Below are 110,584 nucleotides of genomic sequence, written 5' to 3'. Positions count from 1 at the left end.
GGTTACACTGGGGAGTGGGACAAGGGCTGAGGGACAGTTGAATGGGTCCAGTTGGGTGTATGTTCACTTGATCTTTCACTGACCCTTGAAAGGCACTAACACAGTACTCTTTGACTGCATGTACAGAACTGAATTTTTCCATGTAGCTTAATTTTGCTGAGAAAAATATATCACTATATATACTGGTTTTTGTTTGTTTGTTTGTTTGTTTTCATTTTAAATCAGAATGTATCATGTAATGCTGTGAATGAACTTTTCTCATTTCTCATTGGAGGTCTTATTTGAATCCTATCATTTATATATACGATATATATATATATGTACAAATAAATATATACATACATATACTGACATATATATATATATATATATATATATATATATATATATATATATATATATATATATATATATATAAAATTATATTTGGTATTCTTGGAGGAAGTGTTAGAGAAATAGTTTTAAATGTTTTAGCTTTGTAGCAATTCTAGATACTGGAAACATTTTTGAATTTTATTCCTCCTATATGACTGTGAAAACATTAGTGCCTGTGAACTAAGAAAAGACAAGAACCAAGTCTAATATCCTCATCTTTCTATACATTCATCCATCCATTCATCCATCCAACCATATCTTACATTGATCCCTTGGTATTTGTGAGCATTTTTGTTTTATTTAATACTGCTTTAATATGCTTTTGTAATACTGCCTGAAGTAACTATTTCCTATTATTTTCTTTCATGACAATCCATCCAAACTCTCATCCATCGATCCAGCCATCCATCTGTGGGTATTTGAAATATTCTTTTACATTTACAATTAAAATTTTATTTTAGTTCTAATACTAGTACATTTACTACATTTACATGTATTTCACTTTTTCAATTCATGGTTTATCACACTGCTTATACCTGTCAGTTCTCTCACTTAGCAAAAAACAGAGACCAGTAGCTACTGTGTTCTTGCTCCTGTTGACTGATTATTAAAGGTGATGATCAATTTGATTCTAATCAAAATGTAATGTATTAATGAATTAACAGTGTGATTGAAGGAGTGCAAGTGAGGACCATGAAGCAAGAGTCTGGGCTGTACTTTACTCAGTGTACTGTTGCTGTACTGAACAGTTGCATGATAGTAATGTATGTAACATAGTAAAATGAACAAGCAGTAATTATTCCTATTGCTCACAATGGGAAATGCCCTTCCCAAGTCCCCTATATGATTTAGGACCCACTGCAACGCACAGTTTTAAGGTCTTTTTCTGCTCCCAATTATCCTGATCTCATTTAGGAAAAGCTTGATAATTATCATGTGAGTTAGACCAGATGTGTTAGGTGTGGAAAAAACTTGAAACCCCTCAGAACAGTGGTTTTCTAGGACTGGAGTTGAGAACCACTAGGTCATGCATTTAAAACATTGCTATTAGATTTATGTATGTGAGTATTATGGCCCTGATTTACTATGATCCAAAATAACTTTAATAATTTGCCTGTACATGGGAATAAATCATGCATGCAAATAGTGGACAGGTTGCAGGTGATTTACAAAGAATAACTGAGTGAATTAATCACATGCAAAAAAGTGAGAGGAAGCAATATATAAATTAGATTTTTGTGTGTGCTAAATATCCCCGGTAGCCATAGCTAGTTCGGATCTCAGAGAGTAAAGTGAAACTTGAAACTTTACTATGATGCTGACAAAAACTGAAAAACTGTTCAAAATACAATATGAATAATTTAGATAAACTTTCCCATTATTCAGACTAAATGGTATATGGTAAATGGTGTAATTCTGTCTTCAAACAACAGGCTTCTGCAAATTTAATAAGTGGTCTCTGGACATAATAATTTGTGCATGCTACTGCTATTTCCAAAGTGACTTTCAGGCTTAGTAAATCACATTGTGGGTGCAAAATGAACTGAATTGCATTGCCACCACCCTGTATTTTGCACATTTAAGTAGAAACACCTCAAATTGCACATTCAGTAAGCAAAAATGCAAAATGGACAACACATGCTATTTTCCTCATGTGAAAGGTAGGGGTGGTGGGAATTATCTAGATACCTTCTTGTGCACATATGCTGAGACCTTCCAACAAAGTCCTGAAGTGACATATGACACAGTTTTCGCAATAAATACTGCTATCATACAGCCATCTATCCCTTTCTTCTTCTCACCTCATACACATCAGACCGCATATACACCATATGGAGCTATCTACATAACTACTTAATTATAGTCGGAGCTGCATATATCCTATTTTCAAAGATGGAGATAAACTCCTATCATCTCTTCTGCAGTGGTGAGTACATTTTTTCTTACATTCTAGCTCCCTTTGTGGAGAATGCTAAATCACCTCCAGTGCTGATTTGGTTTACCTCTTTAGCATTGCTAGTCTTGTTAGTTTCACTCACTGTTGTCCACTCAATGTTGTTTGCGAGTTAGCTATTACTACTCTGTGTTGTCGCTTAGTAGTGCCTTCAGAACCTTGGCACCAACTCCTCCAAGCATTCACATCACCCTCCATCCAGCAACCAAATGGGACCTTTGCATACATGCCACAGTTTAAGAGGGGCTCCCTTGCTATACTGGGTACATTCCCTGAGACTACAATGTTGGCATACTGGGCCTGGAGTTGGATTCCCTCTGTTCTCCCCTCATCTTTTTGATTGGTGAGTCCGGATTGGGATTGTATAGTGACATGCAATTCGTGGCACTGACTGCACTTTCTCACACAACATCAGTCGTTATGGAATTCACTAGCCACAGTGCAAGGATTTTATTGAGAGCTTCACTAGAAACTTAAGTTCTTAATCCCGTGCCCATTGTTTGGTGACATGCAATTTAGCTAGTATGAACATGAGCAGGTCAGCCTTGGCGACATGCCTACCATTAATTCACCAGTATTGCATCACTGGAGATTTCACCAGATAAAGCTCTATTCCCAGATGTGCTAAGCCTGAGCACTAAATTCAGATGCATATCCTGGTGAGAACTTAGAATTTTGCTTCAGAAGTGTGTTAGATGATTTATTGCTAGAATTGAGTAAAATATTCCAATCTGTAGATGTTGATCTCTCTGCAAGGGAGCAGTTAATTTTTCCCAGACATGCTTAAATCAATCCTGTAAATTCTGCTCTGTGTGCCAAGGATGTTCTTTGTTCCTGCTGTCATAGGCCATGGAAAAGTTTTAGATACACAAAACCATCATGGCTAAATGAATCAGCCTCGCATCACCTTTAGGTCATAACAAGGTCCATTCCATGTTCCAGTGGCAACAAAATCCATATCAGCATCACATGAGCCCATGGATGAACATGGAAAGTTATGCCCTTAGGCTCCTAGCAACCTCCCGAGTACTCCCCCTTTCACCCCATGAGACTGGCCCTAGGCAGCACTCATATGCCACTAAATAGCCTAGCAGAGCTAATGAAGAGCTAGTGGTGCAGCCATGTACAGTCACTGAGACCTAACAAGTTTGCTCCATACACAGAGGCACTATCAGAAAAGTAGACTCCATATTTACAATAATGTGTTCTATTCAGTATACTTTCTCAATCATAAGAAGGATGATTTTTGGATGACTTTCCATCCAAAGGGGAAATCTTAAAACCCCTCCCCTTCTATACAGTCCCCTCCAAAACTATGGGAATGGCAAGGCCAATTCATTTGTTTGTGCTATACAACAAAGACATTTGGGTTTGAGCTCAAACAATAGACATGAGGAATAAAACATAGAACCATTTGTATCAGACCTCCCGATTTTTAGATGAGCAAAAGTATAGAACAGATAAGTCTAGAAGTAAATTAAAGTAAATAGTACTTAATATTTGGTTGCATATCCCCTGCTTCCCATAACTGCACAAAGCCTAGAATTCACTGGCATCACCAAATTGTTGGTTTCTTCTTTTCTGATGCTTTTCCAGGCTTTTACTGCAGCCTATTTCACTTGTTGTTTGTTTTGGAGGGTTTCTCCCTTCAGTCTCCTCTTCAGGAGGTGAAATGCTGCTGAATTGGGTTAAGGTCTGGTGATTGACTTGGCCAGTCTAAAACCTTCCAGTTGTTCCTCGTGATAAAGTCCCTTGTTGTGTTGGCAGTGTGTTTTGGATCATTGTCTTGCTCCATGATGAAGTTCCTCCTGATTAATTTGGATGTATTTCTCTGTAAATTGGCCGACAAAATGTTCCTGTTAACTTCTGAATTAATTCTGCTGCTACCATCATGAGTTACAACATCAATACAGATTAGTGAGCCTGTTCCAGATGCAACAATGCAAGCCCAAGCCATTACACTACCTACACCATGTTTCACAGATGAGCTTGTTTATTTTGCATCATGAGCAGATACTTTCTTTCTCCGCATTTTGGCCTTTCCACAACTTTTGTGGCTCATCTCTGTATTTCTTTGCAAACTCCAATCTGGATTTCTGATTCTTACTGCTGATGAGCATTTGCATCTTGTGGTATGGCTTTTATATTTCTGCTGTCTAAGTCTTCTTCAAATGGTGGATTGTGATACCTTCACCCCTGCCCTGTGGAGGTTGTTGTTGATGTCACAGGCTGTTATTTTCCCCCCATTTTTTCTTCATATCTCTCACCACGTTTCTGTCATCAGCTGTTGTTTTCCTTGGCCGACCCGTCTGTTGCTCAGTACACCAGTGGATTCTTTCTTTCTCAGGACATTCCAAATTGTTGTTTTGGCTATGCTATGCCCAATGTTTGTGCAATGCGGATTGATTTCCCTCTTTTCCCACCTTCAAAATAGCTTGCTTTTCTCCCATAGACAGCTCTCTGATCTCCATGTTGGCTTATCCTTTTTAACAACAAATGCAGTCTACACATGTGAAACTACAGACTAAAACCAAGAGTAGATGTTCAGAGCTATTTATTGTTTAAGCAATCAACCTAACAGTTGTCAAAACACCTGTCAGTCACATGTTCCAATATTTTTGCTTGCCTACAAATTAGGTGGTCTGATACAAAATTTGCTATGATTGATGTTGTTTAACACATCTACATATAAACACCAGGAAATAAAAGCTGAAATTTTAAACACTCTTCTCATATTCATCCTTTGATCTCAAACCCAAATTTCTTCAGCAAAAAGAAATGAATTGGCCTTGCTGTTCCAATAATTTCAGAGGGGACTGTACTGCCGTGTTATTCATGCCATGCAACCATATGACTGGTTCACATTGGTGGTTTGAGCAGTGCCTATTTCCATATTCCTGAACATAGATGCTTTTTGAACATCATTGAGACTGCTAACTACTCTGTGTACCCCAACATGTGGTGAACATTATTGCACTTGCCATTGCACTAGGATTGCAGACAGCTGCTGATGCAGTATTTCCCCTGGGTTTGCTGGAATGATTACTGATTATTATCTAGGGTTCACAGAACCAGAGTAACATGGGTAACTAGTGTTCTACATAAACCCTAGTAGATCAGTTTGCATGTTGTCATCAAGTTTGCACATATTTACACTTACCTTATCTTTAGTAAATAACTACTGATGTGTAGAAAGGTCAATATGTAGAAATGATCATGGTGGTCAATATTTAGCTGGGAATATCATGTGAACCTTGTCAGGATGAGTATGGTGTTGTTTATGTGGGTCTGTGTACACTGATGAAACCAACAAACACTGTATTATTTGTAATACAGAGTCCTGTTTATGGACATATCACAGAACGCCACATATTTGAGTGTGTGTGTGTGTGTGTGTGTGTGTGCACCTCTCTGCTGTGTGTAGCCGAGTTTACTATCATTCACCTCATGCTGAGCTCAGTGATCAGGGCTGAGTTGTCTTGTGTGCAGCATGCTGAGACTCAGCCTCAGTGAGAATGAAGCTCTTGCACAGTTTTTACTTATTTTCAGCTATGACCTTGAGCAAGTTTTGGTGATTTGAATTATTTCATCCATGTAGATTGTGTGTGTATGTGTGTGTGTGTGTGTGTGTGTGTGTGTGTGCATATGTGCATGAATTTTCATGAGTGAGTAGTCAGTATGCCACTTTGGCAGTGGCAGTATGCCTGTTGCTGGGGGGCAGATTTTATCTACTTCCTGACACACACACACACACGTATAATTATATATATATATATATATATATATATATATATATATATATATATAGAGAGAGAGAGAGAGAGAGAGAGAGAGAGAGAGAGAGAGATTAGATTTACACATTGATACCACCACCATCTCTCTCTCTCATTCTCTCTCTCTCTTTCTTCTTCATCTCTTTTTCTGATATACTTCACATAGATTACTAAGTACAAATAGATGTCACTGGACTGTTGGCTAAGAATCCCAGCATTAAAGCAAGAACTTCTATGCACACACACTGACATGTGGGTATGATCTCTCTCTCTCTCTCTCTCTCTCTCTCTCTCTCACTGTCTCTCTCTCTGTCTCTCTCTCTGTCTCTCTCGCTCTCGCAACCTAAGTTCAGGCACTCTGAAAGGTCTGACTTGAAAGACAGCATCACTGACATCCAAGTGTCTGGTTGTCTCCTGTAGAACTGAGCTAATCTGATGGCAGTCTTTATGCAGGAAAGCAGGTCAGCCCCTGTTGCAGGCTTTACTTAGCCTACCCTTCTGCACAGTGTGTCACCCAAGCACTCCCATACAGTCACTGAGGTTGGTGCAGATGAGTGTTGTAGTCATAGCTGTGTGTCATCCCTGTGAATGAAGTGAATGGTACACACTTTATTCATTTTTCTCTTTCTTTTGAGTACTACTAATGAATAAGTGATAAGCAGAGCATGAGTAATACTGCACAATTGGCTTCATCTGCCCTCAGAACATGTTGTCTTCCATTTGAATCTACCACTTTGTGCAGTGTCACTATGTTTGCTGTTTCGGCAGAATCTCATATTAATCTGATTGTGTGCTTGTTAATTTGTTAACAGTGATCTTCTTAGCTATGCTTCTTACTAAACCTCTCACTGCATGGGATTGACCTTTGACCAGGAAATCAAAGATATTGTAGTCTAGTCTAATGATACAGGGACTTCAGAGACATTTTCTTCTAGAAATAAAATTAAGCTAAAGAGGCCACAGAATCACACTTACAGTGTCTTACACAGTTCTCATAAATTTATACTAATCGTAGCAATATTGACCAAGTGTAGCAATTAGCCATTGGCATGTCCACTTAAACATGGGTCTTTTTGTGGTTGTTGTTTTTTTTTTTATTTATACAATGTTGTTTCAACAGCATTTGGGTTTATATAGTTTTCTCACTCTTTTAAAATTATTTTTTATGACTGATTTTCTGCGATACTGTTACAAGGTATGTGAGATCCAAATCCTTTGTACTGTACAGTCCAGACTTAATGTGTCATTCAGAGTGTTTAATTATGACAACATGACTAATGGAGGGGTCTGAATGGGTCAAATTGCTTCATAAAGATATTATATTGCAAAAGCACATTGACTACTGTTCTGCTTCTTTATCTGCTGAACTACATGTGTTCACAATGTTCTAATCCTTCATTTAACCTTTAAATGCTCTGAGAACAAAATTAGTAACTGCTTTGAAAGGCAAAATGGACGACCTGCTTTTCATTGCACAACAATCCCATGGCCTCTCACATTCAGAGACTGCAATGATTTATGTTCTGTATTGATCAGTGTTAACACCACAGTGCCAGTGTACAGTGAATAAGGTTTTACTCTTTGCACTTCTCACAAAAGGACCTGTGGGATCCTATTTAAAACAACATACATGAACAGAAAATCAACTCAAATTCAAGATAATGATATTAATGTGACACTGATCAGTTGTGAATTATTTTCTTTTGTTCATGAATAATTAGTTGAATTTGTTCACATATACCTGACAATGAAATTTTACTTACAGCCTCATTAATTATATATATATATATATATATATATATATATATATATATATATATATATATATATATATATAAAGATGCACCCATACTAAATTTCTCAGCCAATACCGATAGCCGATTATTCAGAGTGATATCGGCCGTAACCGATACCGATAGCTCTGCTTTTTATGACTTCTTTTAAATTAATAATAATTAATTCCACAGTTCTGAAAGAAATGCAAATAAAAACTTTATTCTCTCCATTTCAGCAAGTTGTTTCACAGTAACTGGTCTCATAAACAGAAAACACATTACTCGAATTAACATTAACACATGAACTAAATTCTGAAGATTAAAGTAAGATTTCTTAACTTATTGAATGTTATTAATTCATATTAACATTGACTGAATTCTAAAAAAAACCTCCTGTTAGTCTCACATTCACTCACCACAAACAAACACATTTCTACTTCATCACTGACATCAAACTGATAATATATAATATAAACTTTTTTATATATTAACATTAACTGTATATGAAATACACTACTCTACAAATATATTTTTCTGTGCAATATATACTACTTTGTGTCAACTCATCTTCATTTAAATCTTTCAACGGTGTACTGGCCTTTAATTCAGTGCAAGGACAAGCGGGCAGCGCAGGGAAAAAAAAAGAAAATTAGACTCGACGGCAAAACTCCCGCTTCACTACTGCAGCGTTCGGTGTAAAATTTTAACAGTGCAGAGCTTACAGAACTTTCAAACTGCATTTTTTGCGTCATTCCACACAAGAGACATCATCTTTACACACAGCACGAAATTGATATGTTTTCCTGCCTTCTTTTTATTGACAGGATATAATTGGCCCTGCATCTGATTTTTTTATATTATTGCCTGATGGCCAATAGCGGGAAAAATTGCCTTTATCGCTCGATACCGATTATCGGCCGATACATGTGTGCATCTCAAATATATATATATAGCTATGTATAGTTCAGTCAATAACTAATGGTCAGGCTGACAAAACAATATAGTTCAGTGGTAGCAATAATCATCCATCCATCCATCGATTTTCTGTACCACTTATGCTACACAGGGTTGTGGGGAGCCTGGAGCCTATCTCAGAGGACTCTGGGCACAAGGCAGGGGACACGCTGGACGGGGTGCCAACTCATCACAGGGCACAATCACACACACATTCACACACTATGGACAATTTAGAGATGCCAATCAGCCTACTGTACAACGCATGTCTTTGTACTAGGGAGGAAAACTTACTATGTAAGAAATTAGGAATTTTAACTGAACAAATTTGATCATATAAGAAATTTAAATTCTGAATATTTGGAAACGCTGAACAAAAAAATATTAAAGTTTGTTGTTTAAAGTTTAAATATGAACATTTACAGTTTAAAAATGAATGGTTAATCTGTGCACTGAAAGTCTGAACAATCGAAGTGAGGTCTATTGTCAGTGTGCATTTCCCATTAAAAATCCCCTTGAAAGTAGGTTAACAGGATAGTTGACAAAGCATTTCTTTCTTGCTAAGAAATAAAAGAGTGAAAATTGATATTAGGATAGCCAATTTTGTGGGGATTTTTATTTACTTAATTACTTCCTTAATTACTTGATTGCTTACTAGCTTCCATAGTCATTAAGCATCACAATGAAAGCATTTTTGTTGTTGTTTTGATTTGTTATTTTAAAAGATAGCACTTGAGTAGAAGCTGAAATTAGTTGTTATCCAACAGGAAGCAAAAGCTGTGTGTGTGTGTGCTTGCTGGTTAACATCTGAATGCAGAGGAAATATAAATTGCTTACAACCTGATGTCTTGGTGAGTCATGTCGTAAATCTCATTCTTATTATGTTTTTCTTTTTTCTTTCAAGTCAGGACTAAGGCCATAAACCACAATATTTTCCACAAAATATTAACACATTTCATGTCAGTGTTTCTTGCAGTGCTGAAATTGCACAACCGTTGATGTAGTTTATTTTTATGTTTTAAAGCCCTTTTCTCTGCAGATGCCCTGGAAAGAACAGCACCTCTCTGCAGCAAGCTTGGAAAGCTGAATAACATTCTCCAATGTACTAACACTATCCACACCATTCATACATGTCTGTCAAGTCAATTATTATGAAGGAGCAGTATACAGAATGAGCTGTAATACATTATGTATCTTTGTTTTAGTCAGAAATAGGACTACGGCCAGTTTTCAGATTGTGACACAAACTGCCATATGGACATCATTGTACCTGGTTGGTGGAAAGTAAAACATGTTTTAACCCATTCAGGCAGTACACTGATGTTACATTCCAACAGCAGAATGGAAATCAACTTATCCGACATTTTCAATCAGTATAAACAAATTAATTATTTTATCGCTGCAAGTCTGTTATAATATTAGTCAGGGCACTGTTGGGTTTCGGTGTGTAGAGTATCATGACTCTGTGTTTAGCTGCTGGGGAGCAGGGTGGTAGCAAAGGGGAGAAGTGTGAGCCCCCTGCTGGGTAAACAATTCATACCTCTCCACAATAACATTGTTACAGAGATCAAATGGACAGCACAACTATAGCTTTTTTCGAGTTAAATACTGTATACAACCGCCACAACGAAATTATAAAATTTAAACCTAGTAGGCTAGGTAAAAAATAAATGCTTGAAAAACTGCAAATTCTTAAAGCCTCAAGTGTCTACTTTCACATGAGCCATTAACCACTACTGTGGAGTGTGACATCACAAATAAATTCAATGCTGAATGTGCGCCCCCAAAACAGGAGGAAATTAAATTTTTTGGCCTTTGGCAAAATTAATCAGTACAAGTCTGTCACTGTCTTCCAATAACCAGACAGATATGACGAACTGGCATGTATTACTCCCAATCACACCTTTTTCTGGAGTTCATGGTCAGTGTGTTCTATGAGACTTTTTCTACTTGCTTCTGCACAAGACGGAACAAACAAAACCATCACCTTTCTCCTGAATCCAGGGGCACCTTCACACCTGTTAGTCAAATTTGCCAAGTTTGAATTCAAGTGAAATTTCTACTTTTCTTCATTGGCTCTTTGGTTTGGTTTCACATTGCATATGCAGGTGCATCTCAAAAAATTAGAATATCGTGGAAAAGTTCATTTGTTTCCCATAATTTAATTCAAAAGTGGAACTTTCGTATATTCTAGATTCATTACACATAAAGTGAATTATTTCAAGCCTTTTTTGTTTTAATTTTGATGATTACAGCTTACAGCTCATGGAAATCAAAAATCCAGTATCTCAAAATATTTATAATACAAAAATGTTGACCTGAGAAGGGCTCTAATCAGCTAGTTAACTCAAAACACCTGCAAAAGTTTCCTGAGCCTTCAATCTCTCAGTCTGGTTCAGTACACACAACCACAATCATGGGGAAGATGAAAGTAAATTTTGTGAATTTGAATTTGATTTGGAAATCAAGGTCCCAGAGTCTGGAAGAAGAGTGGAGAGGCACAGAATCCAAGTTGTTTGAAGTCCAGTGTGACGTTTCCACAGTCAGTGATGTTTTGGTGTGCCATGTCATCTGCTGGTGTTGGTCCACTGTGTTTTCTCAAGTCGAGAGTCAATGCAGCGTCTACTAGGAGATTTTAGAGCAATTCATGCTTCCACCTGCTGACAAGCTTTATGATGATGCTGATTTCCCTTTCCAGCAGGACTTGGCACCTGCCCACAGTGCCAAAACTACTAGTAACTGGTTTGCTGACAATGGTATTACTGTGTTTCGTTGGCCAGCCAACTTGCCAGACCTGAACCCCATAGAGAATCTATGAGAGACACCAGACCCAACAATACAGACGAGCTGAAGGCCGCTATCAAAGCAACCTGGGCTTCCATAACACCTCAGCAGTGTCACAGGCTGTGTATGATGCAGTAAATCATGCAAAAGGATTAAAGCCCCGACCAAGTATTGAGTGCATAAATTAACATACTTTTTAGAAGGTCGACATTTCTGTATAATAAATTCTTTATTCTAATATTTTGAGATACTGGATTTTTTTTTTTTATTTCCATGAGCCGTAAGCTGTAATCATCAAATTAAAAAATCATCAAATCATCAAATTAAAACCAAAAAATGCTTGAAATATTTCACTTTTGTCACGATTTCCCCTTGAACCAGCGCTGCAACATTGCAGTGTGCACAGAAAACCGAAGCGCATGCACGTGCACGAGCCAGATGTGTGAGCGTTTAGCGAACGCATGATTTTCGGTTTTCTATGACAGTGGCTTTGTTTACTTTGGACACGTGCTGTTGTTATGATTATGTTCTGTCTCCGCCCCGTTTAGTCATTGGTTGTTTTCCGACAGTGTGTCAATATTGTTTTCAGCTGTCCGTGTTTACCCATGATTATGTTGGTCATTTAAACCCCTCGTGTCTCTGTACACTTTGTGCAGTATTGAGTTTACATCATTAACAAGCTCTCGGCTCTCGGCTCTGACCTTGTTTCTCGTTTCCTCGTCCTATTTATTCATGTTTGTAGATCACCTGACCTTTTGCATGTTATTAGACCACACTTTGGATTACTGTTTTGGATTTGTCTGCCCATATCTTCCTTTTAATAAAAACTCTTATCTGCATTTGCATCCGTCCTTAACTCCATTAAGTAAGTTCGTGACAACTTTGTGTAATGAATCTAGAATATGAAAGTTCCACTTTTTAATTAAATTACAGAAAAAAATTAATGTCTCCACGATATTCAAGTTTTTTGAGATGCAACTGTAATGAAATGAACCCAAAAGCAAAAACACTTTGGCTGAGGGGTGTGTAGTCCTTCAATTTATTGGTTAGAAATACTGTGACCAAAAAAGGGGTAAACAATCCTTTGCCAAGTAAGCACAGAAATTACAAAATCACCTGGGCACAGAGAACATGAAGCAGGCAATAAATAAATGATTAGATACTTATATAAATATCCATCCATCCATTTTCCATAACACTTATCCTACACAGGGTCGCATGGAGCCTATACCAGGGAACTTGGGGCACAGGGCGGAGGACACCCTGGAAGGGGTGCCAGCCCATCACACATTCACACACTATGGACAATTTGGAAATGCCAGTCTGCCTACAACACATGTATTTGGAATGGTGAAGGAAACTGGAGTACCCGGAGGAAACCTTTGAAGCATGGTCTCCAGTTCAGTAATATTCTTGCTTTAATTTTTAAACTGGAGAAGTCATAAGTTGCATTTTCAGTTGAATTTTGGGAAACCATTTGAAGCGTTTGTTGTGTTGAGCTATTTCAATTGCTTTTGTTTGATTTGTTAATTGCAAACAGCTGAAAGTCTGTACATTTTGACAATAGACCTGATTTGCAATGGGGGTTGAATAATTTTGATTGCAACTGTATGCACCCTCATAAAATACACAATCTTTCTCCATATTATAATGGCTCCATATTACTTTTATTATTTATAGAAAAAGTAAAGAAGCTACTCAGTGAAATACATATTCTGTTTAAATTGGAATATTTTTATGATAATACACAAACCAGTCATATGCAGTTTCAGGTGCATATTATTGCAGGGTTTGACGGAAAGGTTTATTTAAAGACCCAGTTAGGAAGTGTTGATACAGCAGACTTTACTTTTACTTTTTACTCTGTTTTTCATCAACATTGTAAATGCCTGTTTTTTCCTCACTGCATCACAATATTGTGAACATACAATATTAACTGTTGCACAGAGTTGCTCAGTTACTTGTGTTACATTTACATGATCTCTTTTGAAAAAGCCAGATCCATAATGCTATAACCTGTAATGCTGCTGTTGTTATTGGTATTGATTGTTGTGCTGCTGAATCGCGATTGCTACCAGATATGTTTTTGGGAACATGAGACCAAATTGTCATGTTTAGGCTAATTTCCATGTGCAAACTGACATACAATTAGTGGGCATGCTGTGGGAATAATTGGGTAAAAGACATCATATGCATATTCAAGTTTCCTCCCCAATCCAAAGACATGCGTTGTAGGCTGATTGACATTTCCAAATTGTCCATAGTGTGTGTGTGTGTGTGTGTGTGTGTGTGTGTGTGTGTGTTTCCAGGGTGTCCCCCGCCTTGTCCCCCGAGTCCCCTGGGATAGGCTTCAAGCTCCCCTGCGACCCTGTGTAGCATAAGTGGTATAGAAAATGGCAGGATAGATGAATGGACATCACATGCAGAATAAGGGGATGGAATGATACTTTAAATGAGGAATTTGCATGTGTGAATTTGCAGTTTGGATGTTAAAGAGTAAAGCTGAAACCTGCCACACATATGATACCTGTAACACATTGAAGAAAAAAACCTATATAAATGCAAATACAATACAGTAAATGCAAAATAAAAGATTGCAGGCATGTGTAAGTGTACAGGAGGTAAAAATTTTTTAATGCTATTATATTGCAACAAATTCCCATGTAGCATTGCTATTGGCATTGTACAGCAAATATACTGTATAATATGAGACCAAATTTACTGCAGTAATATTAGATCATTTAAGTTTCCATGAAAACTTCACATTGTTTTGGGATACTCTGACATAAATGAGAATATAACTGAGAATCTGTTCTTAAAACAGTTGTTTTATTTTGCCTTCAAATGGTGTATTCATTTGCACATGTAATTATTGTTCTCAGAGTCACTTTCACAATGTGGCTGCAAAATGAATCTATTTGCATAACCACCATGGTGGATTTATGCACAAAGACCCCCAGATTGCGTATTCATTCAGAGAAACTTTCAGAAAGGACAACAGATCCTATTTCAGACTCCATAGATCCTAAGTAAATCAGAATGCACATTTTTTGCATGGAAGATGTGCTTCTGTACTGTGGCTCATATATATTACTACTGTATGATGTCAGGCAAATGAGTAGAATGTAAAATCTATGTTATGTCAGTGGGAAAGACTATGTTATCAGTGGTGCTGTGGAGATATTTTAAGCCTCATCGTGAGTGTAAGTCTGGGCTGCAGTTTTTCCTTCTCTGGGTTGTGGAGCTTTTTCTCATTAATCAGCACTGAGCCATGTTTATGTCACTGTCCTGCTGCATGGGAGTGGAGAGAGAGAGAAACAGAATGGAGAGGGAAATGCAGACAGAGAGAGAGAGCGAGCAAGAGAGACAGAGAGAGAGAGCAAGACAGACAGAGAGAGAGAGAGGTTACTGCATCACAGCAGGCGCTGAGCCTCTACTTATCTTCTCACTGAAGCCTCAAAGCCTAGATTAACACTGTATGTGTGCGAGGGGGGTGCGGGCAGAGAGAGAAAGAGAAACGATGGGCATGAAGTATCGGACTTACTTGCACACACAGACACACACACACATACACACACAACCTATGCTAAAAGCCTTACCGTTCTCTCTTTCATCACGGACACAGAGTGCTGGAGGTTTCACAAGCACATTGACTAAATCTCCAAAGGGAAAAAAAGAAACACAGAAGAGCAAGAGACACAGGATGCTTTTTTTCTCCCTGTCTTTTCATTCTCTCTAAATTCTATCAGCACCTCTCTCCCTTTTTTCTTTCTTTTTTTTTTTTCTACCCATCAGTGCAGTGGGGTCCAGTAACAAATTGCTAAGATAGTACAGTGACATCCTTTCTGTGATCATTTTTAACACTGGCATTTATTTTAATCAGTCTCACTGGATTTCCCTTTTCTCCCCCTTAAATCAATGAAAATGTGTAGGAGGGAGGAAAAAAAGAGTTTACAAGTGATTGGAGGAGCAGGTGTTCGCCTGACATTTTGCACAGGATCAAAAGCGTTTTGTGTCCCTGCTACAGATATTCATTCATTCATCTACAGTAATTGCTGTATCCTGGTCAGGGTCATGGTGAATCCAGAGCCTATTCCGGGAACACCGGATACAAGGCAGGAATACACCCTGAATGGAGCACCAGTCCATTACAGCTTGCCACAGACAGTGTTAATTTAAAGCTCTTTTGGAATTGCAGCTGGAAATCAGTCCCAGTGGCTGAAACACAAGAATGCACATTGTGATTCAAGTGGACTGAGATACTAATGGGAGAAAGTGATATTTGATTGAGGTATAATTGAGGTGTATGATTGAGGTTGTTTCTGAAATGAAATTGTTCTGTAGTGTCATTTGAGAATGGTACATGTGCAACGTGTTGTTTCCTGGAACAGGAAAAGAAAAATAGGGTAAGATAAATTATAGGTATCAATTGAAAAGTGGAAAAGTTTGTCCCTGTTCATAAAACTAATAGATGAATAAATCAAGGTTTTGGGGACAGATGAAGATGCTCAACACATGTTGCCTACTTAGTACTTTTACACTTTCTCTTCCTCTTAAATCTTCAGAGATGGGGTTATCAGAAATTACACATGACATTTTGCTGCCTCGATTTTGCTGTCCAGGCAAATTTGTTTTCGTCTGGCACTATATAGAGTACAATTTCATGGTGTAAGAAGTAACAGCTGTCTGATTCTTCTTTTTATAACTTCAATCTTTAGTTTGAGTGAAGGTAGTTCTCTGTTGGGTTTTGCTGACTAAATATTTGAGTCTTTTTGGAAGAAGATTAAGGGCCTTGTGTATTTAAATATGCTGATTTTAGGATAGCAGAGGTGAAGCTGAATTTTTTTATTGTAAGTATACATTTACACAAGAATATATTGTAGATTTTTTACTCTTAAGGTGAATAGAAAACAAAACCATAGAACCAATTTATTTCACAATCCACACAAATCAAATTTAATGAACATTTACGAATACTTAAGATTAGGGTGAGGCTGAAAAAATGAAAATGTCTTGTAATGTAATGTAAAGCTAGTAAAAATGGACTTGACTATTCAATTACAAGAAATATACAAAGGTAAGGTTTAGATTAAAGTTAGGGATGGAATTCATACAAATTCATATGGAATTGATTGGGTGTGTTAAATGTAGTATTTGATAAATATTGTTAAATGCATTGAAATGTAAGGTGGTAAGTTATGGAAATTTGCATGGACATGAAATGTGTTTTGTCATTTATTTTTCATTCAAACTCATAAATTTAATTTTACCTACAACTTATCGGGTTAGGGAGGGAGAAGGGGTTAGTGTTTATAGTTTTCGTTATTGCTTCAATTGAATGAAATCAAGTGAAAGTATTTTCTCTCTCTCTTTCTCTCTCCTTAGAATTTCTAATGCTAACAAATTCTAAATTGTAAAAAATTAAATGCCATGTATTATGAATTGTAATAATAAAACATAACAATGATTTACAATATAAGCATAAGACAAATCATTTTGTGCACTCAAAACTAGGTGCATAATCAGCTTAAGATCTTCAGGACTGCTTTCTCCTCGTACTTCTTTTAAACCTCATTTATCTGGATATTTTGAGAGCTGCTTTGTGCTGGAGCTCATTTTACCTGATTGGATAATTGGCCAGTTTCCCTAATTAGGGTGATTAGTTAGCCAGACAGTGGACTCAGCTGGGGTGGCAGAATTTCATCAGGCGTGTTGAACGGAGAAGTGCTTATAAAGATCACCCATGCAGAAATGATATGTTCTGTGTATCTATAGAGTATGCTTGACAAAGAGAGAGCATCACTCGCTTTTGTGGGGTAATTCTGTCCTATTATAGGGGAGACAAGCTGCATTTCACATAAAATTATGAAGGAAATATAATTCCTCCTGAATGACAGTGATAGACTCGGGACAAAATCAATAAAGGCAATAAATACAGACAATATACTATACAACTCACTATACTATAAACTATACAGTAAATAATAATAATAATAATGTGTGTATACATGCTTGTAAATGTTTGCATTCAAGAGCGGAGCATTTTAGCTCAATAGTAGCAGCACAAAATAAATTGTGTTACTGTGTTGGCCAGGATATCTGACCAATGCCAACAATCAAATATGTTAATTCAGCTACTTCTCTAAAATCTGCTACAACAAAGTCATCTAGCAACTTCTGCAATTTTCTTCTGTAATTGCGTCTTCTACTCTCAGTAAAACACATATCGACACTGACACAGAAATTTCACTTAGGGCACTTTTCTTCCCTTTTAAAATTTTAATTATCTATCATGCACTATAAGTGTGAAATTAGCAATAAATGACTGGAGAAATGGTGTGAGGAAAGAGCATAGCTTGGCTTAGGATAGGGTGGTGCCTGGAGCACTGAGGTTCTCCTAATCAAAACTCACTGCATTTAGGCACTTTTTTTTCTGACTAAACTGAGAAGGAGAAATGAGCTATGAAGCTCTCAGATAAGGAGTCTTTGACAATGAGATGGGTCCAGTCAGCAGAATGAGGATATAGCTCAGACAAATGAAAGAGGGAGGCTTTTTCCATGATTATACTGTATGGCAGTATGGATTCTGAATACAGCTTTTTATAATCTGCAAATGACCTGGTACTATATAGCCGGCAATGTACGTTGGAAATAATTTTGCACTCTTTGTCTTCCCACCCCCCACCCCCCGCTATTTTCTTTCTGCATGGTATATGCAGTACTAATGCTTTGTTTGCTTTTATTTTGTCTCATCATGCCCGCTTTTCTTTTAGCAGCCCATCAACAAATCATCCTTTCACTTTCTCTAGCTTTTCCAGGAAGTGTGTCTATAAATGTGTGCGTGTTTTTAGGGTGGCCCAGTGCTTTATAGCAGTAATGTATTTCAGTGGGGCTATAGCTCATGTTTATGAGCACAAGAAGTACATCGCAGCTCAGCCAGAAACACATCCATGAAAAACACCTGCCTAAATTCTCAGCATGACAGAGTCCCGCACATTAAGATGGCCACAAAAATGATAAATGGGGAAAATCTTAAGTCTATTTTAATGGGTTCTTTCTATGAGATTATAGTCTTTATTTTTTTTCCTCAGGAGAGTTGTTATGTTTAGTTATACAGCTTTCTGGCTCTTCAAATATTGTGGCTGTTATGAATAGTTTTCACCCTCAAAAATGACAGATGTCAAAGCCTTTAAGCATAACGTATATTACTGATTTGCATTGTGAAAATGGGTTTGTCCTCCTTTCCCCTTTTCACTCTTCCATCATCCTCTCATTCTGTTGGCATAGAACATTTGTTTTTCTTGGATGCAACACTAATCTTTTTTATAAGCAAACCTAATTCATCTTCATCCTATATCCTGCACTATTCATTTCTCTATTACATAATCTCCATGTTATTTAGAACTGTATACACAACTACACATTATGATAGTGGTCACAACTGGTGATTAATGCATGTGCATGCTTTGTAAACAGAATGGCTGTTCTACAGTCTGATTTATGGTGTAAACAGAAAGTAGGGTAATGCTTTTATTTACTTATTTTTAGTTAGATGACCTGTCATGAAACAGCCTGTCATCTGATTCTCACCATCAGCAGTTGTTGCTAATCTATAGACTATCAGCTATCCGATTGTCATTTGCTTTCACTTTTTGCACAGTCCAATTTATTTCTGTTAATGTTTAATGAATAATCTGTAAACTATACATTTGTCCCTAGTACTATCACAGTGTGTACCTTGTAATAAAAAGACATCTCTTGACATGTTGTTGTGAATCAGTTCACTGCTTCATAACAATCTAAATTGGGGGTTCTCAATTTTTATTTATTTATTTATGTATTTATTGTAGCTGGGGACACAGAATAAATAAAAATAAATTCTATTAACAATTTATTGTAATGAAAGTCTAATTAACATTATCCAACTATTCCAATATTATTTAAATGTGTCCAGTAATATTTTGATTATTTAGAACTTTCAATTTCTGAACTATCCATAGAGAGAACACATGAGGTCCAAGTTGACATTATTTATAGGTCTACTCAGGAGTAGCTTGTGACCATAGATTTTGGTGGGACAAGGCACATTAATAACGACATAGCCTCAAACAAGCTACTTTCTAATGGATTTTTAGAGTAACCCTGTAATAGGCTGTTGAGAATTGACAAAACATGAATGAACTTGAACAAACTAATTGTACATCAATTTTCAAGCAGAAAACAGAAAGATGTACTCTGATCTCTGACATAAAAATCTCTGACATATTGTAACACTGCTACCTTGCTGTTTAATTAGCTTCATTTCTAAAGAAATTTGGCTTGTCGATCTTTCAAATGCGCAAATTTTGTGATCACAACGTTATTGAAATAAAATGGTATAATTTTATAACAACTGGTACAATTATGATGTTTGGTTCATGACATCTGCACTCCAAAGACACATTACCAACCTAGCTAGTTGCATAGCTAGCTGGATAACAGTGTAAATTAAGCTTGCTAGTCATCCTTTCAAATCAGAGAAAGGACAGAAAACTAAGGACTAAAAAGGTAGCAGTGTTCATCTTGATAACTTCAACAATCATTATATCGATATTCACTATCATTTATACAAATATATACACCAATCAGCCATAACATTAAAACTGAAAGGTGAAGTGAATAACATTGATTATCTCTTTACAAGAGCAACTGTGAAGGGGTAGGATATATTTGGCAGCAAGTGAAAAGTCAGTCCTCGAAATTGATGTGTTGGAAGCAGAAAAAATGGGCAAGCGTAAGGATCTGAACAACTTTGACAAGGGACAAATTGTGTTGGCTAGATGACTGGGTTAGAGCATCTCCAATACATCAGTTCTTATGGGGTGTTCCCGGTATGCAGTGGTTAGTACCTACCAAAAGTAAAGAGAAGGAGCACTGGTGAACAAGCGACAGGGTCATGGGCACCCAAGGCTCATTGATGTGCATGGTGAGAGAAGGCTAGCCCATCTGGTCCGATGCTACAGAAGAGCTACTGTAGCACAAATTGCTGAAAAAATTAACGCTGGCTATGATAGAAAGGTGTCAGAACACACAGTGCATCATAGCTTGCTGTGTTTGGGGCTGTGTAGCCACACACAGGTCAGCATGCCCATGCTGACCCCTGTTTACGGCCGAAAGCACCTACAATGGGCACGTGAGCATCAGAACTGGATCATAGAGCAATAGAAGAAGGTAGCCTAGTCTGATGAATCATGTTTTCTTTCATGTGGATGGCCGAATGTGTGTGTGTCACTTAACTGTGGAAGATAAGGCACCAGGATGCACTATGGGAAGAAAGCAAGCCGACAGAGGCAATGTGATGCTCTGGGCAATGTTCTGCTGGGAAACCTTGGGTACTGGCATTCATGTGGATGTTACTTTGACATGTACCACCTACCTAAACATTGTTGCAGACCAAGTACACCCCTTCATGGCAACAATACTAATGGCAGGGGCCTCTTTCAGCAAGATAATGCGCCTTACCACACTGTAAAAATTGTTCAGGGAAGTTCAGAGTGTTAACTTGGCCTCCAGATTCACCAGATCTTAATCCGATCGAGCATCTGTGGGATGTGCTGGGCAAACAAGTCCGAACCATTGAGGCCCCACCTCACAACTTACAGGATTTAAAGGCTCTGCTGCTAATGTCTTGGTGCCAGATACCACGGCACACCTCAGAGGGCTTCTGGAGTCCATGCCTCGACAGGTCAGAGCTGTTGGTGGCACAAGGAGGACCTCCATAATATTAGGCAGGTGGTTTTAATGTTATGTAATGTTAATGATATTTTTAGAGAAATTCAACTGTGTTCGATACAGCCGGTGTGGTGTGATTCTTTTCCCAGTGGGTCACTATTAGTGCTTGTTGCAGTTCGCTTGTTTGACCAGTAGGTGCAATAATAACTCTATGGAGCTAAATGGGGCAGTGTGCATTCTGCCATATAATTGCGCAACATCTAGAAAGCTGAGCAGATCAATGGAACATTGGGTTATTTCTGTCAAACAGCATTTTTAAAAAATCACTGGTCACTCAAAAGAGGCAATCAGTATTTCAACAAAATTAAAAAATTCTGAAGTTGTGAACAAGGACTATACAGATTAACATTTGTTTATTTGTATGGTTGGGCTCTGTCGCACATTTCCCCATGGACGAGCCACAAATAGTGTAGGTCTACTTGTTCCTGAGTTCTGTTCAAGTGACTGGTCAAACACTATACCTGATCATGTATAACACATAAAAATACATTGTGATTTACACAACTGTTACTAAAACTAAAGACTTCCTGACAATGCTTCAGAACTCCTGAGGGTTCCTGTACCCCACTTTCAGAACCACTTCTCTAAAGATAAATATCAAATAAAGTAGACTGTAGTTCTGCTTTTGATCTGATGTATGAGGACAGACATAATACTTGATCTGAAATTATACTGTTCCATGTGCTCCTATGTGGAATTATGGCATAAAACGTACTGACCTCCACACTTGTGATCTCAATGACAATGACTCATACATGACCTCCCCCACACAGGTACAAACGCCTGCCCCTGTACACATCCTTGCCCAATGACACCATTTTGCTCTCTAACAATCTTGCTAATTATAATTGTTAATTAATTTTCTCACAGTGTCCTCATCAGGAGACTAATAACCTACATTTTACATAATTAGACCTTCAACCTTTTACTCCCTCAATCTCTTGCTGCACGATCATACCATCCCTCCCTTTTCTTTTGTTGCTCTCTTTCTCTCTGACTATGTTCCTCTCTCTCTCTCTCTCTCTCTCTCTCTCTCACACACACACACACACACACACACACACACACACACACACACACACACACACCATGTTGCCAATGGGTGTGAGGGTGTTTTTGTTCTGTCCAGACTTGTCGCTTTCCCACTGTCAAAGAGAGCAGCACATTGTCCTGATTTTTCACTGCACTCTTTCCCTTAGCTCCGTTCGTCCTCCCTGAACAGCAGCCATCTTGCTATATTTTCTGAATCCTCCCACAGTGACCTGGATTGAGTCAGCCACCTGTGTGAGGGAGTTAGCTATCGCAGACTGTACCATGCCTGGGTTTCATCTAATTCCAAATATATGGCATTATATGACATGCTCCTTTTCTGGTGTCATCATGCTTGTCAGCCATATTGTTCGCTCCAAACCCACCCGATGAGCTCATTTTTAGGTAAGAACATGGTATGTGCTCAGAGGCTGATATGTGATATGTCAGGTTGTAGATGAGGCTGTCTAATGATCTGTGCTCTGGTCAACAGTTTTGACACACTTTTGACAAGCTGAGATGCTAGCTGACCAAGCTGTCCAATGTGTCTCCCTCTCTGTCCTCTTTCAATCTCCCTCCATCCGTCTCTCTTTCATTCTCTGGAGAGACATAACCCAGATTTTAAAAATGAACTGCTGCCTATCTCTCCTCATCTACTCCCTGCTTCTCTCTCTCTGTCACTTTCTCTCTTTTTACCACACACGCTCTTCCTGTTGGTAAAAACAGAATCAATCTTGGAAAGTGAAAATCGCCTCAGTGTCTCTGCCCCTCTTCGTTCTCTATTGGATAAAGGAATACAGAGTCCTCTACTCCTCCTCCATATTTCTGCGTTCCTGGAAAGCTTCACTCAACCTTCAACTTTCTTTCTCTTCTTTTTCTTTTTTTTCCTTCGGGGGCTTTTCAAAGGGTTTTCCTTATTTTTGGTTTTGGTTTCCTGCATGATCTCAATTCTTCTACTTTTCATGAGTCAGGGTTGACGAAGCTGTGAACCTGACGCCCACCTAGAGGAAGAGGGAGAACAGTGAGTGACCATTTGACCAAATCATTTAGCAAAACAACCACAATCAGGTAATTTCTTTACTTTTATTTGTTCTTTCTGTCTTGTCTTCACCTTTGTTAACTTCTCTTAATGTACTTTTTTAACTCTAAAAATACTTTACCATTGATTTTTTTTTGTTGTTGCAGGTGATTTATTTCTTCAGGTTGTCAAGGTTTCCTCATTTTCTCCTCTCTTCTTTCCCTACTCAATTTATCTGTCTCTTGTCTGAGGTGCTCTTTTGTTTCCCCTCTCATCTTCTGTTGCTAGATTTGATCCTGCATGTGGCTCATCACTCACTAGCTGCACTGTATTGGTCCTACTAAATAAATGGGAGTGAGATCGATCCTTTGTTTGTTGCACTAGAGTCTGACCCTGAATCTGCCTGAATCAGGACAGTAGTCAAATTTAAGGAGTGGTATTCAGAAGAGGAGAAACTGTGGAAAACTTCACGATACCTTATCAAATGCCCCTTATGAATATAATGAGTGGTATGGTGGGAAAAGGAGGAAAAATGAGTGTAAAGCAGGGGGGGGAGATGGGGAAGTGGAGGAGCAGGTGGTGGGCATGGTTGACATGGTGATATGGAGTGTGTGTGTGTGTGTGTGTTGTGTGTGAAGAAGGAGAGGATGAACACTAATCACTATGTGCTTTGGAGTCCCACTGGAAGTCTGTGTGTGTGTGTGTGTGTGTGAGTGTGTGTGTGTGTGTGTGTGTGTTAACCTCGCTTTCATTCTGTCCACTCACAAGCTGTCTCTCTCTCTGTGTCTCTCTTTCTCTTGTGAATTTCCTTCTCTTGACTTCATCAGCATCACAAACTGTGATCTCTACACACACAAACCTTATAAACATTTCCTTTCCCCCTTTCCAATAATTTTTGTTTTCTCCTTCATCCTTCATCTTTTCTTCTATTTCTCTACCATCATCTTCATCTTGTCATTCTTTTACCTTTCTTTGAACCTTCTTTCTCTCCCCCTGTCCCCATCCTTCCTTCAGTGGCATGTCTACACCAGTCTCTCCATCCCCCTCTCTTTCCCCACTGTCCTTGTCCTCTCCTTCTCCCTCCTCTTCTCCTTTGCCCTCTCCCCTCTCTCCACCCCCCAGGCTTCCAGTCTTCCAGAGGAAAGGAGCACTCAAGCACAAGAGGATTGTTGAAGTGAAAGACCATCAGTTCACAGCCCGCTTCTTCAAACAGCCCACCTTCTGCAGCCACTGCACAGACTTCATTTGGTATTTTACATTCACATTTCACCATCCATACTTATGAAATGCCCAAAATGTCTGCCTGCTGGGACCGCTCTAATGCTTTAGCCATTTAAAATAAACCATGCTGTAGATATCTGTATGAATTTTAACCTGACAAATTGCAAAAGTGTGTTATCTTGTACTATCATGGGACAGCAATACCAACTACTAATGCATTCTAAAACCATTCATTTCAAACTATGTAAATTCTACATCTGAGTATCAATTCTAGTCAACATGATATGTTTTCTCTCATTTCCTTCCAGTTACATCATCAATAATTCCCACCCTCTAGTTAGTTTGGTAAAAGTATACTTGGATAATTTGGATAATAAATCAGTTAACTAATATGAAACAAAACAGCTGAATTTTAACAACATGTCCACACTTTCCAGCTTTTTGTGTTTAGCACATTATCTACAGACAATGAAACTCAAGTTGGTCGACAGGGGTAAGAGGAAAGGTGTCCTTTCCACCCAGAGCAGTTACACTCTCTTGGACTCTCTTGGACCTTATTCGAAAGCATTTTGACGAGTCAAACTCCCAATCTCCAGACAATTGGGTGAAACATTAGATAGTTGGGCTACTCAAGAGACCAATCAACTTAATTTCTGCAAAGCCATCTGGATCCAGTATCATTTCAGCATGGAATTGAATTAAGTGAATGTGATTGTTGCTGATCATCACAAATTCTAGGATTCAGATCTAATTAATAGATGTAAAACTATCCTCATCAGGCCTCTGTGGATATTTGAAACAGTAAAATAGATGACTGACCTGCATTTAAAATGCCTTTTCCAGTTTCACTGTGTGTCACATTGAAGTGACTAATAGTGTGAGTGGGTTGAGACCTCATCTCTTGAAACAGCCACATATTTCAGCTAGTCTGGTTCCTGTTTTTGCCAACTTGGGAGTTGGCCAAAGTCGTTTGTCTATCACTGCAATAGCGACCAAGTGCCAAGATTTGCAGGTTTCCTGTTGTGCTGTTAGAATTAGCAGTACCTATCACAGTAATGCTTCAGATTGAAAATTAAAATCTGCCCACCATGGAATTGACAACAAAAGACCACAAGCAACAACAAACATGCCATCTTTACCGTTATGCTTTACCTTTAAATAATGTCACTTCCAGGGTTGAGAGGGTTATTTTAAAAATGTACTCGATTAAAGTTACAAATTAGTTAATGAAAAATTGAATCAATAATGTAATCCAAGTATCATTATATAAAAGTAATGTAATCTGATTATTTTTTGATTATGTCAAGGTCACATATGTAAATAAAGTCAAGAGAAAAGCAATATGAAACAATATGAGAAAAGCAATAACAGCACTTTAAAAAAAAAAAAAAGCTTATTTCAGAGCTAAAAACAAGTCCAATATTTGGATTTGTTTTAATAAAATAAATAAACAAATAAACAAATAAAAGATTACTGTCCCTAATGTGGGTAATATATAAATAAAATTTGTTTAACTCTGCCCACGTTTTACATTTTTTCTTACATTCTTTTGACTGTTCATGGAATAAAATAAAATTTTAGATGCCACCTTCTGCCCCTTCTGCCATCATTCACACATTTGAATGGCCATGTAATATGAAGCAATGACCTTATATGGCCATGGGCATTGTTTTGAGTCAGGACAGCTTCATTTGCTGCTATTGTCAAGCAACTGTTTGATGCCGTACACAATAGTGCTTCGCCTTCATGTGTTCAATGAGAGTAGGCTAATGGCTGAGAGGCAGGAATTTGGCCAATAGTTGCTGCAAGCCTTTTATAATCGACCAATTGGTGTGCAAGAAGGAGGGAATTACAGAGAGGGGTTAAAGCAACGCAAATATGCACACACATGCTGCAGTATTTGACCATAAGCACATCATAATGAAACTAAAGCTGAATCCCGGACATTTTCTCACATTTTTAAATCCTGGCCGGGAAATGTCAGGAAAAAGAGGACGTATGGTCACCCTAACAAAAGCATTTAAGAGAACAATTTGTGTTATTTCTACCAAATTAACTTTGCGCAAAATTTATTTGTGCATGCACCAGGAGGTTTCTCATGTGAGTCACGACTGACAAGAGAGAAACAGACCTATAATCAAGCATTTGTCTATATTGTGTTATGTCAAAAGATTAAAAAACTTTGGTTTTAAATGAAAAAGATTGTAATACTGATAACATTCCCATTTTCTACAAAATGCACCTTTACTCTGATTACTTTGGTTAACTGTAACAGATTACAGTGACCAGTTTTTTGTATCCTGATTACATAACGCATGTGTATACATGTATTCCGTTAGTCCCTGTCATGTAAAGGAATGTAATGGAGGTTGGGACGGATGCAAATGCAGATAAGAGTTTATTCAAAGAGAGGCAGGCAGACATATCCAAAACATGAGACAATAGCATGGTCAAAAACAGGCAATAGGTCAGGCGATCGGCTAACTGGCATAAACAAGGCTAAACAGGAATCGAGAACGAGGGTGAGAGCAAAATCAAAACTATAACACATGAAACGAGGAACAAACGCTTGGTATATGGACAACTCACGTAATACTTCACAACGAACAAAGAGACACGAGGGGTTTGAATATTAAACATAATCGGGGTAAAACACAAAACAGCTGAGACTAATGACACATAAGGAAAACAGCCAATGATGTTATAGGGGTGGAGGCAGGACAGAAATCACAACAAAACACACGTGTCAGAAGTAAACAAAAAATCAGTGTCAATAACAAAACAGAAGCGCACTCACACTTTGAGCTCACGCTTCGGGTTTCAGAGCGCGCTGCTTGCTCCAGCGTTACCACGAGGGGAAATCGTGACAGTCCCCAAGCCTGGGCACTTCAGATTCTTATTTTTTGCTACATACATGAACAAATATATGGGTGCACATGAACACATAGCCCAGTATTTATCTTGACAGTTGACATTTTATCTCAAAACATTTGTTAATCTCTCTTTTACTGGGTGGAGTGAGACTATGCTACATACATACAATACTGCACAACTACTGTATAGCATGCTTATATGCACATCCCTTATGGGGTGGAGTAAAGCTCAAGTCTGCAGGGATGAAATCAATTATGCAGAACTTCTATCTGAGCGAATGCTGAGGTCCAGCCAGTACAGAACTACAGGGAGCTGTATGTCCCTTCAATCACAAGCATGTTCTGCTCTCTCTCTCTCTCTCTCTCTCTCTCTCTCTCTCTCTCTCTCTCTCTCTTATTTGTAGAATAATATATTATTTAATGGGTTTATTTATTCATTTACATTTGAAAAGTATTGTATTGAAATCTCTATCTTATCTTTTTCAGAGTTTTTTTTGCAGTGGCTATTGTGATAAAATCTGGCTTCCTCAATTAATTAAACATAATTGACTGTGGCTCATTGGGTAATGTTAGACGAATAATTTTAATTGAATTGAATACTAAAATTTCCAGGCATGGTTTAATTATGTGAACAAATCAGAGTATGCTCTGACATTTTTTCATCGTGAGAATTCTGTACCAGCTTTTCGGACACAGGGTAGAAAAATGAAGGCGCAAGAGCACAATGCAAGATGGCACTACCTAATTATATATGTTACAGAGTTGCAGTGGCTGAGTATCTAATTTGTTACTTGGTGCAAAATAATTGGCCACAAAATGATAATTAATGTATTGGATTTACAGTTACAGGTTACAGGTTAAACTACCTACAGCACAATAATAATTTAAATCTATATGTGCTAAGTATGATTTATTAAGTCTGCATGAAGAGAATTTTTTTTCTTTTGGCTGCTCCCATTTGGGGACGCCACAGTGGACCACCCATCCGCATATTTTGATTCTGACACAAGTTTTACACCCATCCTGATGTAGCCCTCTCCATTTTTCGGGCTTGGAACCCGGAACTGGTTCGTGCAACCCTTCAGTGGCTGGGGTAGGTTCCTTGACCAGGAATCAAACCCAGGCCACGGCACTGAGAGCACCGCATAGTATGATAATACTAAATAGAGATGTGAGTTGGGCAATCAGGGAGGCAAGGATTATTTTTCAGCCACAACACTGAACTGCAGATAAAGCTGGTTATATTTGGCTATACACAGGCAAAATCTCTAGGCAGTGTAGGTTAAACCTATGCTAGCCACAATTGCATACAGTGGTGACATGTACAGTGTGAAATTAACAATTTACAATGAGGAAGCAGAATATCAGTGAAGTACAATAATTATAATATTATAGAAAAAAATAATCGTCATTTCAGTATTCAATTAAATAATCATAACTATCCTTTTAGCCATTATTGTGCTAAGAATTGAGACAAAGTTCAGTCCAAGCAATCTATTTTTTAAAACATGCACAGACCTCCATGTTCTCCTTAGTGATATAGATATGACTGTTTGTCAGAAGAATATACTGAGAAAGAGCAATTGTGGAAAGTCATTAACTTTTCTATCCATTTTGTCTTTTTTTAAGGGGTATAGGAAAGCAAGGATTCCAATGCCAAGGTAATTCACACATTTGTTTTTGTTTTTTGTTGTTCATTTGTGGCTTTAGTTAGCAGCTCAAATAAGTACTACTAGTAGTTTAATGTCTAATGTAAATGTGTTTTAGTTTGCAGTTTTGTGGTGCACAAACGCTGTCACGAGTTTGTCACTTTTACATGTCCAGGAAGCATCACTGCACCAAAAGCAGAGGTATGAATGTGTGGGGCATCTCCCTCACTCCTATATGTAAATATCTCTATCTATCTATCTATCTGTCTATCTATATATATATATATATATATATATATATATATATATATATATATATATATATATATATATATATATATTTATATATAATGGATAGATACTGTACGTACATGTCGCTCTCCCTGTCTTTCTGTCTCTCTCTTTCTGTCACCCTCTCATACTAGTTACATTAATGTACATCCTTTCCCTCATCTATGCTATTGGTTCTGAAGAGCTAAAGATAAATAAAGTACATCAAATGACATCAGGAAGCACAAGTGGATAACCCCCCCACCCCCAAATACACCCTAAATACACCAACATCTCTCATCCTTTGAAAATATGACAGATATGATGATGTGATGGTGCTGTATTGAAGTGTTGAACATAACAACAGAAAGATTGATGGTAGTAAACATATAGGGAGAGGAAACTAATGAAAGGAACACTTCCCTTTCAAACGGAACTCCACGTTGTGTTAGCTGAATGTTGTGGGAAGCGCCCTCGTGCATGACCGGTATCTGAAGCTTGTGTAACATCATGCCTATTTATAGGCCTGCCAGGATCAGGTGACGTGGCAATTAAGCGCGTCACGTGATATATAAATAACACCTGTGAACCACGCCGTCAGCCTTATTATCTTCAGCGAGACTGCATGTCAGTCGTATGTGTAACGCTCGCAAAAAGACTATTCATTTCCTCTCTATCTTTTCCAAAAAAAAAGGGACAAAAGTATGAGTGCGAGAATTCAGGAAGTGTGTTACGCCTTGCTCCCGTTTAATCATGGGGAGGACGGACACACTTTCTGTGTGAAATGTCTAGGGATGGAGCATGCCACAGCAGCCCTTGAGAGGTCTGACTGTGCACATTGGGAACACCTTACAATTAGGCAGCTCCGCTCGTGACTCGCTCTCTTCTTGGCCGAAGCAAGTTGAGTTTCAGAGCCTCGCGGATTTGGGCCACCCACCCAGCCACCCGTCTCAGGTCCTGGGGATCTTGTATGGATCTGGAAGAGGTGCCGGAGACGAGCGCTGCTCTATCTCTTGCTCTGTCTTCTGGGTCTGGCTCTCCGCTGGATTTTGGAGCTTGCGTCGCGACTCCTCCTTCCACTATGGAAAGCCCCCCCCCCAAAAACCAAACACACACACACACAATAATAATAATAATAATAATAATAATAATAATAATAATTCCTCTCTTACTCCGAGGATCCAGAAGGGTGTGCTAATATAAAGAGCTGCTTGAAGTGATTACTAAGGCTGGATGAGCTTTTTTCTCCCCGGTGAAAATAAAACCCTCACACTGCAGAAAACTCCCCTTCTTTCCAGAAGTGCATGACAAAATATCACACTTCTGGGGGAAACCATGCATAAGCCATATTTATAACCCTGCAATGTTGGATTATTGTGGGGAATGAACGGCATGGCTATTTAGCTATGCTGAAGGTGGAGGAGGTGCTTGTGAGCTACCTCTCTCCATTGATGGCAGGTAATTTAGGGGGGGCCGGCTTTGCCATCCAAGCCATGTAAGGAAGTTGTGGCATTGGTGGGCAAGGCCTATGCAGTAGTGGGTATTGCTTGTGGGTCACTGCAAACAATGGCAGTGTTGCAGTCTTACCAAGCAGACCTGCTGAGTGAGCTCGACATACGGCAGCATTCACCCAGTTTCTTTCCTGTTGTGTCGAGTTCACTAGTGCTAGTGTGAGGGAGGCACAGAAGGTGAGTACGGCAGCTCGCCTCCCCCCGCAGACCGCCATGGGAACCGGGTGGCCACAGTCATGGCCTGCTACTAGGCCTGATCTGAGAATGGTCATAAAAGCCAAGCAAACAAAGGAGGAGCGGTCCTGAGGGGCTGTGGAGGGAGGTATCAGGGGACATGAGGTTGTTAGGGCAGTTAGCCCCCAGTACTGCTGTCCGGCCACCCCTAGCCAAGGCTGTCCCAAGTTTTCAGTGTTCTCTGGTCAGCGAGCTGTCACAGGGCAACGAAAATCTGATGCTTTCCCTCCAATAGAATGTGGAATAGTTAACGTCACTAAAAGACTGTCTGGTAGCATGGAAACTACTTCCAAATAATAATAATAATAATAATAATAATAATAATAAGCTTTATTTTATAAAGCGCCTTTAAAAGCGGCTTCTCAAAGCGCTGTACACAAAATAAGCAGTACACAGAAAAATAAAACATATAAAAGTTAATAAGAACAACAACAACGTTAATAATAGTAATAATTATAAAATAATCATAAAAAGACATCAACAGTCAAATGCAAGTTTAAAAAAGTGTGTCTTGAGTAGAGCTTTAAAAATGCCAAAAGTCTGAGCTTCCCTGAGTTCAGGAGGAAGAGAGTTCCAAAGTGAAGGAGCACAGACAGAAAAAGCCCTGTCACCCATAGATTGTAGGTGGGTTTGTGGAACAGTTAACAAATTGCACTGTGAGGAGCGTGCTCTGCGATTTGGGGTGTAAGGGATTAATAAACCAGATAAGTAATGCAGAGCCAAGCCATGTAGTGCCTTGTATGTCAACATCATGATCTTAAAATTGGCATGGAACCTGACCGGGAGCCAGTGTAAAGACTCCAAAACAGGAGTAATATGTTCACATTTCCTGGTTCCTGTCAGGATCCTGGTGGCAGAGTTTTGAATGTATTGCAATTTGTTGATTGTGGATTGAGAAACTCCGGCTAAAATGGCGTTGCAATAATCCAGCCGAGTGACAACAAATGAGTTTATCAGTTTTTCAGCCACAGAGAAATTTAGCATTGGGCGCAGTCTAGCTATATTTCTGAGGTGAAAAATAAGGATGCCTTCACAGTGTTCTGAACAAAAAAATCAAATGTGAGGCTGGTATCAAAAATTACTCCAAGGTTCCTCATTTTACTTTGGGTCTCTAGAACAGAGCCATCAACAAACAGAGACAGTGGTGCAGCTTTGTGAATTTGATGACGGGAGCCTATAAGCATGACTTCGGTTTTCCCGCTATTCAGGCACAGAAAGTTATTATTCATCCATGTTTTTATCTCAGAAATACAATCAGAAAGAAAACAAACATCAAGGTTTTCACCAGATTTTGAGTGAATATAGATTTGGGTATCGTCAGCATAAAAGTGATAATGGAGGCCGAGCGATTGGAGCAGATGCCCAAGTGGAGATAGATAAATATTGAAGAGTAGAGGGCCTAAAACTGAAAACTGTGGAACACCAGTGAGCACAGAGCTAGTGTCAGACCGATAGCCACCCATAGAAATAAACTGGGAACGGTCAGTAAAATAGGATTTAAACCAGTTTAAAACTCTCCCAGACACACCAAAAACACTTTCAAGGCAGGTAAGTAAACGACCATGATCCACAGTATCGAAAGCAGCTCTAAGATCAAGAAGAATAAGAATGGATGTAGCGCCAGAATCAGAGGCCATCAACAAGTCATTGGTAACTTTGAGCAATGCCGTTTCAGTACTGTGAAATTTACGAAAACCTGACTGAAGGGGTTCAAAGAGGTTATTGATTGTAAGATGCTTACATAGTTGAGAGGCAACAACACGCTGAAGTATTTTTGCCAAAAACGGAAAATTTTTAATTTTCAGGCAAGTGGTTGATTTCATGCTGGATACCTCCCTTGTGAGAGCCTCAGAATTAAGCAGTGAGAAATGAGTGAAAGAAACACCAGTGAACCCAGATGGACGAAGGAGTGAAGTGACAGAGTCAAGTGTGACAGGAATTTCTTTGCAAACCTTATCAATCTTCGAATTAAAAAACAGAAAAGAATTACATATCTGCTGAGAAACAGGCAAAGTGGTAACAGTATTAGCTTGAAGCAATCTGTTTATGGTTTGGAACAAGTGTCTGGGATTATTTTGATTGTTTACAATAGCCTGATAGAAGTAAGAGGATCTTTCAGTCTCCATTAGTGCTTGATAATCACCCAGAAGATCCTTCCATGCTTGATAGTAGACATTCAGTCCAGTAAGACACCATTTGCGCTTCATTTTCTGACAAGCAGCCTTTCTAGAGCGCAGATTGTCATTATACCAGGGAGCAGAGCAAGCGAATGTGACCTTACGTGACCTTAGATGAGCAAAAGAGTCAAGAGTAGCAGCAAGAGCAAAATTTAACTGCAGAACTTTCTCCTCCAGCGATGAGGGATCAAGATCGCTTAAGGTGGAAACAACAGAATTGGAGAAAACTGTCTGATCAATAGACTTCCACTTCCGGAAGGTTACTGTTCGGATGGTAAGCTCACTTGGATGATACAGTTCCAGGTTAAAAAAGACAGCTGAATGATCAGACAGTCCAATGTCAACAGATGAAAACCGCGATACAAACAAGCCGTTTGCAATCACAAGATCCGGCGTATGGCCCTTGTTATGAGTTGGGCCAGTTACAAACTGTGTGAAGCTAAAACAATCAATTAGCGACAGAAATTCCTTAACCGCCACAGAGTCACTCCGGTCCACATGAATGGTAAAGTCTCCCACAACTAGAATTCTGTCAAACTTCATTCTCAACATTGAAAGGAAGTCAGCAAACTCTGACATAAAAGCTGCATGTGTCTTAGCCTTAGGTGGTTTATAGACTGTAGCGATGATGGTAGACATAGGAGCAGAAATACTCAAGACCAGGCATTCAAATGATGAAAACTGGGGAACGGACACAGACCTTATGTTGAACTTCAGGTTGTAAACCACAATAACGCCTCCGCCTCTGCCATATAACCTAGGGAGATCTAATAATCCAAAGCCTGCTGGAGAGATCTGGTTAAACAGGAGTCCATCATTTTCTTTATGCCAGGTTTCAGTTAAAAACAACAAATCCAGCTTTTTATCTGTAAGAAAGTCCGATAAAAGCAGCGCCTTGTTATTCACGGACCGCGCATTGAATAATGCGGCATAGGCCTGGCTCTGAAGTGGAGACGACAGTGGTTTAATCTCCATGCAGGGAACTGATATTAAATTACTGTGATCAACACCAGTATGAAACAGTTTATTGGTCTTACGTTGACAGGTAGGGACAAAGATGTCAGGAGAGGATGAGACAGCAAAACTGCGCCTCAAACCCCGATGGATATATCGTTTAGGACATAGCAATCCAGCGTCTCGACAGATTCTGTAAGAGTCTTTGGCTAGGCAATAAGAGCTCTGTTTTAAATTCAGGAGCTGGCGTATAGTGTACCTTAGGGCCATGGTCATTGAGTGCACACTCACAAGGCCAAGGCATTGAAACTCCATAGCGCACTGCGAGCACAAATTCGCACAATCCTCACATGCAGCCAGACAGAGGCGTTGATTCCGCGTTGCACGCTGCAGGTTATTCCAGGTAGAACACAGAAATAAAAACAACAGTCCAAAATATTTAAAATGGCACCACCACATCACAATCATAATGGCACTAAAAACAATATAACTTAAAAACTCGCAGTTATTTAAAACAATATGACTTAAAATAACAAACGAAAACAAACGACGGTAACAGGAGCGGCAGCAAAACACGCCAGCGTACCCTGTCAACCGGAACCAGAATGAATTGGAAAGCTGACTGAACAAATATGTCTCCATGGGTTCTGTCTACCGTAGAAAAGGGTTATCGGGTCCAGTTCAGAGCTTGACCCCATCCCCCCCCCCGTTCAGAGGTGTGCTCACCACAGTAGTCAGCACAGACCAGAGCCCGACGTTAGAGCAGGAATTATGATCCCTGTTGGACAAAGGGGCCATAGAACATGTACCGAGGGAGGGAGGTTTTTACAGCCGTTGTTTCCTGGTCTGCAAAAAAGAGAGGAGTATGCAGCCAATATTAGATCTGCATCGTCTGAACTGTACTCTTCATAAACATACAGGTTCAAGATCCTGATGCCCAAACTTATTGTTCCACAGATTCAGTTTGAGGACTGGTTTGTGACGATAGATCTAAAAGGTGCATATTTCCACATAGAAATATTGCCCAGTCACAGGAAGTTCCTGAGGTTTGCGTGGAGGAAACACATACCAATATTGGGTTCTTCCCTTCAGGCTAGCTTTATCCCCTTCACAAAGTGCATGGATGTCATTGCCATTGTGACTCCAAGGCATCCATGTACTAAACTACCTGGTTTATTCTAGAACTATCCAGGGAACTGGCGAGTCAACATCAAGATGTTGTTCTTGCCCACATGAAGAGCTTGTGGCTCAGGTTGAACCTCAGAAAAGTATACTTTCTCCAGTGCAGTGGACAACTTTTCTAGGGGTTATAAGGATTCTACTACGATGAGGGTGTTTCTATCCCCAACATGCGTAGGGTCAATCTTGTCAACACTGAGCAAGATAAAGCTGGATCTTGGCATCCCCTCCAGTCTCCAGACTGTTGGATCTTATGGCAGCAGCAGACAATGTCATACCTATTGCAGCGATGCCTACGTGCTCTAAGAATTTGGAAGTGTCCCCGGTTTCTAGCCTTGGGTCACACTCTAGGGGTGTCTCCTTATCGAAAGACGGTAATGACAGACACCTCCCTCACGGGCTGGGGTGCAGTCTTAGACATCTGTCCAGCTCACGGTCTCTGGAGCGGCCCTCATCTGGAGTGGCATATAAATTGCTAGAAATGCGAGCCATATTTCTAGCACTGAAATTTTTTCTTCTTCAATTGAGAGGTCACCATGTGTTGACAGACAGCACAGCGGTGGTCTCATATATTGACCACCAAGGAGGATTATGTTTGCGCCCCCTGTTCAGGCAGACACAACTAATTATTCTCTGGGCAGAAGGAAAGTTTTTGTCAGTGTGTGCAATGTACATTCTGGGCAACTGTGGGGGCAGACATCCTGTTGAGGTAGGGGCTGAGGCCTAGGGATTGGTGGCTCCATCCACAAGTGGTGGAGTCCATATGGCGGAGGTTTGGCCAAGCGGGAGTGGATGTGTTCGCCTCCGAGGAGACAACACACTGCCCGCTGTGGTTCGCTCTCACTCCTCCTATACCATTAGGGCTGGACGCCATGATGCACATGTGGCCGAGATCACATCTATATGCTTCTCCCCGATCGCTCTGCTCCCACAAGTTCTAGAGACACGTTCAAGAGACTTATTGGCCAGCTCGAATATGGTTCTCAGAGACAATATCCCTGCTAGACGGCACTCCTTTGGAGATTCCCATCTGCAGGGATCTACTGTCTCAAACCAGAGGGCTGATTTATCACCCTTGGTTGGAACTATGGAAACTGTGGGTCTGGCCCCTGAGGGGCACCAGCTCATAGATTCTGTTCTCACAACTGAGGTTGTAGAGACCATGTAGAATGCTAGAACGCCATCCACGACAAAATTGTATGTGCTCAAAATCCAACTTTTTGTCTCATGTTGTGAGGAATGTCAGCTAGACCCAGCGAACTGCGCAATAGCTATAGTCCTGGAGTTCTTACAAGTATGTTTCTCAGCAGGGTTGGCTCCTCATACAATCAGGGTCTATGTGGCTTCCTTTTCAGCCAGCCACCCCCCTATTGATAGAGCCTCTGTGGGGCAACGTCCTCTAACTTTCAGGGTTATGCGTGGTGTTAGGCGGCTAAGGCATATCTGCAGACCATGCATACCTTCCTGGAACCTTTCTGTGGTCCTGGAAGGTCTGTCAGTTGCCCCATTTGAGCCCTTAGTGTCAGCCTTTGAGAAGCTTCTGACTCTAAAGGTAGCTCTTCTTCTGGCCCTGACATCTCTCAAGCAAGTAGGAGATCTACAAGCTCTCTGTTGCCCCTTCCTGCCTTGACTTGACCCCTGGATCAGCCAAGGCCTACCTGTATGCTAGGCCAGATTATATTCCTAAAGTGCCTACATCTGCTGCTCAGCCAGTAGTTTTGCAGGCTTCCTGCCCTCCTTCGTTCCTCATACTGGAACAAGAGAAATTGCACCGACTGTGTCCAGTAAGGGCTCTCTGTACTTATGTCCAGCGCTCCGGCCAGTGGTGTAGGTCAGAACAGCTGCTGGTCGGCTTTGGCGGCGACAGTAGAGGTGATGCTGTGTTGAAGCAGCGCATCTCTAATTGGATAGTGGAAGCAATCTCTATCGCTTATGAGGCGCACGGTCTTGCTACGCCTCTAGGCATAAAGGCTCATTTCACTAGGGTGGTCGCCTCCTCGAAGGCTTTGTCCAAAGGGGTATCCTTACAGGATGTGTGTGCTGTGGTGGGGTGTTCTACCCCGTTCACATTCATTCGATTTTACAGCCTGGATATACATTCCTGCCCAGGCTCGAGTGTCCTTCAGTGACCCTCGGGCTTGGGTCTTTTTGAATAGGCCATACCCTCAGTATGACGGAGTGGGTATTCTCATTCCTACAGCGTTCAGCTAACGCAACGTGAAGTTCCTTTTGAAAGGGAACATCTGGGCTACCCATGTAACCCTGTTTCCTGAGAAGGGAACGAGGCATTGCGTAGCTTTGTCATACTGGGGCATGCCTGTGAATTGCGTCTTCGCTTCAGATAATAGAGGCTGACAGCGCGGTTCACAGATGTCGTTTATATATCACGCGACGCGCTTAATTGCCACATCACCTGATCACGGCAGGCCTATAAATAGGCATGATGTTACACAAGCTTGAGATACCGGTCATTCCCACAGTGTTCAGCTAACGCAACATCTCGTTCCCTTCTCAGGGAACAGGGTTACATGCGTAACCCAGACGTTTTCTCTCCCGTGCATGTGTCTGTTTGCTGTATCTGTATGACAAGCATTTCTCTGTTATTTTGAATACTATAGATAAACTAATGATGTGTGTTTGTGTGCCCATTTGTGTGAGTGTGTAGGTGTGAGAAGGCGAGTGTGACAGGACAGTCTGCTTATAGAGCGATTTGACACTGGCTGACACATTAGAAGGAGGAGAGAAGTGTGACTGACATATGATGAAAAAAAAGGGCAGGAACTTTGCAGAGAGTGACAGAGAAGAGAAAGTACTGGACAGACAGATGAAAGGAGCTGAGTATGGGAAATAAAAACAGAGTTGGGAAACAAGAAAGAGAGTTAGAGTGAGAGCGTGGGAGATGAGCAAAAAGAGAGAGGGGGATTGGGAGTAGCAGAGGAGAGCGAGAGACAGAGAGAGAGAGAAAGAGGCATTTTGGAAGATTCAGGTTCTGCAGCTGGGCTGAACTGATTTATTCATCCTCCATTCAGCTGCCTCAAAATAGAGTGAGCTAATTGGCTCACAGTCACTTCAAAATGGAGCCCTTCCTGTGTGTGTGTGTGTGTGTGTGTGTGTGTGTGTGTGTGTGTTTACAGGTGTGTAGAGATGAAATCATCAAATCTTTTCTATTTTTAGAGAAAAGGCCAGTATCAGTGGGATCAGAGTCCTAATTTAAACCCGTCTGTCTCTCTCTCTCTCACTCTCTCTCTCGCTCTCTCTTTCCTCTCTCACACTCTCTCTCCCTGTAGGATTTGAAGAGTAAACACAAGTTTAAGATACACACTTACTCCAGCCCAACCTTCTGTGATCACTGTGGTTCTCTACTCTATGGCCTCATTCACCAGGGCATGAGATGCACCAGTGAGTGTGTGCATGTGTGTGTGCATGTGTGTGGGCGTGTGTGTGCATGTGTGTGCGTGTGTGTGCGTGTGTGTGTGTGTGTGTGCGTGTGTGTGTTTTGAGTGAAGTAATCAAACTAAAAACCCATAAAATCAACAAGAAACACATAATGATAGCAAAAGGTTTTAGTTGTAATGATCAGTGTCCTGTAATGGTTTTCTATTATTCCTTAGTTTTATTACTAGAGCAGATGGCAGAGAAACAAGTGGTTTTTCATTTCAGGAAATGATCACCATAATATGCATTATCTAATAACGTTCTGTTAAAAGTAGGATACCAATACATTTTATAATCAGAAGTTGTATTTGTGCATCAATGATGCACAGTGCATCAACCATGATGATTGATGCACAGTGATATGGTGGAAATGCAGAGAGACAAGATTTTAACAGACATTATCTTTAATAATATGACATCTTAACAAGCATGAAATCAGTTTAATTAACATCTCTCATCGGCCATGTTGCCAGTGTAACTTGCATGACATGTCATCATCAGGGATGTAATCGTAGATGAATCCAAATGAGCATAATATGAATCCAAATGAGCATGTGTCCTCTTTCATGTCTTATATTAATTGAACTGGTTAATAGTGATGGTTACACTATACTTGAGTTTTGACCTGTGAATTACAGAGTTACACCTCAATATTTAATATTAGAACAACCAAAAGGATCTAATTTGCAGGTTTATTCTGTTTTGACAGTGCTGTGTAAGAATAAAAAACAGCTCTGCCCATTAAAGACTGTTTGTGATTTAAACAGAAACATGGGTAAATCATTTTCAAAGTAACAATATGTCCAGACTGATTTGGGTCAAGAAAAATGGCAAGAGCAAGAATATATTTTCTTTCTGACTGTAACAAACTAATGATAGATGATTGACATGGATTCTCCTTTCATATTCTATCCTCATTTTGGGACGGTGTTGGTTTTTTTGCAGAAACTTTGCCTTGCATTGACATTTTCACTTGCATTCAATTCTGTATAGTGTGTCTTCTAAATGTCCTGTGCAGTGGCCATTTAATATGCTTTGGCTTAGTCTCGGTTCCAGACACAAATATGCAAAGACATCTGGAAGCAGCCAGCAGAAATGGAATGAAGTAGCCTCTGATTAGTTTTGGGAAGAACGCCCGGCAGGAAGATATTTGAATGATAGCACTAGGCCTTATGTCCGCCAAATGATTTGGAATTATGTCAGTGTAATATTTTTTTTGGATTGGCTTGTATATTAAGAGTGATCTTGCCACAAAGAGGTGTGGCTTGTTTGTTGATACCGTAATTCCAAGCAATTTAGGATATTGTCTGATCCTGCTTGGCACAGCCAATAAATGCACTGTCCAGCAGGTGCATAGGATTCTTATGAGACAACACAAATAGGTGTTTCCCTTTTTACCAAGCTTGCTGCATGATCAGTAGTTCATATATGTGAAAGGAGAAAATAAAAAGAGAGAGATAGAACCAAGCAAACAATCAAGGCTAAGAATGACTAAAGTAATATTTTTTTCTGTCTGTATGTTTGTGTGAGGCTGTGAGATGAACGTTCATAAGCGATGTGAGAACAGTGTACCCAGTCTATGTGGGCATGACCACACTGAGAAAAGAGGACGGATCCACCTGAGCGTGCGTGGAGAGAAGGAGGATATATATGTCACAGGTGAGAGAAAATTAAGTGCTCATCACTAAGGAAATTATGTGGAAGCATTAAACTGAGTTATCAGAGATTAGATGATACATTATAACCATCGTGGATGACATCCACAACATACATTGCCCTCCAGTAATATTGGCACCCTTAGTAAATATGAGCAAAGAAGGCTGTGAAAAATTGTCTTTATTGTTTAACCTTTTGCTCTTTTGTTAAAAAAAAATTCACAAAATTCTCTGCTCTCATGGATATCAAACAATTGCAAACAAAACGCAGGTTTATTGTCACGTCTCGAGACGTAACGCAGATAGGGACGGATGCAAGTGCAGTAGACAGTTTTATTAAAGAGAGACACAGGCAGATAAATCCAAAATCGTAATCCAATGAATGTAATCCAAAACATGCAAAAGGTCAGGCGATCGGCAAACAGGCATAAACGGGGCAAGGCAGGAATCAAGGTCGCGGTCACGGAAAACAGGGTCGATATACAAAACATGAAACATAAGCTATGAGTACTAACAGGGAGTGGAAAAACCAGCAATGAACTAAACTAACATGGAACAAAACATGGATCTTGACTATGACTATGACTGTGGTTAACTATGGTAAGGAATCTAAACTAATCTAATCTAAGTTTCTTATCTAATTTTCCGCGCCTTGTGCTGGAAGGCGCGTGGTATATATACAAACATAATCAGCGTCTTAATTGCTGACGGCTTCAGACACACATGAAATAACAGCCAATGACAGAACAGGGAGGAGACATAACAGAAACATAACAAAAGCACGTGTCCAAATGTCACGGTTGTCAACAAAGGAAAAGCAGGTGCTCGCACACCTGCTCGTGCACACACGCTCACATGCTCTCCCGCGCGCTGCTTAAAGGGGAAACCGTGACATAACCCCCCCCCCCCCCCCCCCAAGGGCGCTCCTCCGCCATGAAACATCCATCCCTAACGGCGGTTTGCCCCCTGGGCAAAATGTCCCAAGCTGATCCAGGAGACCGCACGGTGTTCTCAGTGCAACAAAAAAGCAGAGCGACGTTCACGGCAAGGCAGGAAAGCAGAGTGACGTCCTCGGCAGAACAGGAAATCGGAGCGAAGTTCTCAGCAGAACAGGAAAGCAGAGCGACGTCCTCGGCGGAACAGGAAATCGGAGCGACGTCCTCGTCGGAGCAGGGAAACAGAGCAACGTACTCAGTAGTGCAGGAAAGCAGAGGAACGTCCTCGGCGGAGCAGGAAAGCAGAGCGACATCCTCGGCAGAGCAGGACAGCAGGATAGCTTCCTCAGCAGGACAGGGCAGCGGGACAGCTTTCTTAGTGGGAATGGAGAGGGGTGCAACGTTCTCCGTAAGGCCCGAGGGAAGCTCAAAGATTTCCGCGAGGCCATAGAGGGGAGCGAGGTTCTCCGCGAGGCCAGGGAGAGGAGCGAGGTTCTCCGTGAGGCCAAAGGGAGGAGTGATGCTCTCCGCGGAGCATGAGGGGGGAACGATGTCCTCCGTGGAGCAGGAAGGGGGAGTGACATATGGCGCGCAGCAGAGAAGAGGAACGACGTCTTCAGCGGAACATGGAGGCACAGCGACGTCCTCAGTGAGGCAGGATGGCAGAGAGACGACCTCAGCCAAGCAGGATGGCAGAGCAGTGACCTCAGCCGAGCAGGAAGACAGAGCAACGTCCACAGTGGAGCAGGAAATTGGAGCGAGTTCCTTAGCCGAGCAGGTAAGCAGAGCAACATCCTCGGTGAAGCAGGATGGCAGAGCGACCTCCTCAGTGGAGCAGGCAAACAGAGCCCAGTACTCAGCAGTGCAGGAAAGCGGAGCGACGTCCTTGGCGGAACAGGAAAGCGGAGCGACGTCCTCGGCGGAACAGGAAAGCGGTGCGACATCCTTGGCGGAACAGGAAAGTGGAGCGATGTCCTCGGCGGAACAGGAGTGCCGAGCGGCGTCCACAGCAGAGCGGGCAGGCTGAACGAGATCCATTACAGAGGAGGGAGGGTGGGAGATGGCCTCAGACGGGGGCCCAGCGGTCGCCACCTTGTCCTCTGGCTGAAACTCGGCGGGTGTGACCACTTCATGGGTTTCAGGTTCGAGCTTGGGTTCTGAGGTTGACCTGTTGACCTTTGGCTGGAGCTCAGTGGGTGCGACCACCTCATGGGTCTCAGGTTCGAGCTTGGGTTCTGAGGTTGACATGTTGACCTCTGGCTGGAGCTCAGTGGGTGAGACCACCTCATGGGTCTCAGGTTCGAGCTCTGAGGTCACCACGTTGTCCGGAACCTGAAGCGGAGCTGCAGATGCTACCCGGTTCACCTAGTCATAATACATGTGGAACGGCAGGTCAGCGTTGTTCGCCACATTGACTCCCTTCAACAGTTTATCCATGTTGTAGCTCTGCCCTGGTTCTCCAAATTCCTTCAAAAATAGTTCATAAACTGCTTACTGTTCTCCAGTCCCTGGGATCCCATGGCTACTAAATGCTGCGCCCAATGGCGAGTTGGGCCAAAAAACCGGGACACCATGAACCTTATCCATTGCCTCTCGCTGGGCTTAGTGTCCATTAAACTTGAAAAATATGTCTGGCAGTCAACCAGAAAATAGTCCGGGTAGCCAAAGAACCCATCAAACCGATCTGGAAGATCCACGAAAGTCTCTTGCGGAAACTGGATCAAATCCAAGGCGGGGATGGTTTGCGTAGCGTGAAGTCTCTCTCGTCCTCGTGCTGCATCCATGATAGGCGGAATATTCTGTCACGTCTTGAGACGTAACGCAGTTAGGGATGGATGCAAGTGCAGTAGACAGTTTTATTAAAGAGAGACACAGGCAGATAAATCCAAAATCGTAATCCAATGAATGTAATCCAAAACATGCAAAAGGTCAGGCGATCGGCAAACAGGCATAAACGGGGCAAGGCAGGAATCAAGGTCGCGGTCACAGAAAACAGGGTCGATATACAAAACATGAAACATAAACTATGACTACTAACTGGGAGCGGAAAAACCAGCAATTAACTAAACTAACATGGAACATAACATGGATCTTGACTATGACTATGACTGTGGTTGTGGTTGTGATTGTGGTTAACTATGGTAAGGAATCTAAACTAATCTAATCTAAGTTTCTTATCTAATATTCCGCGCTGTGTGCTGGAAGGCGCACGGTATATATACAAAGATAATCAGCATCTTAATTGCTGACGGCTGACAGTACTTCAGACACACGTGAAATAACAGCCAATGACAGAACAGGGAGGAGACAACAGAAACATAACAAAAGCACGTGTCCAAATGTCACGGTTGTCAACAAAGGAAAAGCAGGTGCTCGCGCACCTGCTCGTGCACGCGCGCTCACATGCTCTCCCGTGCACTGCTTAAAGGGGAAACTGTGACATATCAAAAAAGATATCTTTGTTAAATATAGGTGTGCAACAATTATTTGCACCCATTTAGTCAATATTTGTGCTTTGCCCTTTGCCAAGATAACAGATAAGAGTCTTCTCCTATAATGCCTGGTGGGGTCGGAGAATACATGGTAAGGGATCTGACACCATTCCTCCATACAGAATCTCTCCAGATCCTTCAAATTTCACGGTCCACACTGGTGTTCAGTGTGGACCGTGTGTGGACTCCTCTTCAGTCCTCAGTGTGGACTCCTCTTCAGTTCACCCCACAGGTTTTCTATGGGTTTCAAGTCAGGGGATTGGGATGGCCATGGCAGGACCTTGATTTTGTGGTCAGTAAACCATTTTTGTGTTGATTTTGATGTATGTTTTGGATCATTGTTCTGCTGGAAGATCCAACCATGGCCCATTTTAAGCTTTCTGGCAGAGGCAGTCAGGTTTTCATTTAATATCTGGTGATATTTGATAGAGTCCATGATGCCATGTATCCTAACAAAATGTCCAGGTCCTCTGGCAGAAAAACAGCCCCAAAACATTAAAAGAGACACCACCATATTTAACTGTGGGCATGAGGTACTTTTCCATGTAGCTACCTATCTGTGTGTGCCAAAACCACCTCTGGTGTTTATTGGTTTATTTTGGTTTCATCTGACCAGAGAACCCGATCCCATTTGAAGTTCCAGTAGTGTCTGGCAAACTGAAGACTTTAGTTTGTTTTTGGATGAGAGTAGAGGCTTTTTTATTGAAACCATTCCAAACAACTTGTGGTGATGTAGGTGACTTCAGATTGTAGTTTTAGAGACTTTCTGACCCCAAGACACAACTAACTTTTGCAATTCTCCAGCTGTGATCTTTGGAGATTTTTTGGCCACTCGAACCATCCTCTTCACAGTGTGTTGAGACAATATAGACACACGTCCAATTCCAGGTTGATTCATAACATTTCCAGTTGACTGGAACTTGTAAATTATTGCCCTGACGGAGGAAATGGGCATTTTCAATGCTTGTGCTATTTTCTTATAGCCACTTCCCATTTTGTGAAGCTCAACAACTTTTTTGCCACACATCACAGCTATATTCCTTGGTCTTACCCATTGTTATGAATGACTAAGGGAATTTTGCCTATGTGTTACCTTATATTTATACCCCCTGTGAAACAGGAAGTCATGGTTGAACAATTTTTTGTTCCTAGTCACCCAGGTGTACAAAAAAAAAATTAAATATCAATGGGATTATGCTTCATATATATTTTTCTCATATGAATCCATAGGAGTGCCAATTATTGTTGCACATCTATATTTAACAAATATTTCTTTTTATAAACCTGTGTTGTGTTTGCAATTGTTTGCAGAGCAGTGTATTTTTGTGAATTTTTTTAACAAAAGATCAAAAGGTTAAACAATAAAGACAATTTTTAACAGCCTTCTTTGCTCATATTTACCACGAGTGCCAATATTAGTGGAGGTCACTTTAGTTAGCAAGTTTAAGGAGTTCAGAGTGTGTTAATTAAATAGGAGTGAAGGGAAGAGTGGAGCAGTAGTTGCAGTTAATCTGCAGTATTTTCTGGACTGCTTGAGGGTCACACCTTTGTGCTAGATTCCAATTCCTCAGGTGAAAGTGTAAAGACAGAAGACATTAGTGGAGTCCATACAAGATAGTAAGAGTTTTCTCCAAACAACAAGTGACTTTTTTTGGTTTGAGTAGCAAAGCAATTGCTAAATTGTGATTTAGCCCCTTTCTGCCTTTGGTCTAGACACATTTATTATAGTTTTGCTTTGCACAGCTATTCATGCTGTTAAGTATTTGGTACTGGTTGATCTTTTTTTACCCGAGGTCTTGTACCACAGTATGCACTTTCATAACACCAAGCCAGAAGTATCAGTCAGCTTGACTCATAGGAACTGTAAACAGGTGAATCATGGCACAATACATTAAGAGTCAGGGGGGTGTAAACTTTTGAACAGGATGAACAGTGTAAATTGTTATTATTTTGTTTAAAGATCTTTTTTTTTTCATTTAGCACATGTCTCCCAGAAGACAAAATACGAACAATTTACACTGATCATCCTGTTCAAAAGTTTACATCCCCCTGGCTCTTAATGTAATGTGTTACCGTCTTGAGCATCAGTGAGTGTTTGCACCTTATGTAATATTTGTGTACGAGTCCCTCAGTTGTCCTCAGTGTGAAAAAATGGATCTCAACATCATATATTTACTGTTGGAAAGGGGTCAAATATGCAGAAGATGCTGGAAAAGCAAAGAATGTTTACATACCCTTGATTCTTAATACTGTGTGTCGTTACCTGGATGATCCATGACTGTGTATGTTTTGTGATAGTTGTTCATGAGTCCCTTGTTTTTCCTGAGCATTTAAACTGCCCACTGTTCTTCAGAAAAATCCTCCAGGTCCTGCACATTCTTTGCTTTTCCAGCATATTTTGCATATTTGACCCCTTTCCATCAGTGACTATATGACGTTCAGATCCTTCATTTCACAATTGAGGGACTCGTACACAACTATTACATAAGGTGCAAACATTCACTGATGCTCCAGAAGGCAACACACTACATTAAGAGCCAGGGAGATGAAAACTTTTGAACAGCGTGGTCTTTGTAAATTGTTATTATTTTGTTATTATTATTATTATTATTATTATTATTTGTTATTATTTCATTCAGTACTATGTAAATACTAAGGTATTTACATTTTCCTAGAAGACAAAATAATACCAATTTACAAAGATCATCCTGTAAATAAAAAAAGCTATTTTTATGATTATTAACTTTTACAGATTTTGCAAAGGGTATATAAACTTATGAGCACAACTGTATGTCTCAGATTCATCTGGCTGCAGCATGAAACACTGGCTGACAGTAAGGTTTATCAGCACTGGTTCAGCTTGCAGAATGTTGTCTCCATTGCTGCTGTTCATCGTACCCTTTTGGGTTGTTTTTTTGTCCTATCTGAAAGGAGGGAGGCTGCAAAGGGGAATTAAGTCATAAATCAACAGTAATAGCCTCAAGGAAGCATGAACCTCTTTTGTCGTGCATGGCTGTGGAAGGTTGCTTCAAACTACGTCTCCTTGGGTTTGAGGGTGCTCCTGCAAAGGAGAGCCAGTTAGGCTGCTGCATATCAGTGTTGTGGCCACATGATGATGTTCATAAGGTGTTAGAAAGTTGAAGGTGCCCTTTTGGAGGATCCTATAGGCCACTAGGGGATGACTCTGGCAAAAAGGGTACATGTCAATAGCTCTTTGTTAGATCTAGGATAGAGGTGTATCATGACCTTCCCTGATACTGTTTGTTTGTCTACTCAGGACCTATTACAGGCTTAGGTACCCAGTAGAGCCAGTGCTGAGCAAATATTCCTGATGGTGTTTTGAATACTAAACATTTGGTTATGTGGGTTTAACTGGGTGTGGTGTGGTGCTGAACTCATCTGCTGGTCTTTTATGCCTTGGTCAACATTCCTGCCTTTGGTAGGCTGAGAGCTCTTGGCCTAAGTTGACATGCCCCCAGTTAGTGGACACGTTGTGTGGAAAAATGAAGGGAGAAAGCAGGCTCAAGTCTTTTGTTTAGTATGTTTATATGATCCCTCTATGGTTTCCCACTTGGCTGACCATTATACACCATTGTTAGACATATTCAATAAGGTCTATGAAACAAAAGCTCAAATAGTGAGAAGCCAGTGGATGCCTCCTGGATAGAAAACATTTTATAGGGTAGCAGCAGATTCCACTAGTCCACAGCTAAGTGGAACCCTCCAAGCATGCGCTTCAATGGATTATTATTTTGCTGTACCAGACTCAAGAGTGATAAACTGAGGTGTCTTACCTGGAGGAGGTACATTTTCATGTGTGCCAGGTGTCTTTTAATGGTGCACAACCAGGAAATCAATCAGTTTTCTTTGACATGATGTATGATAATAACGGAAGATGCCTGGATGAGGAGAGAATGTGTTGTCAGAGGCCTGAGAGATATGGGCGTCCCTTCATTTACTGCCACCATTGTTCAACAGTCCTTTAGCTGGCCAAAAGTTTTCTGCTCATATGTGAATCCATCTTCAGCTTGGACCATCTTAGGCTTTATAGACACAGGTTATATTAAATGAAAGGGCTTAAACTGCATAATGGTAACCTGAAAATGTCATTTTCATATTGAAAATGTAAGAATGAAGGTCAAGGATTACAGTCACAGGTTAGAATAAATGGGAGGTGTTACAGTTACAGGTGTGAGCAAAAGAAGATGATGTAGTTACAGGTGAGATTAGAGGATTTCGGACATTGGCATGAATTAGGGTTAGGGTTAGTCACATGGGTGAGTAAAAATAGAAAAATAGAAAAATGAGAGTAGTGGTTGTTTGTCACAGTTCATCTGTTCACCAGCAGAGAGCAATGTTGACATTCACACAAAGCATTCATTTTTGTGTAGTTCTTTACTAGTATATCATTCATTTTAGCGTTTTAACTAAGTTACCTTATATATACCTTAAAATGTATTCAGATTTCTATGTTTTTAGTTTCTGTTTTACTTTTCACTCTGAAATATTTTTTAATTTCCTTTCCCACAGCAATATTGTGCATGCATTCATTCTTTTATTATTCATTATTATCGGTCAGCACCTAATCTCCCTTCCAGCTGTCCTGCATAGATTAAATAAAGCAGAATATAACTGGTGCTGAAGAAGATTGCTGTAAGTTAAAAGTCTGTGATTGACAGTACAAAAGTCTTACAAAGTCAAATATAAACATCATTCAAATTCTAACCATACTTCATAATTCATACCCCTTACAGTGTTGATGAAGATAGTAGGTTTCTGAGATACTGCTTTTTATTGTCTATTGGTTAACTAATTGAATGTAAACAAATGTCCATCAACTTTAAAAGGGAGTGTTTAGTTCAGCAGTTAAGTGAACTCAAGGAATTGTTTTTTTTCTTCTGAAACTAAGGAGTAATAATTCAAACACACATACGCTTCCATTAGTTTAGTTTAAATTTAAAATTTGCAGTTTTCCAATAATGAAGTAGGTCATATAAGGTGATATATAAAGTAGGCATATAGTAGGTGATATGAAATATTAGCACGCCATACACTGGTCAACAAAATGACACTTAATTTGTGTTCATTGTAATTTGTTTTAATGTCTCCTGTGTTTGTAGTACGTGAAGCACGGAACCTGATTCCCATGGACCCTAATGGCTTGTCTGACCCCTATGTGAAGCTCAAACTTATTCCAGATCCCAAGAGCCACAGTAAACAAAAAACCAAGACTATTCGTTCCACTCTAAACCCTGTATGGAATGAAAGCTTTGTCTTGTGAGTGTGTCCATGTGCATGTTTGTTAAAAAAAAAAATGCATTCGAAACTTTTCCTGATTTGGATTGTATATACATCCAGTATTGATGTATATTCTGGTTACATTTTGTAATTCTGCCTTTTCTCTTTCTTACACTGCATGTTCCCCACTTCTATGTTTACTCTTCTATCTCCTTTTCTCTGTATATTGATCTATCTGTCGCTATAGTTCAGTGAGAGGCAGGCAGTGGGATAGGCGCTTGTCAATAGAGGTATGGGACTGGGATCGCACATCTCGAAACGACTTCATGGGAGCTCTCTCCTTTGGAGTGAGTGAGATATTTCGTCGTCCTGTTAGTGGCTGGTTTAAACTGCTCAACCAGGATGAGGGAGAGTACTACAATATCCCTGTACCCGATCCAGACCTACAGGTACCTGATACACAACTGCAGTCTCTTTCCAGGTTTCATTGACATCCAGTCCACAGGAACCCTCAGATGGTCCACATTTTTGTTTAACCCCAGCTATAAAAACACAAGAGCTTACTAATTAAATACAGTTCATTCCTGGTGATATACACCCTGATTTTTAGACAGGATAAAATTTATAAAGGGTTCCCTGAGGACAGTGGAAACAAGGATGTAGAGAATCATGAAACATTAATGATTTCCTTTATTAAACATGTCCACATGGGGGCAGTAGAGTTCCACTCATGAGCGATAAATGTCCTTGGTTGTTAATTCATAACTCTTTACATAAATGTCTCTTTCTGTTTCTATGTTTGTCGGGTTCTCAACAGGAGCCAGACTCTGCTGTCTCTCCCTCTCTTCTTCCTACTCCGGTTACTGTTCCTACACCTGTGCCTGCTGTCACCCCACCTGTTGTGAGTCCTGCACCCACCAGCTTACCAGTGGGAAAGGGCCGAGTTAGACTACAGGACTTCAACTTCCTTATGGTGCTAGGCAAGGGCAGCTTTGGCAAGGTACCATAGACACAAACAACACAATGTACTCAGTCAAAAGCAAAAGATCTGAGCCTATGCATATACATAATTACATTGCCAGCCATGGGAAAGATTTTAATATAAAATGTATATTTACTTGAAGGAAATGTTTGTCATTTTAGAGCCCTTTGCTCTATGTTTGCTGCAGTGAAAACACTGCACGGTTCAAGCTGGGGACGAAGCTCATTTCAGGCCTAGAAAACTGGATGTATGACAGAAATAAAGAAACTAAGAAGAGCTATTGTTTGAAGTTTCATATTTATTTGTCATGTGCACGAAATCTCAGTGACAACTGTACATTGAAATGCTTGTTTTGCGGCTCAGGTACTTTACAGTTGTACAATACTATATGTGTGTATGTATGCCTAGGTAGTGTGTAAGTAAAGTGCAGATCCTAACTGTAACACTGAAATATGTGCAGTCACCGTATGTGAACAAGAATGCAAAAGGTAGTAAAATTAATAAAAATAAAAAATAAAAAAGTAGCTGTGTGCAGGTGTAGTGTCTGGGCAGTCATCTATAGACAGAGGAGAGTATAAAAAGCAGATCAAGCAGCAGTACTAAGTAGTATAAACATGTTTTTTAAAAATTAGGATTCAATTAGATGTAGTAGTTTGTGTGGTGTGTAATAAATATAATCAATATATCAATTTATTGTGCAGACAGGACTTAGTTCTTAGCACCAGTGAAGTGGTAATAGTGCCCTTAGAAATACTGCACAATGTCCAAAAGTGACAGAAACATGTGAAGAGATGTCTATGAGCGACCAGTGAGGTGACCAGTGTGTGGGAGATAGTGGAGGCATGCGTGAAATAGTGGAAGAAGAAGTAATGACTGGATTACAGTTTATTCAGGATCCTGATGGCCTGCAGGTAGAAACTGTTCTTCAGCCTGCTGGTTCTGGATTGAATGCTGTGGTGATGGCAGTCTGGTAAACATTCTGTGTGCTGTAGGATTGCATGGGAGTATTGTAATCATAGTCTTTAAAGTATATCTGAAATTATAGGATGATTACTACAAACACTTTTAAATGTTATAAAACACATATTTGAACATTCTTTAACATACTATTTCAGAATTAGACACATATATAAAAACGTTCAGAAATTTTCACATAACAGTTGAATCCCCAAAGCTCAGACATCATCCAAAATATCTAGTAGAATATGTCACTACTTTCGATGCATGATTTTGTCTCCAGAGAGGAAATCAAGACAAATTAGCCTGTGCTTATACAACATACATCATATAAAAAGGCATCATATAACAGAACCCCTCCCATTAACATATAATGATTTACATTTACATGTATTCATTTGGCAAACACTTATCTGACATAAATTATAAAGGAGGCGGCAGTCATTTATCATAGCAGTTAAGGATTTAGTCAGTGATACCGAGATCTTAAATCTAATAAACTTTCGCAAACAAAGGCAAAGTGTAAGTGCAAACAATGTATCTATGATCTATAATGTACAGAAGTATTTCTATTGTATCTTGCAAAGAAAAGAGGGTTATGGAGTCTGTAATGTCTGTACATAAGAAATCCATGTGCACCATGGCAACCTTGTTTCCTCATGCATAGGCTGAGAAAAAGAAGAAAAATCATTCTCTTTTATCCAGTGCTGAATTTTTTGGGCTAGTTTCGGGTCTTTTGTGTGGATTTTGGGATGTAGTTCAGCTGGATATTTTGCTGAAACCTGCCAACTCTGGTTAACGACATTGGCTCTTGTGTGTGTTTTGTACACTGTGACAGTGGAAACACACCTGCTGTATCGAGAAAAGGTATGTCTAAAAGTGCTCAAAATAAACTGATGGAATGTATGCTGGATGACAGGATATTGCCTATTAGGGTGCTAGTCTAAAAATCAAGTCAAGCTTGAGAGACTTAAGAGAGACATAATTGAATTTGAAGCTATGCCTTTATTAATGTCATCCTGCTGCACCAAAATCTATGGCCATAATATGCTGCCGTGTGAAGTACTTTTGATAGGATTAGGCTTAGTCCTAGAATAAGAACTCAAAATTCTAGCCATTAGTGTAAGACACTTAACTGCTACCCACTGCCCATAAAGCTGCGATATGATATATGGCTGCTGTGATGATATTTGCATATCATCACTACTATAAATGCTCTGGTCTGCTTGTATGAGTGTCACAATGTCTTTGCACAACAGTAGTGCTTATATAAAAGTCCAGGGTTATGCTCAGTAGAGAGGGACAGGAGAGATACAGGATGCAGACAATAAGCAGGTGAAGGAGAGAAAAACATTCATGTTAAATTAAAACTCCTACAGTGTTCATTTGTGTTCAGCTAGACTCACAGAAACACTGCATTTTTTTTTATTCAGCACCAGGCGATGTTGCTTGGGGTAGGAATGAGTGGGAGGAGAGAAATGACATGGAAATGAGAATGAGGGGGAAATCAGAGAGGATATGAGAAGGCCATGAAATTAAATATTAGATTCTGCAGGATTGAGTTCTGATTGCTTCACTAAAATTGCTTTTCTCTCATGTGTTAAGGGTTATATGATTATATAATGAGGATTGTATGAAAATGTCAACAGCATTATTAAAAGTTACAGATTCATTAGCACATGAACAATAATGAATAATAAATAATAATGCAATGTTTTAATCATTTATTCATTGATATTCAGTAACTGCTTTATGCCAGTCAGTATCATGGTGATGTCTTAATCAAGACTGTCTTAAACAGGAGGCAAATATCAAAACACAACCTTCTGCTTTAGAGAATGTAGTATAAAAATGTACTATGAAGGAATGTGTATTTTGTCTGTATTTTCTGCAGGTGATGCTGGCCGAGGAAAGAGGGAGTGACCGCTTGTTTGCGGTGAAGGTGCTGAAGAAAGATGTGCTGTTTCAGGATGAGGACACAGAGAGCGCAATGGTGGAGCGGAGAGTTCTGGGATTGAGTGGCCGTCCACACTTCCTCACATCTCTCTTTTGCGCCTTCCAGACTGAGGTGTGTACTGTATGTGTGTGTATAGAGAGAATGTATGCTGTATGTGCACACATCTAAGATATGCCCCATATACCAGAATTATTCCTTTTTTTCATTGTCCCATCTTTCCCGATGGAACAGCTTCAGTGTTTTTGCTCCAGGCCATCCTCCTTCACATAACAGCCCTTATCCTGACCCAAATGCCCCTTCTATCACTGCAGGCAGCTTATTGGTCATCTTAGACCAAGTGATGTCAGCATAGCACTTCTAATCTGATTTTGTGTTATAGTAATGTAAAATTTTCACTTAGTTAACAAGGAAGAGTGTGCTGGCCTAAATCTGAGCCTCAATTATTAAATTAATTAATTAGCCCTCATGCTCTTTAGCAAGGACATTAATAGTCTTGAGGGAAGGGGTTACTTAATGAGAACAGCTTGCTTTTTAAAATTTTGCCTAAGGGGGATTACATAATGTGCTAGTGTATGGGGGAGATGTCTGTGTGTAAGGGATTTAAATTGACAGGGCATAATTATGTAATATTAGTTAATTATTAATATTTATAATTATGTAAGCTTTCTTGATGTAATACATTTACCACATCCAAATTACTTGATTGTGTGCGTATTTATTCCTAAATATTTGTCCATCATTTACAGGTAACAGTGATTTAATTTTGGAAGATTTTTAGAATATGTTTCTCTGTATAGTATTATTATTTTTCCTGCTGCAGGATCGTCTGTACTATGTAATGGAATATGTGAATGGTGGAGATCTCATGTTCCATATTCAGATTGTTGGAAAATTTAAAGAGCCACATGCTGCGTAAGTATCGCACCTTTTCCCAGAATTTATCTTCTCTTTCTAGCTGAACATGTTGACATGAGTGAATAATATTCCTTTGGCAGATTCTATGCAGCAGAGATAGCTGTGGGCCTCTTCTTCCTGCACAGCAAAGGCATCATCTATAGGTACTGCTGACAGGACAGGAAAACCTATTAACTCTTCATATACCGTGCAGCCAAATATAACGGGCCCTTACAAGGAAGTGTTTGCTTTTTCCATCTCTCCCTCTTTCTCTCTGTCCCCTATTAGAGATCTCAAACTGGATAATGTGCTGTTAGACAGTGAGGGCCACATAAAGATCGCTGATTTTGGGATGTGCAGGGAAGGTATGATGGAGGGAGACACCACACGGACATTCTGTGGCACTCCGGACTACATTGCTCCTGAGGTTCGTTGATTACCTTACCATAGCTCACTTACAGTATACACACACTCGCATCATATTATTACAAAATTCGTATCTGTAATTATATTAATCAGGAGAGGCTTTAATTATAGTGTTCATATTTAGGACATCTGGTGCAATGGTGAAGTAAAATCATCCATTTCTAATTATAACACTATCCAATCAAATGAAGCATTTTAAACCATAGAGATTATTCCTTAATAGACATGCATGCATTTTTCTGATATCATACAGTCCAGCCTCATGTTATCTGTGTTTAGTTATATACCTTGTCAAATAATTTCAAAATGTCAGAATATAATCACAATGGGATATTTCTGATCACCTCATACTGTCTTACCTTCTCTAGTCACCTGTCTGCTCATACAAGATGCAGTATGTGTTCTGCTTTGTTCTCTTTCTCCTCCACTGTGCCTCTCAGTTGAAATTACTTAACACGTTGATTCAAATTGTATGTTCAGCCATCAGTAATCATGTGTGTGCATGTACATTTGTGCCTGTGTATGTAAATGTGACTATTCTCTCATTCTATGTATGTCATGGAATGTGATTTTGTACAGGTGCACACACAGTGAACATGAATCCTGCATGCATCAGCATGTTATTATTAGAGGGGACTCCAGCCCTAATTTAATATTTTTAATGCATGATGAGTGTGTTCTATCAAAAATAACAAAAATAATTTTTCTGGCAGAATCCGCCTCATACAAGTTCCCAAAATGTGTAGCAAATATGCCATCATAAAGCCACATACATAGACTAAATATCTGCAGAGTGTACATTCTTTTAAAGAAAAAATTACTATTGAGTCAGGGAAGAAACAATGTGTTGCCAAGAGTCTGTGAGCCTCCCTGTAGTAGTAAATCACAGTCAAATCTGGTCTAGTTAGATTGGGTGGAAATTTTTTATGCTTACAGTCACTCAAATCCTTCATATGTTCACATGCTCCAACCTTGTTTTGAAGTTCTGCTTCAATGGAGAGAGCTAATGTTGGTTAAATGCCTAAAACACAGGCCAAGGAACACAAATCATTTTTGGTAACAAAATATGTTAATTATATAACAAAAAAATATAGAGAACACAAATCAGGTAGGAAATTCAGACATGTGCTCTTCACACTAATTAGCTAAGGATAGCCAGCTAGCTTACTGATATTTGCCTTAGAGCCATACACTTTACTGTGGGCAGTAAGTAAACTCACATCACTCTGGGCCAAGAGTATGATGAGAGGCCTTAGGCTTTAACTAGCTAGCTAAAGTTAACCAGCTACCTTGCTACCATTGGGTCTGGTTTTGGGAGGTGAGAGGACAGACACACAGATGCAGGGAGAGCATGCAAAACTAGGGACCATGAGGACAGTAACGCTACCCACTGTACCACCATTAAACAATGTTGTTAGAATGTACCTGCTAAACCACCTAGCCAGTAAAAATTATTAGCACATTTAGCTAGAGAGCTGTTAGAGAAGTTAACAAAGTTAACACCTTGTAATGTCAAGGTGCAAAACTTACTGACAAAACTTACTCAGACTGATTAATAAACCAATGTATCATTTATATATATGAATTCCAGATTCTGAAATATACAGTGCTGTGAAAAAGTATATGAATTCTTCTGTTTTTGTGTGTATCTCATACTAAATCATTTTAGATCTTCAAACAAAATACAACATAAAACCTGAGTAAACACACAATACCGTTTTTATTTATTTATTTTTATGGAAGCAAAAAAGGTTATCCAACATCTATCACCCATGTGAAAAACGAATTGCCCCCTTAAATTTAAAATCTAGTTGTGCCACCTTTAGCAGCAATAACTTCAACCAAACGCTTCCGATAACTGGAGATCAGTCTCTCACATCACTGTGGTGGAATTTTGGCACACTCTTCTTTGCAGAACTGCTTTAGTTCAGCCACGCTGAAGAGTTTTCAAGCATGAACTGCTTGTTTAAGGTCCTGCCACAGAAGCTCAATTGGTTCAAGTCAGGACTTTGACTAGGCCACTCCAAAACTTTAATTTTGCTTTTTTAATTTAACCAATGGTCAGCAGTGGTTTTCACCTCGCCATTCTTCCATGGATGCCATTTTTACCCAGTGTCTTTCTGATAGTGGAGTCATGAACAGTGACCTTTATTTATGCAAGAGAGGCCTGTAGGTCCATTAATGTTGTCATTGACTCTTTTGTGACTTCCTGGATGAGTAGTTGCTGTGTTCTTGGACGAATTTTGGAAGGTTGGCCACTTCTGGGAAGGTTCACTACTGTGTTTTTCCATATGGAGACAATGGCTCTCACTGTGGTTCTTTGGAGTTCCAGAGCCTTTGAAATAGCTTTGTAACCCTACCCAGAAAGATTCATTTCAATCACCTTCTTCCTCATCATTTCTGGAATTTCTTTCAATTTTGGTATAGTGTGTTACTGGGTAAGACCTTTTAACAAGTTCATCCTGTTGAAAAAGTTCTATTTAAATACTGATTTGAATAAACTGGGTTTTCAGTAAGCCTGGTTGTGTCTAGTCCAGCTGAACCCCATTATGAATGCAGTTTCATAGATTTGGGGAATTAGTGACTATGGGAGCAAATACATTTTCACAAAGGCCCAGATGGTATTGGATAACTTTTTTGCTTCAGTAAATAACATTATTATTTAAAAACTGTATTTCGTGTTTACTCAGATTGCCTTTGTTTTATTTTAGATTTTGTTTTCATTTCTGAAACAATTTAGTATATAGAAGAAATCAGGATGGGGCAAATACTTGTTTACAGCACTGTACACTATATGACTTAAAGTATATTGACACCTGACCTTCACACCCATATGTGTTTTTTGAAAATCCCATTTCAGATTTAGTCCCTGTTTGCAGTTATACTAACCTCCACTCTTCTGGGAATGTTTTCCATTAGATTTTGGAGTGTGGATGTGAGGATTTCCCCATTTAGCCACAAGAGCATTAGTGAGGACGAGCAATAATGTGGGAAGTGTAGTCGGTATTCCAATTCATCCCAAAGGTGTTCAGTGGGGTTGAGGTCAGGGTTTGTGCAGGTCACTTGATTTCTTTCACTCCACACTTGGCAAACCATGTCTTTATGGACCTAGCTTTGTATACAGAGGCATTGTCATGCTGAGACATGTCTGAAATCCTTAATTCCAGTGAAGGGAAATGCTACAGCGTACAAAGACTTCATATACAACTGTGCGCTTCCAACTTTGTTGCAATAGTTTTGGGAAGGCCAACATTTTGGTATGATCATCAGTTGTCCACAAACTTTTGGCCATATAGTGCAATTCCAACATCTCTGTCCCTATGGGGACTAAACCCTTCAGATCACATGGGATGCAAACAAGTTATACATTAATACATTCACAGTAATACTTTGCATGGCACAAAACACTTTTGCTCAAATTCCCCTTTAATTGAGCAGTTAAAATCACTGTTATTGACTGTCATGGTAGTGAGGAAATTAATCTCTTACTCATGCTCACACACACACACACACACACACACACAGTGTACATATATTAGCCTCTAAATTGCACACTTAAACTTGCCTTTTCATTAACTATGCTCATTTAGTTTCTTTATGATCATTTTTTCATAGACTCAAGACAGCAGTGTATCTACTCTGATGGAGTCACCCAGGAATAATTCGTTGTATTCTTTGTTACTCCTTATTAAAAAAGATAATATAATCTTTGTTGTAAACATTTAAAAACATTAAGGCTTATCACCTTCATACTCATATTGAAGTTTCTTATAACCTTAAGGGAAAAATCCACCCTGAATGACAGTATTTATAATCAGTATATCAGTATTTATAATCAATATATGATTTTCAACTGTGCAAAAGGATACATGTCTTTGTCACCACTATTTCTACTTTGAATTTCTTATTAAAATCCACAAGAATGCAAAGGAGCTACAGATACACCAGGCAAGGTCCAAATGTGGAAGAAAACAGAAGCAGGTGCAGTTCACAGATACAGAGGCTGGTGAGATACAGGAGAACTCCAGACAGGAAGCACACCACACTACTGGGGATCTCTCTGCACCTACTTCCTCCTTAAACTACATGGAGGACCAGATCACCGTCACCCAAGAAAACCCATCCCAATCTACTAGGGAAAGAATCCATTGGCCCAAATTGAACAACATCAACAAGTGGTACAGATTTGAGGAGGATCTGGATTCAATCCTCGAGGCAACTCTAGTAGTAATGGTAGAAAAATTGGATAATCTATCAACCCTCAGTTACAACTTATCAAGATAACGTATGGGGGATGGAGATGAAGGGAATTAAATCCAGTTGTTAGAGTCTGTCAGAATTTTGAGTCAGAGGCAGATAAACATTTAATTTGTGAAACACATGGAACTAAACACTAGAACATGAGCAATACCTTGCTAAACATGGAAACATACATAAAACATGAAGTAAAGGTGAGAAAAGCTAGATAACAAGTGCTACCAAAGAGAGAACTTAAATACCAGTGCTCATTAGATTACAGCTTGACTCAGGTGCATGTGATAAATGTGAAGTGCAGGGGCTGATGGGAAAAGTAGTTCTGTGCTGTTTTTGGCACTGACCTAACAGAGCACATTAAAACCCCTGCAGCAGGCAAGAACCACCTTTTCACTGAGGCAGGTGGTGGTGGTGGGGTCACAACATCCTTCCCAAAGATAGTTGATGAATTCGTTCGGATACACAAGACCCTGTTGGCCTTGGGCGTGTCTTGCCACATCCCAGACCACATCTTGAACATGAGCACCAGTAACTTCAAACACATTTGGTTGCATTTCCGAACCATTAACTTGACAACAAAGTGGCAGTCCATGGAAAAAGGTATCATAGCAGGATGTACAATTTCCCTCATATTGTTCCTTATGGGAATGAACCTGATTATTACAGCAACTAGAAAAAAAATACAGAGGACCAAAAACTGCCTCAGCGAACAATCAGGGGATTCATGGATGACATTACTATGCATGTTCAACAAGGTGGATCCTGAAGCAACTGGACCAAATTGCCAATTGGGCCAGGATGACCTTAAATCCCATGAAATCAAGGAGTCTGGGAATCAGGCTGAGGAAAGTGCACAATCAATGTGGAGTCTGATGACTAAGATGGGATTCAGAGGCTGTGACTGACAAACAGCAGCCTAGAGGTTGGAAGAATCTGTGGAAAGAGCCTTCTATTAGCTTTGGCACAGAAGTGAACAGATGAACTGGAAGCTAGCAGGAGAGGGGCAGTGATTTGGCCACCACTGCTGACCCACCAGCTGGAGAAAGTCATGGTTAAAGGTCAAAACACTTGTTGAAAGTTGGGTGCCACCTGATGACATCTACTCCTGGCCAAGGCTACAAACAGACTAGATGGTTGTCTGAAGGGCATCCTAGGGATGCATTGAAATCCTTTGATTTGAAGGTCGCTGGAAAAAGGTGAGTGAGAAAAGAAGCTGTATACCTTTGGTTTTTAGGAGGTAACAACCAAATTAGACTGTTATCACTTATGTTTAAGATGGTTGAAAACTTCTGACATTAAATGTCATAACTGTTCTAGCAATGTCCTCCTGTGGCAGAGTGACAGACAATCAACTTCTCACTGGAATACAACCTCAATTCCAAAAAAATTGGGAAAAGTTGATTTGCAAATCTCATAAACCCATATGTTATTCACAATAGAACATAAAAAACGCATCAAATGTTTAAACTGAGGAAATGTACCATTTTAAGAAAAAAATGTAATTTTGAATTTCATGACCGCAACATGTCTCAAAATTTGGGACAGGGGCAACAAAAGGCTGGAAAAGTAAATGTTACTAAAAAGACACAGCCGGAGGAACATTTTGCAACTAATTAGGTTAATTTGCAACAGGTCAGTAACATGATTGGGTATAAAAAGAATATCTTAGAGAGGCAAAGTCTTTCAGAAGTAAAGATGGGATGGAATCTGGATGGAAGCATATGTTGCTCTAAAACCTGTATATACCTTTCAGCATTGATGGTGCCTTTCCAGATGCAAAAGCTGCCCATTTGATAGGCACTAATACACCCCCATACCATCAGACATGCAGGCTTTTGGACTGAGCGCTGATAAAAAGCTGGATGGTCCCGCTCCTTTTTAGTCCTCTTTAGTTTAGAGGACGTGGCGTCCATGCTTTCCAAAAAGAATTTAAAATTTCGATTCGTCTGACCACTGAACAGTTTTCCACTTTGCCTCGGTCCATTTTAAATGAGCTTTGGCCCAGAGAAGATGGTGGCGTTTCTGGATCATGTTCACATATGGCTTCTTCTTTGCATGATAGAGCTTTAACCAGCATTTGTGGATGGCACATTGAACTGTGTTCACAGACAATGAGTTCTGGAGGTGTTTCTGAGCCCATGCAGTTATTTCCATTACAGAATCATGCCTATTTTTAATGCAGTGCCGCCTGAGGGCCCGAAGATCACGGGTATGCAGTATTGATTTTCACCCTTGTCCCTTGCACAGAGATTTCTACAGATTCTCAGACTCTTTTGATGATATTATGTACTGTAGATGATGAGCTATTCATAGTCTTTGCGAGTTTACGTTGAGGAACATTATTCTGAAATTGTTCCAAAATTGTAGATGCAGTTTTTCACAGATTGGTGAACCTCACCAATTGCCCATCTTTACTTCTGAAAGACTCTGCCTCTCTAAGATACTCTTTTTATACTCAATCGTGTTACTGACCTGTTGCCAATTAACCTCCAACTGTTTCTTTTTAGTAACACTTACTTTTCCAGCCTTCTGTTGCCACCGTCTCAACTTTTTAGAGATGTGGTACGGTCATCAAATTCAGAATTACCTTATTTTTTTTCTTAAAATGTTACATTTCCTCAGTTTAAACATTTGATATGTTTTCTATGTTCTATTGTGAATAACATATGGGTTTATGAGATTTGTAAATCATTGCATTCTGTTTTAATTTACTTTTATTTACATTTTACACAGTGTCCCAACTTTTTGGGATTGTGGTTGTAAATAAAATACACCATCAACCAGCAAATTACCAATAGAATCGCTAAAGACATAATATGTTCTTTAATACAAATTAATTTAATGTGTTTCAGGGTGGACTTGTCCTTTAAGTTGCATGATACAATCCTGCATTTGATGCATTGTTTAATTATTAGTTTATCTGTTAATTTAACAGATTGTAGCATATCAGCCATACGGTAAAGCAGTAGACTGGTGGTCGTATGGGGTTCTCCTCTATGAAATGCTTGCTGGGCAGGTATGTGAACATACACACTCTTCCATAATTTACTATTATGAAAATGTTTTAAATTCCTTGAAGATGATTCCTTAAACAAAGTTTTCAAAACAGACACTCTAAAAACTAGTCTCAGATGATTTGTAGATGATTCAGCCAGGCCTGCAACGTGATAATGATTCTGTGCTCTGTCATCTGAAACCGTTGGGAGCAATTTAGGCTGTTTCTGGTTCACTGTTTTTATAAGCACCCCCCAAAGTAATCAGTGTCACTGTCAAAAAGTTTTCATTGTACATCCACATGCAAACTCAATTACAGCAGCAGGAAAAACAGACATTCTCATTGCCTACATATGAAGCACATTTGTCAAGGCAGTAATTTGCGGAATAATTCAGTGCTTTCTTTGAAATTGTTTGCAGTTCACATAAATTTAAAAGTAATAGCAGAATGCATGCAGAATCGTTTAGTTGTTTTCTCTACTCAGGTTTGAATATGTCTTAAGCTGGCAGTGTTACAGGTACTAACTATGCTGTGATTATCTAGAAAGTGTAAATACATTTTTTGCCAGTTCTGTTTAAATGATTGAAAGCAGTAATACAGTAGCAGTGAAGGTAGCAGTTACTGTACAACACAAGAAAGAAAGCATTAGACAGTAATAGCACTAGTTTGGCAATAGTTTGTTTATTTCTATAGTGCTTAGCCTTTTAAGCTGTTTGCATCTACAGCCCCAATTCCGAAAAAGTTTGGACAGTATGGAAAATGCTCATAAAAACAAAGTGGAGTGATTTGTAAATGTACTTTGAGTTGTATTTAAACAAAAAAATGTATAAAGACAAAAAAAAGTTGGGACAGGGGCAATTGAAAACTAATAGTGATGTGACAAGTTGAAATAAGAAGGTGATGTGAAACAGGTGAGTCAGTTGTCTAATCATAGTATATAAGGAGCCTCCAAAAAAGGTCTAGTCCTTCAAGAGCAAGGATGGGTCGAGGCTCGCCAATCTGCCAACAGATGTGTCAGCGAATATTTCAACACTCTGGGAACAACATTCCCCAAAGACAAATCGGTAGGATTTTGTGCATTTCACCTTCTACAGTACACAATATAATTAAAAGATTCAAGGAATCCGGTCAAATCTCAGGACATAAAGGGCAAGGCCAAAAACCATTTCTGAAGCACGTGATCTCTTATCCTTCAGACGTCACTGTCTTAAAAACCGTCTTGAGTATTTAATGGATTTCCTGACATGGGCTTGGGAATACTTTGGTAAACCTTTGTCAGTCAACACCATTCGCTGCTTCATCCACAGATGCAAGTTAAGGCTTTACTATGCAAAGCAGAAGCCATACATCAACACTATCCAGAAGCGCTGCCAACTTTTATGGGCTCGGTCTCATCTGAGATGGACAGTAACACAGTGGAATCGTGTTTGGTGGTCAGACGAGTCAACATTTCAAATAGTTTTTGGACAAAACAGCCGTCGTGTTCTCCGGACCAAAAAGGAAAAAGACCATCCAAGCTTTTATCAGAGTCAGGTCCAAAAGCCAGTGTCTGTCCTCGTATGGGGGTGTGTCGGTTTCCATGGCATGGGTAACTTGCACATCTATGAGGACGCCATTAATGCAGAAAGATATCTATACATTTTGGAGCAACATATGCTGCCATCCAGAGCAGGACAACGACAAACCACATTCTTCCCAGATTACAAGAGCATGGTTGCGTAAGCAGAGAGTGCGGGTGCGAGTATGGCCTGACTGCAGTCCTGACCTGTCTCCGAGTGAGAATGTGTGGCGCATTATAAAGCACAAAATAAGGCAACAAAGGCCCTGTATAGTTGCGCAGCTGAAGAAATGCTTAATGGATGAATAAGGAAAAGTTCTGCTTGCTAAACTTAACCAACTGGTGTCTTCAGCGCCCAAACGCTTAATAAGTGTTATTAAAAGAAAAGATGATGTTACACAGTGGTAAACAGTCGACTGTCCCAACTTGTTTGGATTGTGTTGCAATCATCAGATTTGAAATGAGTGTATATTTTCAAAATAAATTAAATTCACAAAGTAAAACATCAAATAATGTGTTGATAATGTGTTTTCAATATAGTACAGGGTGAATAGAATTTTCAAATGACTCTTTTTTTGTATTTTCATACTGGCCCAACCTTTTCAGAATTGGGGTTGTACTATTTCATCCACAATTTAAGTAACTTATATATAACTATGATTAACTCACATGAGGGCATTTCTGTGTCAGCTGTAAATGACTGGATACAGAGTATGGGTTTAGGTTGACTAATTACATTCTGTGTAAACAGTAAGAATGTGGTGTCTTACACAATGTGTATGCAGTTTATACACAGTTTATGTATGCAGATTATTGTGTGTTTTCAAAAACAGTAGACTGTTTGAGAAAAACATGTAATGCTCACTCCAATTATGTTCTAATAACTTTACATAATGCACCATAAAATATCTATGAATAAATAATTATTATTATGAATTTGACAATGAAACAAACATTTATAAATGATAGTTCATATCATTGTTTATTGCATGTAAATGAGCAAAAATCTGCTAACAAAAAAAATTAGCTAACATCTGAAGTGGCAAATGAACCTTAGAAATGATGGAAATGCTGGTGGCAACCTATCAGATTAACCACTGGTATAGTTTTTATTTAACCTAACTGTTCACTTAAGTAGGTTCAGTAAGCATTTAAATAGTATCTTATAGAAGTTAAAATAACACCTTATAATAACTTTCATAAATACATCAACAATAGAATAAACAATTACTATTTATTCAGAATTTTTATAAATGACACTTCATGTCTTGTTTGTTCATGTCAGTTAATGTGTGGATACTTTATTAACTAGTCATTTAATAGTGATGAACAAACAAATGGTTTGTTTTTACATTAACATTGCTTATGAATGATACTTAATTTAGTTGCTAATGTGTGTATACCGTATTATTGGATCATTAACAACTAAAATTTATTTCAAATGTGAAAATTAACAAATAATTATAAATGAGAGTTCATGTAGTTGCTCATGATTATAGTGTACAATGCCATGTACTTGAAAAAACAGCAATTCAACTTAGCAGTTACACATGTCTTGGCTAACTAATTAATGTAGGCTCGAGTGTTTTGGTTCTGATTGGTTCTTTTCCTTAGCACCATCCAAGTTCTGTGGAAATAAGCATACGTGTAGTTAATACATTCGGGGGAAAAAATAATGTAGTAATGTACATTTTAATTGATTAAAAGATAGCATTTCTATTGAGTGTGGGTATGGTCACTCTTGTAGAACAAATTTTGTTTGTAATATTATGTAATAGGCATTTTTTGTATATGCACTCAATGTTGTTTTAACATGCACAGGAACTTGGGATGCATATATTTTGATAGATTACAAGCCTACATATGAACAGCTTCCGCTCTATGTTTCATACTGCAAAAACATCTATAACTATTGAATTCATGCCTACACACATTTGTTAACAAGATTTTTAGCTCCATATGTATGACTATAGTTTACATGTTAACAAATACATATTATATACACATTGGATGAATGACATAAAGTTAGGTCTATATTAGAAAGGAATATTTCTCACTGATTCTTTGTATCTGAAATGTTTTTTAAACATTTATTAATGTTTTATTTGCTTATCAATGAAAGAATAAATAGTAAGGGTACACTGTACACTGTAGTAACGTAATACATTTGTTGATGCTTGTTAATGTTTACATTTGTTATAAACATATTTTGATTGTCAAATTCTGAATAACTAATAACTAGTTCATACCTCTTAATTATGTATTAATTAAAGTAATAATAAAGTGTTTTCAAAACAACTATAAAATGCTATTTAAATACTTCCTGAAACTATTTCAGTGATTACTGTTGGCTTCCTGGTTAACTATAAATGACCAGTGGTTAATCTGATAGGTTGCCTCCCTGCATTTCTGTCTTTTCTAAGGTTAATTTCCACTATCAGATGGTACTGTTGGCATTTACTTGTATCGTTGATCATTTTCCTATAATAACTCATACTGTACCATCCAGTAATAAACATATGAAATGTCTGAATGGGCAAGAGTGACATTGAAAATAACATACTTAGTTTTTTATAATCTTAATTTTAAACTAAGTTTAGTCCAGACAATAAATAAAAATGAATTACTACTGTATAAGATTCCTTACTGTTGTGTAGATATTGTCCATTGTTTATTACTGCATGGATTAACTTAATTCACTTCAATAAGGTTTATTGGCATGACCTTATATAGTTAAAAGATTGCCAAAGCATCATGGGAAAGGGAGGAACTGTAATTAACAAACAAATTTAATTATATCAAAAAAATGCCCATAAAAAGGAATGAAGATCGAACCAAAAATAACAATAACAATAATAACACTTTCACTCTCTCTCAGCCTCCATTTGATGGGATCGATGAAGAGGAGCTGTTTCAGTCCATCATGGAGCAAAGCGTATCGTATCCCAAGACTCTGTCTCGTGAGGCTGTTGCCATTTGCAAAGGGGTAATCTACTTCTGCTTTTATTAAAAGTATATTAAACCATGTATTTAAAATGAACTTAAATCCAGTCAACTGACTGTGTGGGCTATGAATACGCAATCGTTTGAGTGAGGAAGGAAATATAATTGAACTTCACTGGGCTTTTAAAACCAAAATAAAATTAAAAAAAATAATATTACTTGCACAGTTACTCAAGCACATGAAAAAAAAAAAATTAATCTCCACAAACCAATTTAAATGCAAAGTCTACAGAGTCTGCTGCACCAAATCTTTCAATTTTGAGCTAGGATTTAGAGAACCAGTCTCTCTCTCTCTCTCTCTCTCTCTCTCTCTCTCTCTCCCTTCTCTCTCTCTCTCTCTAGCTCTTGACCAAGAATCCAGTGAAGCGTCTGGGTGGGGGAGAGGCTGCAGAGAGAGAGATACGTGAGCATCCTTTCTTCCGTTGGATAGACTGGGACAGACTGGAAAGACTGGAGGTTCAGCCACCGTTCAAGCCCAGGCCTGTCAGTTCCCCTCAATAATATAACTCTCAGTGCTCTGTGTGTGTTTGTGTGTGTGTGTGTGTGTGCGCTTCACCATGTACATTATGTAGTGTCCAAATCTAACTTCAATATTGCACATATTAAAATATACAGTACTTTAATTGAGTTTCATGTTTGTTTATGTGACAAAAAGAAATTGTACAGAAAAGAAGAAAGACAGAAACTATAAATCAGTAATAGAAGTAGCAGTCAATTTCATAAACCTGCATCTTCAACACAAATATACATTTCTGACTTACAAGTAATAAATCCTGCTGGTTCACAGATCACAGGACACAATGTGGTGATTTTACACTGTATATAGTTGCAAGTTGTTATTTCAACCCAGCCTCCTCAACTCTTTACAGTCATTCATTTAGATTACCGTCCTCAAAACATAACATTAAAAAAATTGTTATTGTATCATGAGCATTGTAAAGATATAAATTAAGATTTGTAGCTATAATATGAGGAATCGCAAAGTGCCAACCACAAGCAGAAAACTTACAAAATCTGAGTACAGCATTGTGATTCATAAAATTATGATCTCATCCTTGCATTTAGAGGTGACAGGTTTTGACAATAAAATAGCTCTGCTGTGTATCTGTATACTGTATGTGTATGTATGCAAATTTGTGCTTCACATAATAGCTGCTTATTCCCTTTTATTTTATAGGGAGGGAAAAAAGGAGAAAATTTTGACAAGTTTTTCACGGCTGCCTCCGCAGCTCTGACTCCCTCTGATCCAGATGTTCTTGCAGCCATTGATCAGGAAGATTTCCAGGACTTTACCTACATAAACCCTGATTTTCCTGGCAGCCCTCTCACTGCTGTCTGAAATCACACAACACAAACAAACAATGCTCCTGTCTGAACTAGCAACTATTTATGATTTTGCTACATCCCCAAAACCTACCTTCCACAAAAGTCATGAATTATGCAGTGTTTTCCATTGAGTACTATTCAAAATGGATATTTTACTAACACACTAGTGTACAGTAAAGTGGCCAATGTTCAATTAGCTGGGCCTGTACAGATGACCTCTTTAGGAAATTGGATATAAACATTACATATATGCATGTCTCAGTTTCTCTCCAAGAGAAGATAAAGATCCAGAAAAAAAACAAAAAAAGAAGGAAATTCATTCTGTTCCATGATTTAAAGCAATACGTGTCTGATGAACACACTACTGTAGACTGTTCTCTTCACACAGGCCCTCTAGTGGTATAGATATATAATCTTCTCAAAGAGCACATACAGAAGTGATCATATTATCAGATTGAGTGATAAAGACTTTAAATATACTGTATCATCACACTCTCCAGTGCTGTTTGCAGTCCTCTCTAGTTCCTAAACCAGCTTTTTGCATGTGACAAAATACAGTAGTCTTATTTTTGATACTGGGACCATACAGCTCATCACAGTAATGACACAAAAATATAAGTGAAGCATTAACTCATCCTCATTAAATCATTAATTATTCAGTAAGTTGTCATCAAGCACAATGGGAGTTTTTAAGAGATTAACTGCATGTCATTGAGTTAATATTCTTATATGTTTGCTCATGTTTATAGCTGGTGTGATGCCTTATTATACAACCCCAATTCCAAAAAAGTTGGGATGCTGTGTAAAATGTAAATAAATGTAAATAAAAAGAGAATGCAATAATTTGCAAATCTCATAACCCCATGTTATTCACAATAGAACGTAGAAAACATAAAAATGTTTAAACAGGAAATGTACCATTTTAGAAAAACATAAGGTAATTTTGAATTTCATGGCCACAACAAAAAAGTTGGGACAGGGGCAACAAAAGGCTGGAAATGTATGTGTTACTAAAAAGAAACAGCTGGAGGAACATTTTGCAACTAATTAGGTTCATTGGCAACAGGTCAGTAACATGATTGGGTATTAAAAAAAAATAATATCTTAGAGAAGCAGAGTCTCTCAGAAGTAAAAATGGGATGGAATCTGGATGGAAGCATATGTTCCTCTAAAACCTGTATATAACTTTCAGCATTGATGGTGCCTTTCCAGATGTGCAAGCTGCCCAATCCATAGGCACATACCATGTTTCTATGTTCTATTGTGAATAATATATGGGTATATATATGGGTTTATGAGATTTGCAAATCATTGCATTCTGTTTTTATTTACATGTATTTACATTTTACACAGCGTCCCAACTTTTTTGAAATTGAGGTTGTAAAACTTATATAACCCTGCACATGCTTCATCCTTTTAGTTTCCTGTTCTTCCCAATAGGCCTCATTTACGAAGGTGAATATGAATTGACTCATTTGTAAATCGTTCGTACAAGCGTGTACACAAACTGTCTGTGTGTAAATTTATACACAAGAAGACTAACAAATGTAAACCCTGATTGATCAGCTTCAAATCTTATAATTTGCAATGAGTGACTGCATTTTTATATATACGGATTATGCCGTCAGTGTAAATATAGATAGCAAGTCAACCCAAATCCATTTTAAGACAAATAAAGCTAGTTGTTCAATTAAGATGAAATGCTGCTGTATAAAAGGAGGATGTACTGGTCTGTGCAGATGGTAGCTGTAGGCAATGGCAAAATTTATATTACTGGAAGAGTTAGCACATGATGCTAACAAGTTTGGTTTGAGCCATTATAGCTTCCAATTGACATTGGCATGCAGACCATAAGTCATCACACAAGCTATTCTCCAGGAATCCAACCTTCATGATTCCCAGCCATTAGGGAGAAGCATGTTTTATTTAATTTCCTAGAAAGCTGTATCTTCACCATGCTACGCCTTCTTAAATACTGTTCTTAACTACCCAGTGAAATATTGTTGTATAATATGCTTAATCTCTCAGCACAGAGATTAAAGGTATTTCCATAAATCTAATGGAATACTTAGAATAATGTTATATCTGGAAATTATTTTTCACAGTGGCAGGAAAACCAATGGAATAGCTTCTTTAAGTCACTAGTTAAGTTAAAGTCAGTTAATAGTTAATATTTCATTTTCATGTTGAGAATACTAGTTACAGATGATCATAGTATTTTGATGTCTGAAGCTGATGCCTTCATTTTCGTGCAAAGGATTTTAGAAGAATTGCGCAGCTCATGCTATACTGACAACCTCATTTCATCTTATATTGTTTTTAATACCATAAGTGATAAGGAGGTATAAAATGTATTGTGGTGTCCAAATATAACAAATATACAACAAATGTGTATTGATGATCAACTTTTTTGCTTGTTCTCTTCAGAAATATCTGTCATGCAAGCAAATGTATGTATGAATTAAAGTGTATATGCTTAACAAATCTCTGTATACAGGAAATATATTAAAATACATATATGCTTTGAAGTGACTATTGTTTAAAAATACTATTGTTTGAAAAAATGAAAGGAATTCTAGTTAAGTAAAAAAACAAAAATCACAAAAAGTGACTGGTGACCAATTAAGTCTGAATTCTAGTGCTAAATTGTTCTGTAAAAATCTGGAAGGAGCTTATTAGATAAGGTAAGAGAAGGTAAGAGAATAAATTAGATCAGTTAGACCTTCAAAAAAAAATCACTATCCATATAGGTCATAATAAGCACTGGTGATTGTGCTGTGTAGCTAACTAAGTAGGCTTTTTCTGAGTCTATCAATCAACACAATTATTACATACTGTATTATAGCACTGTTGAATTCTTGAATCTGACTGGTCAGAAGGTGTTGAAAAATTTTATATAACAGTACGGCTCTGACCATAGTGCTGGCTATAATGCATAATCACTGGTTTACATTAAAGTGCTCATTTGAATACTCTATTGTTTCTATAGTGATGCATCACACCACCCCATCATTCGTTATTTCCTGTAATGGCACAATTATGTCATATTTTAAAATATAATTTTCATTCAAACACATAAACTCTGCTATTTGAATGATAATCACTACAATTTAATCAGATTTACCAAAAAGTATTCAAGAAACATTTCTTGGTAACAGTGACGTGTAAGTGGATTCTCTAGTATGAAAAAAATAATTATAGTAAAAAACTAAAGTAATTCATTCATTAAAACATTTTACATTGCATTGTGGCTGTAGCTTAATTTTAGACAAGTAAGTAACATCACCTAAAAAGATCAGCAGATGATGGATTGCATTATAAATTTGGAGTGAATTTTCAGGCTTGTGTGTGTATATGTTTAGTTTTGAGGCTGTGAATGAGGTTAGGGAGACTCTATAGGCTGTCTGCACAGTGCGTGCAGTTTCAGGCCTGGCCTGGTTTGAGTCAGAAAAGCTGACCTGGAAAAGAATCTAAAACTATCCAGCTTCACAACCTAAGCCTCCACTGACATGCAGCAGAACTGCAGCAAGACATGGTGTCCATATAGAACAGAGGAGAGGAGAAGGGAGGAAAGATGAGTGGAGGAGATATGACTGGAGGGAAAAAGGGAGAGGAGGAGAAGTGAGTGGAAGAGAGGAGAGCTGACAGAAAGAGAATCGTAAAAGGCAGGAGAGAAGTGAAGAGGCAAAGACAGGAAAGATCTGGAATTGGGATAAGAAGAGTAAAAGGGGATAGGATGTGACCCCCATCTGAATCAGCAAAATAAATATTTGAGTAAAAGCAAAAGGAAACTAAAAGACAAAGTAAATCAATACATATGAAATGAGTGTACAGAAAATGTAATTGCAAAGGCAGAAATCCAGAGAAGAAGTGATTATGAAGTTTACTCCAATTGCATAGACATGCCAACACACAGGAAAACAGTAGATCTGAAGAACAACTTCTAATTTACTTTTCTAATTGTCTCTTCTAATTTACTTTTACAGACTTGAGCCATAAGGAAACATCTGAAAGACACAAGACCTACAGTGGGGTCCAAAAGTCTGAGACCACATTGAAAATCTATTTTTTTATTATTATTATTTAAAATTGGAAATAAACAGACGGTTTTAGAATTTTGAAATATCTAAAAAGAAAGAAAATAAATGTTCAATATCTTGAATATTTAATATTCAAGATCCCGCACTATTTTTGGTTCCCTATTTAAATGTAAGCAAATTAGTGATATTGACCATGTTAACTGCTTTGTACAAAAGGTCAGATTTTCCTCATGCCTGATAAAATGGTTCATATGATTTTGCACAAACTTTTGGAGTCCATCCCAGCTTGAGTGCATACTGTCATTAAAGAAAAAAAAAAAAGGTGGGGGGACACGACATACCAAATACTAAGAAGCTCTACTTTTCAGTCAATTTGTTGTCAATTATATAATTTGTAATGAAAACTGTTGTATTATATTAGAAAAAACTGCTTTGTACAAAAGGTCAGATTTTCCTCATGCCTGATAAAATGGTTCATATGATTTTGCACAAACTTTTGGAGTCCATCCCAGCTTGAGTGCATACTGTCATTAAAGAAAAAAAAAAAAGGTGGGGGGACATGACATACCAAATACTAAGAAGCTCTACTTTTCAGTCAATTTGTTGTCAATTATATAATTTGTAATGAAAACTGTTGTATTATATTAGAAAAAACTGCTTTGTACAAAAGGTCAGATTTTCCTCATGCCTGATAAAATGGTTCATATGATTTTGCACAAACTTTTGGAGTCCATCCCAGCTTGAGTGCATACTGTCATTAAAGAAAAAAAAAAAAGGTGGGGGGACACGACATACCAAATACTAAGAAGCTCTACTTTTCAGTCAATTTGTTGTCAATTATATAATTTGTAATGAAAACTGTTGTATTATATTAGAAAAGAATGCAAAACAGAAGCATTTTCACTAGTGCTCTTGCTCTCAGACTTTTGAACCCCACTGTATATCATTAATATAAAATGTTGATTAATGGGAAATTGTCATTATTTGATTGATTATAACATGTAATAATCACATAAGAGTTCAACTTTCCCCTCTACGGTTTTAGATATGACCTTGTTTCTGGATAGACAGACAGATTGAATGAAGATGAAACGCATCCACACAACATGATGCTACCACCACCATGCTGTACTGTGCAGATGGTGTTCTCAGTGTGATGATCAGTGTTGAGATTCCACTAAACGTCATACTTTGTGCCAAGGCCATAAAGTTGAGTTTTGGTTTCATCAAACCAGAGAATCTTTCTCTCACATGCCTTTTGTCAAACTCAAAATAACTGATGACATTGCTTTATTGACCTTGTCTGATTACTGCAGCTCTTGTTCAGATTCTAGCAGGCATGGACTGTGATGTTAGAGAGCAAACTACTACACAAAAATTACAAGGCAAAATGTTATATGTTGAGTATGTTAAAATGTATGTTAAAATATACTCAGTAGTTGTGAACCACAATCGAATATGTCAAAAGGATTCAACAATGTTCTTTAGTGAGGTCTTTTTGTTTTAGCCACTGTATTTCATTGCTGTTTGAAACAGTTAACTTACACATTCTTGCTGATGAGGCTGCCGAGAAAGCAAAACCACCTCTCTATGCTTCTCTCCATTTCACCTCTCCCCCTCTGTCTCTTCTTCCTCTTATCACTTCATCCTGGTTGGCTCCCGGAGGGCATGGAGTGATATAATGGGACACCCTCAGTTCCCATGCCTATTAAATTCCAACATAACCTCCTTACTGTAACTGTCCCTGCCTCTCAACTGCTTGTCACCCTCTGAGCCATTTACCTATTGAATTTCACAAGTTCTTCTGTTCATTTAAAATGCATTTGTATAATCAAATATAAACTCTTCCTCCTTCACTGGTCATAAGATAAAGACACTTGTTAAACATGTTAAACATGTTTAAATAAGTAGCATTAGATGTGTGTATTCATCTCTGTGAGCATGTGTCTGGACAAAGGCATACTGTAAGACAGCATGACTACACTGTGAATAAATTAAGCAATTTCAGCAAATAACTGACAAATCTTGACAGATCTTCTTCTTGTATCTAAAGCTATGTACATCTTGTAATATCTTAAGATCTCAATCTGCTTGAGGTCAGAGTGTACCATATGCTATTGATATAGCTTCTAAAAATACAAGATTTCCTCATCAGGGACCAAGGACAAAACCCAAGAGAAAAGAAGAGAGAGAGAAAAAAAAAGAAAAAGAGAGAAACTATACATTAAAGCGGGTGTAAACTGTACTGTATATACACACATGTATTTATACTGTTACGCTTGGTTTTAAGTGTGTATAAGAGAGATTTTGATCACTTCTGATTACAAGTGATAATGGAAGCGGCACATCTCCAAGGTCCTAGTTTGATCCTGAGCTTGGGTTTCTGTTAGTGTTCAAGTTCTGTGTGAGTTCTCCCATGCCTGCTTGAGTCCAGGTCCTCCAGGTAGTTGCTACTCACTTAGCGTCCTGAGTAGACAAAGGGAATGAAATTTGCCGGGAGAATTAAATTTGTCCCAGTCAGGGCCAGGGGGTGTGAAATTTCCCCCTGCCCTCTGATTCTCCGTGTGCAGCTGATGTTTCTGGATGTGTGAATCCGTGACGCATGGTTTGTGCTTTTATACCGTGAGAAAAGCATTGATCTGTGGACAGGTGCACTGCAGTCTTCTTCCAACACCCCCCGACCCCCCCCCCCCCCCCCCCCCACCCGAAAAAATAAAAAATAAATCTGCTAACCAGTTAGAGAATAAGATCTTAGCATCTTATAAGTCAGTGGCAGACATTAAAGTGGAGAATCATTCACTTCCTTTATTTCCTTCATCTCTGGTTGGTTACCTTAGCTTACTGCATCACTTCAGTATGGGGAGTAGAGAGTGCGCAGAAAGAAAGAAGAGCGGGAAAATATGCGCACCCGAGGAGAGAGAGAGAGAGAGAGAGAGAGAGAGAGAGAGAGAAACAGAGAGAGAGAGAGAGAGAGAGAGAGCAGGGTTTTTTTAAACTGGACATCTCTGCTGTGAGGATCTCGGCTGTGCTGGCAGGATCCTCTAGCCTCTTTGGAAAGGGTGAGTTCGTGAATTCTGTTTAACCCTCTCTTTGTGTGTGTGTGTGTGTGTGTGTGTGTGTGTGTGTGTGTGTGTGTTTGTCGTGATCTGAAGCACGCTTTTACTCAATCCTATACTGTAAGCTGCATGTCAGGAGTTCCGCCCTTTGCACAGATGTTCCAGCTGTAGAGCTAAAAGCGTGAATGTGTTGTGACTGTACAGTATCTGCTCCACATCTGGAGTCACACATCTGTGTGTGAGAATTATTTGCAGGAATTTTCTAATGAGTGCTGTAATGCCTCTCTGTGTAAGTACAGTACAGTAGTAGCTACAGTGCCGCATGCGTGTAAGTGAAACCATATGCCACGGGGACGAGCTCTGGACAGCGTGTTGTATGGATGAGAGAAGCATTCTGCCGGTTCAACCTGTGTCTAATTACCATGACGCATACAGTATTCACAGACGCGGGATTTTTATGACGTAAGGTAAATACCGGAGCGTGTTAAAAGGTAGGTTAAAGATAGCTTGGCGATAATAATGAAATGTTAGTTTATACTAACATAGCCTATGTGACTGCTGGTGTGATTAATAACTGAGTTTTTCTTTGTTAGTTTATTATTTCTGTCTTGCTTATGCGATCTTTAAAGAGCACCTATGGTGTTGGCGTTCGGTGTTGCAGTGCTCATTCAGGGTCACTATTCTTACACTGGTCATTAATTCATTATTAGGGTATGACATGACTTGTAGCAACCTTTAAGCGTACACTGAAAGAATGGAGACGGCAGTGAGCAACTGAGCGTTTGCAGTAGTTTATGCTTGAACTGAGCGCGCTCCCGTGCAGGCGCGCACTTGAGCATTGGACTGATCTCATTTTTTTAGGCCAAGGACTTTCCATACCTCAGCCTTATCCGTGAGTCTCTCTCTCTCTCTCTCTCTCTCTCTCTCACTCTCTCACACTCACTCACTCACACACACACACACACACACTTTTTCTCTCTCCCTCCTGCACTCCCTGTCCCTATTTTACTCTGAGACTTTCACCCACGCCAATCACATTTTGGTTTCTAGGGTTTTCTAAAACTGATAAATTGAGAAGTTAGCTGATGTGACATCCCTGTCTCATTCAAGCCTTTGAAAGTCCACATCTAGGTTTGTATTATACGTGTGCTTTCTAATTTTCGTTCAAAGGGAAAACCCACTGAATAATCACTCTCCATTCCTTGTAACAATTTAACCCCTTAAACTCTCAGAATCCGTTGATGGGTGCAGACTTCTCACCAAATTGCTCAGTTTGGCAATGGTATACTTTTCTTATACTTTCAATGTAGTTACAGAATAATTCATAGCTACTCACTTACTTACTCACTCACTTTCAGTAAGCGCCTTTTCCTGGTTTGGGGTTGCACTGGATCCGGTGCCTATATTCTGGGGGGCAGGGACACTGCATGGATGGCATGCCAGGGCACCATGCACACATATCACTCCATAGCCAATCCATCTGCTCATATGTTTTTGGGAGGCAGAAGGAAAGCACAGAGCCTGGACGAAACCAAGCCGAAGTGGTGAGAACATTCACATAACCTTCACACAGATAATAACCCAGGCTCAGGATCATACTGCACCACTGTGTCACCATTAAGATAAATAACTGTATAAGTAATAATCTGTCTGATCTGGGGTGATTCCTCCCACATTGCACCCAGTGTTGCCGGGATAGGCTCTGGATCCTCCATGGCCCTGTTCAGGATAAAGCGCTTACTGAAGATGAACTAATAAGCTGGGACTTTATGGGCTTAAACATATGGAGCCTTCCATATTCCACGTAATACAAAAGTGCATAATAAATTGTTATAAAATCCTGCATACTGTAGCAGGTTGGTGAATGCCTGTATTTTTGATTCTACAGTAGGAGACCTGGCTATCTAGCACAAAGCCAAAATTTCTCCCTACTATCACCATTTCATTACCATGCAATCACTTTTCATCTGACTACTACTTGATGGTGTTGTTCTCATTTGCCTAAACCACTCACTCAAGAACACTGAGAATGTGGTATAGCTGTCTTGGGAGCAACGAAAGTGCAAAAATGTCGACTATCTAGACTGGCCTTGGACAAGCTGGTCTGTTTTCTGATTCAGTATACTTTCATGTACCTCTAAGCAATTTCACATTCTAAAAGGGATGAATATGGTGACTGTAATGTAATAAAGCAAACTAGTATTAAGATTCAGTGTGGCAAAATTTAGTTAAATATTAATAGAACTTGTTTTGGACTCAGTGATCAGTGAAGATGCACTGCAATATAACAGTAACATTAATCTTAATTAGATTGACTGGGGGGGCATGGTGGCTTAGTGGTTAGCACGTTTGCCTTGCACCTCTAGGGTTGGGGGTCTGATTACTGCCTCCGGCCTATGTGCACAAAGCTTGCATGTTGTTCTTGTGCTTTGGGGGTTTTGTCCGGGTGCTCTGGTTTCCTCCTCCAGTCCAAATATATGCATTGTAAGCTGACTGGAATCCTTAATTGTCCATAGTGTGTGAATGAGTGTGTGAGGGTGTGAGCAATGGTGCTGAGAGTGTCCACCACCTTCTGCCCCAAGTCCCCTGGGATAGGCTCCAGGCTCCCTGCGACCCTGTGTAGGATAAGTGGTACAGACAATGGATGGATGGATAGATTGACTGGTCACTACTGACATAAAAAGTTACATCAGAGTTTGTGCAAAGCTTATGATGTGGATTCAAATACAATTTACAATTACATAATATAACAGGTCATAGAATAAGTCTCTTTGTTTTTTTGTTTTTTTTGGTGTTGTTGTTTTTTTTTACTTAAATCGGTATTGAATATGTACAAACATCTGTTCCATGGTTCGTGTTTTGTCCTTTATTATGAAGATTGGCTGATTCAGATCCACAAAATGCCTGCACAGCCAAAGACTGTGTTTATTCAAATTTAAATAAGAAAATGTGCAGTCTACATGAATACATAGCCTCATACTACAGCAGTACACACAGCCTGAGGGGAGCGCACAATACCTGTAGGGTGCCTAATGTCCTCACTCTCTCTCTCTCTCTCTCTCTCTCTCTTTCTCTCTCTGAACTGCCATGTAAGGACAGGGGCTTGAGCGCTGTCCTGTTGAGCTGAAAGGTTATTCTCTTCACTCTTGATGCTAGGAATCACTATGTTTTCTCCAAATAGAGCATGCACATTTAAAAATACAGGTTCTTTAATGGTTCTTTACAGCACCATAGGTTCTACAAAAACCTTTTTCTTGTCAAGAATCGTTTTTTATTGTATAGGGTTCTTGAGTTGAGCTATAGTGGCAAGAAAAAGTATGTGAACCTTTTGGAATTTCATGGTTTTCTGCATAAATTTATCATAAAATGTGATCTGATCTTCATCTACGTCAAGGGTATTGACAAATATAATGTGTCTAAAATAATAACAAAAAAATGCTGATCCCTCATGTCTTTATTGAGAACAACCAAAAAAACCTCATAGTGTTTGTGGAAAAAGTATGTGTACCCTTGAGTTAATGACCTCAAAAAAGCTAATTGGAGTCAGGTTTTAGCACATCTGGAGTCTTGTTAAGAAAATGACTTTGGAGGAGTGGACTACAGCTACATTGACTGATAAAAACCCCTCAAACTTTTGGAGTTTGCTCTGCACAAGAAGCACACGCTTATGTGAACCATGCCTCGCCAAAAAGAGCTTTCAGAGGATCTACGATCAAGAATTGTTGATTTACATAAAGCTGGCCAGGGTTACAAAGTGATTTCAAAAACTTTAGAAATTCACCAGTCTACAGTTAGGCAAACATTCTACAAATGTAGACAATTTGCGACTGTTGCTACTCTACCAAGAAGTGGGAGCCCAGTCAAAATGACACCAAGAGCACAACGAAGACTCATTAATGAGGCAAAGAAACAACCCCGAATGACAGCCAAGGATTTGAAGGCATCATTGGAACTGGCTAACATCTCTGTTCATGAGTCTACAATACGTAAAACATTGAACAAGCAGGGTATCTACAGCAGGACACCACGAAGGAAGCCACTGCTTACTAAAAAGAACATTGCTGCATGCCTGAAGTTTGCAAAAGAGCACACTGACACTCCACAGCAGTATTGGCAAAATGTTTTGTGGACGGATGAAACTAAGATTGAACTATTTGGAAAAACCACACAGCACTACATCTGGCGTAGAAAGGGCATGGCATATCATCATGAAAACATCATCCCAACCGTAAACTGTGGTGGAGGAAACATCATGATTTGGGCCTGCTTTGCTGCATCAGGGCCTGGTCAGCTTGCAATCATTGAAGGGAAGATGAATTCCCAAGTATATCAGACAATTCTTCAGGATAATGTGAGAATGTCTGTACGTCAGCTGAAACTGTGTAGAAGTTGGGTGATCCGACAGGACAACGACCCAAAACACCGGAGCAAGTCCACAACTGAATGGCTTCAGAAAAACAAAATCGGCCTTTTGGAGTGGCCAAGTCAGAGCCCAGACGTCAACCCAGTAGAGATGCTATGGAATGACTTGAAGAGAGACATACACATGAGACGTCCAAAGAATATGACAGAGCTAAAGCAGTTCTGCCAGGAAGAATGGGCTAAAATTCCTCCTAAATGATGTGCAGGTCTGATCCACAGCTACAGGAATTGCCTGGTTGAGGTAATTGCTGCCAAAGGGGGGTCAACCCCTTTGAATTGAATATGTAGTCAATTAATTCTAAGGGTTCACTTACTTTTTCCACTGCCATTTTGAATGTTGAATGAGTGTGTTCAATAAAGACATGAGGGATCAGAATTTTTTTTGTGTTATTATTTTAGACACATTATATTTGTCAATACCCTTGATTTAGATGAAGATCAGATCACATTTTATGACAAATTTATGCAGAAAACCATGAAATTCCAAAATGTTTACATACTTTTTCTTGCCACTGTATACGGCTCTTTGGCGATTAAAGGAGTTCTTTTTTTTGTTATAGGTGCTTCAGAGCAGTCTATTGGTTCTTCGAGGTATCATCCCTTAACAGATTAAAGTGAACCCTATAAGGTTCTTTGTGGGACTGGAAAAGGTTCTCCTGGCATCACTCTTAACAACCTTACTTTGAATCTTTAAAGGACAAACTAAGGACTGTTTAGAGAAGTTAGAGAACTTATCATAATATGGTTCCTTTCTGGGTTCTTTAAAGCACCAGTAAATATATTGTTCTCTAAAGAACTTGAGAGTAAAAAGTTCTTTGTACAACTTAAAAGGGTTCCCCTATGGCATCAGGCTGAAAAAAACATTTTTGGTTCTAATTGGAACCTTTATTTTTAAGAGTGCAACATCTTTTTTAACATTAGCTTTGTATTGTGTTGTTCATAATTGTATCACTTTAATTATTCATACACATTTACTGATTAAATGTGTATAATACATTACTCTGTAAGCATCTGGGCTTTAACAGAATAGCTTAGCCAAAAATGACATTTATTCAGTTTTCACCGTACACCACTGGAGTAAACAAAAATATAAAATTATATGTGCCTATAGAGAAACCAGAACTGAAGCACAGAATAACAAATAGAACAACCAAATTAGATTTACTGAAGCCCAAACCGTGGTGTAAGTATTTTCACACTTAAACCAAAAGTAATTTAGAGATTTCCTTCAGGAAACACAAAGCAGCAAAGCACAGCAAACCGCTGAAGTACTGCAATCACGCTTTCTTTTGTTCTTTTTCTTTTTTTAGCCTGTGGTGGTAGTTGTCTTGATTAATGAGATTTCCTCAAAACTCAAAATTTCAGTGAGCTCTCTTTCAAATGAAAGAATGGATAAGTAGTTCAGTCGGCCAGTGAGCATAGCTGCCCTGTTACTTATTTTGATCAGGGTTTTTGCCCTATTTTGAATCTCTTGCTGGAGCACATCTAGTTTGAGTGTGTGCACTTAAATCCTATTGACTAAATCCAAAAAGGCTATTGTTCTCTGATAATATGTAATCTTGTAAAGAATTATGATTTGTAAGTAATTAACATAATATTGTATATAAATCGGGTTATTCAATAATCTAGTGTGTCAAAATACAGCCAATTAAACAGCAAAAAGACTGCAACTAGACCTACTGTAACAGAGGCAAATCTTATATGGCTGAACTGCTTGCTTTCCTCATCAATTTGCCAGTAGTAGTGTTTAAGATTAGATACTGAACTGGCAGTTGAGATGGTTTAGGCACCTTACAAGGATATCGCTTGGGTTGGCTCCTGCTATCAGCTGTAACCCCCAGCTGGATCAAATACCCACTTGAGATATTATACACTACATGGCCAAAAGTATGTGGACAGCTGACCATCACACTCCTGTGTGCATGTTGAAAATCCTAGTGCAGATTTAGTGCCTCCTTTCTTGCTATGACATATTCCACATTATGTGAAGTATTTCCAATAGATTTGGTGGATTTTGTGGATTTCCCATTCAGCCACAAGAGCATTAGTGAGATCAGGGAGTGAGGTTGAGCAAGAAGGCCTGGCATGTAGTTTTCATTCAATACATCCAAAAAAATATTCAGTGGGGTTGAGGTCAGGGCTTTGTGCAGGTCACTCGAGTTCTTGTACTTCAACCTTGGCAAACCATGTCTTTATGCACCTCACTTTGTGTACAGGGGCATTGTCATGCTGGAACAGGTTTGGGGTTTGGGTCCCTTAGTTTCAATGAAGGGAAATTGTAATGCTACCTCAATCAAAGATATTCGAAAAAATTGTGTGCTTCCAACTGTACCCATACTGTGTGGTCATGTGTCCACATACGTTTGGCCATATAGTGTATCTCACAGTTGGCTTGGGAAAATCTTGGGATCCTGCTGTAGTTGTTGAAATCTGTACGTTCTCAATGTGCTGCCATACACGCAGACCCCCACCAGGAAGTGAATGAATGTAAATGAATGAATGAATGAATGAGTTTATTAGCTGCAACTGTGGGTGCAGTTTCCAGCTATCACCGGGTATCAGCCAGATGATCACCACAATGTTCATGCTGGGCTGATCCAGCCACAAGAAGCTCTGTGGTCAGGACCTGATCGATGATGACCAATTATGGCTGGAGGATAAACACTCAGAGAAAATACAAGCTACATATTCTGTATACACAAAAACAATGTATGGGGAATCTGTTGAAGTGGCTAGCAAAGTAACTGTGCATGATACACTTGCACCAGTACAAAAGACACTAGCATATCAGTTTCACCACATTGGAGAGAATGAGGGAGGCATAGTGATTTAGCTGTTAGCATGTTTGCCTCACATCTTCAGGGCTGGGGTTTCAATTCACACCTCCACCCTGTGTGTGTGGACTTTGCATGTTCTCCCCCGTGCTTCAGGGGTTTCCTCCGGGTACTCTGGTTTCCTCCCCCAGTCCAAAAGAGGTGCGCTGTATGCTGATTGGCATCCCTAAATTGTCTGTAGTGTGTGAATTGTGTGCGATTATTCCCTGCGATGGGTTGGCACCCTGTCCAGAGTGTCCTCCGCCTTGTGCCACAAGTCCCCGAAGATAGGATCCAGGCTCCCTGTGACCCTATGTAGCATAAGCAGTACAGAGAATGGATGGATGGTGAGAATGATCCACCAGCAGTAATTCAGTGGTCCCTATAAATATTTCCCTTTCCTGCACTTACACACTAAAAGTTATAAAAGGTTCTTAAAAAAGTGTGCCACAGTGGCGCAGCTGGTAGTGTTGCCATCTCACAGCTTCAGGATTCCCTGCTTGGATCCTGAGCTTGGGTTACTGTCTGTGTGGAGTTTCTTTGCACGTTCTTCCCGTGTCTGCATGACTTTCCTCCAAGTTCTCAAGTTTCGTCCCACGTTCCAAAAAACATGTGAGTAGGTGGATTGGCTAAGATAAATTGCCCCAAAGTGTGAATGTGTGTGTGCATGGTGCTCTACAATGGACTGGTGTACCATCTAGGGTGTATTCCATTCCAGTGTTCCTGGAATAGCTCCAGGTACACCATCACCCTGACCAGGATAAAATGGTTGCTGAGAGTGAATGATGTTCTTAAACAAAGGTATTTTTCAGGGAAGCTTTAAAATAATATGCCTGCAGTCTTTTTTTTTTTTTACCTTCTTACTTTTCTAATCCAACTCTTAATGATTGACACATTTAACACTATATATAGTTGCTATTAAAGAAGAATAAAACAGGATGTAATTTTTAAGTTAAATATTGTGAATGAATATGATATTCTTATTGCTAGTCCTGGGCTCACATCTAACTCCTTCTCCATCAACTCCTTTTTAGAAACCTTCTGTCCATGCAGAGCTTGGCACACACCACACTCACCCAGCAGGTTTCCTCTAGCAGCCAGGCAGAACTGCAGCACTGTAACGGTCTCTGATGTCCTCAGCTTTCCCCCCCTTCTTTCTGACTCCATGTCTCACTTTCTCTCTGTTTTAAATTAATATGCATGCTCTAATCAATCTAGTCATGTATATTCATATATCATGGCTGTGGTGGATGTGATGGCCTCCATTGGACTTTGATGTAGCTCTTAGTCTAGAGGATTATCAGCTCAGGCACTGCAGATGGCCTGTAGCTTGCATCTGCATCATCTGTCTCTTTCATTGTTTGTATCCATGCTGTCACTCCATCATTCTCTAACTTACCCCTCCCTTTGTCTCCTTTTTTTTGTTCCTTTTGCTATATCTTTTCTCTCTCCTGCTCCCTCTCTCTCTCTCTCTCTCTCTCTCTCTCCCTGCGGTACGTTGGTCTTGTCCCTCGGGGTGCTACTCTGAGTCACCAGCTCTGGAAGACAGACAGGAGATAACAGTCTGAAAACATTCCTATGCAGATTCATACACAAAAACATATACAGAAACACATACACAGAATCTGTGCCTCTTAATCTCTGTCTATAATAGGGCATTTATATCTTAGGCACTCTCTCACAGTAGTCATATATCTTTATGATACCAATCATTTATACTCCGTGTTCAAGCCATCACATACTGCATAATAGGGACAGATAACGGCGCAATAGTCATTAATTAAGCATTGATCAACTGTTTTGCTGGAATGAGGGAGTCAAAACAGCATGTGGGGTCAGTGATAGAGAAGAGATCTGATAGAATACGAATGGACAGATGCTCGCAGTGCAGTTCTCACATTTACTCTCACTGCAGTTGCATTCTCATGGACCATCAGTTACTTAGCTTTGTCTCTGTTTCCCCCTTATATTTTCATCTTCTTTCTCTTCTCATGCACATAATGCAGTGTTCATGCTTTAAACAATTTTTCTAAATCATATGTGTGTCTGACATGCACTGCAGAAGATTGTCATGGTGCTATGAAAATGATCACTTAGTGTGTGTGTGTGTGTGTGTGTGTGTGTGTGTGTGTGTGTGTATGAGCACGTAATTGCTGAATGGTGGCTTCTCATTGAAGCAGAGCTCTGTACCTCATTGCATGGCTATGACTCATACAGTAGCTCTGTGTGTGTTTGTGTGTGTGCGTGTGTATGCGCGTGTGTGTGCACGTGTCTCACTTTTTGCCTCAGTGACTACTGCCTCAGTGACTATTGCCTTTGACTTTTTTTGTGACTGGCTGGTTAAAGAGAAAAATTGTTCCAGTGTCTTTTTGTCATTTCTTTTACTCCATGTGATCAGTGATATGACGGCAAACCTTTACAGAAAATTATTGAAAACAACAAATCAAAAATATTTGGTTATTATGAAAGTTTCCTATAAAGTTCTTACAGATTTTATTTCCTTACATTCTGCTGTCAATAGTGTTATATGCTTGGGGAAAAACTCCAGTGTCTGTGGTACTCAGTAGACCAGAGAAAAAATACTAATAATCAGGACAATGACAGTCATTTTGAATTCAGGTGTTCTACCTGGATGTGTGCATGTCTTTTGGGTCATTGCTTTGGAAAGAACAGTAAAGAGAGTTTTGAAACTCAAAGCTCTTTCTGCCAAAATCACTATGTGACTATACCTTTAAAGCTTAAATATAGTTATATGCTCAATTTGCTTAAAATGAATACCTTTATTTCCCCTTTTTTATTTCCTCTGCATGTGCATGCATGTGTAGATGAGCTCATGCAGCAGCAGGGCTCTCACTCTGCTCTCCACCGTGTTTGGGGCGTGCGGACTGCTGTTGGTTGGGGTTGCCGTGGCAACCGATTATTGGCTGCTAATGGAGGAGGGCATCGTGCTGCAGCAGAACCAAACCATCGACGTCAAGATGGCATTGCACTCTGGCCTCTGGAGGGTGTGCTTCATAGCAGGTGCACACATACATCTTGATTTATCAAAATCCTATATTATGCATGCTAATCTCTGTGGGCTATGGGATGCATTGCATGCACCAAAAGTGGGCGTGCAAATAAAAAGACATTTTTGGGGGGTCTGGGTGAGAGCACTACGCTCCTTCTCCTCTCCACTCAAAAAGTGCGACACCAACCAATTGTGGTCAACTGTGAGTGTAATGTATGTGGAAAACGGCAGTTAATGCTTTCCTCCAAGTATCTTCAGCTGCTCTGAGATGTAACACGAGCAGCAGTTTGAAAAGAATCAGAGGCTGTCTTGTCACACATGAACAATGTATGTCCAGTACAATGCAAATTAAGAGCAGAAAACAGTATGAACTAAAAGTGTATGTTTTGTTCGTAGGGTATGTGTGAATCAAAACCTGTTCGCAGTCTCTATTTAAAGATTGCTGTCAAAGGAGAAAGTGTGGTGGATATAAAACCAACTTTACCATGATGTTAATCAACATTTTAAGAAACATCAGTTTGATCTTTTTGATGTTTGTATTTTTAGCATTTTGAGATACTCTTCTCAATTTTAAATCCGAGTAATGTAATTACCAACCTGACCTACTCAACTACACCATCTCCTAGACACAGTGCATAAACACTAATTAATAATGTTAATGCAGTTCAAATAAGGTACGAGTCATACTGTGCAGCACTGGCCTGTCCCACAAATTTACAGGCACATCTGTAAGAAAAAATAACACAAGAGCAAAATACACCTCACAATATCCACAGTTTTACCATTTCAGCCATGACAACTCTAGGAGTAAAACTGTGAGCTTTTATATGGGGATGGAGTGTAAATATGTTTGGTCTGGTGGCCTAGATAAGCTTCGCTGCTGCTGAGCGAGTATGAATACGTGCATTGATATACATGGACAGACATAGAAAGAAGAGATGCATGCTGCTGTTGCAAGGGGTATGGAAGGAGGAGACCCTCCCCCCCGGTAGCAGATCTAGACGGTGGTGCTGGGGAGGAGGAGGGTAAGATACGAAATTTAGTAGTGTGCGCAGGCCGTAGGCGGCAAGATGGTTGGGATTATAAAGGGTTACGTGGGTGGAGAAGCGTGGCTGATAGGCTCTTGCGCAGCGTCAAGGGAGCCAATCAGCGCCCAGAAAAAGTCTCATGGCTGAACTGGGCATTTCTTGTAACCCTCAATCTATACAACAGGACCAAACATTACAAATCATGAGAGGATGGCAGTTGGACAGAAGCTCATATGCCAGAGTCAGACCCGACCTGATACACAATCCAGTCCACTAGCCAGGCTCTGAAAAGATGGGGTAAAAGAACACAAAGAAATAATAAAACAGCAACAATTTAGTGCATAAAACCCCATAAGCTAGGTTTAAACCCTTAAAACAGTAGGTGGCATGAATCTGCAAACACTCTGGATCAGAATGATTCTAACACATCAGTCAGAGATACAAGATGAATGTGACATATCTCACCCCATTAAGCTGAAGTCTATGGGAAAAACCACATTCACTAATGAGCACTTCCATTTACTGTAGATGGCTGTTCATATCCACATATCTTCGCTCATCTCACCTGTTTCTAATGAGCTGCTAACAAACCTAGGGAGATTTACACCACCCAATTATCGATCCTTCATCCACCCCCTACTGGGGAAATCCATGCCCTTCACTAATGAGTGGTATGAATTTGTCTTCAACTGGTAGAATCAGTTTTCCGTAAATTTAATACTTTATATACTATATATTGCTTTTCAGTGACTTTCAGACTCAGTAAATAGTATAGTATAAAATGAATCTATTTGCACTGACCTGCACTGTATTGAAGGTAGAAACATATTGTATTCATTATAGCAAAACCTATATTAGATGTGTTTTTACACATGCAAACTGAATCCTGTTTGTTAATCAGGATTATACACATAGTGCTTGGCAGGATTTGTGTGTTCTATTTATGAAATGTCTAAATATTTTCCACATTTCACCATTTCCTCTGATCTTCTCTTTGTCTCCTTCTCATCAGCCACTTATCCAGTTGTGCTCTGTCTCCCTCTCAGGTTCAGAGAAAGGAAAATGTGTGGCCTCTGAGTATTTCACTGAGCCAGAGATAGAGATCACAACAGAAAACACGGCAAATATTCTCAGTGAGTAAATCGCGTTATTTGGAGATTTGGAGATTTCCTGGTCAGACACACACCTGATCTCTTTGGTTCTTTCTCAGAAATGGTGCGGACAGCTACGCCTTTCCCTATGGTGTCTTTGCTCTTTGTGTTCACTGCCTTCATCCTTAGCAACGTGGGCCATATTCGCCCACAGCGCACCATCTTGGCATTTGTTTCCGGAATCTTCTTCATCCTGTCAGGTATTAATCACAGTTTCATTCATCTTTAACATCCTCTATAGTCTTAGCTTATTATATGACACTTGACACTCAACTTGGACCCTCATCTGACTCCAGCTTTATTTATAAAATTCTTAAGGTTAAGATACAAAACTACTAGCAGTTATAGCCCCTTAAGTCACCTTTTTTTAAAGAAATAACCTCTTACTATTAGCTGTAGTGTCTGGGTAGCAAAGAACAGTGTTGTTTTTTTCAGTTGTTTTTATGAAAGTAATCCAGCACCATACAATGATGTGTGTATGCAGCTGCATCTGGTAAATTATATAAACAATTTGAAATTATGCATGTTTAATTCATGTTCTTTCTTATAGAGTATGTTTGATTAGTTCATATGGGAATTAATAAATTAATTAACAAATGTACTAACATACTTAAGGCGGTCACAATCATGCATGAATTCATAAGACTCATGTCGTAGTTAAGGTTAGCTCTTAATTAATTCATGATTAGTACATGCCTTAACTCATCATTAGTTCAAATTTAAATAAGTATTAATTCAGCTATTAGTGCATGATTATTCATGTACTGTTTTTGAAAAATGTTACAGAAATGACATTGAATTAGGACAAGTGCCTTAATATAAATGTGTGATTTGCCTTACAGACACAATACTGTTAGTGATAGAAAGTCAGTCAACACCTTCTGACCATTCAGAATTCAGCAAGACTGTGATAATTTTTGTAGAATCAAGTTTAAATCAACTATTTAGTTGGTTTTAGCCACAGTCAATGTGCTGGTACTAGATAACTGTGCACACAAAAAAGCAAGCTTCTAAGTCAGAAGCAGATGAAATTCATACAATAATAAGTACAGTAAAAAAAAAACAGTAATTAGACATGCACTAGTTGAGTGGGTGATGCACCTCTTTTAAATCTCTACTTGCCCTCTCAACCTGTACAAGGAATTTTGTTATAATGCGAACTGAAATACCATACGAAATAATGTAGCAAAACGTAATTTAATATAGATTTTACCTAAGTAGCAATTACAATGCCCATTTAAAAACCTTGAACAATTTCCAAATATTTTACTAATCAATAAAAACTGAAAAGTGAAAGCAAACCTGAAAAAAACTCTAGCAGCAAACCGACATTTACATTTACATTTATTCATTTAGCAGACGCTTTTATCCAAAGCGACTTACAAATGAGGAAATACAAGCAATGTGATATATCAAGTGGAAAACAATACAAGTAGTGCAACCATACAAGATTTATAATTGAGTTCTAGAAAAGCAAAGTGCACAGAGTAGAGGTGTAAGTGCCAGAGTAGGTTTTTTGTTTTTTTAGGATAATGTGGGGTTGGCATTTTAAGGGTTAGTTAGGTGTTCATGGAAGAGGTGGGTCTTTAGCTGTTTTTTGACGTTAGTGACAGTTTTTTGAAGTTAGGTCTGCTGTCTGGATTGAGGTTGGAAGTTCATTCCACCACTGAGGAACAGTTAGTGTGAAGGTTCTGGCTAGGGACCTTGAGCCACGTTGAGTAGGCACTACTAACTGTTGATCATTAATTGATTGCAGATTGCGTGAGGGAAAGTAAGCCTTCAGGAGAGTGTTGAGGTAGGGCGGTGCTGTTGCAGACAAGGTCTTGTACGTGAGCATTAAGGCCTTGAATTTGATGGGGGCGGCTACAGGAAGCCAGTGGAGGGAGATGAAGAGAGGTGTGACATGGGTCCTTTTAGGCTGGTTGAAGACGAGACGTGCTGCTACATTTTGAATCATCTAAAGGGGTTTGATAGAGCTGGCTGGGAGGCCAGAGAGTAGTAGTTGCAGTAGTCCAGTTTTGATATGACAAGTGCCTAGACTAGTAGTTGTGTAGCCTGTTCGTTGAGATAGGGTCTGATTTCCTTGATGTTGTACAGAATGAACCTACAGGACCGTGCAGTTGTTGATATGTGGTCTGTAAAGGTCAAGCCATTATCAAAAATCACCCCAAGGTTCCTGGCTGTCCTGGTTGGCTTGAGTGTGGTTGAGCTGAGCTATAAACTGAGGTTGTGGTTGATTGAGGGGCAGGCTGGGATGACGAGAAGCTCAGATTTGGCCAAGTTGAGCTTAAGGTGGTGTTCCCTCATCCAGTCAGAAATGTCAGACAGGCAGGCAGAGATTCGTGCAAAGACAGATGGATCATCAGGCTGGAAGTACAAATAGAGCTGGGTGTCATCAGCATAGCAATGATATGAGAAGCCATGAGACTCAATCACCTGCCCTAGAGATGTAGTATAAATAGAAAAGAGCAGTGGACCCAGAACTGAGCCCTGGGGAGTTGCTGAGTTTCAGAAATACCTCCCCTCCTCAATACCTTGAAGGAGCTGCCTGAGAGATAGGATTCCACCCAGCGCAGAGCCGTTCCGGTGATGCCTAGGCTGGAGATTTGGCAGGAGGGTCTGATGATTCACAGTGTCAAAAGCAGCAGAGAGGTCGAGTAGGATGAGGACAGATGATCTTGAGGTTGCTCTTGCTAGTCGTAAAGCTTCAGGGATGGAAAGTAGAGCAGTCTCTGTGGAGTGACTGCTTTTGAAGCCTGATTGCTTGGTGTCCAGGAGGTTGTTCTGTGTGAGAAAAATGGAGAGTTGATTAAAAACAGTTCTTTCAAGGATTTTCAAAAGAAAAGGGAGGAGGGAAACAGGTCTGTAGTTGTCAACTGCAGCAGGGTTAAGTGACTTTTTTTTAAGCAGTGGGGTAACCCGGGCCTGCTTAAATGAGGTAGGGTATCTGCCAGTAGTGAGGGATGTGTTAAAGATGTGTGTGAGTGCAGGTAATAGTGTGGGAAAGATGGACTGAAAAAGGTGAGAAGGTATAGGGTCAAGAGGACAGGTTGTGGGGTGGCTAGAGAGGAGGAGTTTTGAGACATCAGTCTCTGAGAGAGGAGAGAAGGAGACCAGTGGAGAGTTTCATGGAGGAGGAGTGTGTCTATGTGTGTCTGGGGTTGAGAATTGGTTCCTGATTGATGTAACCTTGTTAGAAAAGAAAGTGGCAAAGTCATCTGCAGTGAGAGAGGTCGGGGAAGGGGGAGAAGGGGGACAGAGAAGAGAAGAAAAGGTTTTGAAGAGAGTACAGGTGTTAGGAGAGCTGCCAATCTTCTCTTGGTAGTATGTGACTTGAGCAGTGGAGATGCTATGGGAAAAAGAGGAGATAAGTGTTTGGTAATTGGTTAGATCAGTCGGATCATTAGATGTATGCCATTTACTTTCAGCTGCTCTTAGTTTGGCCTGGTTGTTACGCAGAGCTGAGAGCCAAGGGCTAGGGAGTGATGTGTGAGCTGGTTTGGAGGTTAGGGGGAAGATGCTGTCAAGAGAAGATGTTAGAGTGGAACATAGGATGTCAGTTACTGTGTTTAAGTCAGTGAGGAGAGGGGCTATCGGAGGGAAGTGAGTTTGTGACAATGGAGGAGAAGTGTGAGGGGGAAAGAGAGCGAAGATTGCAATGAAAGGAGATAGAAGGTGGAGACAGTGAGGGGGTGAGGGTAGAGAAATAGAAAACTGGATAAAGAAATGGTCAGAGGTGTGGAGAGGAGTAATAAGAATATTTTGTGTGATACAGTTAAGTGTGAGGATGAGGCTGAGCTGTTTGCCAGCTTTGTGAGTTGCTGGTGTGGCGAACTGCTTGAGGTCAAATGTGGGAAGGAGTGCAAGAAAATCAGCTGCATGCAGCTTGTCTAGATGAATGTTGAAGTCACTGAGAACCACAAGAGGAGTTCCGTCATCTGGGATGGTTGACAATAGCAAGTCAAACTCTTTGTTGAACTTCCCCAGTTCCCCAGCCTTGTTGATGGCAGATTGGCAGTTCCAAAGTCCAATTGAGAACGAGAAGGAATCTGCAGAGGCCACATGTAGAGAACGTAGGTTGTCCAAGTTGTGTACTTTCTGGGAGTGTGCCGTGGTCTGCGACTGTGGTAAATAACAGGGATAAACTGATGACACATGTTAGTGTGTAAACAGGTAAACAGCTAGAGGAAGAGAGGAGAAAAAGTGTACTTAGCAGTGTGAGTGTTGTCTTGTCGGTGTCCTTGCTCGGTGGAATTGCAGGTCTTTACACAAGCTCGGTCTTCACACGATAAGGGCTGACGCTTCCGCTGATGCTCATACACTATATGGCCAAATGTATGTGGACACCTGACTATCACACCTACAGTATCTCACAAAAGTGAGTACACCCCTCACATTTTTGTAAATATTTGATTATATCCTTTAATGTGACAACACTGAAGAAATTACACTTTGCTACAATGTAAAGTAGTGAGTGTACAGCTTGTATAACAGTGTAAATTTGCTGTCACCTCAAAATAACTCAACACACAGCCATTAATGTCTAAACCGCTGGCAACAAAAGTGAGTACACCCCTAAGTGAAAATCTCCAAATTGGGCCAAATTAGCCGTTTTCCCTCCCCGGTGTCATGTAACTTGTTAGTGTTACAAGGTCTCAGGTGTGAATGGGGTGTCATCAGGTGTCTCAGGTGTGTTAAATTTGGTGTCATCGCTCTCACACTCCCTCATACTGGTCACTGGAACTTCAACATGGCACCTCATGTTAAAGAACTCTCTGAGGATCTGAAAAAAAGAATTGTTGCTCTACATAAAGATGGCCTAGGCTATAAGAATATTGCCAAGACCCTGACACTGAGCTGCAGCACGGTGGCCAAGACCATACAGCGGTTTAACAGGACAGGTTCCACTCAGAACAGGCCTCACCATGGTCGACCAAAGAAGTTGAGTGCACATGCTCAGCGTCATATCCAGAGGTTGTCTTTGGGAAATAGACATATGAGTGTTGCCAACATTGCTGCAGAAGTTGAAGGGGTGGGGGGGTCAGCCTGTCAGTGCTCAGACCATACGCCGCACACTGCATCAAACTGGTCTGCATGGCTGTCGTCCCAGAAGGAAGCCTCTTCTAAAGATGATGCACAAGAAAGCCCGCAAACAGTTTGCTGAAGACAAGCAGACTAAGGACATGGATTACTGGAACCATGTCCTGTGGTCTGATGAGACCAAGATAAACTTATTTGGTTCAGATGGTGTCAAGCTTGTGTGGCGGCAACCAGGTTGAGGAGTACAAAGACAAGTGTGTCTTGCCTACAGTCAAGCATGGTGGTGGGAGTGTCATGGTCTGGGGCTGCATGAGTGCTGCCGGCATTGGGGAGCTACAGTTCATTGAGGGAACCATGAATGCCAACATGTACTGTGACATACTGAAGTAGAGCATGATCAGTATGCAGTATTCAAGCATGATAATGACCCCAAACACACCTCCAAGATGACCACCTTGCTAAAGAAGCTGAGGGTGAAGGTGATGGACTGGCCAAGCATGTCTCCAGACCTAAACCCTATTGAGCATCTGTGGGGCATCCTCAAACGGAAGGTGGCGGAGCACAAGGTCTCTAACATCCACCAGCTCCATGATGTCATCATGGAAGAGTGGAAGAGGACTCCAGTGGCAACCTGTGAAGCTCTGGTGAACTCCACGCCCAAGAGGGTTAAGGCAGTGCTGGAAAATAATGGTGACCACACAAAATATTGACACTTTGGGCCCAATTTGGACATTTTAACTTAGGGGTGTACTCACTTTTGTTGCCAGCGGTTTAGACATTAATGGCTGTCTGTTGAGTTACTTTAAGGGGACGGCAAATTTACACTGTTACACAAGCTGTACACTCACTACTTTACATTGTAGCAAAGTGTCATTTCTTCAGTGTTGTCACATTAAAGGATATAATCAAATATTTACAAAAATGTGAGGAGTGTACTCACTTTTGTGAGATACTGTATAGTGTATCAGCATTGTGCTGACAGATTTTCCTTTTTGTGTGCAGTAACCAGAATCCTTTAGATTTAATTTCACTCAATTTGGCATCCTATCCAGCCATTATTAAAGAACTGTTGATGACTGGAGGGTTTTCTTTGTCTGTATGTTTGAGTGCGATCTTAGAGGGATGTGCCTTTCTGTAATTTGTTACTGTGTCAGGTGACGTTTCAGATGAAATTTACCACATTATGAGACAAGTTACAGTTCTTTACAGTATATGTCCACATTTCAATATATGATTGCCCAAAATTTCATCTAATAACATACCCACAGACATTCACACATGTGATCATAGGTGGTAAATGAGCCATGATCTCTACCTATGCTTACTGCCAGAAAATGGACCTTAAGGTTTACTAATGGAATTTTCATAAACAAAGATAGATGTATAAAGAATAAAGTCTCTCTATGTAATGCTATATTTTCAGTTCTAAATGGAGTGTGGCCATACCATCTGCATTTGATTAGAGTTGTCTTGATCCATTTTAAACCCCTTGTCTTATCATTAAGGTTCTCCATCTGCTTTTGTTTATTACTGTCTGGCACTCACACATTGGGCACTGCTGGAATTACTCTACTTTGCTAATGATGCCTTCTCTAATCTCTTAAAGCTCATGTTGTGTGGGTAGTGTAATGATTTACAGTGCATATGAGGTAAATCAAACATGAAAATATCCCTGAGAAGGGAACTAGACGTTCTGTGAGCTTCATGCTGTGGGAAGCACCCTCGCGCGTGACCAGTATCTGAAATCTGTGTGAAATCGCGCCTATTTAAAGGCCTGCCACGGTCAGGTACGTGGCATTTTGAGTGTTGCATGATTATAGAATGGCAGCTGTAAACCACGTTATCAGCCTCTATTATCTGAAGCGAAGACACAATTCACAGGCATGCCCCAGTATGACAAAGCTACACAATGTCTTGATCCCTTCTCAGAGAACAGGTTTACATGCATAGCCCAAACTTTCCCTTTCAAATGGACCTCAACGTTGCGCGAGCTTTACGCTGTGGGAACGAGAATAACCACTTCATGGGAGGCAATCCATGTCCAGACTGTAATATCGAATGAATATGTGTGGCGTAGACCACCTCGCTGCAACACACACATCCTGTAAGGGTATCTCTTTGGATAAACCCTTTGAGGAGGCGGCCCCCCTAGTGGAATGAGCCCTCATGCCCAGAGGCGTAGTGAGACTGCGCACCTCATAAGTGAAAGAGATTGCTTCCACTATCCAGAGAGGCGCTGCTTTGATTTTGATATTACTTTTACTGTCACCGCCAATGCAGACCAGCAAGAGCATTTACTGGACACAGTAGGTCCAATTTCTCTTGTTGAGGAACAGAGGAGTGCAGAAAGCCTGCGATAATACTGGCTGGGCAGCAGACGTAGGCACTTTAGGAATATAATCTGGCCTAGGATATAGGAAGGCCTTGGTTAATCCAAGGGCAAAGTCAAGGCAGGAAGGGGCAACAGAGAGAGCTTGTAGATTTCCTACCCACTTGAGAGATGTCAGGTCCAGCAGAAGAGCTACCTTTAGAGTCAGAAGCTTCTCTGAAGCTGACTCTAAGGGCTCAAATGGGGCACCTGACAGACCTTCCAGGACCACAGAAAGGTCTCAGGAAGGTATCCGTGGTCCGCAGATGGGCCTCAGCCACCTGACGCCACACATAAGCCTCAATGTTAGAGGATGTTGCCCCAGAGAGGCTCCATCAATAGGGGTGTGGCTGGCCAAAATGGTGACCACGTAGACCCTAATTGTAGAAGGAGCCAACCCTGCTGAGAAATGTCCCTGTACAGGACTATAGCTATTGCACAGTTTACTGGGTCTAACTGACGTTCCTCACACTATTAGACAAAAAGTCGCCACTTGAGTGCATACAGTTTTCTTGTGGATGGTGCTCTAGCATTCAACATGTGCAGCTTTTCCACCGTAGGAACTTTCCCCAGGAATTAGGGACTTTTGCAGGTACTAGGTGTGTTTCCATCACCGTGACCAGCGTCTAAATTAAGTTCCGGGTAAAATATTTAGACCTCGCAAAGACTCTACTTGGGAGGTGGTACTTTTTAAAAAGCCAGGAACTTTGGGGAGTGGGATTTAGGCGCAGAACATGCTGATTGAGTACTGTAGACGCAGCATTTTTTTTCAACCACCATTTTTAAAAATCTGTTGCGGTGCGTACCGTAACAGCTGTGTATTGCGATTTCAACCAATACAATGGAGTTTCTTAAAAAATATGACCGTTGGACCAACGATGAGGACAAAATACAGTGGGAAATGGATATGTTGGTTAAGCGTGCTGGGCATTGTTCACACAGGAAAACAGTGCAGAGAGAAGCTTGTGCATGTGTGTTCATCTCAGTCATCTCAGCAATAGCTGATAAAATCCATTTGCTTACTTTAAGTCTAGCATTACGATCATTCTGAATTCTTTACTTCGACTGCTCATCTCTTTTCTAGCGTTTTCTCAATTACCTCTTTAGCAAAGCAATACATCACAATCAACAGCAGCACAGAATGAATCTCCTCCTTGCTTGTTGTTGCTGCAGTGTCATTATCAGATTTCAGAAAATAGACTGTCCGTTTTTAAAACACTAACTTTTATCCAAAGATTTTTTAAAAAATGTCTTTCTGTCACTGGGAATCAAACCCAGCCTGCAGCAGTGAGAGCACCAAATCCTTACCACTAGACCACCAGGCAACACATTCATTTGTTACTGTTCAAAAGTTTGTGTTCCAATCAGAGCCTGCTACATGTAGCTGAGCAAACATTTTACATTATTACATCATTAAAATCAGCTTACTTTGTGTCAGTAATCAGTTTGATTGTAGCATACTTTGAGGCTTCATATCCTCACCAAGAGTCATACATCACCGGACTAATTTGAGTAATGTTCAAGGTACTTTAGACCATGATGGAAATGCAGACAAAAAAGGTCTGGATGAACCACATGGTCCCTTGAAAAAAGTTTTATTAATTTTGGTGGAAAAGTGGCAATGGTGCTCTTTACAACTTCAGTTGAGAGACCAGAATCTATGAGCTGGTGCCCCTCAGGGGCCAGACCCACAGTTTCCATAGTTCCAGCAGAGGGTGATAAATCAACCCTCTGGCTTGAGACAGTAGATCCCTACGGATGGGAATCTCCTGGGGAGTGCCATCTAAAAAACCATTATCTCCAAAAACATATTTGAGCTGGCCAATAAGCAGCTATAGCAGCAGACGTAGACGGTCTTAGCGAAATCTTGTGGGAGCCGAACGATCGGGGTGAAGGTTACAGACATGACCTCGGCCACTTGTATATGATGGCATCCAGCCCCAGTGGTGCGGGAGGAGTGAGGGTGAACCACAGCGGGCAGTGTGTTGTTTCCTCTGAGGAAAACACATCCACTTCCACTTGTCCGAACCGCCACCATATGGGCTGCACCACTTGTGGATGGAGCCTCCAATCCCTGGGCCTCAGCCCCTGCCTCAACAGGATGTCTGCCCCCACATTCTGATTGCCCAAAATGTACATTGCACTCACTGACAAAAACTTTCCCTCCAACCAGAGAAGAATTAGATGCGTATGCATGAAGAAGGGACGTGAACGTAACCCTCCCTGGTGGTTGATATATGAGACCACCATTCTATTGCCTGTCACATCACATGGTCACCTCTCAACTAAGGAATAAAGAATGAGGGCTGCTCCAGAGACCGTGAGCTGGACGGCCATCTAAGGCTGCGCCCAGCCTATGGGGTGGCGTCTGTCATTACCATCTTTCGATAAGTAGACACCCCAAGAGTGTGACCCGAGGCTACAAAACGGGGACACCTCCAAATTCTCAGAGCAATTAGTCAATGCCACGTGACACTGATTACTCTCACTGATTACGACTTTTCAGCCACCACTGAAACAGTCTCATGTGCAATAGGCCCAATGGTATGATGTTGGCTGCTGCTTCCATGAGCCCCACCAGTCTCTCATAGAGACTGGAGGGGATGTCCCGGCCTAGCTTTATCTTGCTCAATGTTGGGGAGTGACCCTACATATGTTGAGGATAGAATTGCCCTCATCATAGTAGAATCCCATATAATCCCTAGAAAAGTCATCCTCTGCACTGGAGATACTTTTCTTGGGGTTCAACCTGAGCCTCAAGCTCCTCATGTGGATGAGAACAACATCTCAATGTTGAATCGCCAACTCCCTGGATCGCACTAGAATTAACCAGTCCTCCAGGTAGTTTACTACACAGATGCCCTGAAGTCAAAAGGGAGCCACAGCGGCATCCATGCACTTCGTGAAGGTGCAAGGGGATAAAGCTAGGCCGAAGGGAAGAACCCAATATTGGTACTCATTGCCTACAAATGCAAACCTTGGAAACTTCCTGTGACTGGGCAATATATTGCAAATACTGTTCCATCTTTGCCTGCTTGGCATTAATGATCATTCTCAAATCAGGCCTTCTAGCCACAACACTCAACTTTTGTGCCTCCCTCGCACTAGTGCTGGCCTGGGCTCCACTCATGGATGCCATGGGTGAACTCGATGTTATGGAGAAGGAACTGGCTGAATGCCGCCATTTGCTGTTTCGCCTCGCGAAACCTGTCGGCGATGGTATTAACCGCACCACCGAACAAGCTAGAAGGTTAAACAGGGGCGTCCAGCAGGGAGACCTTATCGTTATCCCCCATTCCTGAGAGGTTAAACCATAGCACCACAGAGAGACAAATCCGTGGTGCGGTGAAGCTCTGCCACTGCCTCAGCCCAATTCCCTCCCCCCTGTCAAGCTCACTCAGCAGGTCTGCTTGGTAGGCCTGCAACATTGCCATTGTATGCAGTGACCCACAAGCAAGACCCATTGCCGCATAGGCTTTGCCAACCAAACTTGAGGTGGCCTTACTTGGCTTGGATGGCAAAGCTGGACCCGCTAAATTCTCTACCATTGATGGATATAGGTAGCTCGCAAGTGCCTCTTCCACCTTTGGCATAGCCAAATACCCATATTGTTCATCCCTCACGGTGGCCGAATAATATGACGTTGCGGGGTTATAAATACGGCTGGTGTATGGTTTTCCCCAGAAGCGTGATATTTCATCATGCACGTCTGGAAAAAAAAGGGGAGTTTTTTTGCAGTGTGAGGGAGATTTACTTTCATTGGGGAGAAAGCACTCATCCAGCCTGCTATGAGCCATCTTCCTCTTCCCCAGGACAGTCTAAATTCAGTTTTTCTACAGTCTTAGAAATCACTTCAAGCAGCTCTTTATATGCTTGAGAGCTGCTCTCTATTTTTGGTGCACTGGCTCCCCCCTCTGGCTCCTCGAAGTCAGAGAGGGTGGGTTGACTCTCCATACCGGAAGGAGAAGTCACAACACGAGCTCCAAAACCCGGAAGCAGAGAGTCGGATCCAGACAGACTTTCTCAAGGACAGAGCAAGAGATAGAGCAGCACTTGTCTCCAGCTCCTCCTCCAGATCCATAAGGGATCCCCAGAGCCCCCAGCTTCCGAAACCCAACTCACTTCTGCCGAGAACTGAGTGAGCCAAGAGCTTTCTCAATGGCCACTGCAGCATGCTCCACTCCCAAACACTTCACATAGAAAGTGTGTCCGTCCCCCTCAGTAATAAAACGGGAGCAAGGAGTAACACACTTCCTGAACTCTCTCTGACTCATACTTTTTTGCAAAGGGACTGAAAAAGAAAGAGATCTTTTTTTAATAGAGAGGAAGTGAAGTGTTTTTAGGAGTGTTCACACAAACAACTGACATGTGGTCTTTGTTGAAGATAATAATGCTGATGATGTGCTTTACAGGCACCGTTTTATAATCACACAACGTGTGAAATGCCACGTCACCTGACCATGGCTGGGGTGATTTTTACACAGACTTCAGATACCAGTCATGCGCAAGGGTGCTTCCTACAGCATGGAAGTTCACACAACGTTGTGTTCCCTTTGAACGGGATTGAACGAGATTTTTCTATTTTGATTGTATTGTTACAAACCTGAGGTTATGGAACAGGAGGAATAGACTTGCAGGTTAAAGAGAGAGAGAGCAAGAGAGAGATTTTCATTACTAGATATAAAATGTTCATTGGTATATTAAGTGTGTATTGGCTTCATGGGGTATTTAGACTATGAGTCATTTTCCTTCAGGATAAACCATTTGGCCTGTTGTCATGGCTTTCATGTTGCAATTTATGTGCCTTATATATTTTAATGTCTTTCTCTTTAAAGATCTTCAAAATGATAAATTTGTCTTCATTTGACCTGCTGCTTCATATCACATTATTATTACCTTTTAGTTTTTCTGGGCAGTATTTATCAAGGTGTTCATAAGCTGAATCAGGTGTGTTGGTGCAAAGAAAAACAAAACACTTGTGAAACCCTGGTACTGTAAGTAGGTAGGACTCAGGAGGCAGGAATGTAAGAGAAACAGATAGACTAATATTTTTGTTAAATTTTCCTAGCTCCATCCATTTGTTCCTGGTTCATGGCAACATAAAATAATAAATAATTTAGGTTTGTTGTGTATGGTACATAGATGCCCTTTGTGCCTGGCCACAATACATACAATTACAATTTCTGCTTTCCTATTCATTTCATTTGACAGGAGTATGTTTTAATTTTCAAGAAAACACGTTGTCCCACCTCTGGTCTGATGACCTAATTATTATTTTGAATTATTGTCTGAAAAGGTTTGATTTTTTTTTAACCCAGTCATATTAAGCTTGAAATTCATACCATGTGTCTATGATTTGAATAAAGAATGACTGGGAGGCAAAGAAAGCAAAATTAGTTAGTGCTTTCATCTAAGTGTGTTCAGCTGCCTTCACTGAAACAAAGAGAATATGTGGTCAGTCAGATTTAAGAAAACATATTATGTATAGTTTACATAAAAATATTTAGATTTCATTGCTTATACAAAATTTTATTTAAATATTTTCTAATTGCTAGTTTGAATTATGTAGAGTCACTGTGATCAATTCATGCAGTAGTTGTCATGATAGCACCAAAGGGGTGCTGACCTACACTTCCCATCAGCCCCAGCATGTCACATGTCTCAATCACCCTCACCTGTGTCTTGTCTCACCTTGATTAGCACCACTATATAAATTTCGGTTTTTCAGGATCTCAGAATATGGTTTTTCAGAATATGTGGTGTGTCTCAATCAGCTTCCTTGCTCCCTAGGTCTTGAATCAGTATATTGTATACATGAGTTCCGACCCTGGCTCACTACACACTGGGACACTGATAACTCAATTTTCAGCAACATAACTACATACTGACATTGTAAAACATCACCAAAAATTAAAAACTTAAAAATATTTAAGTTTTTTATGTAATATAAATTTGTAAGCTTAATCACACCTTTCTATCATGGTACTTCATGCAGGATCGTTGACCAGCTAGTGGATTTCTTTTTACAAATCACTGAATACTTAAAAGTCATTAGACACAAATAAACAGTTTATAGAACTTCAAATAAAGTTAAAAATCACTGACATAAGTAATCATTTGAGAGCGACAACAATGATAACACGCTACTTACTTTTGTAGTAATGTTGGCCGGAGTTCGTCCCTCATTTTTTTCAAGCTGAGAGGTTTCAGAAAACATGATGTCATTTCCAGTAAGGGAGCATAGTGAGCATCAATGCTTCCTGGTTTTTGTTGTGCATTGTGAGGTTTTTTAGGAAGCAAACATTCCTGTGCACTGGAAGCATTTTGCAATTGAAATAGCCCTTAAAATGGCCGACACCTTTATCAGTGCCCTGACTCCTGAACTAGGGAGCTGATTGAGCCACACCCATGGTTGAGCTTTTGTTGTTGTCATGCTTGTGTTACCACAGTATCGCTTATAGTCTCACTGTTTTGGTTGCTGTTTAAGCTTCACATAAATAGAATCTGCACTTGCATCCACCTCCGCTAATAAACCTTGTCAAACGTAACATGATAAACAATATGCTATAAAATCTCTCAAGGATGTTGGCACTGACAGGAAAAATAACTATAGCATTAAATTAACTTTAATTTAATTAAATTCAAAAACAAATTGTTGTACGAAATGAATATGTGTTAATATAATTCTGTTTATTCATATGGACCCGATGTTCACATTTGAATTAAGTAAATTCATTGTGTTATTTTTTCAGTGTTATGTATTTTTTGCAGCACGAGTAGCAGTTCAAAAGGATACAGTGGCGGCTTCACATGTCATGTAGGCAACATGTGCTAGCCTTCATCTGTTGTGTGATGGGGAGAACTAGCTAGTAGGAATTGCCAAATGGCTAAAGATAGACAAAAATTGGAAAAAATGAGGTAACAGGAAAACAAGAGTGTGTAAGTAGGCTTCATTATTTTAAATTTCATTTAAAATTTAATGTCATTTACTTTCATTATTATATTTTTAAAAAAAAACGCCATAGTGTTAAACGCAACTAATAGACAATGCTGCAATTCTTTAGAAAAATAAAACAGCCTTTAAGGGAAAATAAATAAATAAATAAATAAATGTTTTAACATATTTAATCTATGCAAATGTAATGGGACTTAACAGAGACAAGGCAAACTGCTGATTTTCCCAGGCAGCACAAACTTTTAAAAGATCAAAATTTCTCATATTCATATTGCATTACATAGTAAATATGAATACATTTATTAATTCACTTTGATAAGTTATATTGTAGTGATTTTCCTTATTTAATATAAGGTCTTGGGGACCAAATCCTGTCAATTGCTCATATACCAAAATAATTTTTAACTTGAGTAACTAGTTCTGTCAGTAATTTTGTATGCAGAACACAGTGATGTTTACTTCACTGTAGCTTTAACCTTGAATCTGAACAGGAAAGGCCTTCTTTAATCTAGGCACAATCTGTTCCGTCTGCTCTCCAGCTTCCACTGACAAGCTGTTTGGGAAGAAAAACATTTCACCCACCTTTTTTTCAGCTATGTCAGTTGGTGTTAGAAGGAGGAGCAAGTGAGGCATTGGATTAGCGCGGCATTCTATGACTGAACTGGGTGTGTGTGTATAGGACATACTTTGCAGCAGGGTGCCTGTGTGAAGTGATGTATCCAGTTGGAGTTCACGTCCTGATGTCCTGCCTGAGGCATGGTGTGTGTGTGGGGGGATGGGTAGGTGGGTGTGTGTGTTTATGGGTGTGTATGTGTGTGTGTTCATGTGCAAAACATATTTCGATGTACTAGGGAGGGCGTTCTAAATTAATACATAATTTTTGTATAATTTATATTTTGGACAATGTATGCTTAATCTATTTACATTTAGTATGTCCTTCAAAGGCATTTTGGGGGAAAAATCCATATTGAGAAAGTAATCAATTTCATTTATGTATATTGCTCCTGTAGTTTATTTCAAGTGATTTCTGTAAAGCTAATGATGTGTTATGGATCTACTATTCGTCCCATTAATCTACAATCTACGTCCAAGCCCTCACCTATGGTCACGAGCTTTGGATAGTGACCGATAGAATGAGGTCACCGATTCAAGCGGCAAAAATAAGCTTCCTTCACAAGGTGCGTGGGCTCACCCTTAGAGATAGACTGAGAAGCTTGGACATTCGAGGGGAGCTCAACGTAGAGTCGCTGCTCCTTTGCATTGAAAGGAGCCAGTTGAGGTGGTTCGGGCATCTGTCTAGGATGCCTTCTGTACGCTTCAATGGGGAGATGTTTCTGACAGTTTCTGCAAAACTATCACATCTCCTGTGATTAAAAAAAACATCTTGGCTTTCCTCAGTGCACTATTGTTTTTTGCTGTTGTTGTTTATGTGTTCTCTCTCTCTCTCTCTCTCTCTCTCTCTCTCTCTCGCTCTCTCAGGTCTAAGTCTAGTGGTGGGATTGGTGCTCTATATTTCCAGTATAAACGATGAGGTGATGAACAGGCCTAGAGAACCGGAGCACTTCTTTAACTATCATTATGGCTGGTCCTTTGCGTTTGCTGCCAGCTCCTTCCTCCTCAAAGAGGTCAGAAATTTCGAAATGATCTATTTATTACCAAACAGATCTTTGTGTCAATTTGATTGTACCATGTACAGATGCACTGTGGGTATAGCAGATGTTTAAGACTTACAGCTCCTTACAGAATTCTGCTCTCCACTTACCTGGAGCAATTTATAACATCAACATATGCTGCTGTCGATTTTACTATGTGAATACAATGAGCACAAGTGTTCAGCATTTCAAGCAGGTTGAGTTCCTATTCGATGTATTATGGATGCAGACACTGTATGAGAAAACAGTTAGTGATTATTGAATGAGATTGGGTTCATCTTGAGGACCCAATCTGTTTGTAAATGAAGGCTGTGATTAGATCTTAATAACACTTGTTTTACACTAGTGCACAGGGTTTACATGAGAAATGTGAAGGACAGGAAAGGAATGCAAAGGAAAGGAACTGAAAAGAAAACAATGGAAAGGAAAGGAAATGAATGTAGATGAAAGGAATGGAATGCAAAGGAAAGGAAAAATAATGGAATGGAAAAGAAAGGCATGGAAAGGAAAGGAAAGGACAAGAACGCAAAAGAATTGAATGGAATGGAAAGCACAGGAACGGAAAGGACAGGAATGCAATAGAATGGAGAGGAAATTAATGGAATGCAAAGGAAATGGAAAATAATGGAATGGAAAGGAAAGGAATGGAATGAAAAGGAAAGGAAATGAAAGAAAAATAATGGAAAGGAAAGGAATGGAGTGGAAAGGAATGCAAAGGAAAGGAAAGGAAAGGAAATAAAAAATAATTGAAGGGAAATGAAAAGAAATGAATGGAATGAAATGGACAGGAAAGGAATGCAAAGGAAAGGAAAATAATGGAATGGAAAGTAAAAGAATGTAAAGAACAGGAAAAGAAAGAAAAGAAAAATAATGGAATGTAAAGTAAAGGAATGGAAAGAAAAGGAAAGAAAATAAAAATCATGGAATGGAAAGTAAAGAAATGGAAAGAAAAGGAAAGGAAAGGAAAGGGGGATTGATTTTTGATGCATGAGCCATTTTGTGTGTGTGTGTGTGTGTGTTTGTGTGTGTGCGCTGCTCGAGTAAGGATTTAGCAAAATTGTAGTTCTGGCTGAAACAATTTTTTTTCTGCTTGAATCAGCAGGGTCTCCTCACTACCATGATATCACGGTTGCTTAGGGAGCAATTTGTGTGTGTGTGTGTGTGTGTGTGTGTGTGTGTGTGTGTGTGTTAAAGCAAAAGAAAATGTACTGATTTGAAGAGCTATTTTCAAGAGAAAACTTGCTAAAGCATTAACTCACTTCAAAATCTTAAACATGTCATTCATCCACTGATGGAATACTGGGGAAAAATGAGGGATATGTTTGTTCTTTTATGCTACCCTTTTTTGTACATGTTAAATGACATGTTGTGTGCCAAATTAAATTAATGGTAAAGGGAAGTGTAGTCTGCTTCAGTCATGTCAATTTCTTACACCTCTGTCTCTCTATCAGGGTGCGGGTGTGATGTCTGTGTATCTCTTCATGAAGCGTTACACTGAAGAGGAGATGTATCGGCCTCACCCAGCACTCTACCGCCCCCGTCTGTCTGAGAGCAGTGACTACAGTGGTCAGTTCCTGCAGCCTGACACGTGGCCGCCTCACCAACGTGCTCGCAGTGCCTCTGAGCTCTCCAGTGATGTGTCCATTCAGCTAGCACAGGCCCAGCAGCCTCCAGCCAAACTCATCGCCCAGCACAGCGTGTCAGCACCCAGCGCCACAGCTGCCTCCAGCCCCGAGTCTGCAGTTGCATTCCAGCTTCAGTCACCCTCACACTTTAGCCACAACCACCCTCTCCACCCCACAGAGTCCCAGAGCCTGCCCCTGTCCATGCCACCACCTGCCGTGCCACCCCCTCATTACCACACACACATGCGCATGAGCGCCTCGCCATGTTAGAGGCATTTCCATCCACCTGTATTTCTACAAATTTTTAATTTAAGCATAAATTGAAACAAAACACTGATTTGCATTTTTTTTTGCTGATTTTTTGAAAATTTGCTTAACATTTGCGAGACATTTGGATGGAAACAGACCTAGAGAGAGAGAGAGAGAGAGATTATCTACAGTGTGTTATGGTTTGAAAGAGTGTAAAAGAGCAAACTTGATCTTGAGAGTAGTGTGAAATAAGCTAGGTTAAGAGTTATCTTAACAAAAATGTTAAGATATGAACATTGTAATGGAATAGTAACCATTTTGTTACATGGTGTTATACAGGGAGATTTATTGCACAAGCAATGTACAATGCAAAACACTTCCATTATAACACACATTGTTGTATACTTACATATGTAGTGCACAAAGACAGTAATTATTGCCTTCAGTTTTACTAGTGATATTGAAAATGTATTATTTTCATCACTCTCTCAAAGTATCAGTATTAGCGTTATTATCATGAAGACGTATTTAAGCTTACTTGTTGCCAGGGAAAATATGTAAAATAGGTATATTATTTCTACTTTGAATATGAGATATTCCAGACTGATGATTTTTATGATGTAAATAATATGTGTAATTTTAACTGGTATGGGAAAATATTAAGACCTGCACAACTGAGTGGGGAACTGTTATATACATTGAAAATTAAACTGACTGGAAAAACAACTTTGCTTAAAGTCCCAGTAGGGGCTTTTTGAGTATTGGTTCTTTTGCTAGCTTTTCAAGTTGCAGTATGTACTTTTCCCCCCTATTTTAGTGCATATTAGTAGTGGAAGCCATCTTACATTCAAATGGATTTTATCATTTTTGTCCCTTAATAGGTATCTCATTCTAATGCATCGGTATTTGTGCACTTTAGCTTAAAATCCTTTTGGGACTTTAAGAGTAGGGTTATACTGCAAGTATGCTGTTGCTTATCATGTGAAAGAGATCCAGTATTGATTATAACATTTGTGGGCGTGATGGTGGTTATCATTAGAATAAAACCACTATGTTGATTCTGTGTAATTATTGTTGTTTTATTTGCAATGGAGTCTTGTGTTTTATTGTTAACTAATGACACCATATAATAGATTCCCATATGCATAAATAATACATTTTAAAGCAGCAGTAAGTAACTTTTGGGAATTTAGGGATTTGAAGACACTTGGTGGAAATGTCAATAGCTGCTCACCCAGTGTGAATGGCAGTTCATTAGACCTTCAGGGCACATTCAAATATTCAAGATGTTAAATGTAGAATTAAATGTCTTCTGAAGATGTAATCATCTGATTCCATTTTCATAATTTACTCAATAATACATTAATTATTATGACAATTAAAATCTTCATCGATGTGACTGTCACAGTTACTATGCAATAAGTGAAAGAAAGTAAATCCAACAGCTCAGTCCAGTAAACCTAAGTAGTAATCTATGTAACACACTGTAACTGCAGCAGGTTATAAAAGAGAAAGAAGGTAGCACCCAAAGTCTGATACTCCTAAAGATTGCTATACAAGTCAGCGAAAATAACAACAAACGAGGCAAGAAATCAAAAAGTCCACAACAGTCACTTCGCCCTCAGTGGAAGGAGCAACAAAGCAAGAGAGCAAACAGTAGCAGCCAGTAAACATTAGCAAGCTAGTTAAAAAATAATGTGGTGAACATATACTGGAAAACTCACAACTAGCTGTGAAGGACCAAACTATAGACAAACACAACAAAAGCTGTTAAGGAACTAGCTAGCTGATCTTCATTAATCAGCTAAAACAATGCTCCAAATTTCAATATGTTTCAATAAGTTGTTTGGCTGTAATTTCAGTGGGAGTGTATCTACAGTCATGTGAAACAATAAGTACACCCCATGGATGTAATGTTGTTGGCAAATTGTTGGCTTTTTTGACATATTTGGACAAGCAAACATTTGATCCTCTTTGAAACAGTGCTTATTAATGAAGGTGATACACTCTATCAAATAATTAAATTGACATTTTGTAGTAATTTTCACAATTTAAATTAACAAAATAAACAAATCAGTCACATGGAAAAAGTAAGTACACCCCTACATTTATCATACCTTCAAATCCATAAAATTAGAATCAGGTGTTCAAGATTGTGTGTCAGTGATCAGAACCTGCTTAGGGAGTGCAGGTGGAACCTGTCTTATTTATACCCCTCTCATATCTAGTGTCTGGTGTTTTTGTTCCTTTGTTACTGAGGTATGTGGTGTCATCATGCCAAGATCGAAAGAGTTCTGTAAGCCCTTCAGAAAAATGCACACAAAGATGCCTATGAGTCTGGCAAGGGATTTAAAAAGATCTTCAAGTTATTTGAAATACATCATTCCACTGTAAGGAAAATAATCAACAAGTGGCGGATATTTTAAACGTCTGCCAATTTGTCCAGGACTGGCTATCCCACCAAGAAGAAGTCTCCAAGAACCCCAAAATTTCATCACAGGATCTGCTAGTAAGTCTTGCAACTGCTGGTGTCAAAGTGCATGCTTCTACAATCAGAAAGAAATTGAAGAAATTTTACCTGCAGGCATGCCAGGAAAAACCCTTTGCTGTCTATAAAGAACATTAGAGAAAGACAGTTTGCCAATGAACACATACACAAAGACCAGGCCTTTTGGAATAATGTGCTCTGGACAAACACCTGAAAGATAGAGTTCTTTGGGCCACAGTAACAACAGACATGTTTGGTGCTGACTAATGACAGCTTTTCAGGAGAAGCACCTCATAAAACTGTGAAGCACGGCAGTGGAAATCTTATGTTAAGAGTGCTTGAAGATAATGTGAAGCCATCTGTCCAAAAGTTGAAGTTGAACCCGAAAGGGGACCTTTCAATTGGATAATAATTTTAAACATACTAGCAAATCCACCAAGGAATGGCTCAAAAAGAAGAAATGGTAGGTTATGGAAAGGCCTAATCAAAGCCCAGATTTGAATCCCATTGACTGTTGGGGGGGGCGGGGAGTGCAGTAAATGCAATTGAAATGCGCAGTACATGCAAGAAAACCCTCAAAAATCTTGCAACTGAAAGAATATTACATGGAACAGTGGTCATCTATATATATATATATATATATATATATATATATATATATATATATATATATATATTTATATATGATGTATAATTGATTGAAAAAACTCATTTTCCTTGTGTTTTTGTTCAAGTATATCAACTTTATTTTCCGGCACTGTTTCAGTTTATCAAATGTTTGCTTGTCCAAATATGTCAAAGAAAAAAAACAATTTCCATGGGGTGTACTTATTTTTTCACATGATTGTATAGCATACGTCCATCCATCCATCCATCCATCTTCTACCGCTTACTCCTTCTTCAGGGTCGCGGGGGAACCTGGAGCCTGTATAGCGTACGTGAATAGTTTATATCTTAGCCTGATAGACATCGGGCTGGTGGTTTAATGCAGATTTCCACCAGGAGGAGGCATTTTGAGCTGGAGGGATAAATAAACACAAAGTAACAGAGGACTTGAGAAAGCTGGAAATCTTTTTTTTTTTTTAAACTAATTAACTAATACAAAAAACTACTAAAATACAGTTGTGTAAAAGCAACATTATTATTTTATTTAATTTTTTTTAGCTTTTTTTTTCATCTTTTTTCTCTTTTCTGCTCCAGATGATTAAAATAATGTTCACAAGCCAGTCAAATCTTTGAGCCAGCCCTTTTATGTGAATGTTGTGAACTGACTCGCATATCTGAAGAGCCATAATATATAGTGCTATTACCCAAAGTGATGTTTTCACTGTAAGAACACTGACAGTACTATTCTGTGTTTAGAGGGGTGGGAAAAGTCCTGAGAAATTATGCTGAAGCAAAATCTTACTCAATTAAAAGTTTAAGTATCCAACCAAATTGCACTCAAGTGAAAGTCAAAAGTTGCTACTTTTAAATGTACAATAACTCAACTATCTTCCACCCTTGTGTTTTCATGGTTTCTCTACTGCCACTGGCCTAATCGCATACAATGCAACCCTGATGAATCTAATAAATCTCATCAACATCTGAGTTGTTTGACAGCTAACACTGAGTCATTTTTAGCGATCTTGGTGAGGTGTGTGATTGAAGCAGACTGTGATGTTCCTTGTTATATGCATGTTATAACCTAATGCATGCAGAACACTCTCTATCGGGGAGGTGGACATCAGGACAAATACATTTTCTTGTAATGTTTACTTTAATGCAAGTTAAGCAATGACACTATTGGTACAATAATATAAATGCAGAAAAGTTTAATGTGGACTGTTGCAACTTAAGGTCAAACGATTAATTGGTTTTGATCGATAACCAATACAGTAACGACAGTGGCCTCTAGAGGTGAAATAAAAACTATCACTGACAAATTGTGTTGTGTTAGTTGAACTGTTTTTTGATTCATTTTTGATGTCTTGTTATTTGAAGTATAACTTTTTGGCTCTGTCATATCACAGCAAACCAGTGACTACATTTCTTATCCTGCACTGTGGCTACAAACATTGTCACCATGGATAGCAATTCCCAGAACACTCACTTTCATTCTAATCACGCACACCTGCATCCAATCTCACACATAATCACACCTGTGAAAAGAGTCTGTTCAAACACTTAGTATCTGCGAAGTATTACGTGTGTTTTCCGTATACCAAGCTGTTGTTCGTGTTTTGTGTTCTCTTGTTCTCGCCCTCGTTCTCGATTCCTGTTTAGCCATGTTTATATTCATTTGCCGATCGCCTGACCCATAGCCTGTTTTTTGCCCACGCTATTGTCTCATGTTTTGGATTTGTCTGCCTGCCTCTCTTTAAATATACTCTAATCTGCATTTGCATCTGTCCTAACCTCCATTACGTTCAATTGCTTGACAGGCTCAGTTTGGATGTAAATCTTGTATTTACTTTAATATTTAATTAAAGTTAATATATTTATATATTTATATCATTTAAAAAAGTACGGAATATTTTCATGGTACAGTCAGTACTGTTTATTTTTATAAGAAAGTTCAGTAATATTTTTCTTTGGGTGTTATGTTGTCATTCGGTATCAACTTTAAAAACTATCGGTAGATTATCGTTCGACCTCTAATGCAGATAATGTAGCACCCTGCTGGTTTTACAATTATTTACATAGATTATACTGTATAGCAGAGCACAATGCTATTTGGTTTGTCTGATGGTAGAGTAAAATTTTATTGTTCGTATCTGAAAATAGCTGTCAGTTGTTAAAAATAAACTGGGAAACAACTAGGCCTATTTTTAGCCTAAACAGTCAGCTCTTATTAGTGAGCAGATAACTCTGACTCACAGAGAAGAGCCGGAAGCAATTAAGAACTAGCAGAACAAGATCTGCTGGAAAAATTAACATTTGTGATTCATTAAAAGTTTATGAATTGGAGGACAGAATAGCAGACAGTCCAAAAGGATCAGTGAATAAAATGAAATGATTAAAATATGTTTTATTTACTTGGTCCATTACTTAATACAACTGGATACTTTTGTCTTGTAGCAACAGTAAACTCATTTTA

General features: G+C 39.6%; 2 protein-coding genes across 3 annotated transcripts; both read left to right on the top strand.

The window, feature by feature from the left end:
- The first annotated feature begins 22,298 nt into the window (after nucleotides 1-22,298).
- prkcg (protein kinase C, gamma) lies at nucleotides 22,299-67,657 on the top strand. Its single transcript, XM_053626078.1, has 17 exons — nucleotides 22,299-23,483; nucleotides 24,448-24,681; nucleotides 29,157-29,188; nucleotides 29,295-29,377; nucleotides 38,789-38,900; nucleotides 40,467-40,595; nucleotides 49,139-49,295; nucleotides 49,504-49,705; nucleotides 50,074-50,256; nucleotides 53,090-53,263; nucleotides 53,973-54,064; nucleotides 54,148-54,210; nucleotides 54,335-54,473; nucleotides 61,662-61,742; nucleotides 66,158-66,265; nucleotides 66,625-66,765; nucleotides 67,460-67,657. Exons 2-17 carry the CDS (start codon nucleotides 24,452-24,454, stop codon nucleotides 67,619-67,621), a joined length of 2,088 nt encoding a protein of 695 aa, XP_053482053.1. The 5' UTR covers nucleotides 22,299-23,483; nucleotides 24,448-24,451; the 3' UTR covers nucleotides 67,622-67,657.
- Nucleotides 67,658-74,347: 6,690 nt separating this feature from the next.
- Nucleotides 74,348-106,075, top strand: cacng7b (calcium channel, voltage-dependent, gamma subunit 7b). 2 transcript variants are annotated; one of them, XM_053626064.1, is made up of 6 exons: nucleotides 74,348-74,707; nucleotides 84,765-84,960; nucleotides 87,024-87,110; nucleotides 87,188-87,328; nucleotides 102,971-103,116; nucleotides 104,595-106,075. In XM_053626064.1, exons 2-6 carry the CDS (start codon nucleotides 84,765-84,767, stop codon nucleotides 105,036-105,038), a joined length of 1,014 nt encoding a protein of 337 aa, XP_053482039.1. In that variant the 5' UTR covers nucleotides 74,348-74,707; the 3' UTR covers nucleotides 105,039-106,075. The 2 variants fall into 2 exon arrangements, with proteins under 2 accessions (XP_053482039.1, XP_053482043.1); XM_053626068.1 differs by lacking the exon at nucleotides 74,348-74,707 and adding an exon at nucleotides 74,746-75,195.
- Nucleotides 106,076-110,584: the final 4,509 nt, after the last annotated feature.

The sequence above is a fragment of the Ictalurus furcatus genome, chromosome 1 (genome assembly GCF_023375685.1).
Source record: "Ictalurus furcatus strain D&B chromosome 1, Billie_1.0, whole genome shotgun sequence".
Taxonomy (NCBI): Eukaryota; Metazoa; Chordata; class Actinopteri; order Siluriformes; family Ictaluridae; genus Ictalurus; species Ictalurus furcatus.
Note: the sequence above shows the minus strand (reverse complement) of the source record. Positions and strands in the feature narration are given on the sequence as shown.

Bases quoted from the DNA above. Each gene is read 5' to 3' on its own strand.
- prkcg (XM_053626078.1), top strand. From the start codon at position 24,452: ATGTCTACACCAGTCTCTCCATCCCCCTCTCTTTCCCCACTGTCCTTG. The intron at 29,189-29,294 runs GTAATTCACACA...AATGTGTTTTAG, and splicing joins GCAAGGATTCCAATGCCAAG to TTTGCAGTTTTGTGGTGCAC. The intron at 66,766-67,459 runs GTCAGTTCCCCT...TTTATTTTATAG, and splicing joins CACCGTTCAAGCCCAGGCCT to GGAGGGAAAAAAGGAGAAAA.
- cacng7b (XM_053626064.1), top strand. From the start codon at position 84,765: ATGAGCTCATGCAGCAGCAGGGCTCTCACTCTGCTCTCCACCGTGTTT. The intron at 84,961-87,023 runs GTGCACACATAC...TCTCCCTCTCAG, and splicing joins GAGGGTGTGCTTCATAGCAG to GTTCAGAGAAAGGAAAATGT. The intron at 87,111-87,187 runs GTGAGTAAATCG...GTTCTTTCTCAG, and splicing joins AAACACGGCAAATATTCTCA to AAATGGTGCGGACAGCTACG.